The sequence below is a fragment of the Vulpes vulpes genome, chromosome 6 (assembly GCF_048418805.1).
Source record: "Vulpes vulpes isolate BD-2025 chromosome 6, VulVul3, whole genome shotgun sequence".
Taxonomy (NCBI): domain Eukaryota; kingdom Metazoa; phylum Chordata; class Mammalia; order Carnivora; family Canidae; genus Vulpes; species Vulpes vulpes.
In genome coordinates this window covers 25,174,094-25,318,272 of record NC_132785.1, presented here as the reverse complement: position 1 = coordinate 25,318,272, position 144,179 = coordinate 25,174,094, and the positions used below count along the sequence as shown (strand labels likewise).

The window sequence follows — 144,179 nt, the reverse complement described above, 5'->3', positions numbered from 1 at the left end:
AAATAAATAAATAAATAAATAAATAAATAAATAAATAAAGTAGTTTTAAAATTATTTCTTTATTTTAGAGAGTCCAGAGGAGAGGGGCAGAGGGCAAGGGAGAGAGAGAAGCTCAAGGAGACTCCACACTGAGCAAGGAGCAGAGGCTTGAAGGGAAGCTCATGCTGGGGGAGTATCATGGTGGGGGGAGAGGGGGGCTTGATCTCATGACCCTGAGATTGTGACCTGAGCCAAAATCAAGTCAGGTGCTTAACGGACTGAGCCACCCCAGGCATTTCCTTGTTAAACTTCTGAAAGAAAATTCACTAGGGTGTTATCCAATATTTGTATGGAGACTAATCCACATACACAAATAGATTTCAAAACCATCGTTTGTAGTTTTGCTTCAAGTCATTTGGTAGAATGTCTGGCTTACCTGCTGAGCAAATAAGGCCAAATTCTCAGTCAACTCTGGCAGCTGATCTTATGGAACAATATTCACTAGAGGTAATCCAAGGAGACCAGATTCCTCTTGTCCATCACACTCTCCCTCCTATTTCAGGGAATCTCCCAGTAATATGTCAGGTCCATGTGTTAGATGATGGGGGCAGGCTGGTAATTGACTTTCACATTTTCAAATGGCATGATGAGGGAAAAACCAGCCTTTCCACAGGTATGATTATTTAGGCCAGGTTACAAAAGATATGATATAACAGAATGTTGTCTTCAGCTCTATCCTCTCAGTTCAGGGTCAAAACTGGAGAAAAAATCAACTCCTTCCCTCTGTCATCACAGAACTCAACAGTGCAGTTGTATAACAGCCTGAGAACTGCAAGATTTGCCACATTAGTGATGATAGTAGTGATGATAGTGCACCCTTCCCTGCTCAGAAAGTGTATATGTGTGGGGGGCAGGAGGGAGAGTGTGGTGCTTAGAAGGAGGCAGTGAGGCATGTAATTTGTCTAGAAAGAGAAATCCATATTAATGGCATACTAGTGAGTTTCTTCCTAACTCTTCATGTTCTCATCTCAATCTTCTTTGCATGTTCTTCATTCTTTACTCGGACTGTAAATGTTGGCACTTTAAATATCATTTATAGTCCCATGAATCCCACATTTATATTTCCAGCCTAGATATCTCTTCTGAATTAAAGACTTATGAGCTGATTTATTCATTGCATTCCTTTATTCATTTTTTTCACTATTGAAATCCACCTCTGTACTAGGCTTTGTTATAAGTCCTGGGAAGATAGCAAGGAACAAAAATATAATATTATTTTGGGTTCCTTATCCATATTTTTTCATACTTTTTAATATATAAAAATATCTCTCTTTTATTGTTTGAATTCTGGATAATTTCCTTATAATGTGTTTCCCACTATTTCTATGAAATAATATTTGAAACATTTTGACGTCTTTTTCATGTATTTTACCTCTCACTAGTGGTAGTTTATTTGCTCAAGTGTTTCATAATTTTGGATTTTGCACTCATCTATGGTGCTGCCTGCATAGAAGGCTGCCATTCTAGAGCACCTGTACATTATCTATGGGACCTGCACATCAGAAATGAGTCAAAGGGCTGCCACCGATGTTTCTTGCAAGCAGCAAGGTAGCCACCAAGTTACAAATGCAAATGCCCAATTTCCCTGAAATACAGGCCTGAAATTTCAATTTTTTTGAAAAACTTTTCTTTATAATGAATTTCTTTAAAAATAAGATTTTACATATTTACTTAAGAGAGTGAGAGACTCAGCATGAGTAGGGGGAGGAGCAGGACAGGGAGAAGCTGACTCTCTGCTGAGCAGGGAGCTCGATGTGGGGCTAGATCCCAGGACCTGGAGATCATGACCTGAGCTAAGGCAGGCAGTTAACTGAATGAGCCACTCAGATGCCCCTGAAAAAATTTATTTTTTTATTTTTAAAAAGATTTTGTTTATTTATTCGTGAGCGACATAGAGAAAGAGGCAGAGACATAGGCAAAGGCAGAAGCAGGCCCACCATGTAAGAAGCCCGATGTGGGACTCGATCCTGGGACTCCAGGATCATGCCCTGAGCCAAAGCGGACGCTCAACTGCTGAGCCACCCAGGCGTTCCAAAACATGTTTTGTTTTTAAAGATTGATTTATTTGAAAGAGAGAGACAGAGAGACAGAGAAGAGGGAAGGACAGGAGGAGAGGAAGAGAAAACATTTTTGTTTTCTTATCCAGACTTTAATTGAACCAGAAAAGCTCTCCGGTTGTATCCTTATTATGTGGAGAAGATAATCATCTTAGTCATTCTTATCTTTCCTGAGGATGCAGCCCTTTGAATGCCAAGAATTCTACTCTCACAACTTTGTCGTCATTAAAATAAAACCTCTAAGGGTGCCTGGGTGGCTCAGTCGTTTAAATATCTGACTGTTGGTTTCAGCTCAGGTCATGATCTCATGGCTTGTGGGATTGAGCCCCACATCCTCTCTCAAGCGGGGATTCTGCTTGGGATTCTCTCCCTCTGTCCTTTCCCCAGGTCTCCCATCCTTACGCACATGCTCTTTCTCACTCTCTCTAAAATAAATAAATAAATCTTAAAACCAAACAAAACCTCTAGAGTATTTCAAGAGTCTTCTTCCCCCTAGCCAACAGCTTCAGTGTCAACTTGAATATTTAAGAGTGTCTTCTTCTTTGTTACTTTTATTATGACTATTAAATATTCAAATAATATAAAAAGTGTAGAAAATAAGTTGATAAAGACTCAAAATACTGTATATAGAGATTAAAAATAAAATATCATCGGTAGAATTAAAGTTTTCTGTGAAGGCTTACCCAATTCTATTCCCTCTCTACCCTCTTCAGATAGAAACTTGATTCTGAAGTGAACATTTATAAATTCCATGGAGATTTTTATACTTTTGCCACATATCTAAGAGCCCCAAAATATACATAGTTTTCTATATTAACATACAGTGTATATCTTTCTGCAACTTTAATTTGGCAAAAAAAAAAAAAAGCTGTGAGATTAAATCATGTTGATATATGTAGCATTAGTCATTCATTTTCATTTTCCATATTGCACTTCATTGTATAAATATGCCACAATTTATCAACCCATTTATTTTTTGTTTGTAGACATTTAGGGTATTGCCACATTTTGATATTAAATGCAATGCTCCAAGGAATATTTATACATAAGTCTTTTTGTATACAAGAGCTACTCCTAGTATGTATACCTAGTAATTGCTGAGTCCTAGAGTACATAAATTTTAAACTTTACAACTTTTTCCAGATTATCTCCAAGGTTATTTTTAAAATCAGTTTACAACTACAAACCAACAGTGCATAAAGTTTTCTACCATTCTGCATATTTATCAACACAATTTTGTCAGACTCTTAAATTTTGCCAGTCTAATGAAACTGAAATAATGTTTTTATTTTAACTTATATTTACCTAATTAATATGAGGCTGAACATCTTGCATATTTACTATTTTTTTGTTTTATACATTTTTCACTGCCAATTCATATACTTTATTTTCCAATAGAATGCCTACCTTTCTTTAAATTATTTATAAGAGTTCCATATAAATTCAAATAATATTCTTTTATGCATTGTGAATATTTGTCTCTGATCCTTTTTAAATTTTTGTATGATTTGATAACTAAGAATTTTTTTATTTCAAAGCATCCAGATTTTTAATATGGTTTGTACCTTTTACACCTTGTTCAGGAATTTCTTCCTATCCTGAGATCATAATGATATTTTCCTGTTCTTTGTACAAAAGTTTAAAGTTTAACTTCATGTTTAGGTGTTGTAATCTGCATAGAATTTATTTTTGCCTATGGCTGGAAACAGGATTTCGAATTTATTTAGGCCCCTTGGATTACTAACTATTATTGACTAGTGCATTATTTTTCCACTGATCTGTAACACTAAGTCTTCTATTTGTCAAGTTTGCATGTGAGCAAACAAATGATCACAGTGTCAAATGAGGCTTATACAAATTATAGATCTGACCTAGTATCAAACTTTACAAATAATTTTAAGCACACCAATAATTAAGAAATCCAAGTAAAACAAGCTAGTGATATGTAGAATGTACTCTGGCCTGATTATATGAGGTATTTCAGAGATTTGTAGTCCATAACGTAGAGAGATGAGAGTCGTATTAGTCATGAAACATCTCCATTTTATATTCTAGTAGTTACATTTCCTTGGGAGCTATGGCCCCCACATTCATAGATTCTAAATTGGTTGTCCACAAGATAGCCCAGGCACACTAGAAAATACCATTTCTGAGTGCCTGGGTGGCTCAGTGGTTGAGCATCTGTTTTTAGCTCAGGTTGTGATCCCGGGTCCTGGGATTGAGTCCTGCATCAGGCTCCCTGCGGGGAGCCTGCTTCTCCCTCTGCCTATGTCTCTGCCTCCCTCTCTCTGTCTCTCATGAATAAATAAATACAATCTTAAAAAAAAAAAAGAAAAAATAGCATTTCCTCTCCCATGAGCTCATACCATGTAACACATTTGCTAGAAGATCTTTCATTAAAGATTTTTATGAGGAAATTTGGTAAGGCTGCCTTCTTTCTCCCTTTTGTGGGGTCATCTCCCTCTCAAGTTTGACAATGGATCTCAATCTTGCTGTTAACCATTTCCGTCCTATCATGTATAGGTGGTTATACTTCTGGGGTTCCTATTATCTTCTACCAATCACCAATTCCTATACCAAAATTACAGTGAATTAATGAGGACAAAAGAAAGTACAGCACAATAGTTAAGAATATAAGCTAGAATGATTATATTTATGCCTGGTTCTGCTCTTTAACATGTAATATTGCATACCATCTTTTGCCCTTTGGGTCATGTACTTTGAGGGTAATTATGTAGTTTCTTAGAAAAATGCCTTGACTTTAGTACTTCTTGGTAATAGTCGTTGTTCCAACTATTATGTAGTTTTATAATAATAAAAACTGCTATAAACTGTTGATATCTGGCAGAGTGATTTCTCAGCTGCCTTCCTCAACTCCCAGACACACACATACTTTTCACATGCTTTTTATTTTTCTTCAAAATTATATTGTCTCTTTTTACCCTTTACATCATCACCATGTATTATAGAATCAGCTTTTCAGGAATTTTGAGATGAGAGTGATTATAATAAATTGATATCTTATATAGTATGTCTTCCTATTTTTGATTAGAGAATATTTCTCTATTAAGGTCTTTTATGACTTTGATTAATTTTTAAAATTTTCCTCATAAAAGACATATATCTTCTTTGGATTATTGTACTAAGTACCATGTATTGTTGGCTGATATGGGTAAATGTATTTATTTTTAGAAAAGTATATCCTTATTTTAGGTTCATAGGAATTCAATTTATTTTTATACATTGTTATATCCACTGATTTTGTTGAATTCTAATTAATTTCCTAATTTGTCTAATTGATTTTTCTATAAAGATAAGCATTATTTATAAACAATGAGTTTTCTTCCATCTTTTCCAATTATTTTACATATTAGATATTTTTGTTGCTTTGCTGAGTTTATCTAGGACTTACAGTTTTTGATAAATAGAAACTCTTTCTTTTTGACTATAAAGGCAGTTCTTTTTTTTTTTTTCCTTAAAGATTTTATCCATTTATTCATGAGAGAAAACAAAGAGAGAGGCAGAGATATAGGCAGAGGGAGAAGAAGGCTCCCTGCAGAACTTGATCCCAGGATCCCGGGATCACAACCTGAGCCAAAGGCAGACACTTAACCACTGAGCCACCCAGGTGCCGCTATAAAGACAATTCTTACATTGTTCCACTCTTAAGCATATAATCTGCATTTGTTTGTTGAGTCCTTCTGTCAGATTAAAGAAGTTCTTTTTACACATAGTTTGTAATAAATTATCTTGAATATATTTAAAATTATTTCAAATATATTTTCTGAGATGGTTGTATATATTTTTTCTTTAATTTGTTAATATAATGGATTACATCAATAGATTTTTTAAATTAAATCACTGTTATATTTTTAAGATAAACTAAAACTAGTCATGCTATATTATTTATTTTTCAACACACAATGGGTTTGTGTATTGATAACACTTAGAATTTTTTGTATTTATAGTTATAATTTTATGCCTTACATTTATTATTTACATAATGTCCATCTCTGATTTTGTATCATGCATACTAATTTCATAAAACGGGGAACAATTTGTTTAAATATTACACTTTAACTTGTAAGTGTAGCAGAGCTTGTAAAAAACCCTTGACTATTAAGTAAGTGTCGATGGAAAGTGAGTATATTCTGAATTCAACATTTAAGATTTTTTTTTTTAACATTTAAGATTTTCTTAAGCTGGGGATCCCTGGGTGGCTCAGCGGTTTAGCGCCTGCCTTTGGCCCAGGGCGTGATCCTGGAGTCCCAGGATCAAGTCCCACATCAGGCTCCCAGCATGGAGCCTGCTTCTTCCTCTGCCTATGTCTCTGCCTCTCTCTCCCCCTATGTCTATCATGAATAAATAAAATAAAATCTTTAAAAAAAAATTTAAAAAAAAGATTTTCTTAAGCTAATTTTAATAATTTTTAAAGTGTTCTCAAATTTGTTCATTTCCTATAAAGCTTAAAATTTACTGATAGAAAATCCTTCAGAGAATTTCTCTAATTATGAACTGTTTTCACTATTAATATTGTTTATTTGTGAGGTCTCTTTTCTTAATTTTCTCTGGTGTGTGATTTTTTTTTTATTAAACATTTCAGTTTTGCTTGAATCAAGATGCGTTCTTGAATCATTTTGGTTGGATTTTTATATGCCATTAATAATGCTTTTTCACTTTATTAGTGAAAAATTCGCTTACCAATTTTTACTGTGATATATATATACAAATAAACGACAAATTCTATTAAAATGAGTGCCATAATTATGGGTTTAGAATTTCTCTTCATAATTTTCTTGAGTTTTGGTTTTGCTTTGGGGCTTGTTATTAGGTGTACAAAAGTTTAGGCCTGTTTTTATACTTAGTTCCTCCTTTTTCAGGATGAAGGAACTGTCTTCATTTCTATTAACACATTATGCCTTAACGTATATTTAGTTTGATATTTACCTATATATCTCACTTGCCAGTTATATATTTTTACATTCCTTAATGTATTTTCTATTTCCTTGTGTTGGGGGGGGTGTCCTTATGTATAACTTGTATCTATGATAACTATTACATATATTTTTCTTTTTGTTTTTAATCTGAAGTCTTTTTTTATTTAACAGGATTAAGTTATTTATGTTCATCATATGCAGTCTTTTGAATGCAATATAGGTACAAATTTCCTTTCTTATGTGGGTCAAAGGCTACTAAAAGTATTCTGGTAAATATTTAGCAACAATTTCTCAAGGAAAAAAGAAGTAAAGGAAAAACCTTAGTTTGTAGTGTCTGCCAATTACTGTAATGTGAATACTCCCACGTGACTGATTTCAAACTACTGTCACTGAAGAGATAAATACTACCGGTTTTGTCCACAACCATATATCTTATACCTAGCACAGTACCAGGCACATACAAAATGCTTGGTTAAAAAAAAAATTGTTGAACAGTAGACAAATATTTGCAGCATGATATAAGAAGCAATATAAAAGTGTGAAAGTACTTGCAAATAGGCTTACTCCCTTGCATATCATCAAATTGCATTCCAAAGAAGAGGAGTGTCCTAAAAATTCTGTTTACAGAGTATCACAATATTATTTTTAAAAATGATTACATATTTACTCATGTGATATCCTCCTCCTTCCCAAGGGCCTATGATATAATTCTGACATAATAGACAAACTGAACTGTGCTATCAGATTGGTAAGTGATGAGTTAATTAAGCCTTTTTCAAACTTTGTGTACTACCTAGATTAAATTTCTCTAAGCCTCAATTTCATTACCTATAATTTCTTTTTTGCAACTACTTCACATATTTGTGGCAAGGAGTAAATGGAATAAAATGAAATTACTTAGCCCTTTACTTAGCCTACTGCAGTTATGTGCAAAGAAGCCAACTCCCTTCACTTATTATTTACAACTAGTGTAGGAATGCATTGGAGTCATTTTTAAGCATTATCTAGAATTACCCGTTAAGTTTGGAACATGGGCAAAGAAAGTACTGGGAGGCTACTGTGTTTGGGTTTTATGGATTGTGTATCTTTTTTTTTTTAAGATTTTTAATTTATTTATTCATGAGATACACAGAGCACAAAAGAGAGTGGCAGAGACACAGACAGAGGGAGAAGCAGGCTCCACGCAGGGAGCCAGACGTGGGACTCGATCCCAGGTCCCCAGGATCACAACCCGGGCTGAAGGCGGCACTAAACCACTGAACCCCCCAGGCCGCCCGTGTATCAGTTTTTAATGGCATAATAATTTTGCGTAACGAAGTATGTCGACACTCAGTGGCTCAAAACAAACATTTATTTGGCACACAAGATAGTAGTTCAATAATTTATGCTGGACTATCTTTTGGTCTTGCAAGGGCTCATTTACATGACTGGGGATGCACTGGTTACAAGTTGGAAGGTGAAGTATCTGGCAGTCAGCTTTCTGTAGGATAGAGTTACTTGGTTCTGCTCTCACATCCTTCCAGCAGACGAAATAGGCAAGTTCTTATGGAAATAAGAAATAGCAAGAATCAATATGATGAGACTACTTTAGTGGCTGCTGCTCCTTTGATCAAAGTAAGTCACATGTCGAAGCCCTGAGTCAGTGTTGAGGTGGGCCAGAGCGCTGGTGGAAGGCTTGGATACCGGTTGGTGTGAACCATTGTGGCCATTGATGGCTATTTGTGTATTTGTGTAGCAAAAGTGGGATTTAACTATAAAGTTTTACCTCTAACATTTAATAATTCAAATATCCTTAATATATAGGCTATGTATAGATAAGTAAATCATAAAGTAGTTTAAAAATGTAGAAAGGAATAATCACTTCACCTTGAAACCAACAAGAAAATGTTAAATAGGATTTACAGCTTGACATGGAAGATGGGAGCAGAGAGGAAGTTCATTGGAGGAAAAGGATAAATAAGCAAAAGCATGAAAGAATGAATGTGATATCTGGGGGAGATGAGAGGAAGCCAGGATAAAGCAGGTTTGTGTAGGTGTATGTTAAAATATGGCTTCAGACTGCTTTGGACTATGGTACCTAAATGCCTTATATGAGATCACAATTTATTGCTCTTCCTTTCAAAATAACTATAAATACATAGGACATACTTCAGATACCTAAGCATTGAGGTTGAGATGTTTATGGAAGGTAAGAAAATAAAAACAGTATTTGGGAATGGACCTATAATCGAAATATTTACAACACGTGAATAAACGCTTCAGATAATTAAAAAGGAAATAGCATCATAAAACTAATGTTATAAAATCTCAAATAAAGTGTATTGAAATGTTGGAATATACCTAGATGCTATTTTTTCAGAGAATATTAAAGAGTAAATCATAATTTATAATATCAAAATCAGGGTAAATCAAATCGAGATTAGTTTCTGAGTTAGGTACTCAATATAAAGATGCATTAAGGACACATGATGTCTGAACTGTTTACCTTGACTATTTTGTTTTATTTTTTACTACGGGCACACTACTAACAAAGAAGGTGTTCAAACATTTTCTTACTTTATTTCAGTGCATGCTTTAGAATAGTTTTATACATTTTTTGGAAATTCCATGAAGTTGGTGAACTTTTCAGTTAAGAGATACATTCTTGTCACTCAGCTAGGTAATTTTTGCCTTATGAAGACAGAAAGAGAGGGGGACAGAAATATATCAAAATGTATTATGTAAAAAAAATGTATTATGTAAATTTGTTTCCAAAGTCATTCATATTGCTCAATGTAGCTCACAAATATACAGTTTAAACAGTTTACTTTTAAGTGCACTCTGATATAATTAGAGGCTAGCTGAAGGCTAAGGGTATAACTTGAGCAAAATTATCAATTCCATTTTCTCAAATAGATTAGTAAACCCAAATATTACAATATTTCACTCTATAGTAATTTTCATTTGTTTTTTGTTAATTAATTCCCTCTGTAATAAACAGATTAGTTTCTCTCATGCCATGCATTCATATAAAAGTCACTGCATTCATATAAAAGATTGCTACCTATATGGTGATCACATTTTTATTAAGTCAGTGCTCCAGGGCAAAGGAAGCAGTTTGAAGTTTTGAGGAATCAAGCTCAAAACTGCAAACAATAAAATTCAATATATAAGTACCACATCATTTATGACAGTGTGAATTATGAAGATGAACTTCATTCTGAGTTATAAAATTATTTTTCTTATATCAATTTATTAGATCTACTTGAAATAAGACATGAATATTCTTGTGCACATTTAGAGCACTCCAAATATGTTCTTATATAGCAAGAGACACTAGAGAGAGATGCAATGTTACAATCAGGGATGACACTTAAGGGTAGTAAATTAATTCCATCAAACCCCAAGTATTTATTCTTGAGTTACTTCATATACATTGACCTGGACTATACAGTCTCCTAGGTTTGCTTTCATATGTGGCTCGAAGTACAATTTGCTTTAGCTAACAGTATCATTATAAAGTAAATCAAGTCTTTTGAAGTGTGTTTTTTCCCTTTAGTTCTGTTTGTTTTAAACTAATTGGTCTCTATTTTAAATAATTTATGGAAATAGTTCTCAAATATTGGTCTGAGAACTCCTTTACACTATTAAAGACCCTGAAGAACTATTGTTTATGTGGTTTATATATATTAATATTTATCATGGAAGAAATTAAAAATGAAATTTAAAATATATGTATTTATTATTTTGAAACACCAATATAAATCCTCCATACATTAACATAAGTAATATACACTAATAAAAATAATTTTCTCAGAAGAGTTAGTAAGAAAAGTTCCATTGTTTGGCAAATTCCTTTAAAATCTGACTAAATATAAGACAACTGGATTTTACACCTCTTCCTTTCAACTTATTGAAATCTGGTTGGTTGGTTGGGTGCTTGGTTGGTTGAAGGATATGACAATAATCCAACCTCACAAGATCTATATTTGGAGAAGGGAGACTTAATTTAATTGTCTTTTCAGATAATTGTGGCTATTCTTACTTGCTACTATACCAAATTTAATAAATGGTAATTTATGTGGAATATGAAATCATCTTAATAATCTTTATGTACTTACTTTGAAGTTATGGGTCTATTTTATGTTTTGAACACATTTTTTCCCAAGCATGATTTGTTAACTGCACTTTGTTATTTTGGAAAAAATTGGTTTGTGGAATTATGCAGATCTCCTAAATGTTGAAATATCTCATAATATAATAAAAATACTATTCGTTATTAGCAGCCGCAATATCATAATTCTTCTGAATCTGTTAAGCTCAGGAGGGCAGATATAGGTTTTTGAAACTTGTATTTTCACTTGAAAATTTGAATTTTATCATCTGCAATTAATACTATTATTTGTTTTTTATGACTAACAGACTTTTTTTGTTTATTGTCAAGAAACTGTCTACCAAATGCCCAAGTCTGAATATCCATAGGTTACTTCTCAGTTCCTCTTTCAATTAAGGATGATGTTTTTGATAAAAATGGCTAATTCAGTTCATAACTGAGAGAAACAGGTGCTTTTCCTCAAAACAGTCATACTTTGGTATGCAGCCAAAGTGTTTTCAGCACAGTTCTCATTTTGTTAAACAGAATATTAAAAAGATGTAATTAAAAGTATAATTTAAAAAATATTTTATTTATTTAACAGAGAGAGAGAGCACACAAATGGGAAGAGCAGAGGGAAAAGAAGACTCCCCACTGAGCAGGGAGCCTAATGTGGGGGCTCGATCCCAGGAACCTGAGCCAAAGGCAGATGCTTAACCGACTGAGCTACCTAAGCACCCCAAAGGTATAATTTAATGAGATTAAGAACACTTACTAGTTTACCAACACATTCTTAGGTGAAACTGGATTTTTTTTTCCTACAAGTTCATGGTGATGAAGAAAATAATAACTACTATCAGAATCTGATGTCATTGCCTTGATTTATACTGTGGGGAAAGCAATTTAAGCCATCACTGTTTTGGCACCATCTGCTCAAATATCAGCATAGTGAAAAGGAAAATAACATCATAGAATAATTATTATGAAAGTGTTTTTTATTTCAAGGACTTCCTGAAAGGAAGTCAATTCCAATGCCCCCCCACCGCCACCCCAGGAGTAGCAGGAGGTCCACAGACCACACTTTTGAGAAATTTTGATCTATTAACTTAAAATCATTTACTGTGAGCACAGATTCATTTATTAAATCAGTACTATTCAAATTAAAATTATTTCACATTTATGCTTTCAAATATGAAATATGTTGAATCAATGGTATTTTTCATCATAATTTTAAAAAAATGGAAATGATAAATGTTGAATAAATGTACATTATGAACTATAGATGCTAAAAATAGCACAACCAAACATAAAATTATAACAAAATGTTCATAATATTTGCAAACTCTGAATATTCACTAATTATCATAAAAGCTTAAAAAAAGAGGAAAAATAATTTCTAATTTCCTTTTTTTTTTTTTTTAAATTGCACCTTTCAGTTTTTTTTTTTAATTTTTATTTATTTATGATAGTCACAGAGAGAGAGAGAGAGAGGCAGAGACACAGGCAGAGGGAGAAGCAGGCTCCATGCACCGGGAGCCCGACGTGGGATTCGATCCCGGGTCTCCAGGATCGCGCCCTGGGCCAAAGGCAGGCGCCAAACCGCTGCGCCACCCAGGGATCCCAATTTCTAATTTCCTATTACTGCAAGTGTGTTTTCATAAATTTGGAAAATCTCTCTGGGTTATATTTTATAACAATATGCTACAATAGAAAAAGTATAGATTTAGATGACATATACCACGTATATATCAGGTGTGTGTGTGTGTGTGTGTGTGTGTTTGTTTATTTATTTATTTATTTATTTATTTATTTATTTATTTATTTATTTACTTATTTCCCAGTCCTACCCTAGAAGAATTTAATTCCAGGGAAATCAGATTTTTTAAAAGTCTATATTAAAACTTATTGCAAAATAACAGTACTTCAATTGACTTTTACTCCCTCGATTATCCCTTCTAAGCTCTAGGAATTTTTTTTTAATGTGCAAAATTAGTGGAAGTTTATGTTTCTTAGGTAGCTCTTTTTACTTATGATGTCAAAACTTTTGATATACCTATTTTATCTCTCAAGATCAGAGTCAGATGATATTTTCCTTTGGAAGCTTATCTATCTCATGTCATTTTATGGCTTTTTTAAAAAAATATTTTATTTTTTTATTCATGAGAGACAGAGAGAGGTAGAGACATAGGCAGAGAGAGAAGCAGGCTCCTGCAAGGAGCCTGATGAGGGACAATCCCAGGACCCCAGAACCACGACCTGAGCCAAAGGCAGACACACTCAACCACTGAGCCACACAGGCATCCCATTTTATGGCTTTTTAAATCAAAATATTTTACCTGTTACTGTTGATGAGTGTCTTCATTAATTCTACCAATGGCTGAAAAATTATTGAGAATGTTATATGTGTCAGGCATGATCTAGGAAGAAGTCTTAGAGATCGAATGGCAAATAGTTCATCATGGTCTCTATGCCCACAAAGTTTACAGTCTAGTGTCAGAGATAGTCAAGTAATGGGTAACTCTTTAGGGTACATTTGAAATACTTTCAGGGGCACCAGGGTGGCTCAGTTGGTTAAGCATCTGCCTTTAGCTCAGACCATGATCCCAAGGTCCTGGGATCGAGCCCCAGGTTGGGCTCTATGCTTAGCAGGAAATCTGCTTCTCCCTCTCCCGCTGTCTGCTGCTCCACCTGCTTGTGCTCCTGTCTGTCAAATAAATAAAATCTTTAAAAAAGTAAAATACTTCCAAAAATTCTTTGATCTTCCTCGCTTTAAGAAGTGGAGCCAAATTCACCTCCGCCTTGAGTTTGCACTCCTCTGTACTCATATTTCAAGAATAGAATACTGTAGAAGTGATGGTGTGAGATTGGAGATTAGGTGGTAAAAGGTCGAGCAGCTTCATTCTTGCTCTCTCTCTGGGTTTGCTCACTCTATTGGAAGCTAAAAGTCCTGTCAAGAAAACACTCCAGCAACTCCATTAAGAAATCCATGTAGTCAGGACCTGAGGCTGTCTGCCAATGGCTATGTGAATCAACCATTTTGGAAGTTGATCATCTAGCCCCAGGCAAACTTTCACAAGATGACAGCTACATTTTCTCTAAGTCAGAAGTCAGCTAAACTATTCCCAAATTTCTGACCCATTGAATCTGAGAGAGAATATTTTTTTGTTGTGTTAAGCTACTAACGTTTGATTTTTTTGTTATACAGAAATAGATAACTAATACACTGTTGTAGAGTGGATAAGTCTGGCTGGAGAGGTCAGCCTAGGATTCAGTGAGAACTTGGAGATGCAGCATCTACACCAGTCTGATGATTTTGACTGTAAATAATGTCTAAGCTAGACTTGGTGAAGGAACAGGAGTTAAACAATGTTACTGATTTATTTTTCCCTTTTATCTCAGTTCCTGTGTGGTCTAGTTGATCTTGTCCCTATTCAAAATTCTGATATATATTTCATCATAGATTTTTTCCACTGATTTTGGTTGTTAAAAATATATCATTAGAATGTTATTTGTCTCAGGTTTTTTTGAACTCCCTTGACTTTTGCACCTGGGCAAGTGCCTAACTAGTCTCATTCTTGTCTCAGCCCCTCTGAGAGAAGACTAACATTTCAGGCATTGGAAAGTGCATGTGCCAAAATTGGGAAACAATTTTATACTATTTTCATGAAATATTTCAAAGGATGCCCTAAGTACTAGCCACCTTCTTTTAGCTCTGTTATAATAGCTGGAATTATTGTGATGTAGTCAAAAGAAAAAAACTATATAAATCCTAGGTTTGCTATTCCTGAATTTATGATCTTTGACAAGTCACTTAAGCTCTTTGAGCCCCAGTTTTTTGAAAGGTGAGAACCATAATGCTCGTGTCACAGGTTGTTATCAAGTGAAGTAGGATAATGAACATGACACCACCTCGTTCATTATAGGTAGGTCAGCATTTAATTAACAATAGTTCAGTTAGTGACTGTTGGGTTGACTCTTTGGGCTATTATAATTGAGAGCTGAGTACAATATCTTTGTGTTTGAAAACATTTTGGTTCTTCTGTTGCCAATTATTTTCCAAACCCTGGCCCATATATTTTTGCCTGTACAGACAATGTGATAAAGCTCTCCTGTGACTTTTTCTATTTTAGTACCTTATAGGTGCTAAAAAACAAAACAAAACAAAATCTTGAATAATATCATGAAAGGTATAAAGGTAGCATTAATGTGTGCTCCTTGCATGCCAAGTACAGTGCGTAGCATATTAAAGACACTTTGTTTCATTCACAAGAAAGATATTGTTATTACCCTATTTCATAGCTGTGAAAACTGAGGTCTTGAGAGTTTGATGGATGACCCAGGATTGTGCAGTGCAGCTAGTTCATGCCAGAACTTGGATTTCCATGCAGGTGTTCCGAGTGGAGAGACTCGACTCCACCATTTTAAGTTCACCGCTTCCCAACATTTACCTGTGCACCCACTTTTTCATTTGATTTAGAAAGCTCTTGATAGACTGATTTTATTTAGGAAGTGCCTGATTTTGTTTACTTTCTAAAGTCAATTCTTTCATCATCTCAGATTTTCCCCTCTGATTAATTCTATGTTAACTCACATTTTAAGAAGTCTTTTGGAAGTAACCTTATCAAAGGATTTAAAGTTTCTAAATATATGAAATTTAGTGGTTCATTTAATTCACTTACCTCAAAGAAATTGATTGGATTTACAAGGTATGTTTGCCGGTTTCAAGGAAGAATAAGTGCCTTTTAGGTACTTGTGAAAATAGACAATACAGGACAGCACACAGTCTGTTGAGTGATTTGTTCAGCTATTCTCTGTGGTGGTGGACTGATCTGTGATATTCTGGCCATTTGTAATAAAAATAAGTTGAGTAAAATTTTATTATAGTATCAAATAGAGTTTAGGTATCTTGTACTTTAAGATAACTCTCTTTGTATCATCTCTGCTTTCCTTTGGTCTACTTCTACTGTTAGGAATATAAATATATGTAGACGTACAGAAATATATAAATACATGGATGTACATAAACATTTATGTAATACACATGTATATACAGATATTTGCATATTTCTGTGGATGTACATAAACATTTATACATACACATATATATACACAGATATTTACATATTTCTGTAGATATATCTTTTCTTTATTCAAAAATTTTAAATTACAGTCTTATGTTTAGAATTTCTGCTTAAATTAACAAAAATGCATTAATTTTTCTTTATGTATGATATTGAAACCATATAGTGATTTATATATTGTACTGAAATACTGTCAAAGGAATATATCTTTGGTTTACAACATAGTGTAACTATTGACCTGGGCTATGTTCAGCTAGCATTGATGTGCTTCACATGTTGTTACCAGAATAATCACAAATATGTGAACATAAAGACATTTTAGAGAAATTGGCATCCTCTTAATGATCAAGGGGACTTGCTGTTATCACTGTTACAAATATTTGCAGGGGGACTTTCCTAACTAAAATTAACATTTACTCTTACATTTTTTAGAAATTGTCTTTCCTTACACTTCGATTTCAGTTATAGTGAATACATTTTAAACCCTTCAAAGGTATCCATAGTAACCATGTTTTCTTTTTCTTTATTTTTTAAAAATTTTCATTTGATATCTACAAGCAATTTTATTAATCAGGCAGTTTCAAAATTTCCTATGTTCCTATAAAAATTTAACTTTGTTATGTCTGTAACTAACTTTCTTAATAGACCTTATCAATTTTTGTTGCAATACATTGCATTTTCCCTAGAGCAGTAATGCGCTTTAGTGGAGTAGTAGCTAGTACTGTACTATGGAGAATGAGGAAAACTGATTAATTGCTTTTAGAATAGTAAATGAAGCCTTTTAATTTAATGAATATTTCAACAGAATCAATTCACTTTGTCTCTCTAAAGGCAAAATCCCATAGAGAGAATTTCTTTGGGGTGACCTAGAGAGCAAATTGGAACCTCTAGTGAGGTTGGCGTACAATAATAAGTTTTCACAAGCACTTAGATTTTCTGAATATCTCTAATATATTACCCCTAACCTAAAATGCATTCAGTTTCAAGAGTTTAGATTTACAAATTATCCTTGACTATCGTGAGTTGTGAGGCCAGGGCATGGGTTCTCTCTATCTGAGATCTGTCTATTCTAAGTAAACCACTGAAGTTGAATCTCTTAAAAGGCTGGAGAGTATAATGGATAGGTTGGTAGACTCAGAGCATGTCTATGTGTGGTAAAGGGAATGAACTGCATCTTAAATCCTGTGAGCATGACACAATACAACTCATTTATATGACATAGCCATTTGGATCTTTGAACTAGCTTGATCTTATAATCATAGTCTAAGATTATAAGCCAAAAATCAAGGCAATTTCTTTCTACTTGCTTAACCATTACATGTTTCTTTTACTTCCTCTGTTGGACCTCACCTCATTTTTCTATTCATTTGAAAATGTAGTAACCACATCAATTATTAAGTAGCTTTCTCTGAACATTCTTTTTCTGTGATGGAAAATTGCAGAATAATTGTTGATAATTTTTTATTTAATTTGAATAAACTATTATCATGTCTTTATTAATGTATATACATAAATATGTATTCAAGAAATTTTAAGACATTAAAATATTACCCTCAGAAGTAGGGTCAGTATTTATTAAAAGCAGATGCACAGTTTGATCTTTATGATGCTCTTGGCAATTTAATTTTGCTGATTTTTACAGAAATTTCAGACACATACTTCATGACTGTTAAATGCAAATGTACCAAGAATAACATAAGACAATTTAAATATACGATAATGTATGCTATCATTGTACCACTCAATAAAAAGCCATTTTATATCCATAGCATGTTAAAATATATTGCAATTTCTTTATTTGCATCTATTTATTTTATTCTTTATGTACTTATGATTATGTCTCTCCTTTGGCTGTCTGGTTTGAATTTAACTGGTACTTTTATTCTTCAGTCCAATAAGAGGTTCTAAATATATTCAGTAAATTCAAATTAATAGAGATTTATAAAATGTAGTGAGGTACAAAAATTTAAAGGTCTAGTCAAGAGGGCATAAATTTGAATGATACAATAAAGTAGAAAAAGAAATTACAAAAGCTGTCTTCAGATGTCTTGTTTTTGCATCAAGTCAATCCACAAAGATGTGAAAACTAGAAAGACATCAGAAACATCTGATTAGTTATTTGATTTCTTATATATTAGCATCAACAAAATTGGAAAATAATAAACTTTATTCTTAATTTTTAGATATTTAAAAATTAGGAATTCAGGTAAATATTTGTTTGATGATAAACATAGTATTTTTCAAAAAGTTTTGACCTAGAACTTATATTTAGAAATAACCTTATAATCCATCTCAGAATAGTGCATAAATAGATAAAACTGGATTTCCTGTTTAAACCTGAAGTGGAGTATCTGAGCCTGTCTGCTTCTGTTCCCTTTCTCTTCACTCTTTTTCCTCAAGAATCTTCGGGAGGTTTCTGAGGTCATTAGATCAGTTGAGAATACCTGAGAAAATTTTTGAATAGAATCAGAAAAATTGAAAATATCTAGTTAATTGTGTTCCCCACATCAAGTTTATTTTCACAATAAGATCACGTTAGGAAATTTTTATTCACCACTGAGCTGTTTTACGTTTGACTTCATCTCAAAAATCTCTCTATATTCTTTCCAGTCACTTTCAAACACTCATTTTACAACAGTCATTATTATCCATGAACTGTTTGAAGTTGGACAACTCATATTTTCTCTTTGGAAGGTAATTTGAACAGCTTGGAATAGAAGATTTATGGAGGACATGAATATACGAAGATCCTGAAAAAGACTAATGCACCACATTTATGTAGTCTGAAGTTTATAGCTGCCCTCATTAAACAGCTGGCCAGAACTAAGCTGCAAGAGTTTTTGTTACTGCTGTGAAAATGTGTTTGACCCCTTATGGTCGCTCCCAAAACTGGTTAGGAAGCATCATTCTATGTCACTGTTTTTCATATTTAATAATGCACAGGACTCATTTAAAAATGAATAGCTTCGGCAGTGTTGAATATCTTAGGGCTGCTATAACAAAATATCGCAAAGTAGGTAGTTTATAAACAACAGGGCCTTTTCTGTCATTTCTTCGTTTAGTATAATTACAAGTATATTAATTTTGTTGATATTTTCAAATAAACACCTTTAAGTTTTACTGATTTTATTTCTTACCTTTTCTATTTAATTGAGATTCACTCTATGTTTTCTTTCCCCATACTTATTTTGATCTTAAAGTGTTCTTCTTTTTCTATACTCCTGAGGTGTAAGCGTAGAGTTTTGGTTTTGGACTACTTTTCCTTTCTAATAAGAGCATTTAAAATTGTGACTTACCCCCTAATAATTGCTTCAGTTTTATACCACAAATTTGGATATGTTCAGAGTTTTTATTATCATTCAAGATATTGTTTAATTTTCCTTTTTATTTTTTATTTGACTCATGAGTTGTTTGGAAATATCCTGTTTAATTTCCAAATATTTAGAACTCTTCAAATTCCTAATTTCAAACTTAATCCTGTTTGGAAAAAAAAAAAATCCTGTTTGGCTCAGGGAACATACTCCATATGATTTTGATCCTTTTAAATTGATTAAAGCTTATTTATGGACTAAAATATGATATATATTGGTTAATATCTCATATCACCTCAAAAGAGTGTATATCATCCAATTCATGTGGCGATTAGTTGAAGGTGGTTTATATATTACTATACATTTTTTTTTGGTCTAGTTTTTTTTTTTTAACAGTTACTGAACCAAGTGCATTAAAATTTCTGATTATAATTATGTTTATGTTCTTTTAGTTTTGTTGGTGTTTATTTTGTGTATTTTAAAGCTCAGTTACAATGTATATCTATGTTTATAATTATTATATCTTTAGGAAATATATTAATTTATCATGATGAAGTGTTCTGCATTATTGTCTCTAGTAATATTCCTTGTTTTTAAGTTTTATTTTTCTGATATCAATTTACTCCAATTTTTGTTAGGCTTTCTTTTTTTTAAGGTATGTTTTTCATTTTTACATTCAACTCACTTAAGTTCATATATTTGAACTGTTTATTCTGTAGACAGCTTAGATTGTCCTTGTTTGTTCAGCATAGATTGTCCTTGTTTGTTGTTTGTTGTCATGGTGGTTGTGTTACTTACGGACTAAAATATGATTTATGTTGGTTAATATCCCATATCACCTATAAAAAGTGTATATTTTTCAATTTTGGTGGCAATTATTTGAAGATGGTTTGCACATTACTGCAGATTATTTTTGGTCTAGTTTTTTTTTTTTTTTATCTAATTGTGGTTGTCTTTACCTCATCTCAGCCTTTTGATTTTAATCTGAGCATTTTGACTGGAATGTCTGGTGAACTTACATTTAATGTAATCATAATATGGTTGTATTTATTTTAAACTCTGATAGTTTGGTACTTGTTTTCCCTTTTGCCTTCAGTTCGTTTGCTTTTTTGTTTTTGTTTTTGTTTTTGCTTTTGTTTTTGCTTCTCTATCTCTTCTTTCTTAACTTATATTGTGTTAGTCAAAAACTGTAATATTCTTTTTTAATTCCTTGCTGACATTCTACCTGAATCTATTATGTTAGTTTTTATGATTGTTTGGGAATTAAAATATACTTCTTTAACTTATTGCAATCTTTTTACAGTTATTATTGAATTATTTTTGATAAGATATTGGAAGTGTACTTGCAATGACTTTATTTCCTTTTATACCTTTAGTCTATTGATAATGTTTTCATATTCATTATATCCATGGGTGGTGATGATATAATGCTACAATTTTGTTTTTAACAGGTCACAGTTCCAGGGGGAAAAAGATGAAAGTGTGTGTGTGTGTGTGTGTGTGTGTATTTTCCCACATACTTACCAGTTCCAGCATTTCAGTACTTTTCATTCATATGCATCTTGCCATCTAGGGTGATTTTCTACAACTTAAAGAACTTCAGCAATTCCTATAGTGCAGGTCTGCTGGTGATTAATTCCTTTAAGTTTTGGTTTATATGAACATGTCTTTGTATAATTTCATTAAAAAATAAATTTGCTGGATAAACAAATTTTGGTTGGCAGGTTATTTTTTTAATATGTAGGATATCATGTTGTGTTATAATTGTAATGAGAATCAGCCATTACTTATATCGTTTTCTCCTATAGTAAAGGGTTTTTTGTTGTTTCTGAAGTGTTTATTTCTACCTGCTTTCAAGATGTTCTCTTTATAACTCCCCTTCAGCTATACTGAAGAGTGATTTTTTCCTGTTTTACTTTTACTTAGAGAAACTTTATGTCATTATTTTTTCAATTTTATTTCTGCCTCCTTTTCTGTCTCCTCTCACTCTGAGATTCAAATTTCACTTATTTTTTACTACCTGATATTTTCCTATGTGTCTCCAAGACTCATTTTTAGTTTTCTTAAATCTATTCCCTCTGTTTTCCAGATTGAATAATTTCTTTTGATCTGTCTGCAGAATACCAATTCTTTCTTCTGCCATTTTTAGTCTCTGTCAAAACAATCTGATAAGTATTTTATTTCAGTTATTGTATTGATCAGCTTTAGCATTTCCATTTTTTATAGTATTCTGTCTCTTTTAAAATCATCTGTCCTCTCTAGGCTTTTCTTTTCCTTTGATTATTTGAATATACTTGTAAAACCTGTTTTGATAGTTTCATTTGCTATGTCCACCATCTGTGCTGACTGATTTGAATCAGTTTCTATAGGCTAATTTTTATTCTATTAGATCTTATTTCAATTTATTTGCATGACTATAAAATATGGGTTAAAAATGATCATTGTAGATAAGATGTAACAGTGACTCCAATTCTGTTATCCTTTTCAAAGGATTCTCAATTTTTGTTTAGTTCTGCTGCTTATTTTAACCTACTCCCTTTTTACTCTATCTTCCAGAGTATTCTTCTGCAGTAGCATAATTTGGTGGTCAGTCAAGTAAGTATTTGGGTATGATTTATACATAGACTTTGTGTTCACACTTTTTGATTCTATGAAATGCCTAAAAAATTTCTAGCTATTTGCCTGTCTTGGTGTCTGTCTTCTCAGACCTCAAAGAATTAAGTTTTAGCTTCCTGCTGCCCAAGCTGTGCAGAGATAGGAAATACACTCAGTTGAAAGCAGTAACAATGACAAACAAAAATCTCACCAAGTCAAGCTTTGTCTCTAAAGAGTACATTCTTCTCTGATCTCTGCTATGAAGTAGGGCCTTCATAGTTCATAATGAAAATCTTTCAAACCTACAGTTCCATAGCAAGGTGGTCTATTAAATGTAAGGTTAGCAAAATAACATTTCAGACATGCAAAATCTCAAAAAATGTACATCTCATGCACCCAATAACATGAGAGTTTATCTAGGAAAAAGAGGGTCTATCTAAGAAAATGGGAAGGTAAGCCCCCAGAGTGATAATGAAGGAAGTATCTGTATCTATGTTATGTGTCCAAAATGGTAGAGAAGAAACATTTCTAAGTATTTCTAAGTGATGAAATACTTAATGAATACTTAAGATATGTGAGGGAACTATAAGAAGATTTAGGCTATTAAGAAAAGTTTGCCTATATGCTAGGTGTAAAATCTACACAAATTAAGAATTTAAGAGGAAAATTTCAGAGAAAACAGAAGGTTGTGCAAGAAAGGTTATAATAATCACAGCAAATATAATAGCTTATCTATGACTAGTTTACAGGATCACAGTTATGTCCCCAATGAATGATGCCCTCATCAAATGCTTACATAATAATGTTGAAAGATTGAAAGGGGTGGCAAATAAAATACAGGATGATCGCTTAAATTTTAATTTCAGGTAAACAATTTTTTGTATAAGTAAACAGGATTTAAAATATTTCATGCTAAAATATGTTCAGCTTTTGTACCTTATTTTACCTTAAATTCAAACTTAGCTGGCTATCCTATATTTTATTTAATATATCTTACAACTCAAAGAATGAGAATTGATGAGGTGGGAGTATACTAAAGAGCTGAATTCTTACCTTATGTAGTAGAAGGTAATAGAGAAAAATTAAAATTTGAAAGAAAAAATAGACAATATACATATATTTTTATAGACATGGAGGAAAATACCAAAAAAAATAGCTCTGATAATTGAAATTAGTTGGCTCTAAGAGGTAGAAAATATATGGGAGTTGACAAAAAATTATTTTTTCTTTAGAAGTATTATGGAACCATATACATAAAAATGTAATGAAAATAGAAACAAAATAATTTACATGCAATCAAAAGTACAGAATAATACAAATTAGAAAAAAATAAAATTAAGGTAATGAAAAATAAGTATTTGGGGTTCAAGTTAAAACCTCATTCAAACTATGAATATGGTGTGACTTCCATGTTGTCATGCCCATGTTTGGCACGCCCATACTGATGTGTTCCATGTGTTCACTCTAAATGAATCATTTTACCACTTCTATTTTAACTATTACAAAACTTTATTGTAGTGGATCAATATATCACTTTGCTTTCATTTAATAATGAGTTTATATTTTTGTATTAAATATTCCTGTCATTTTCTCATTAACAAACAACATGAAAAATATTGTGATATGGGGCTAATGAGATCATGAACATAAAGACAGGAATGCTAAAATTATTTACTAATGCTTAGATTTCAGTGATTGTGAACAATGTTTTAATGCTAACATTAATTTTTAGTTTAATATTTAAATGGAAACATGAAAGTCAAATATTCATATGGAAATCTCAAGTATCCCTGAGATGACTTTTATGATACCTAAAATTCATATAAACCACTTTGGGAAACGGTCGCTACCTTGCTTATTTTCTTCCCTTCATCCCTCTCTCCTTCCCTCCGTCTTTCTCTTCCTCCCTCCCTTCTTTCCTTCCTTCCTTTTCTTTCTTTTTTTCTTTCCTAGATTAAAGGGAGAGAGAGAAATTAAGACATTCAAGTTGTACCCCTAAACGCTTACTGAATTATTAATTGAAATGAAAATATAAATAGCTGCATAATTGAAATTTTCATATATGTTAAATATAAGAAATGCCTTTTAGATTCATAGAAATTCTCACGCAAATTCTATTTGTTTGTTTGTTTGTTTGTTTGTTTGTTTTAGAGAGACAGAGAAAGAGAGAGAATGAACAAGCAGGAAGGGGCAGAGGGAGAGAATCTTAAGCAGGCTCCATACCCAGCACAGAGCCAGACACAGGCCTCGGTCTCACGACCCTGAGATCGTGACCTGAGCCGAAATTAAGGATCAGATGCTTAACGAACTGAGCCATCACATGCCCCAGAAATCCTATTAAATAGATTTCATTTTGCTCCATTTAACAGACAGGAAAACAGAGCCAGAGAATTTAAGTATCATGTAGTTAAATCTACAGAGTTCAAACATCCAGTCAGAGATAGGTAGTTATACCCCAAATGCCTAACTTCATTTTCTTCTCTTATCTGGGCTGCTCCCTCTTATCTATTAAACGGTGGTTGCCTTCAACTTAACTGCACAACTCTAATCACTTTAGAGCAAAAGCCTATCCTTGCCCATCTTCTTTCGTTCAGTGTCAGTATTGTTAATTTCAGTGCATTGGGTATCATTTTTAATAAAATTTCATTCTACGATATTCATAAAAATAAAATATTATCATAAAATATATATAGTGAGCATATGTTTAATGTTCAGTGTCTAGTGACATCATTATTATAAATTCAAGTACCTTGTTAGAGTACAAAGTTTGAGGCCAATCTCTACCAATTATGTTTGTTTTGCATCTATTATGATTCTTAAAACTGTGTCTTAAAGATGACTTTTGCATATTTCCATTTAAATTTCTGAGGCTTGTAGATTGCATAGGAGAGATCGTAGGAAGGTTAAACATTTACCGCATAAGCATTTATCATTTAAAAAAAAATCAAGTACTGAAAAAGACACATAGTGAAGCACCAGCTTCTGCATACCATGAGATTATGCACTTCCAGGATGAGGACCAGCGTTGTATGTTTGGTTTACATCTGCCTTTTATGTATTAGGAAATACTTACTTCTCCCAACCACTCCTATTTACTTCATCTTTTCAGATGGGAAAACACTTTTCTCTGAATTGATGACTACTTATTTTTCAGCTAAAGTAAATACAGGTCTATATCTCTTTTCATTTGTGTGAGAAGCTGACACATTCTGTCACAACATCTCTTGAGTAAATGGGAAAGTGACAGCTTCCTGGCAAAATTTTAAAGAGATAAACATCTATTTTTGTTTAAACAGCCACTAAAAAAATCAGATAGAAGCTTTCCAGGTTGAAAGGATAAAGAATGCATGAGTGGTGCAAATTGGTAAATGAATGCATGTTCGAAAACTTCTGATGTTTGCCTGTGTGATTTTAAACCAGAGCTCAGTGGTTTTTTTGGGATAAAATAATAAGTCTTCGAAGAATAAAATCTATCAGTTTAATCTACATTATCAAAATGTAGATTAACAGGACTTTTAAAAATTACAAAATAATATCCTTAGGAAAAAAACATATCCTTAGAAACAATTCTATATTGAAATATCAAATATTTGCTTTTCCCAGCTTTTGAAATTTGTTTGTTTGAAATACTGTATTCCTAGAAATTATATTGCTGGTTTGAAAATGGCTCTAAGAAAATTACTGTTACATAGTCTTTATATATTGTAATATGTAAAGTAATTATATATATATAATATATTATAATATATTACAATAATATATTTTTGTACTGTTTTCCCTTTGTAGCTATTTTACTGTTATAGAATAAGCATTACTCCAGCTTCTCTTGGAATCTACTCACATAAGGAGGTAAAATTTTTATCTCAAGTAGCTATGTTACTTACAAAACTTGTGTTTTTTCTTCTTTTTTGCAATTGAGTCTTTAAAACAGAATTTTATAATTCACACTATCAGTTTAAATAATATAGGGTGAGTGAACACTATATTAAATTTAGTATAAAGAATTTATTAAATAAGAGGTATTAATTCTTGAGACATAAGATCACATGAATGGCAGTCAGAGGTAGGTATTAAATACATCGTTGTTGGATTTTATGGCTCTCCCATTTATAATTTCTATTGATAGTAACCCTCTTTATATCACTAAATGATGCTTTTTCAGAATTTCCTGGAGCAAGTAAACTGATGTTTAATCTTGTGGATTCTATGCTGTTCCGTTAACACTCAGTGAGCCTTTCATTGAAACAACCATAGTGTATTTCTGTATTCCTGTCTCATCTCATTCCACACCTCTTCAGCCAAATCACAATTCTTGGAAGATGAGAACAGCAGAAGATTTTACTTTTCTTTTCAGTTACAAAACCGAGGTTGAGAGTACTAAACTTTACTTCTATGTACTGTTACTGATTAAGTAGGATCATATACTGGTAACTGATGAGTTATATGATTAACACAATGATTGGCAAATAAATCAAACAAGAATAGTGCTCAGACTACTTTGACACTTAAGTAAAATGGATTTTTTTGTAGAAGATAATAGAAGAAGAGTCATAGACTATGACTCATAGAGCCCCTCATCTGAGGGTCCCAAACAAACCAAATGCCACCACTTGTCGCTGAAAAATCTAAAAGTAGAGAGACAGTGGTAGCGAAATGAGAAAGGAATATATTTCAGTGAGGTCGACATCAGCAAGACAGTGGACTAATGTCCCAAAGCCTATCTCTAAAGTGCTCAAAATACATCTAGGTTACACAAGGACAATGTAGGACAATGGTCAGTGGGTTCACTCGGGGAACAGTAAAGGTCAGGTCAATCATTGTCTTGGGGTCTAATCGTATAAGGTCTTGCTGATACCAGGGCAGTCATTATAGCTTGAGGTGGTAGTTTCGGTTCCCATCAGGAGATGCTTTGCCCCCTGGGTCTTTTGGCTGAGTTAAAACAGAAGCTGGAAAGAAGATCTTAATCAGTTACAAAGTACAGATGATCCAGATGAAGGTAGTTAAAGCTCCCTATCATAGTTAACTTTATCTAAAAGTTTTTTACTGCACTATCATGTAAATTTGAAATGCTTTATTCCTGTCTTTATAAAAACTCTAAAATATTCACTAATTTCCTTTAAATATTCTTGTTTTGAAACTTTTGGAACATAAACTGTTAAGGTTTATATGTGAGAAAAAATTTACTCATCTACATATTCGTAGAGGCATCTCATCCTGAACTCCATCATGGACTTTATCATTTGCCTCTTCTGACAGTCTTTCTGAGTTACACACACAGGGAGACCTTGAGATTGCAGTCAAGATGTTCAGGAAAAAGCAGAAGTGGGACAGCCAAAATAATGGTGACTCTGTGATGACCAGGATCCGACCTTAGTATCGAACTACTCTGAGGCAAGAAGTAAGATGGGCTGGGATTTAAATAAACAGCACATTCATTTTTACATTGAAGTCTCTTGATTAACAGTAGAAGACATCACTCCTGAAAGCATCTGCAGTGTCAGTAATTCCATTAACAAAGAAGCCACTTTATTATCAACATACTGTAGATTCATTTTAATGTGTCATTTGCACTTCAAAGTCACATAACTTTTATTATGGTAAATCAATTAAAACTATTTCTCATGATAATTTATCTTCTGCAGAGTTTATCATCTCAGAGAATGCAATATTTCCCAATTTAACTTCCAAGACAAAAGTGATGTAATTTGAATGCCTTTTACTGAGCTTATTAAGCATAAAGATCACAGAAATTTCAAACCCTGAAAGATAACTGTTTCATCTATGTGATAAAATGGAAGCCACATTTTTTTGTAGTGTACTATAGGTAGTGGAGACAATATGCTAATTAGTAATATAACCTCATTTACTGATTTTCTATGTCTCCCATTTTAAAAGATAATCTAGTAAAAGCAGATAGTTTCTCTGATATTAATTTTAAAGAGAACGTAAAGATTTATATAAAAACATTTTATTGGAGATTTGCAAATGAACTGCATTTGAGGGTGATAGAGTCACCTGTTTTGTTACTTTTAATGACTTCATAAGAGCATGCTTCAGAGATTTAATCCTTATCTTATCTTTGAAAATGCCAGTATTTTTCAGCCATTGTTGAATATTTCTAAAATTGGCAGTTTTAATATCCACTTGCTGCCTAAATAATGTTTCTGTGAAATGAGGAATTATGCCTTTCTAAGTTTAGTAAACTTAAAGGATATATTCAAACATTGATCACATTTTTGCTTTAGGTTTATTGCTCAATGGAATTTAGCTCAAAAATTCTGTTCAATACAGATAGAAGATAACATCCTCATAATTTTTTATGAGTGCCAATCAGAATATGTTAGGTAAGTACTGTATAAAGTCCAGGGTACGTATACTTATTAATGCAATTTTATTCAGGTTCTATTTATTTTATGCTAAAAATAAGCAACTTAAATGGCATTTTTTTCTTCTGAGATATTTATATTTCTTGAAAAACCTCATTAGATATGGATGCGTTAATCATTTTCTTATCATTGTCTCTAAGTTCTCATTTTGTTCCTAAATATTAGGAAATTCATGCCTAACACATATCTTTGGACCCATTCATTTAATTTCTGCAAGAAGATTGTAGCATCTATAGAAGTAGCACTTACAAAAATTAAGCTACTATACACCATCAGAAACAGATAGTGTCCTTAATTTCAGAATTTGTAATGGGAAAATTAGAATCTAATATAGAGGAGGATTTTGCTTGTAAAAATGACTGGAGAGTAAAATTATGTTAATTATAATAAACTTCCTGCCTTCCATCATCATAACAGTGCCTAAAGGATTTCCTGAACACCCTTAAGTCTTTGCAAAATAATTTGGGCGCTACTGACATTGTTGAAAATCATGAGGATTGAAACTGGAGAGACCTAGTCTAAAACCTGATATATGTCATGTGTTTGTTTTACATTAGACATTTTACAGTATCCCATACCTGTTTTGTTGTTATTGATGGTGGTGGTGGTAACAGCGAAAGGATATTAATGTCAATTGTTTTAAGGATACTAGTGTAAAGCATATGGAATCCAGTTGTGTGCAAATCAAAGGAAATATTTTGTTATAATTCTGATCCCCTACCCAGTCTTTGCCTCTAACCTAGAGACTTACAACATCCCTGAACCTCATGGCTATGTATTCCAAATGGTAATTAGGTTTCCACACCTAAGTGATCTTGAATTTAATCAGTTCACCCATCTTTTTCTCTCACTTCTGTACAATGTGACTACAAAAATAGATATATCAACAAGAGGAGGATTTGCAAAGAAACTAAGTTCGAAGATGGTGCAGTTACCTTTCCTTTCTTTCTCTTTCTTTCACTTTCTTCTTCTTCTTCTTCTTCTTCTTCTTCTTCTTCTTCTTCTTCTTCTTCTTCTTCTTCAGTTACCTTTTCTGATAGTTTTAATGACTTTGTAAGAAATTACTTTGAGGACTTACATCCGTTTTCTATCTTTGGAAACTCCCAGGATTTTTTTCCTCTTTCACTATTGAATTTTTCTCAAATAAGTTTTAATATCCATTTGCAGCCTGAAAATGTTTGTGTGGAAATAAGAACTTTTATGCTTTTGTAAATTGAGTCCAAATATTCTGAAGTGGTAGCCACATTTTTATATTACATACTTCTATTACATTATATATATGTATATATATATTTATTGATGTATAGAGCATATCTATGAACTTTTAAACTAATGTATTATATATTTAGAAAATATTAATTAGTAAGATGCCTTCCTAATAATAGTGGCTTAATATTTTCAATAACTAATGTCCCAAGGGAAAATATATATATATACTTGAGACAAGGCTATTGATAGCTAAGGGTGTAAATCTACTTTTCAACCCACTTTTCAATTTCAAATCCTGATAACTTTGAGTTATTTTGAACAACTTCTTGTTAGATGTAGTTATGTCAAAAGTGTGTTGCCTCTGAATGAGGTAGATGAAGAGAGCTTTGAGCAATAAACTACCAACCCTCCTATAACCTTGTTGCCCTCCTGTACTTAAACACTGGGACTATCATCAGTGCATATTTTGTAGACATCTGGTTTAACTCACTTGTCCATTTTTGATGGGTTAGTTTAGTTAAAAATGGATGATTAAATAACAAATCTATTTAATTATGGAAATATATATGAACTATTCAGCAGTACACCAAACCCATGAGGATAGCTCCTTCATTGTGGAAATCCTACTCTTCAAACCTTCCCTTATAAATACAATGAAATGAAATGGGACCTGAGAAAGCTCTCCATGTCAATTAATGCATTAAAGACTTAAACACCTTAAAGGATACAATTTTTACAATGAAAATTAAAGATAAATAGAAATTGTAACAATTTCTTCATATAACTATGTGGTTTGTCTTGTACAACTCCTGGAGTGTTTTAATTCTGTTTTATAGCTAATGCATCAGATGCTGCTATTTGAGAGCTGTGATTCACTTTTCTTCCTCCAGATACCAGCACACACATTATAGGAAATCTTTCCCCTGGAGGAATGATCTTACTTCTCGTTGTTAAACCTGGGCCATAGTCAAGATTTCGGCTCTGTGTTTGGCTTCGTCTGTTTCCGCTACAAGCATCTTCCAGAGAGGCTCTCAACCAAAGAAGTCCTAAGGTAGAATTGGCTACTATTTGAAACCTTAAAAATTTCCTTTCTGCCTTTGGGAGCCACACCCAAGTATTTGGCAAATTTTACTTTAAAACCAGGGAAAGCAAAGGGTCTTTCATCTTCAGTTCCACACTCATCCAGGACCCTAAAAAGACTCATTAAACCACTAGAGTTAAGCAATCCATGTTCCCCATGAGTTCTCCACTTCCCTCCTCAAGATATGTCATTTTATAAATTCAGTGTTTACTTATTGTTGTCATTATTTTAAGGAAGATCTCGTAAATGATTCCAAGTTGCTAAGTCTATTCTACGTGAAAGTAGGGTGAAGAATCCCTGGTAATGCTAAGGCCTTCTATATTGCTCTCCTGAGGGAGAAATGCCCTCAGTGAGTAAAAAATTACATGCAGCATATCTTTAATAAAGAAGTATAAGTGCAATTTCTAGAGAGAGGATGCCAAGCCAAAACAAATAACAAAAAGCTATTTCAACACTTCTAATCCTTTTAGTTATTATCTCTTCTCCCCATTGTAAAAATTCTTGAAAAAATTGCTTTCTTTCTTATTGACATATTCCTAAATTCTATATTCATATGCATGTAATCATCGTGTAAAAACAGTTCTTTGGAATGTCATCACTGGCTTCTCTTCCTTGGAAAATGAAACCAGTCATATCTAATAACATTAAGGACCAGGAGAATGCCTTCATTTACATGACTTTAATATTCAACTGTCTCCATTAATATAATTATTGATATGGTATTGATATGAGTCTGACAGGAAACATGAATAAAAATATAAAGTCACAGATAACTTTATTGTTTCAGGAACTTCCTAAGGACCTATTTATCTGATAATACCACTAGTCCTCTTCAAGGATCCTTCTCATAACAACAGATTATTCAAAGGAGTTCAAAAGACTGTGTACTCTTCAAGAGTTCTCTAAAACACTTCCTCAAAACTCCCTTACTTCAGTCAGTGCATCAGTTCCACCTTATCTAAAAAATATTTCTCAATCTTGATCAAACCCTTACATAAAAAGACCTACCTTAAACCAGACTCCAAACAGCCTGCCTTTGTCTTCCATCAACCAAAGAAACAAAATAGCAAGTTATTTTATAACTAACTTTATAACTGGAATTGCAGTTTGGGATAGGCAAACAATGGCAAAGTTTAAATGAGTCCAAAGAAACAAAGGGAAGGTCCACTTTCCTTCAGTGTCAGGAGGAGATGGAGGAGGATAGCTTTAAGCAAAAAGTTCATTGGAGAAAAACAAGAGTTTGAGGCTGTTGATGTTTCTCACTGGTTGTGAGGGGTGGCTAGTGCCTCATGAGGCAGGGAGTGATCTTCCTTTTCACTGCTAATTAAGCAGGCTGTCATGAGTGGTACGTGTATGTGCATGAGAGCTCCCCCTTCAGGGCTTTCCTTCATTTTAAAAAGTTTGCCTTCATTTTCGTACTTCCAACTTCCAAAAGGCCCTCAGACCCTAAAGTAGCACCTTCCCTTCCTTTATTTTAGGAATCAGTAACCTCAAATTTGCTTTTTTTAACTAGTTATTTGGTGTTTTGGTTTATTTGTTGTTTGTTTTTAGGGACTTAAATATTTCACATGCTCATTTGTTCACTTGTGATATTTTAAAAACAAGTGTGTATATAATGTATATGTACATTATGCTCATTTGTTCACTTGTGATATTTTAAAAACAAGTGTATATATAATGTATATGTACATTCTAAATAATAATGTTAATAATTCCATGTACTTCTGCTTTCTAATTATCTGTAGTACTATTATGGCAGCCCAATGTTCTGCTGCAAACAATTTAAAAGATCATTATGAATTACACAAATTTTATTTTATTTATTTTTTTTTTAATTTTTATTTATTTATGATAGTCACAGAGAGAGAGAGGCAGAGACATAGGCAGACGGAGAAGCAGGCTCCATGCACCGGGAGCCCGATGTGGGACTCGATCCCGGGTCTCCAGGATCGCGCCCTGGGCCAAAGGCAGGCGCCAAACCGCTGCGCCACCCAGGGATCCCTTTTTTTTTTTTTTTTTTTTTTTAATTTTTATTTATTTATGATAGTCACAGAGAGAGAGAGGCAGAGACATAGGCAGACGGAGAAGCAGGCTCCATGCACCGGGAGCCCGATGTGGGACTCGATCCCGGGTCTCCAGGATCGCGCCCTGGGCCAAAGGCAGGCGCCAAACCGCTGCGCCACCCAGGGATCCCTTTTTTTTTTTTTTTTTTTTTTTTAATTTTTATTTATTTATGATAGTCACAGAGAGAGAGAGGCAGAGACATAGGCAGACGGAGAAGCAGGCTCCATGCACCGGGAGCCCGATGTGGGACTCGATCCCGGGTCTCCAGGATCGCGCCCTGGGCCAAAGGCAGGCGCCAAACCGCTGCGCCACCCAGGGATCCCGAATTACACAAATTTTAAAACCACCATAGATATGAGACAATGAAAACTAGATGGACTAACATTCCAAAGAGGGGGGAGATTCATTCCAAAGTGAGGTCACAGTTGCCTCTTGTGCTCTGAGAGAAGAATTGATCTCTGCTGGTACAGCCTGAATTTCTGTAGGGGAAAGAGAAACCAACAAAATTTTCAACAATCAGATGGGGGTAGAGGAGAAAATAGAGAACTGAGTGTCCTCAAATATATGATCTTTTGCTCCCCGAGACATTTTATGTATTCTGAGGTTCTGCAGAAGGTTAAAGTACTATGTAGAAAGTTTCTGAAAAACAGAGCAAAATCTTTCTTTTTTTTTTTTTAAGATTATTTATTTATTTATTCATGAGAGACATGGCAGGGGGGTGGGGTGGGCAGAGGGAGAAGCAGGTTCCATGCAGGGAGCCCACTCGATTCCGGGTCTCCAGGATCACACCCTGTGCTGAAGGCAGTGCTAAACTGCTGAGCCACCCAGGCTGCCCAATAGAGCAAAATCTTATAAGGTTCACCAGTCTTTAGAAAACAGAGATCTATGGTGAGGGGTGTGGTAGGGGTGGGTGGAGTCTTTCAACAAAAAAGAAATTAAAGTCCTAGGAGAGTTGAATGGATTTCCTACATTTCCTCTGTAGTCACTTCCTGAATGTGGGCCTAGGTGTGGACCAAGAATCTAGACTTGATCTCTAACAGAAGGTTGTTGTGGAGGGGCAGGCAATCAGCAGAGATTTTGCATTCTCTGAGTGATAAAATTGGTAACTAAATGGGCCCGAAATTCATGGTATTTTTATATATCAAGATGTTTGCTGAGGTCTGAAGCTGTGTAGTGCTGAATGATAAGGAGCTAAACCAAAAACTTCTGAATGACACAACTGAGTCATCTATTGCCTATCCAGGCAATGGAAGCAAATGGTCATGTCCTAGAAACAACGATAAATTAATGACTGACAGACCACCAAAACTGCAATCTAGTGCCAGCCTAACAAAATTTTTGACTTGATTGAGGATATCAATTAGAATTAAAAAAAATAAAATGTCTTAGCCCCCAAGAGTAAGTGATGGACTGAATACATCTTTGCTGATATTAGCCTACTGCCTGAGCCAGATGAGAGGTTGAATTGGAGACCTGTTCCAAAATAGCTCAATAGCTGAAATAGAAAAGAAAAACCCCAAAACACCTGTATTGATTAGAGGTCATTGGAGATATTTGCCAATTTCACCCTTGGGTATAGGTGGACATTTTTAGAAAAAATCTTTGACTATTAAATAAGTAAGGAGTAGTTAAATAGCTTCACCAAAAATATCCATTTATCACCTCTATTAAAGACTATTTTTTTGTTTACATATGTGAAATTTCTTTTTTTTTTAGATTTTATTTATTTATTCATGATAGACATAGAGAGAGAGAGAGAGAGGCAGAGACACAGGTAGAGGGAGAAGCAGGCTCCATGCCAGGAGCCTGACGCAGGACTGGATCCCGGGACTCCAGGATCCCGCCCTGGTACAAAGGCAGGCGCTGAACCACTGAGCCACCCAGGGATCCCCCCCATATGTGAAATTTCAACATGAGGTTTTTTACTTTCTGCTTAAATTTAGTCTGCTTTGGACTTTCCATATTCCCTTACTATATTTCTTTCTTGGATTCTATTTTTAACTCTCATTCTTAATATTTTTCCTGAGTATAAAATTCCAAGTTTATAATTAATATCTCTAAGTTTTTAGGCTTATTCAATTGGTATCTTTTAAGAATTTTGAAAAATGATCACCCCATTATCTCTAGATACTATTATTTTCCCTACTCTATTGATGATTTGGGGTTTTATATGGACCTAGTAATGTGCTGCCAAATATTTAATATTGACTTTTCAAAATAACAAGATCTGATAATAGCATTTTCAAATTTCTGTGGTGTGAATAGTCCCATCATGGTCAGTTTCAAGCTACCAAAGGTAATGTTCCTAAATAGACTTTGAAAGAGATAGTGTACAAACAGCTCTTGCAAACCCATCAGAGCTGGTTCTAGCAAATTATTGTATAGACTTAGATTATTCTCTCTGTATATATACTCTGTGTTCCATGTTACATACTTTAGTTGTTCCTCCAGGATTCTCACATTCCTCTTGTATGATTAAGCTGCTAATGAGAACCTTGCATTTTGAATTTCAGTTTAATTTTTTTTCATTTGGGGTTATGTTGAGTAATTTTTAAATATGGTAGTTTTCTGCTCTTATTTTCAAGACTTCTTAGATTTGTTTCAACAAATACATATTATGCATATAAAATTTTATTTTCTGCTTAATCATTTCAAAATTGTTTTTGGAAATTTTGTCTGTTTTTGTTGGTTTTTGACTCAGAGAGCCTTGTTTTCTCTCATGTGTTGTGATTTTTGACTGTGAACTACTCATTGTCACTGAAAAATTATTTTTGGAAATGAGCTAAAGTTGAATTTCGCAAAAAGGGTATGTGTTTTCTTATACTAGTGACTTTTTAAAAATTCTCTCTCAAGCTTTTAGAATCTAAACCATAATTTCCTAAACAAATCTGTATGAAAACAAACCACCCTGTAGTTACAGATTTTCCAGAGATTTGTCCATTTCTACATCATTCTGGTATTGAAAAATGGCATGTTTTCTTGCTGTTATTTTCAGCAAAATAGTTTTTATCTCTCATTATTTGTTAATCAGAGGACACAATCCTTTGAGGTTTTGGTTTTATGTGGATTTCTCCTATTTGAGTTTCCATGTTATATGGTCTAGAGATTTATTTCTTATCCTCTGTGATTTTTAAAATAGCCTTCCCCACAGAAGCTCAGGGTCTCCAGCATTTAGTAGATACCCTCAGGGTAAATCTTCAAGATAAAAACTGGATTTGGTTCTCATCTGACTTTGGGGTTCTGGATTTCCCAATTTGGGGGCTGGGAATTGACCTTTCTATTTTCTGTTTTTGTGTGTTTTGGTCGGTGTCAACTTAGCAGTGAATTTTATTTACGTTTATCTACCATTTTACTACTTTTTCAGAATGTTACTTCTTTCACTATGGAAAGTAACATGAAATAGCTAATCTCTCAAGTTACATATCAAAACCTAAGGCGAGGATTTTTATTTTCTTAAACCAGAATTTTAATCTAATGAAAATCCAAAGCACAGAATATAGCAGACTACATCAACACAGAGAGCCCAAAGTTGTGCTTTTAATCTTAATCAATGCATGTTTTATCTTTTTACCTAATCCTTTTTTAAGGAGCATTTTCAATTTCTTATAATAATTTAAATTTAGAACTTTTTCAGATTGTTAAATCAGATTCAATTTGCCTAATTAAATTGACTCACCTCACTTGTTTTACACAAAGGTTTTTCTAAGTATATAATGTAACAAGCTAGTCTAGTTCTCATGAACCACAGACAACTACATTTAACATGCATTAATCACGTCAAAATAACTTCTGAAACTGAATTGTACGCTTTAGTTGGGGTACTTAAGTAGCATCTGTTTTGGAGTTCATTCTCTGGTGTTTAAATTTTCTGTGATTTGTGGGAAATCAAGGTATTTCTCTACTTATTCAAAATTATTGTCTTCACTCTTTTGATAGATATGGTTGTAGTACCCTTAACATTGAAGGATTACATTTTAATATTATACCTTTATTGTGTTTCCAAAAGTATCTAACAACAAACTGGTAATTTTTTTCTTTGAGTACAGATATTAGGAATCAAAACAGGACTGTTAGTTATTAATAACATACAACTGTTGGAGAAGGGCATCAAAAAAACATGACCTGTGGTTGACCTGGGAGCTGGACCCAGGCACTGGGAGGGTTCTCACTCCCTGCCTTGTCCTTGGTATGTACCTTCCACTTGCTTTTCCTACTCACAGACTTAGGGATCAAATTGCATATCAAACAAATGCTTTCAGCATTTTGGGTTGTGGTAGACGGAATAATAGGTCCCCGAAAATGTCCAGATGCAATTCGCTGGAACTTCTAAAACTTGAAATGGCCAACTAAAACTTGTTAGGTTATATGGCCAGGGGGAATTAAGGTAACATGCAATTAGTTTTGTTAATCCGTTGACTGTAAAATAAACTGGGTTACTCAGGTGGGCCCAATGTAATCACAAGCATTCTTAAAAGCAGAAGAGGGAGGCAAGAGAGAACCAGAGAGTCCTGACCAAAGAAGTGTGGTCAGAGAGCTGCAATGCTGGCTTTGAAGATGGAGGAAGAGGTCCTCCTTTCAAGAAATGCAGTTGGTTACTGGAAGCTGGAAAAGGAGAAGAATGGAATCTCCCCTAGAAAGAAAAGCATTCCTGTATAAGTTGAGTTTAGGCTGGTGATACCTGAGATGAACTCTCCCTCTCTCCCTCTCTCCCTCTCTCCCTCTCTCCCTCTCTCCCTCTCTCCCTCTCTCCCTCTCTCTCTCCCTCTCTCCCTCTCTCCCTCTCTCCCTCTCTCCCTCTCTCCCTCTCTCCCTCTCCCCCTCCCTCTCCCCCTCCCTCTCCCCACCCTCTCCCCTCCCTCTCCCCTCCCTCTCCCTCTCCTCTCCTCTCCCCTCCCCCCTTTTTTCTTTTCTTCTTTTTTTAAAAGATTTTCTTATATGAGAGAGAGAGCAAGAGAGAAAGAGCAGTAACACAAGCAGGGAAAGTGGCAGAGAGGGAGAAGCAGGCTCGCTGCTGAGCAGGGAGCCTGATATGGAGCTGGATCCCAGGATCATGACCTGAGCCAAAGGCAGATGCTTAACCCACTGAGCCACCCAAGTGCTCCCCTGAGATGAACTTCTGACCTGTACAAAGGTAAGGTAATACAAATTGGTAATAGTTTAAGCCACTTATTTTGTGGGGATTTGCATATATATATATTATTTCTAGCTTTATTGAGACAAAACTGGCATATAACTCTGTGTAAGTTTAAGATCTATAGCAGAATTGGGACGCCTGGGTGGCTCAAAGGTTGAGCATCCGCCTTTGGCTCAGGGCATGATCCCAGAACCCTCAATCGAGTCCTGAACCGGGCTCCCTGCGAGTAGCCTGCTTCTCCCTCTGCCTATGTCTCTGCCTCTCTCTCTCTATCTCTCATGAATAAATAAATAAAATCTTAAAAAAAAATCTATTGCAGAGTGATTTGATACACATAACAGTTACAAAATGGTTAACATTTGTGGTCACTTGTCATAGAGAAAACTAATGCAGAGGTATCTGTTAAATCTGTACTTTCCATACTTAATATATCCCATCCTCATTATCCAGAAATCTATCAATAAACATAGTGCAACTATTTGATACTATTTTCAAAACACTTTGCTATAAATTAAAGTTACAATAGTAAACAAGACAGAAATTCTACCTGTATTCAGAGAATACATAATAATATAGAATTTCCAGTATATTAACTTTATTATTAACCGTAAAAGCAAGCTCATTGGATATAATATTCTACATAAAAGGATGAAAGCCGTGTCCTCAAAATGTCATTTAATTTTGAAAATTTTGTTGGTGTAGAGGAAGATTTACTGGAGCAAATCTGAGGGTGTTGGGTGGAAAAATCTCTCCGTCATACTAAATTTCAATTGCAAAATTGGCCTATTTGCATATCTTTCACCACATTACTGTGCTCTTGCTGTGCTCTATCCAGGTTCTAGAAATAAAGGATGGTCTTTTGTACCTGTCTGAGTCTTTGCATGTACTGTTCCTTTTGTTTAACCTGCTTTTTCTGATGCTTTTCACTTGGCAAACCCATGCATTACTTCTTTTTCATTTCCCCTCAGGTTTTACTTCTAGGAAGCATCCATGATCCTCTTACTAGCCTAGGTTATTTTGTCATGTTTATGTTTCCACAGTTTTTCGTGTTCATCACTATCCTATTTTAAAAGAATATTGAAAGGAAAACTGTTATGTGACTATAATAGAAAACAGGTGCAAAAATAAGTGAGCCTGAAACCAATTCAGAACATACAAAGGAAATATCTGAGAACTAGTTCATAACTAAGCTATAAATAACATAGAAAAACATTTCCTAACATAAAGTATATTGGTATGACAAAAGTTGCCTAATGAGAGAACAGAATTTCCTTGGGAGAACTTTGCCATTCTCTCTGATGCTGAGAGCATGCCTCACACCTGGGCAGAAGGATGGAAGTTACTATCTTCCAAGCTCAAGAATAGTGCAAGGTTGTCTCTCAAGAGACCAATCAGGGAGCTTGACTGGCATCTCCTGAAGTGGAGGCACTCGGCAAACTGGTGCCTGTTTCATGCCTAAGCAAGCCTGCACGCCTGTGTTATGGCTGGATAAGCAAATGGATACTAGTGATACTACACTACATTCCTAACAAATGATGAGGCAAGGGATGTTAATGTTCCCCATGGGTCAAGAGAGTTGCTCTGGAGTCATCAGATTCTTTCCATAGTGACAGAGTATTTGACTCCACATTTTAATGCTCACTTGATTATAGAATCCTATAAATATTACGCATTTATACCTCTAATACATGGCTAGTGCATTGTTAGTATACAGTAAATTGGATGTTGAATGATGAATGATGTATGCTAAGTGGATAGGTGACTTATTCTGAATCTTTCTGGATATTTTTCTGGATATTAAGCTAATCCAAAATAGATGGCCTTTTAAAAAAAGGCAAAGAGATTTGCAAAACAAGAACACTTTTCCCTCTAATTTTCTTAATATTTATCTCCAGTAGATAAGACCTAGTATTCTTTCAGATTAGGTAACCAGCTCAGGAAGAAGTTAATAAGAACAGACTTTGTTTTTCTAATTCTTTTCCTCTCTCGTTGCATCATGTTGATTTAAAATGTCAATTGAATTAAAATGATGAAAGGGTCCCTATTTTGTGTACATGGAAACATTAGATGAACTATTTGAAAATTGTCACATTATTATTGTCATGACTATCATGATAATCAATACGAAATTTATTGGTTGAAAGTTGAGATGAGTAGAAAACTGAGTAGTTGATGTACCAGTCATACTATCACAGATATGCTAAAATATCCCATTGCAAGTAGTTTTACTTTTTTTTTATTAATAACGTTGCTAATTTAATAGCCACACCTTGACCATGCAGCTTTTTTATAGAATCCACTTTCATTACTAGTCACAGTTTTGCCAAGTAAGCTTCAGGGGGAAGTAATTAAATTTAATAGAAGCCACCTTCATTTTGAATCTGCCGTCAATTTAAAGCCATGGGGAAAGGTAATTACATTTAATAGACACCACAGTTTCTAGACGAAGATGTACGGTATGTGACGTTAATCATTAGCTCAACAGTCTGAAAAGTAAAATCTCACTTAGAACAAACTCCCTGTAAGTAAACTAGACCTTCCTTTTTCCTTTTCAACTTAATAGAAGTAAAAAATGATGCCTATTTGGCTCTTAAATATGTTATTGAAATTTTACTCAGAAGATTCAGTTCATTGATTTCAAACAGTGAAACGAAGGTAGATGGCATTTATGAATCCCACTGCAGTATTATTAACTCTTAAGGAAATATATATTGATAATATTTTTATTAAATATTCCTTAGACTCAATAACATCTTTCTCTTTCCTAATTGCTGAGGCTGGCACAATAAGCTACTGTTTGTTGTTGTTGTTGTTTTAATCCATTTTTAGTTTTTTATGCTGTGGTTTATGTAAATTAGAGATGTTTACTGAGTTTCAGTATATAAGAGTTTTAAATCGGTGAAAGATCATAATAAATATGAAAGCAGAACATTCCTTATTGGTAAACACATCTACAAGCCTGACTGCATTTCACTAAGCATTTTATAGGTTCATTATGCCATTTGGCTCACATTGAAGTCACCTTAGATTTAATTTTTATTTTTTCTTCAGGGTGTATGAATAATTTTTGGCTTCTGTTTAGACATTTGATTTTAGAAATAGTTTTAAAATCAGATTTAGATAATGAGCTCTTATATAGTTCCATGGAATTTCCCAAGAGCTCATGAAATTAAAAGTGCATCTACAATTGGTGAAATTCGCAATGCTATTTTTAGGAATCTAGGATTATTACTCTTCAGTGATAATTTTATTCCACACTTTCTTACTTGTACATCTTCAGGCTAGCATAGTCCTATTAGAGACATGGAGAGAAGGATATGAATGAGAATATTTTTCAGGATTGAAGACAATATCTTAATCAAAAATAAATTGATCTAAATAGCATCTTGCCACTTACCTAAAGAATAGGTTATCAATTTATAATTATTACTAAGACACAATAATGTTTTTTAGAACTAAAACACTACAGAAAGAATTTTGAAAGGAAATTTTAAGAAATTATATACATTTACTACTTGTGATAAAAATGCAACCACAATTGTCCTTTTTTTTTTTTTTTCAAATTTTTATTTATTTATGATAGTTACACACACACAGAGAGAGAGAGAGAGAGAGGCAGAGACATAGGCAGAAGGAGAAGCAGGCTCCATGCACCGGGAGCCCGACGTGGGATTCGATCCTCGGTCTCCAGGATCACGCCCTGGGGCAAAGGCAGGCGCCAAACCACTGCGCCACCCAGGGATCCCACAATTGTCCTTTTTTAAAAAAGATCTATAGTTTTCACTTACTTTTACCCAGCAATCTTTTTAAAAATACCAGTATTGAGTTTGCTCATTTTTTAAAGTATGTATTCGGACTCCATTGGTTCGTTATCTTTAATAATGTCATTCACAGTTCTCAAGGGATATGTTTAAGACTGTAACAAATATTTAGTTATGGGGTCATGTTTCATTGGATTTTTATGAAGACTCATTTAGTGAAGAGGTTAAAACGATTAATTACATCAGGTACCTTGGTTAAGTGTCTAGAGACATCCTCCAAATTTAAGAACTAAATTTGTTCAACATTGTCAAAAATCTTAAATTTTCAGTATTCATTTATAGTTTATCTGAACAATAAAACCTAAACTCTGCGGTTTTCTTTTTGAACTCAACATTGCGTATCTTACATTTTGCAACAGCCCAAAGAGTAGTTAGAAATTCATACTTTTTTTTGAATATTAGTACAGTTTTTCTATTCAGCAGCCTTGTTACAGTCATATAGTTTATGTAAGTATAAAGAAGAGTTTTACATCACTATCTACAAAATTTGGTCTTTAAAACTTTTCAGTATAAAGTTTGGTATAAAAAATTGGTTTTGAAAGGTTGCAATTTTTTAAAATGAAGTTGACCCATATTAACTACAAAGTGAATGATCTAAGTGCATCTATTTACCAGACTATTCCAATGTTCAAGTATTAGAAAGTAATATGCTTTGGTCAAATGGTATTTCAGAACTACTGTCTAAAATGTAAAGTTTTACATTTATTTTTTCAAATATTGTATATAAAGAAATACCATAAAATCTGCTAAAGCGAATAACCACAAAAAACACCTTTTGTAAATTCAATGACTTTTTGAAATGCTGTGGATATCAAATAAAGATAGCAAAACAGATAAACTCTAAAACTACCCTGTTGTGATTTAGGAATAAAGTAATATTTTCAGAATAGTATTGTTAATTATTAGTATTGATGGGTGTTGCTGTAACACCAACCTCCAAATAAGGTACCTAATATTTACACATAATATACATTTTACTTGTAGAACATTGTGTACATCCATGCTACCTAAGCAAGTGCACCTAAGAACATAAGTTTGTAAGTTAGAGTATATTAGAGTTGAATAATAGAAAATTACAAATTTGCTAATCTGTAGGCCAAACCCAGCCACCTTGTTCCTTATTGTTAAACATTTCCTGCTATTGCTTCCCAATGTCCTTATAGAAACCTCCATGTGAAATAATCTCTCCCTCTCTGAGGTCTGCCTACTATAGCATGAAACTCTAATATGTTACATTAATACTTTGTGTGTATCTCCATTAATATATTTGTCATACTCATCTGAAAAATAAAGACCTATTATGAAAAAGAATGTTGACACTGAAATATAGCAATAAAATCTCTCCTCATGTGGATCATACAATTAAGTGTATTTTAATACTTTTATGTATCTATTTATCCCATTGTGAACTGAACTATTACCTTATTTATTGAAATGTTGCTTATTTTCCATTAGTATGTAGTTTCAACTGGTATAACAACTCCAAGAATGCAGTAATCGAACAAGATAGTCTCTCAGTTAAATAATAGTAAAAAAGGAACAGGAAATTTCTGGCAAGTAGATTTTGTTCCACAAAATTTTTCAGAGATCCAGGTTTTATTCCTATTATTACCACACCATTCTCCAGAGCAGCATTGTGCATCAGAAATATAATGCAAACCAAATCAGAAACTTAAAAATCTCTACTAACCACATTCAAAATAAGATAAAATTAATTTTAATGTATTTTATTCCAATATATTTCAGATCTCCAACAGGAGATCTGGATCAATTATTGAAATATTTAACCTTTTTTTTTTCATTTTTCCCCCACCCCTTTAACCTTTTCTTCATACTATATCTTCAAAAATAGGTATATATTTTATATTTGCAACTCATGTCAATTTGGGTTAGCCACTCAGTCTGGACTAGTGTCTGCTATATTGGACTGTGTAGCTATAGAGTACTGCTCTTACATGAATGGTGGATGGTGTCTCATGACCACTATATTTAGTACCACCCTTAGAGATGGGCAGTAGGGACTGCTTCCTTGCCTTTCATGCTGCAACAGGTTCCTGCTCATTTACTCTATGCTTCTCAGCATATGGTGGTAAGCCCAAGAACAAGGGTATATGTGTACCTGAAATCTCTTCTCCTATTTTTAGGCTATAGTCAGAATATCTGGGAACTCAGAATTTCCTTCCAAAAATGTCTTGCCTACGGGGCCAAGACTGTCATTCTAAAGGTAAACTTGACACAAGTGTGTGTACCCATTAACCTAAAAGATGACCATTTGGCTGGGATATAGACAGTGTTGGACATGTGGTTTGGGGTATCCATGTATGTCTGCAGCCAATCTCACTTCAGAATAGTACATGAGGCAGGAATAGTATACTGCTCTGTCATGGACCTTGGGCTGGGTGCCATATTTTCAAGTATTCCCAGTTGTGACACAGAACGTAGAGGAGTGGAAATTCTAGAATTCAACTTGGACTTCCAGGTTGTTGGGAAGATGAAATTATCAGGTTAGAAGGATAATAAAATTATCTTGATACATCTCTTAAATACTTATGCATGTATGCAGATGTCCATTTGAACTCTTACTTCAGTCTCTACAGATGTTAAGGAGGTGTTTGGTTACATCTGTACTCAGCAGGTAGGTAGGAATAAAAGAGGGAAATGTTTTTCCACTCATGTTAAGTGTAATATTCAGGAATTTCAGCCATGATCTCTACTCACAACCCATGATGAAAGCTTAATTACATAGATTCAATTAACTGTGAAAGAAGCAAGGAAATAAAGTACTGAGCTGGAAGCCGTGTGACCAGTTAAAATATCTGTAAATGTATTAATATATAAAAAGGAAAATGAATATTGGGGAATAATTAGAGGTATCAGCTGCAACCCGCCATATGCTTAACATTTCCATCAGCTTTCCTGGTGCTAAGTAATCACACAGACTCTCAAAGTTGAGTCTAGTGTGGAACAAGACAACTAAATAAGCCATCATATTATAGTGTAATGAATCTTCTAATAGTGTTAAACATAATCCAAGCTGCTTTGAAGGGCCAGTAAGAGCAGGAGCCAATATGTTTTTTGGCAAAAGAAAACCTTGTCTAACCTTATTGTTTATCACAAACACATGATTGTATTCAGTGAGTATTTGATGGATGAGTTAGCTTTCATTCGACCCATTAACAAGCATGCCATAATTCTTTGCTTTTACATAGAGTCATTTAGTCATAGATTCTCAGAACATGTAGAAAAAGTTATACCCATTCAACTTCTTAACCAAAAGATAATTCATTATATTTGTTGAATGTCCTCTAGGTTCTGCTTTAACTTCAACTATTTTTCAACAATGTATTAATCTAAGGCCTCGGGGCATTTTGTCTAATAGAGACACATTATATTGTGATACACTTAGCTTTTTGCATCTGTGTTTCCCTTGCTAGAGTGTGGACAACTCAAGACCAAGCTGTAGCCTATTCATCTTTATTTCCTAGCATATGTCCCAGTAGGCAACATAGTAAATACTCGGTACCTAAAAGTGCTTAAACAATTTGTAAAAGATTCATCTTTCATAGATGTGAAAGATCTAACAAGTTCTTCTGCTTTCAACTAAACCCTTAGCCCACTGGAGCCCAGACTTCTCTATAAGCAAACAGAGCTCATAAAGCAGTCATATCATCAATTCCTCTAAATATCCATTACCTGCATGTACAGGAGTTAAATCAAAGGAGAAGAACCCCAGAGTTGTAAAATTCAGAATTTGCATAGGATGGCTGGGTCATCTATTCCTCTGTATCTTAAGAGAGTGAAAGGGAAACCTTTACTATGGAATATAAAGAAATCATCTCTTCCCTTCTCCAGAGGATTTTTTTTAATGAAATAGGATCTATTTTTAACTTTCCTCCATTGCCCTGGAATGTAAACCCAGGGCTCCAGGTGCAAGGATATTTTAAATCCTTCCAGATCAGTCTGCCTTCCAAGGTAAGCTTGTCATTCAGTCCACCCTTTAACCCAAGAGCCAATGTTCTGTGCTTGGGGGAATATGAAAAATAGTAATTTCCCAAACTAGTTGATAAAGTTCAAAAATATTAATAACCATTTGTGAAGTGGTTTTAGTTTTAGAAGGCTTCAGAAATGAAATCTAATCAATCCTATAGATGTTGACTCAATTCATTTGAAGCTATGTTCATGTTATTCCTATTGCAGCTTAAAGATCTCTAGTCCCTTCCTTTACTTTCACTTAAAGAGGCATCTAGAGTTCTATTTTTGTAGAACTCATTATGGTCATTGAGGTGCCAACATGCCTTTTAAAAATAAGGAATTGGCCTATCAGTACCTTTAACTTGAACTTGCCAAGAAAAAAACAGATTTATTAAATTCCATGATCTAGACAAGAACTTGGTATTAATTTTTTTTTTTTTTTTTTATTTATGATAGTCATACAGAGAGAGAGAGAGGCAGAGACACAGGCAGAGGGAGAAGCAGGCTCCATGCACCGGGAGCCCGACGTGGGATTCGATCCCGGGTCTCCAGGATCGCGCCCTGGGCCAAAGGCAGGCGCCAAACCGCTGCGCCACCCAGGGATCCCAAGAACTTGGTATTAAAACAGACTGGTTTATCTGCATCAAAGATGTCTAGATAGACTACTTTGAACATATATAATTGTTTTGAGACCAATAGAGCCATAATACCTTCTTAATTTAATATTTATTTCCATCACTGCAAGTATGTTGAGTTCATGGTCTTTTAAAAACTATTTTACATACTTTTCTTCCCAACTTTCATTTTTGAGCTTACAGTAGATGGAACATGTAAGTTACTAGTACATTAAAATGAGGTAAATGCTATTCTTTTTTTTTTTTTTTTTTTTTTTTTTTTTTAGGTAAATGCTATTCTAACATAGAAATTGGGCTTTCCCATCAGATGGCATGGTCAAGGGTGATTTCCTAGCAGGAGTGATGCTTGAGTAGAAGTTTGAAGGGTAGATTAGGATTTAACTATAGAACGCAAACACAATCCAGCAGAGTTCTCTGCCACTGTCTCATGGGATGGCTTTTACTCCAGTTTGCAATAACACATTCCACATGCCATCAGAAATCTCAGAATAGTCCATTCTGTCCACATTTCCCACAACCTTCTATTTAGGATTACTTAGGCATTGTCTAAGAAGACCAAGGCTTTTTTTCTACTGCGCGCTCTCTCTCTCTCTCTTTTTTTCTTAGCCTTCATTGAAATTCTCCATAATATCCAATCACAGCAATGCAGGCTTTTCGAGCAAGCAGCTGCAAACTCTTCCAGCCTCTGCCCATCACCCAGTTCCAAAACTGTGTCTACATTTTACCTATTCATTATAGCAGCACCCCTACTTCTCAGTTTCTTAGTCCATTCAGGCTGGTGGAACAGAATATCATAGACTAGGTGGTACAAAGGAGAGAAATGTACTTGTCTTCTGGAGACTGAGAAGTAAGACCAAGGTGCCAGGTCATTCAGTCTCTGAGAGTCAATGGACTTTATAGATGGCTGTCTTCTCACCATGTTCTCACATGATGGAAGGAACAAAGGAGCTCCCTGGGATCTCTATTTTTTTTTTTAAAACTTTAATTCCAGTATAATGAACATACAGTGTTCTATTACTTTCAGGTATACAGTACAAGGTTTCAATAATTATTTACATTGCTCTGTGTGCATTATGGTGAGTGTACTCTTAATACCCATCACCTACTTATCCATCCCCTTACCTATCTACCTTCTGGTAACCATCCATTTGTTTTCTGTAGTTAAGGGTATGTTTTTTGGCTTATCTTTTTTTCCTTTGTTTTTTGTTTCTTTAATTCCACATTGAGTGAAATCATATGGTAATTGTCTTTCTGACTTATTTCACTTTACCTAGAAAGCAGAGTGCTGTTATAACTGGCAAGATTTCATTTTTCTTATGGCTGAATAATCCATTGTGTGTGTGTGTGTGTGTATATAATGTGTATATTATATATATATATATACTTATATACGTACACACACACCACATCTTTATCCATCCACTTCTCCATGAATACTTGGGCTGCTTCCATAGCTTGGCTATCGTGAAAAATGCTGCAGTAAATGGGGATGCATAATATCTCTTTGAATTAGTGTTTTTGCATGCTTTGGGTAAATACCCTGTCGTGGAATTACTGCATCATATAGTAATTCAATTTATATTTTTTGAGGAACCTCCATATTTTTCCACGGTGGTTGTACCAGTTGACATTCTGGTGTCTCATTGTGGTCTTAATTGCATTTCACTGAGTGGTGTTGAGCATCTTTTCAGGTGTCTGTTAGATATCTGTATGTTGTCTTTGGGAAAATGTCTGTTCAATTTTTCTGTCTCTTTTAAATTGGATCATTTGTTTTGTGAGCATTGAGTTGTAAAAGTATTTTATACATTTTGCATCCTAACCCTTTATTGGATAGGTCACCGGCAAATATCTTTTCCCATTCAGTACATTGTCTTTAGTTTTGCTTATCTTACTGTACAGGAGCCTTTTATTCCATAGCCCCAATTGTGTGTGTTCTTTTTTTGTTTGCTTGTTTTTGTTTCCCTTGCCATAGGAAACCTTTCTAGAAAAATGTGCTACAGCCGGTGTCAGGGACATTACTGTTTGTGCTGCTTTCTAGGATTTTATTATTTCAGGTCTCAAATATAGGTCCTTAATTCATTTGCAGTTTATTTTTATGTGTGATGTAAAAAAGTGATCCAGTTTTATTCTTTTGCATGTAGCTGTCCAGTTTTCCCAAACCCTATTTGTTGAAAATAGTGTATTTTTCCCATTGCATATTTTTGTCTCCTTTGTTAATGATTAATTAACCATATTATTGTGGATTTATTTCTGGGATCTCTATTATTTTTCCACTGATCTAATGTGTCTGTGTTTGTGCCAGTATCCCAGTGCTTTGATTGCTACAGATTTGTAATATAGTTTGATATCTGGGAGTGTGATATCTCCAGATCTGCTCTGCTTTTTCGAGAGTGCTTTGGCTATTAAGGGACTGAGTGGTTCCATGTAAACTTTAGGATCATTCTAGTTCTGTGAAAAATGCTGTTGATATTTTGATAGGGGTTGCATTAAATATGTATATTGTTTTGGGAAGTTGAGCCATTTAAAAAATCCTTGTTCTCCCAATCAATGAATATGGAATGTTTGTCATTTGTGTTTGTCCTCTTCAATTTCTTTCATAAGTGTCTTATTTGATTTCTCAGCTGACCCCTTCATTGTTAGTAGTTCGTTATTTAACCTGTAGGTACTTATGTGCTTTCCAGATTTTTGTTTATTTTTAATTATTTTTGTGGTAAATTTCTTGTTTCATAGTATTGTGGTCAGAATAGCTACATGGTATGACTTCAATCTTTCTAACTTTGTTGACAGTTGTTTTGTGGCCTTTTATGTGATTTATTCTGAAAAATGTTCCATGTGCATTTGAATAGAATGTATATTCTGTTTTAGGATAATGTTCTGAGGATAGTTAGATCCATCTAGTCTAGTATGTCATTTAAAGTATCTAGTAGTCTAGTATGTCATTTGTTTTTTTGTTTGTTTGTTTTGTTTTCTCCTGTTTGAATGATCTATTTAGTGATGTAAGTGGGGTATTAAAGTCCCCAACTTTTATTATATCACTGGTTTCTTTGCTATTAGCTGCTTTATGTATTGGGTGCTCACGTGTTGTGCATAAATACTTATGACAATTATCTTATCGATTGTTCCCTTTATGATTATACATTGTCCTTCTTTGTCTAAGGTCAGATAAAATAGACTTTAAAAAAAAAGTTAAGTATGGTTACCCTTTGATTTTCATTTCAATTTGCATGATAAATACTTTTCCATCCCTTCACTTTCCATCTGCATGTGTCTTTAAAGTTTAAAATTAGTGTCTTTGGCAGCACTCAGATGAATCATTTTTATCCATTCCATCCCTCTATCTCTTGATTGGAACATTTAGTAGATTTAATTCAAAGTAATAATTGATAGATATATATTGCTGTTTTTTTTTTTTTTCTTATTCTGTGGTTTGCTTTGTAGTTCTTGGTTCCTTTCTTCTTTTGTTCTTCTCCCATGGTTTACTATCATTTATTTAGTGATATACTTGGATTTCTTTTTCTTTTTCTTTTTTTTGCATGGCTGTTACTGGTTTTTGATTTGTGGTTACCGGTAGGTCTGCGTATAACATCCTATTCATATAGCAGTCTGCATTAAGTTGATGGTCACTAAAGTGTGAACCCCTTCTTTATTCCTCTCCACTGTCCCACACATTTCTTGTATAAGGTGTCGTACTTCATATCCTATTTTGTAAATCCCTTGGCTGATTAGTAAAGAGCAATTTAATTTTACTGCTTTTTGTGCTTTCTACTTTTCTTATTCCTGCTTATGGTCTTTCACTTCCACTGAAAGAGTCCCCTTTAATATTTCTTGTAGGGCTGGTGTAGTGGTTATAAATTTCTTTAACTTTTGTTTGGGGAAATCTTTATCTTCTATTCTGAATGATAGCCTTTCTGGATAGAGTATTCTTGATTGCAGATTTTTTTTTTTCTTTCCATGCTTTGAATATATCATACCACTTTCTCCTGGCCTACAACATTCCTGCTGAAAATCAGCTGATAGCCTTATAGGGTTTCCCTTATAGAACTGTTTTGTCTTGCTTTTAAAATTCTTTATCACTGCTTTTGGCTATTTTAATTATTATGTGTCTTAGTTTTAGTGCTCCTTGGTTTGATGTGTGTGTGTGTATGTGTGTGTGTGTATGCCTCCTGAACTTGAATTTCTGTTTCATTGCCCTAATTTGGGAAGTTTTAGGTACTATTCAAACTTTCTGCTCCTTTTTCTTGTACTTCTTTCTGATTCCTATAATATGAATATTATTATGCTTGATGGGGTTGCTGAGTTCCCAAAGTCTGTTTTTTTTCTTTTTCTCTCCTGTTCAGCTTGATTGCTTTCCAAGTGCTCATTCATTCTTCTGGTTCTAGTTTGCTATTTATTCCATATAGGGTATTTTAAATTTCACTTATTGAGTATAATTAACTCAGTAAGAGTTCCTTATGATTTTTATTTTGTTTCTGCCTCTTTTAGGGTCTTAACACTCTAAAGTCCAATAATTTTTTTCTTATGATCATTACTTGAAATTCTCTATCAGGCATATTATCTCCATTTTGTTTAGCACTCATGCGTATTTTTTGTACTGTTCTTTCTTTTGGGACATACTCATCTGCCTCCTCATTTTATCTGTGTTTATTTCTGTGTGTTAGGGAAGTCTGCTACATGTCTTGCTCTTGAAAGCAGTGACCATATGAAAGAGAGACCCTGTAGTGCCCTGCAGTGCAATGTTCCCTGTTCACCACAACCTGATGCTTTAGGGATGTCTCCTATGTGGGTTGCATATACTCTACGATAGTGGCTGAGCTGCTCTGTTTTTAGTCCAGTCATCTGCACTGATCAATGCCTGTTGTAGGTATGGTTTGGTCTTGTTTTGTTAGTAGGCCAGTCTGGGGTCACCTTAATGTTGAGTTGAGTCAGACCAGGTGTTTGTCAGAGATGCAGCAGCATGGAACTGCAGAGCATTTCCCCTACATTGTCCCCTGAGAAGCTTTTGTTGTTGGACAGGTCCTGCCATCAGGACCAGACATCTGCTCCAGCCCAGTGCTGAGTCTTCTGTAGGACTGGTGTCTGAAATTATATTTCACACTCCCTGGGTGGGGGGAGGAGCATCACTTTAGAGTAGTGCTGGTCCCTGTCTGAGCTGCTTGGACATTCTCATGCTGTGGCACTGCTTTGAATGGGCTCCAGCCAAAGATGTATTGAAGGGGTCAGGTTTGTAGGAGAATGTGAGCATGGGGTGTGGTATTCTAGGTCTGTTGTAAGAGGTGAACTGGTGCTAATTTAGAAAACTGAGGCTGGGGTGGGGTGGGGCATGTCTGCAGGATAATGTGAGGGCAATGTCTTTTGTTAGCCCAATAGGTGGAATGAAGCCCCATGTATCTCCCAGGACCTGTTTGCTGTGCTAAGGGTGGGGATTTAGGTCCTCTTGCCTTCCTGGTTCTCCAAAAGTAGAGCCTGCTGATTTTTAAATTTCCAGGTGTGCAGTCTTACTGATTGTGAGAATTTGCAAAATTATGTGCCTCTGATCTTAATGTGGTTTCTGTGTCTGGGGTGCTTGATTTGGGGTTTTTTTCTCCCCTTTTTGCCCTCCTGCTCTCCCTCCCTCCTGTAGATGGTCCCAGTGGTCCACTTAGCCTCAGACCATGTCTCTGCCCTTCCTACTGTTCACTGATTAGCTACATTTCTAACTGGAGGGTCTGTTCTTCCAGTCTTTGGGTTATTTTCTAAGTTATTTACATGGATGTTGGTGTTACCTAGTTGTATCCATCAAATGAAGTGAGCTGAAAGTGCTCCTACTCTTCTACTTTCACCAAGAGTCCAAGAATGCATTCTGTGAGTCCTTTTTTATAAGGGCATGAATCCCATTCATCAGATCTCTGTCCTTATGACCTAATCACCTCCCAAAGACCCTACTTCAAATCCCATTACACTGGGGATTAGGTTTCAACACATGAATTTTGGAGGAATGCAAACATTCAATCTATAACAATTACAAATCAGTAGTTTTGTATTTGTACAAAGACTTTTGGTGAATTTTTACTTGTTCATGTATTAGAAACGTCCTAATGATAGCAGTCATAGTACAACAGGTATAGTAGTACAGTTATATTGGATAGTTGTTGCTATGTATGGAATTAGTAATATATTTTAAAATATGGTTGTATTATTGCATTATAAAATTGCATCTTCAATTGTATGTATAAATCAAAAGGTCATTAAAAGAACCACACTTTAAAAATAGAACTATTATTCAAACTATTATTCAAACTCTAAAATGTATCAAAAGCAGTGGGAGATGGGGGCAGAAAGGGCAAAATAGGTGAAGGAGAATGGGAGACACAGGCTCCCAGTAATGGAATGGATAAGTCCTAGGAATAAGTGGCACATCATAAGGAATATAGTCAATAATATTGTAATAATGTTGTATAGTGACAGATGGTAGCTACACACATGGTGAGCATAGGATAACATGTAGAAATGTTAGACTTTTGTATCTGAACCTAATGTAACATTGTGTGTCTACTATACTCAAGTAAAAAACTTTAAAATATGTTTTTCAGACATACTTAATTGCCAGACATGGATATTGTATAATCTGTCACTTTAATAGTGTTCCCAATATATTCTTATTTCTCTTATCAGTGCTATTAAATGGATTGACCACTCTATACAGAGTATCATTTCTCACCTTTCAGTATGCCAGTGTTTAAATTAATTGAACCTCAGGGACAACTTACATTACATTTCCAATTTAAAATAAATATGTTGATATAACTTCTTGCTATTTCATTAATTTAACCATACCAAGTAGATTTATTTAGGGTTTTTTTTCAGTAATTTGTAGAAATGTAGTTATTAATGGATCTTCTAAATATTTTAGAAAAAAATATGAAGCACATTTTCAATGCAAATGTGACTTTATGTGAAGGTAAACTTTTTATTTAAAATGAAAATATTTGTATTTAAATATCAGTGAAGATTTAGAGTCAATAAACGAACCTTCAGGTAGCCCCAAAGTTAATGTTTAATAAGAAGGACTCTTAAATCTACCAATGCTATAAGTCTTCTTGGTTAGCTTAGAAAGTCTAGATGTGTTGCCTTTCACTTGATCACCAGTAGTGGATTAGAAAACCTAGCTGTACAAATTCCTGCTAGTTTTATCATTAAGACCTTGGAGTTACTTGCTCTGTCCCCATTTGAGCAAGTGAGAGGACATTAAGCATATTTTCTAAAATCCATTAATAACTCAGAAATATGTACCAGTTTATTGTGGGGGGATCTGTTTGATATACATTTTGTAAATATTTTTCAGCAGAGTAGAAAAGAACCAGAACTCTATACAATCTTACCACTTTTAGAAAATTTCTAAATTCCATTTATAGAGAAGTAAGCAAACACACAATTTATATCCATATGTACTGTCCAAGCATCCCTAGTCTGTCATATATGCAGGATCTCATAAAATGGACTTTCTAAGAGTAAGTGTATTTACATATGTTACATGTTTTTACAAAGTTGAATGTGTTGACTTTATGATTTTTATAAAAATGGTATGCATATTGGAATTCAAAATTGCTCAAATAAGATTACAAATTTTGTAAATTTTCATCAAATAGTTGAATTTTGGGCAATGTCATTTACTTTTGAAGGCCACTAAAAGTTTACTTTTACTAAATAGACTTATTTAGTAAAATAGATTTTACTACTAATGCAGACACACATATTCAGAGATTAAAGCCCAGTTATTTTCAGGGATACAGTTCACTTAGTAATTAGCAATGATTAAAAAAAAAATAGTCTGCCAAACTGTTTCATCTTGAGGGTTCTCTGCTGTGTGTTTCTGCATGTGTCTGGGGATGTGTGTGTGTTTGTAAACATGCATATCTATCTATACCTACATTTGAAACTACATGGTGCATAAGTACAAATGAATAAAACCAACATATGTCTATATTTTAAATTTTTATGGAGGTTAGTTAACATACAATGTTATAGTAGTTTCATGTGTACAACATAGTGATTCTATAATTTGATGCATTATGCAATGCTCACTGTAAATATCAATATCTGTATCGTTAATATCTGTCACGATACATTAAAATATTGACTATGTATGTCATGGTTGTTGTACTTACCTTTGTGACTCATTTTATAACTGGAAATTTGTACTTCTTAGTCTCCTTCACATATTTTTGCCCATTCCCCATTTTCACATATTTTTGTCCATTCCCCATTTTGCCTATTCCATTGCTCTTTTCTGGCAACTCCCAGTTTGATCTCTGTATTTGAGTCTGGTTTTGTTTTGTTGTTGTTGTTTTAATTCATGAGAGACACAGAGAGAGAGGCAGAGACATATGCAGAGGGAGAAGCAGGCTCTCTGCGAGGAGCCCGATGCAGGACTTGATCCCAGGACCCCGGGATCATGCTCTGAGCCAAAGGCAGATGTTCAACTGCTGAGCCAGTCTTGTGTCTGGTTTTAGTGTTGTTATTGTTCATGTTTTGTTTCTGGTTTTCCTGGGTCCCATTTATAAGCGAAATCATGCAATATTTGTCTTTGATCTGTTTCACTTAGCATAGTACCCTCTAGGTCTGTCCATGTTGTCACATATGGCAAGATTGCATTCTTTTTAATGGCTCAGTAATATTCCATTATGTATGTTTATCACATCTTTATTCATTCTTCTGTTGATGGGTGCTTAAGTTGTCTCTGTATTTTGGCTATTGTGAATAATGCTGCAGTGAATACAGAGGTCCATTATCTTCTTAAGTTGGTGTTTTTATTTTTCTGGGTAAATACTCAGCTGAATTTTATGGTATTTTTGTTTTTGAGGAACCACCATATTGTTTTCACAGTATTTGCATCAATTCCTATTTTCCCCAACAGTTACATGATAGTTTCCTTTTCTCCACATCCTTGTCAACTATTATTGTTTCTTACCCTTTTGATACTAGCCATTCTATCAAATGTGATATGAATCATTGTGGTTTTTGTGTTTCCCTGATGATTAGTGATGTTGAGCATCTTTTCTTGTGTCTTTGGCCATCTGTATATCTTTAGAAAAACATTTATTTAGGTCCTTTGCACATTTTGTTATTATTATTTTTATTTTTTTAATTTATTTTTTATTGGTGTTCAATTTACCAACATACAGAATGACACCCAGTGCTCATCCTGTCAAGTGCCCCCCCCTAGTGCCCGTCACCCATTCACCCCCACCCCCCGCCCTCCTCCCCTTCCACCACCCCTAGTTCGTTTCCCAGAGTTAGGAGTCTTTATGTTCTGTCTCCCTTTCTGACATTTTTTTAATGTGTGTATCTGTGTTGAGGTGCATGAGTTCTTTATATATTTGGGACTTTAACCACTTATCAGATCTATCATTTGCAAATGTCTTTTCCCATTCAGGAGGTTGCCTTTTCATTTTGTTGGTTTCTTTTATTGTGCAAAAGCTTTTTAACATGGTAAAATCCCAATAGCTTATTTTTGTTTTTGTTTTCCTTGCCCAAAGAACTAGATCCATAAATATGTTGCTAAGGGTGATCCAAGAGTTTACTGCCTAAGTTTTCTTTTCGGGATTTTATGGTTTCAGGTCTCACATTTAGGTCTTTATTTGGAGTGTATTTGTGTATGGCATAAGAAAGTAGTCCAGTGTCATTCTTTTGCATATAGCTGTGAAGTTTTCCCAACTGCATTTTTGAAGAGTTGGTCTTTTCACCATCATATATTCCTGTTCACTTTGTCTTGGATTAATTGACTCCATGAGTGTAGGTTTATTTCCAGGCATTCTCTTCTGGTCTGGGGATCTGTGTGTCTACTCTTGTGCCAGTACAATACTGCTTGATTACTATAGCTTTTCAACATATCTTGATATCTGGGATTTTGATACCTCCTGCTTTGTTCCTCTCAAGATCACTTTGGCTATTCATGGCCTTTGTGGTTCTGTACAGATTTTAGGATTATTTTAGTTCTGAGAAAATACTATTGACATTTTGATTGGAAATGCATTGAATCTGTAGATTGCTTTGGGTAGAATGGACATTTTAATAATGTTTTTCTAATCTGTGAGTGTGAATGGTATCTATTTATGTCACCTTCAATTTCTTTGATCAATGTCCTATGGTTTTTAGAATATAGGTCTTTCATCTGTTTGGTAAAATTATTCCTAGATATTCTTTTTGATGCAATAGTAAATGGGATTTTTTAAGTGTCTTTCTGCCACTTTATTATATAGAAATATCACAAATTTCTGTGTATTGATTTCCTACAACTGTACTGAATTCATCTATTCTAATATATAGTTCAGGTCCTTTGGTTGGTTGCTTTTTAAAATTTTTTATTTATTTTTTTTATGCTGTATCGTGTTATCTACAAATAGTGACAGTTCTTTTTCTTACCAATTTGGAAGCCTTTTATTTCTTATTGCTGCAGCTAGGACTTTCACTAATATGTTGGATAAAAGTAGCAAGTGACTGTCTTGTTACTAATTTAGGGGAATGGCTCTCTGTTGTTCAACGCTGGGTAGGATGTCAGCTGTGAATTTGTCATATGTGGCCTTTATTTTGTTGTTATGTTCTCTCTACACTCACTTTTAGTTGAGAGTTCCGATCATGAGTGGATATTGAATTTTACCAAATCCTTTTTCTGTGTCTATTGAGATGTGGATTTTTATCCTTCATTTTGTTAGTGTGATTTATCACATAAATTTTGTAGATAAAGGACCATCCTTGCATCCCTGGAATAAATCCCTCTTGATTGTGGTGAATCATCTTCTTTATGTGTTGTTGAATTCAATTTGCTAATATTTTGTTGAGGATTTATGCATTGTTGTTCATCCAGGAATATTGGCCCATAGTTTTCTTCATTTCTAATTTTAAAGTCTTTTTTTTTCACTAAATAAGTCTGATAAAACTTTATCAGATTTATTAAAAAAGAAAAAATAGCTCTTTTCTATTTTGATCTGTTTTATTTCTGCTCTGATCTTTATTTTTTTTTCCTTCTATTAATTTTGGAATTTGTTTTTATTTTAGTTCCTTCAAGTGTAAGGTTAGAGTGCTTGTTTCTTTCTTGAAAGAGACATGTATTACTATAAACTTCCATTTAGTACCGGTTTCTTTGTGACACAAAGATTTTGGACCATTGTCTTTTCATTTTCATTGGTAAGTATGTCTTGACATCCTCATGTCTTCACTGATCCACTGGTTATTCAGTAGCCTCCATGTGATTGTGAGATTTGCGGATTTTTGTTTGTAATTTTTAGTGTTTTATTGTTGGGATCAGAAAAAAATTCTTGATAAGACTTGGGAGACGTTTCATGGCCTACCATTTGATCTATCCTGGAGAATGTTCATGCACTTGAAGAAAAAAAGTCTGTATTCTATCTTTGGATAGAATGCTGATCTGATAAATCTATCTGATAAATAGATCTGGTCTAATGTGTCCTTCAAAACCACTATTTCCTTATTGTTTTTCTGTTTGTATGATCTATCCATTAATGTAACTGGGGTGTACTGTATATTTTATAGATATATCCATATATATATATGGATATATCTATATCTATATATATCCTCCTGTGTGTGTTCTTACGAAAAAACAAAACACATTAAGAACTATATATGTAACAAGAGAGCAAGACCACATTAATATGTTTATGAAAAGAAACTTAAAGAAAATATTCCTTGAGAATGGCAGGAGAGAGAAATCCAGGTAAAAAGTAGTGTAAGTTACGCAGAGAGAATGTGCGTGGTATGTGCCTTAAAAAAAAAAAATGGCTGTAATTAAGCTCTCTAGAAGCAGAATATTAGAAAATAAAGAGAAATTATAAAGCACTAAAGAGTTTAAGATTGAATTTGAAATCAAATATTTTGAAATTGGAACATCTCTATTTTAAGATTTTAATATGCCAACTACGTACGTATCCTTGGACAATTGGCTCACTCTAAGATTGTGTCTATATACATAGAATAAGGTTAATAATGGTACCTCCATCACAGTAACATAGAATCAAAATAGTATCAGCTGCTGACTAATTTTATAAGGTAACTTTTCTTTTTATGAGGATAGCCTTGAAAAAAGAAAGGGATAGGACCATATACATACACATCTGGCAGATGTTGAGATAGTCTCATATGGAGGCTAAGAATTTATCCTCTATACTGTTTACTGTTTTCTAATAGAAAATCAAATGACTTTAAACAAAGTCTTTGCAAAAGATTGTAAATGTTTCTTCTTTGAAACTGTATTTGACACCAGTAGTTAAGATACTTGGGAAATCTAGAGAGAAATGAAGTTGCAAAGGCCACAGAGCAAATGACAAAAGGGTACTTTCAATCCAAACAGGTGAATATGCCAACTGGTGAGGTGAATGTCATGGCTGATAGATTTTTCCCAAGTTTAAGAGAGGAGGAAAATAGATATTCAATGTGTGTGGGTATCAATGACATTGACACAAGATATCAATGTGTGTATCACTTTAATACTAGGAAAAATGAACTGACCCTGAAAGGGTTCTAAAAAGTAATAATTTTTAAGTAACTTAATAACTTCTCCCAAATTAGCTTTTTTGCTGTAGCAGTCTATCCTTTATTTTCAATCATGATTTCTTCAAATTTGAGTCCAGTTTTTAAGCATGATTTTTTCTGCATTTTAGAAATTGAAACTTAGATATAGACATGACAAAATTACTTTGTTTAGCTTGAAACTCATGTTTTTCTTTCTGCTTGAACAATTGAACTATAACTAGCTTTTTTTTTCTATTGACAAAATGTCCTAAATCAGCACCACATATCCACACACAAATTGCATTAAACATTTTTTACTCTTTATCAGTAGAATACATTTCATTCTTGCAGAATTGAAGGATGTTAACTTCTAAACAAGATTGCTGACATTAGTGGGAACGTACTGAACAGGTCCTGTCCCTCTCTACATTCTATTCTGTCAGAATATAATTAAGCAATTAGACATGACAGTGTGTATTGTAATGTAGGAATAACACAGATCCTTGGATATGTTGTGCAGTACAAGACTGAATTCCATTAGTTCTCTCCCCTTCTTCTCTGCACCAGAAAAAATAAAAATAAAAAAAAAAAAAACCACCACACACACACACACACACACATGCACACACACCAACTTATTTACAAGAATAAAACTTACCCTTGACTGAGCACTCCAACAGAACAAGTCCATGTCAGGTCACTTTTGATGGATTATGGTAAAGTTGGAGAAAAGCAAAGGCTACATGTTGGGTGGTTATATTTTTCTTTACAAAAACATGAAATATGTTATTTTGCCTCTAGCTATTAAAGTCAGTTGGTATACTAGAGATGCTATTTTAATTCCATCCTAAAGTATGAATTTTCTACAGTGTCACAGGTTTCCAAGTAACCCTCTAAATATAATAATGTAAATTTTAGTTCTTAAATCTTAAGTCATTTAACCTTTTTCTTTGAAGGCTTGATTCTTGTCCCTGCATAAAATTTATTAAAAGGAATATCATTGAATGTATCTGTTCCAAATATGAATCATAACTTAAAAATAGGTGTTTATTTCCATATGAATATGTTTGAGAATTTAAATTTATAGAATGAATATACATGTTCTATGACTCTGATAAGATTAGACATATTTTTAAATGTATAAATGTATGCACGTCCAAATTTTACCATATACTGAAATATAACCATGTGAAGGCTATATGTAATATTAAATAGAAAGATGACAGCTTAAATTTTTAAATCTTTAAAAATTTTAAATTTAATCCTATTTAGTTGCAATAGAAAAGTATGAATATTGATAAAACTTTAAAATAGCATCTGTGAAGGCAAAGACTTTTCTAAAACAAAGAATATTCCTAACTTATTTATAGGAGTAATATTTACAGTTGACTGTGAAACTATGGAACAAGTTAATTACCGAACCATTCTGTAGTGTGTATGTATTTGTTGAAACTTGTGTGTGTACATATAAATATACATATATCTGTAGATTTACAGACTATATAACCAAATTTGTACATAAATTTATTTGAGAAGACCTGTGTATGCACATATAGGCTTATATACATACACATATGTTGGGCATGTGTAATACAAGTAAAGGTAGAAAAACTAGATGAATATATTTATGCTAAATTGGATATAATAATTCAAGTATGTATTTATTCATACAGGACCTGAAAATAATCCTGATGTTAGTAACCACTTGCGAGAACTTGAGCCAGTTACTAAACCTCTTAAAAGAATATATATATATAATATTAAAAGAATATATATGTTAAAGGAATATATAATATAAATATAATAAAAATATAGTAATTTTTTTGGAGGGAAGATTAGTGGGGATAAGAGTATCCAGAATAGTGGCCAAATATAATAAGAACCAAAATCACTTCATGGGCTTGAAACCAGCACAATCCATCAAAAGGGTTTCATGCTGAGTATTTAATCTCTGCAGTTATGTTTTGAAATACTTATCTTTTATCTTTGAATCTGTGCTTTAAGTGAAGTGGGGCAGCAGAATATGAACAGGGTGAGAGCTGAAGCCTGGGCTCAAGTACAACTCCCCTCCCTTTGCCTCTCAGGGGTGAGGGTGGGTTTTTGAGGGTGGGGACAAGCCTCTCCTTACAAATCTCCTGAGTGTGGTTTGTCTATTTGCATAGCTTTGGAGCCCTCCAGCAATGGGCCCAGGAAACCAGAATTGAGTAATGTCAGTAATTCTGCATAGAGAGGAATACTCTATTTCCATTTAAGCCTGTCATTGGACACTGTAAAAATGAAAGGTAAAATCCATGTTAATTTAAATTGTTCTTAGAACCATATTAAATAGCAAATAAAAAGTAAGTTGAAAGAGGGAGGAAATGGGAGAGGAGGGAGTGAGACAACAAGGAAAGGAGAGAAGTTTTATGTATACCATTAATGGTAATTTTTTTAAAAGGGACCAGCCGTACTCATTTTGTACAGGGGCTGAACCCAAATGTGTTTTTTCATATTATAAAGATTTTTTTTAACTTAAAGTGCACTCTGTGGCAAATTTGGACAATTCTGTCCTTGGTTTTACTTTAATTTTCCCGCTTTGATTTTCAAAATTAAGGCTTTCTTTTTAAACTTGAATAAATGCATTATATACACAAACGTTTGGTCAAAATAACAATTCTCCTTTATATTTCTGATGAACAGTGAACATTTTTGATGAGAAAATAGTAGATAAATATGGAATAAAGCTGTAAGTGTGCTATGCAAATGATGAATAGTAAATTGGACACATTGATTGGATTCTTAGGTGTAATAGAAAAAAAAGTCTGTCAACTAAGTTTTTGACAGGTGTCAAATACACAACTATTTTAAATGAGATTAAGTAATTGGCAGAAATGCTATGTGCACTTTTTATATTAAGTATAATACCAGGGACTTTTTACTGTTATGAAGACTACTTCCATGATTGATAGATGAGTTCTTCAGGTCACTTGCTTTTCAAAAACGTGTCCAAATTCAGTACTAGATTCAAGGATTCTACAATGTAATCTATATTTTGTAAGACCATGGTAGCACTGCATACTTCATTCTATAGGAGTAATGCATTACTTGTAGGCTGAACATACAATGCCATGCTGCTGCTGTATCTTAGTGTGACCATTCAAACTTTAATATTACTATGAGAGGAAGAGATCTAGATGTGGGTTAAAGAGTCACAAGTTCAAATCACAACTCAGTCTTACTATCTGTGTGACTTTGAGCAGGAAATTAGCATTACTGAATCCTGGTTTTGTGATCTGTGAAATGGGTATAACATTTTCTGTATTTTATGCATAGAATGTAGATATTTATAGAAGAAATCATAAATGTAAAAACACTCTGTAAGCCTTGATAGACTATAGAATTGAGAGTTTCATTAATAATGGAATGATTTCCACTATGGGCTCAATTTGTACTTATCCAGAAAATAACACTGGTAACCCATTGTGTTATGACTGGTGTGTACAAGTGAATAACCATGTATATATGTTTATATTTACTTTTGGTCTAAGATGAGTTAATTGTAGCAAGAAATACATGAAAATAGTTGTTGAGACCTAAAATTACTGGGGAGAAATGAAAGAGTTTCTAACTCAAAGTGAATTGTCTGACAATACTGTTGCGATGAGGAGGGGGCATTTGAATTGAGTTTTTCTGGTTGAAAAAGTTTGCCAGGGAAAGTAAATTTTAAGGCAGAGATACCGCAAATAAAAAGTAAGGGGCTTTGTATTTGAAATGGCAATGGGAGACCATTTGAAGGGTTTCGAATAGGAAAACATAATGTACTGTATACTTTCAAATGATCACTTTAGCTGAAGTGTAGACAATGATTGGAGAAGGTGCCTAATTGGAGCAGATGCAATAGGAAGCTACTGTGGCAGTCCTAATGAGAGGATATTGACTTGGATGCAGGACTGCTGTGTACAGTTGTATAGTGTGCATACTGCACAGATCTATGTGGTGCCATTCTTGTAGACTGCAAAGTGATTGGATTTCTGTAGAGTTGTACAAGAAAAAAAAAGTCTACAACCGTACATAAAGATCCTGCCTGGAGCGGGTGATATTGGAAATGGTGACAATTGGCAGAATCAAAGCACAGTTTAGAATAGAAAAATATGCTTTTTAATTGTATGGACGTTGGTAGAGAAAAAAGGAAGAATTCCTATTTTAGAACTTGTCATATTTGTTGTTTAATTCTTAACTGGTTCTATGCTTTCTTTTTCTATTAATTATTCTAAATAATTGAAGAATTCTTTAAATCTGTTAAGATGGCTTGTATATATTTTTGATCCCCTGGACAAATATGTGCCATATGTATATGGTGCAAGTTTGGTTTGTCAACATGGAAACATTTTGAAAAGATTAGCCTAACAAATTAGAAACATTATGATCTTTCAAAAACTCAAATAATACACAGTAAGTGATCAATAACTATTTATTGATGATGATGCTGTCTGCCCTTTGAGGAGCTGTTAATACAATGCAAACCATGTGCTTCTGAAATCACTTGAATGGGATATTTAATAACATGATTAGACTAATTTGCTGCAAGATTGAAATTCTTCTCTGGCATTAATGTCGACTATAGTGTAGGCCTCTAAAAGTCACAGTGGTACACAATGCTGTTTTTTGAAAATAAGCTTTTGTAGATTTATAGAATATGGCATTGAGATATTGATTTAACCTATTAAATTCAAAATGCTGAGATCCCAAGCCTTTTCTACTTTTCGTTCTGCCCAACAAATCACAGCATGTTGATTCTTTATAGGGTTTAACACATTAACTTGGTCTTATAGGATTGGTATTTAAAAGCAACAAAAAACTTCATTGTAAGGAGAATCTTCAAGGTTCCCTTTGAGAGGCCTGGCAATTGATTCAATATTTCAGCGCTGTCACTCTGTAATCTGTTGGTGTTCGTAATTCTTCAGAGATACCGTAAAGATTAACCAAATAGTTTGTAAAGTATTTTATCTCTTCAAATGCAAGTTCTGTGAGCTGAACATTTAGAAGCCTCATTATACAGAGGCTATACTGTGCCAGAGCTCTTAAACGGTTAGTAAAACCACTTAAGTGTTGTACTTTATCACTGCTGTCTTGATAATGCAGGGCTGTGCCTATCATATCAGTTTTTGTCTCTTCAAGACTGTTTAAGCATAGTACTATTTATATTTGACATTTATCAGAGTTATAGTGATCCTTTTAAATTTGGAGAGTATAGAATTTTTACTTCATCTATCACATACTATTACCTAATGTCAGACTCTATATAAGCACAACCCAGAATTACACAAAGAGCAGTTCTGTTTAACGTACAGCCGGTGTGTAACAACAAATCTCCCAAAGTTTTGCTCTATGACCTAATGTGTTCTCCCAAAAGAGCTTCAAAGTATAGGAAACTTAATTAAGCTACTTAAAGTAGTACCTCCTATCAGTACAACTTCCTGGATCATTACCATAAAAGAACATTAATTCCAGAATGTAGTTTCTTCTAGAGAAGTCTTTAATTTTTAGAAGAGAGAAAACAGGCAATTCTAAATTCTGAAGAACTTTAATTCTACCTTTAGGAAGAAAGAGGTGATGAAATAGAGTTGTAAGGGAATTCTGTAGTAACCACACACTGTTCTTTCGAGTGGTAGGGGAGTCACTAGATCTTCATTCACAGCTGCTCACAAGGTTCTAGGGGCAGTCTTGCTCAGGAAGGGACTATCACTGAATTTACTGAAAGGAAAAACTGTCCAATTACTTATAGGCTAGCTTTCTTTCTTTCTTTCTTTCTTTCTTTCTTTCTTTCTTTCTTTTTTTTTTTTTGTTTTTTTTTTAGGAAAAAACTTTAATCTGGTATAACTTAGTTGTAAAACATTTCTTTTTGCCATAGAGGATATTCTGGGGAAGTCCTCTATATATTCTTTGGAAAACAATTCAAATTTTGTCATACAACTCACATTAAATATATAATCTAGCTTCATGACATCAAAGAAGATTACTGAGAATAACTTTTCTTACGGACTATACGTTTGCCAAAGTACTTCATAACGTTAAGAGTTTCTGATGTAAATATATCAAAACAAATATACCACTGAACTAAAAAGGTAGTGGAAGCAGGTGAATTAAATAAGAACAGATACATAAAAATAGGAATACAATGTTAACAAAAAGGTCTAGGTATTGTAATTATGCATTAAGAATATATAGTGCTTTTATTTCACCCAAATACTGGTTTTTAGTCAAGATAGAATATCTTTTTTTAATCATGAACATTTTAATCAGGAAGTTATCATTTTACTCAAAATGTTTTAGGCTACTTGTCACTTGGTCATCTTTAAATACTCTTCTGTATTAAAAGGAACACCTTTCATAGACTGTGTTTTTTAATATATCTTCTGAAAAATATTTTTATAAATCTCTCTATTCCAGGGTATAAAAACTATCCTCTACTACTGACAAAGATTTTAGATGGCCTGTAAATCTGAAGTTTAGTTTAAGACTCCATTTATATAAGAATTTGATTTCTTGGGATCCCTGGGTGGCGAGGCGGTTTAGTGCCTGCCTTTGGCCCAGGGCGCGATCCTGGAGACCCGGGATCGAATCCCACGTTGGGCTCCTGGTGCTTGGAGCCTGCTTTTCCCTCTGCCTATGTCTCTGTCTCTGTCTGTCTCTCTCTGTGACTATCATAAATAAATAAAAATTTAAAAAAAAAAAGAATTTGATTTCTTTACACTATCTATAGATATCTTTTAAAGTCTCTCTTGCTGAAGTTTCTGCTTACATTTACTCTTTGCTACATATTTAAGATACATTTTGTAATGTGTTTCCTTTTTGACAAATATGTTAAATTGTAACATTTATCATGAGAATGATATTTTAAGAGGCCCTGTATATCAGGTATACCATAACCATAATGCTACTTTTCAGAGGTTTTCTATTTGGACAAATAGGGAATAATTTAAGCATTAGGGAAACTGAGGGACAGTTTATGAACATCTTAAGAGTGAAAATAAGAGTCCTCTCGTTAGATATAATTATTGGTAGCAAAATCTGATACCTCAAAAGATAATTTTTAAAAGCCTGAAATAATGTGAATCCTTGTAAACCGGTAAAAATTAAAAATTAGTGTTCAACTAGTTGGAGTATTCAGTATTTCATAGGTAGTATTGAAAATTTATAACACTTGATAAAAAGTTACACTTTACCAGAATTCTGTGATCAAGACAATCAAAGGGGAAAAGCGCCACCTATTGATGAGAATATGCAAATTATTTGGTCTTTGAACTTAGCTATGTAAACTGCATTGGAGTGAAAGAACTCACTAGGTTGAGTATTTTTAGCTCTTTAGTATGAAATCCTCTAAGTCCTTTTCATTCTGAGGAATATGATCATTGCACTTAAGTATATGTTCAATGCATCTGTAAATCCTGTCTTAATTGGTTTTATTTACTGATTTTTTGCCATATTGTCTTTATGAACAGCAAATCACAATGCTTCTGACAGTATGTTTGGATATCTTCTGAAATAATGAAACATAAACACCTCTCCTTTTTATTGAACAATAAACTTTATAAATAGAAAAGTGTTCATAATCCTGGGAATCTGGTGTTTAAAAAAATAATCAAATTTTAATGAAATTGTTAGATGGAGGTCAAATGTGAATTGCCTGACATGACATCATACATGTAGCTTAATGTGTTTAATGTGTATAATTATAAATAGTCATTAGCTACATATTTAACTTTAAAATCTTAAGGCTTGATAATGAACACTTAATTCATTGAGTGACATTTCAACAAATCGTATTAAAATTCATGGACCGTGTAGGCTGTGTGAAAAGGTAACTGTTAGTATTTTAAAATAAGCTTTTATGTCTTCGTAGACTTGAGAAAGATTGACCTTCATGTGGGAGATCTCGTTCTTCTGTTACATCCCCAATATCAATAGAAAAGTGTTCTTCATCTACACTAGTGTCTCATATCCTTTGAGTGCCTGGGAGATTATCGGACCTAAATCCTGAATATATTTACAGGCAGAAACTGCCCTCAATCTCCGAAGTTATGGGGAAACAATTTAGAGTGAAACTTTAGTATAGTTCTCGCTCAGCAAAATCACTGAGCCTTTACAAAAGAAACAATACTGTTATGCAGTTGAAAGAACTATAGAACTGTAATTGTGACTAATTAGATTAAAGTGTGCTAAAATTTTCCTTAAATGGGATTTTGAAGATACAATGTTTAGAAAGAAGAAATCTCCATGTGCATTTATTTTTCTAAAGACAATGTATGACGTTTATAATTTGTGTATCTGTTTTACCAAATGTGATTGTAATGCCTCCATTTTACTAGTCTCACTGTGAAACTTTGCAGGTTATCTTTGTTCTTTTCCAGATCAATAAAGTAACAGCAGATAACTATTAATATATTTCTTTGCATCTGCACAGTGAAAACTTTAAATATTAAAACGAAATATTGCAGCCCATATATCATCTACTCTTACAAGACAAGAATGACAGTATTAAGATGCACATTCAGGATAGCACTCTTTCTACTTTGAACGCTGTCAAGAACAAAGTGCTTTACAGACTTAAAATAAATCTAGGTACTAATCCATTGAATTTCTGACAACAGGAGCCCAAGGTTTCCATGCACTTAGCTGAGTACTGCATAAGAGCTTGTGCATTATTTATGTCCACTAATGGTGTTGCAATGCGCTTTGTGTGAAGCAGTGACAGTGCAATCTGCTAAGATAGCTGCTGCTGTGGACAAAGCCATACATTTTCTTGAGCTTGAATTTTTGACAGAATACTCTATTAATGCCAATTCTGCTTAAGTAAATGCTGAACAGGGGTCAGTTGTTCCTTTTTTCCCCCTTCTCTTATTATTTAAGAAAACAGTGCCATAAAATTGAAAATGATGTTCTGAGGTTTGCTGAATTTTTCAGTACAATAGTAGCCGATAAAGGTCACTCTACTTTTTTTGTCTACTTTTATGATTTCGTGTGATGGTCCACAGACTCAATAGGAAAGCTCTTAGCACTAGGAAAGGGAGGTGCTATTAATTCTAGTTTCAGTGCCATTATACTCTTCAGTGGATCAATAGAATTAAATGAGCTGAGATATTAGGAAAATATTGAAAAAAGCAGGAGGGTTGTATTGTTTGACCAGGGTTGGGATGAGTTGAAAATAAAGAACCATCCATGGCAGCTGTCAATAAATCAGGAAAACTATACTCTTACAAAATAGAGTACAGCAGGAGACCTCAAGTCTTAAATGCCTATAATATCTGTTGTGGTTTCTCTAATTAAACAGTTTTTGAAATATCCATTGCAGTTTTCTTTTATCAGGTAGATTTTAAAGTGCTCACAAAGGGAATATTCCTCAAGTTACATGAGTAAAGACAGTTCTGTTCACAAACTTCACAATATTTTGGTGCATGAAGCACATCAAAAAAAGTAGGGAGATATTTCTGATGCTAAAATTCTTTTTTACTTTTTTAAAAATTGTATTTATTCATGAGAGAGAGAGAGAGGCGCAGAGATACAGACATAGGGAGAAGCAGGCTTCCAGCAAGGAGCCCAATGTGGGACTCAATCCCAGATCCCAGGATCACACCCTGAGCTGAAGGGAGATGCTCAACCGCTGAGCCAGCCAGGCATCCCCAGATGCTAAAATTTCTTGATTCTGCTCATCTTGGATATCTCTCTAGCATACAACTTTTTACATTAGAAATATATGGCTGATTTTTCTCCCCTATATTATGGTAATGTTTTGCCATTTAAATTATAAGTCAATACATTTTAGCTTTCTTAATGTCAAAACATAAGTGTTTTAGCTAATAAGGGGACATATTAGATTACACATTAGTAATTGTCCTTGGAACAGATAAGAGCAGGAAAGACTTCAATCCTTGAAAGAGTGAAGTGTGCAGCACGATATAAAGTGGGTCACAAGCATGTGTTTAATTCTTCTGTCATTAAGCCTTACTAGAATTTGGCCATATTTTAAACTGATCTTGCAGTGATAAATTTAGGATTCTTGTGATACGTTCAAAGCTAACTTCAAAAATTTTGAGAAAAATATTTTTTAATGTGTCTAAGATGGCTGAGTCTGCAAATTGCTTATCCATAGAAATAGTCTCTTTATATTGGGCATAGTTCTAGACGTGTTCCTTCTGCCTTTGTGGTTTGGTGTGGGCATTTCAAGAAACAAAAGAATTGTGAAAGTAAGTAGTATGTGACTTTTCTAGGTTAAGATATTTAAGTAGTGACTCTGCCTCCTCATACCTTTTTCTCCCCCTTCCACCTGAATGGGTGAGAATGATAGTAGGAATAGTAGAGATACAAAAAGGGAGACACAAGGGCACTGGAATAGCTATCAATTGGGACATATGCTTGTTCTGTTATGAAACCAAGGATGATCATCAGTTGGGTCACTGAGTTAGTTGAGTTTGGTTTGTTACCACTGCTTAGGCTTCCCCAAAATAACAGGGACGGTATTATATAAAAAGGTCAGTAGTCGTTGTAAAAGTTAAATATGTAGCTCATGTTACTTTTGCACTTCTGAGTTTTTCGGTTTGACATGTAGTAATTTATGCTCTGGTTTTCCCTTTCATGTCTTCGAATTTGTCCTTTTGTGAGAAGTCCTCTCCTATTTGAGATAGCCCAAATGAGTTTAATTTGACGATATTTTCATTTAGGCTATGTATATATATGCATTGCTAGCAGAATGAAATATAATTGGAAGATCACTTCATTTGTTCTGCAAAAAAAGTTATTTTAATCATCTTTCTGAACCAAAAATTACAGTTCTCACTCTTGAGAAGAAAAGCAAAGTGTTGATTTCTCTGAAAGAAACCTTTACAGTTGAGCACAAGTTTGTATTGGGACAAGACTGAATAGGAATTTAGGATTTCATTTGCTCTAACTTCATGTAGATGTATTCTGATCTCTATTGATTTTTGATAAGGTTTCTTAAAGTTGATAAAGAAAAATTGGTTGAGGTAAATGATGTCAGAACTTGGCAATAACCCTTACATCCATCTTAAATTGAAGACCAAATTTTAAGAGAGCATACTGAACTTCTGAAAGAAGAATTAATTAGAAAACATAAAGTTGTTTTAACAATGATTGTTTTTCTTTCCAGTTTTAAAGAAATGATAATTCCATAGAGGTAAAAAATATAAGTTCCACCATCTATAACCTCTTTTCTCAAGCCCTAGGATTTAGATTTCATAGTATGATGTTCTTCTATGTATGTCCTTGACATCAGTTTATATGTACTTTTTAAAAAATGATAGAAGTAATCTTCATATGTACCTATATACTTATCAGATGTTAGTTTTCCAAAGTTCTAATAATTTAATATGTGTATATATGTGTTTAATATATATAGACACATATTCTTATGTATTGTATATATATATAATCAATATCTGGATTAATAAGTAAAATGTTGGTGTCAACAAGTATACGTGAGATTTTGGTTTCCCAGGAACTATTTTTAACTCTTAAACTTCCATATCCCAAAGCACTGATGCAGCTTAACATCTTATAAAACATGTTAACCAAGAGAAATAAACAGATTTCTAACAATATCTTCTTCAGTTTGAAACTCTAAAATGGAGTATAAAGGCAGTGACGCAAGAATTCCTGTGACCCTCATAACTGCTAATATGGCAAATGTCAGCCCAAAGAATGAGGAATTACTAGTGCCTCTTCCTTTTTTAAAAAAAAAATTTTCTCTATCTGAGTTTCCAGGCTTATAAATATATTTGGCAGAATCAACAGAAAAATTGAACACTCATGAGCCCTAAGAAGGATTAAGATTGGTTAATATCTAATTTGTAGGCAGGAAAAGTAGACTCTGATTGTCATAAATTTGTTTGAAATATACGGGAATATTTTACAGTTGCAGGAACCACTGAGCCACAGATTCAAGGGGTGAAGGAATGATATGAAAATGAGCAGAGTTTCAGCAACAGGAATGTATGCATCTTTCTTCAAAATAGTGTTGTTGGTCATGTTCCATTAGTGGCCCCTGAATTCCACTTGGTAGACCATCATCAGTACTTAAAATAATAGCTCTTCCTATTTCTATTGTATTCTACCATAATGCCTAGGGTAATTATTTTGTAGGGCATTTTTCCTAATACATACTTGGATATACTGATTCTGTTCTATATTATTGTGGTCCCAGCCAAAAAAATTAAAAGAACTGTATTGACTTAACTCAATTTCACTATATTCAAAATACCACATTGCAAGGGAAAACATGTAATTATTTTATCTTGGGCCATATGTTCACTCAAGTGTCTTCATTCAACTATGTCCACGAATGCAAAGTCCAATAATACAGGCCTGGGGCTAGCCCCTAGGTAACTGCCTAGGAACGGTAGACTTTCTGTGAGCTCTAACTTCCCGTACTTATTAAATTCATGGATCTTTTTCTGAAACCTAGTGGTTTTTAATGAAATCAGAAATCTCATTGGAATACTGAATCTATGACACAAAATGTGCTTTGTTCAAATATCTAATACGTAGAAAAAAAAAACAGAACCGCAGGTATATGACAAGGGTTAGAATGACTTAAAGTTGCAGAAATCACACCCTTCTTGTATTAAGTGAAATACAGTAAAACATGCAAATGCATAGCCTCTATTTTTGTTTTCTTGAAATGTCTTTTTGTGGAGAACATGCTGTAAAAATATCCTTGCACAAGCTATTTTGGTGTAACGTCAAAATCTGTTTCCTCTTCCATCAATCTGTATGTGGGAAATAACCTGTCCTGCCAAAACAATAGTAATGTTCTCTTTAGTACTTTAGTAATTTCAAAATACAGATTTACAACTTTAACTTCAGATAATTTTGTATGTGGCTACTAAATGTCACCATTACATCTTTTTTTTTTTTTTCTAAAGTTAAGTTTCTGAAATTCCTATGTAAAAAGAAATAATTCAGCCTCTACTTTCCTTCCAAAAGTAAAATCCCGTGTTTTTGTCTTTGGAGACTAGTTATTGGAAGTGGTTATAGTTCAGAAATCTACCAATGGGAAATTTTTTGCTGATTGGAGAATTTTCCATCAATTTCTTAGACGGACATCTTGTGAAAATATGACAATAATCTGGTACTTTCAAGAATTATTTTGAATTCTATTTCTGCTTCTTGGTATTCATACTTATACATTTTGTTTAAAATATCCTATACAATTTTATAAAGTTTGGCTTTAAATTCAACTCTTCCAGCAGCACACATTTCTAACTGGACCAAAATTGTACAACATAGTTTTACTTATTTTTTACATATACACAAAATTATAGATACGTGTAAATGTCTTATTATACACAGATCCTTTTCTCATTCCTCCAATATCCCCTCTCATTCTGATCGAAATAAAAGCACAAGGACAGTTCACAATCAAGACCAGGAATATAGCTCTCAGGGTCAATAAAATCATAAACCAGGCCCTTGGGTATCACCAAAAGTCTATGTTCATTCCCTCCATCTTTTCTGTCCCTACAAATTGGTTCAGTACACACTTTTTTTAAACAACAAAAATGGCAGCCACAGCATGGGAGTTTTGCATCTCTCACCTTGAGAGATCTTTTTCTGTGATGCTCACCTAGTCCTTTCTTTGTCTTGGGTATATTGGTTCTGGGCTGAGCTTATTGTCTCTTGTTAGGTCAGATACTTAAGTATGGGCTAAAGAACTGTAGATAGTGTCAAGGTCAGGAAGCTGTTGTGATTATTATAATTACTGTTCTGGTATCTGTGGCAGAAAATTACTTCGTCTGGTATAAACACTATGAAATATGTTGAGATGATATAGGGGCTTAGAATGTGGCCAAGTTTGGGGTTATCTGGAACCTTGTGGTTAAAAAGTAAAATCAAACCAAATAGTATAATGGGAAAAAATAATTCCTACCTATCCATTGGAAGATAATGAGTAGGGAATTGGCCACATAAGAAAGCATGGTATCAGCATTGGTTAAGTCCATGTGATGTAATAAATAAATAATGTTCTGGAAGAATGCATAAAAATACAGTTTAAATGACTTAGAAATTGAAATGAATGTCAAATGGGAGAATTTCTTAAAAATCTGTTATGCAGAAATCCCACTCATGTATAAGTGAAATCATGATTTCAAGTGAGATAAATTTTAAACTTAATGTTTCTTGCATAAAACTTTGTCAGTATAGACCTAAATATCTATCTTACTATAAAAATGTAATTTCAATTAAAATACATGAGATGGGAATCCTAAAACTTATATGTATGCATGTATGTAGATGTGCATGTGTATACACACACACACATAGCAAAAGCTGGAGCACTTCTTAGGAATCAACTAATTCAGAGCTCTAGAGAAAGTAAATGACTTTCCCAAGGTCAAGGATCCCAAAGGTGAGAGATCCAAAAAGTCTTTACATTTAGATTCAAAGTCTAGCCTCTTTTCAATTGTACTACATAAATAATGTAAATTTTCATTAATTTTTACCATTCCATATATTTTTCCGACAAAATAAAGTTGTTGAGTACTTGAGGATAAGAACAAAATGTTTTAATAGTAAGCCAAATGTTGTAATTCTTTAAATTTAGATCTCCTTGCTAATTTCTTTCAAGGCTTTCTGGGTACCCAGTAGCCCTGAGTCTAGTATGTTCACATAGCATTCCTCTTTAGGGTTGGTAAAAATCCCTTAGGAAGCTATCAATAAGAGTGATTAGTGGGTGGATTCAAACCCAAGAATGGCATGACATTATTTCAAAACCACATAATACTGTTGTCTATTCCAAATGTTCAACTTAAGACTCTTAGAATTGGTCTTAATTGAACCAGATTCCTAGTAAAATCTCCAATGAATTTCTTTGGAATGTATGTATTTCTAACTCAGACACTATACCTTCAATGCAATACATAGATCCGAGGAAGAAAAAAGATGGACTTGGAATTATAACTTTAAAGTTGTTCATATAAACCTGTATCTGTAGTAAATATATAACAGATGTGCTAATGTGTCCTAAGGTAAATGCATAATGGACAAAGATAATATTTTCTCTACAATAACATTTTATTTCTTTCACCTGTTCATCTTTTATGCACCTGCGTCTTGTTGGCAGTTGGCTCAGTTGGAATTTGGAAGACATAAGTATCAACAAAGTATAACTCCTATTTTCTCTTGTGTGTTTTAAATTGTTCATAAAATGTTTATGTAGATTTTTGTATACCCTTATAATTATACTGAGTCAGGCTTTTTGGTATTTGTAGTTTTTCTTGACTTTCTCAATTTTTTTTTCATGAAAACGATGGAATAAAGTTGTCAGAATACTCTAATTTGGGCTAGTAGGTATTTCAATACTTTTCAAATGCTTTTGGTGATTTTACTTTGTTTCTAAATTTCTGTCATCTTATTTGACCTCAGCAGCTATGATTTTAGGACACTGCCTTATGTTCATAGGATGGAGAAAAGTAAACATTTTTATATAGATTTTTTAAAAGATTTTATTTATTTGAGATAGAGCATGATTGGGGTTGGGAGAGAGGGAGAAGTGGCCTCCCCACTGAGCAGGGAGCCAAAACAAGCCAATCCCAGGACTCTGGGATCATGAGCTGAGCCAAAAGCAGTTGTTTAACCAGCTGAGTCACCTAGGTACCCCAGTTTTTATATTGATTTTAAATCTTGTTATTAACTATCACAATTTTTATGCTTATGAGTGAGTAACATTTTTTGGTTCAACAGCTGGGGTTCAAGTTATCTAACTCTTATAGATTTTTTTCCAAATGGTTTCCTTTGTTTTCTTCTAGTCACTGTAAATCATGTTCACTTAGGGATAGATTAAAAGTTGTCATTGGATATTATGTCTTTCTTACCGTTGTTACTCAAAACTTTAATATTCATACCTAAACTAATGTTAAAACTGCACAGATAAGCTATATTAGCCATTTATTTACAGACATATGCCCTGTTTAATTTGAATCCTAGAAACTAAATAAAACAGAACTACCAAAAGGTAAGGCTACAAGTAAGCTTTTATTTATTTTTTTAAATTATTTTTTTTTATGATAGTCACAGAGAGAGAGAGAGAGAGAGAGAGAGAGAGAGGCAGAGACATAGGCAGAGGGAGAAGCAGGCTCCATGCACCAGGAGCCCAATGTGGGATTCAATCCCCTGTCTCCAGGATCGCGCCCTGGGCCAAAGGCAGGTGCTAAACCGCTGCGCCACCCAGGGATCCCTACAAGTAAGCTTTTATTTTATTTTTTTTTTAATTAATTTTTATTGGTGTTCAATTTACCAACATACAGAAAAACACCCAGTGCTCATCCCGTCAAGTGTCCACCTCAGTGCCCGTCACCCATTCCCCTCCAACACCCGCCCTCCTCCCCTTCCACCACCCCTAGTTCGTTTCCCCGAGTTAGGAGTCTTTATGTTCTGTCTCCCTTCCTGATATTTCCCAACATTTCTTCTCCCTTCCTTTATATTCCCTTTCACTATTATTTATATTCCCCAAATGAATGAGAACATACACTGCTTGTCCTTCTCCGATTGACTTATTTCACTCAGCATAATACCCTCCAGTTCCATCCACGTTGAAGCAAATGGTGGGTATTTGTCGTTTCTAATCGCTGAGTAATATTCCATTGTATACATAAACCACAAGTAAGCTTTTAAATAGAACAAAGTAAGTTGTTATTTGCCATGGAAAATAATGGAAGAAGATAATTTTATTGTTGTCTATTATAATAGAATATTGTCTTACCACGTGCATGAATTATTTCCACATAGAATATAAAAGGATGGAATTACATGATACTACACATGAAATGGATTCCTTTCTTAAATACAGTAATACATAGTAAATGAAGTAATAAAGGATAAGGAAGAAAATTTCTTTTTTAGGCAACCTAAATGTAGCATAGTCAAAGAATAGGGATAATACTCATATATACCTTGTCTAGTTATATGAGTTTTGAAGTTACTTTTGAAGTTACTATTCAGGTCCAAATGTGGCATCATAAACTACCTATATGAATGTGTGCACCCCTTGTACTATATAAATAATATAATTCTTAGGAATATTTCTTTCACTTCTTCCTACATTATGAAATTCACATGAAAATTTAAGTTTTCAGTAGCTACATGTGGCTAGTGGCTACCATTATCAGGCAGTGCCAAATTTTTCCATTATTTGCTGCAAGTTTTATTGGATAGTGCTGCTCTAGAACTAGTCACATTCATCTCTTCAATGTATATACTTTCAAACAATTTCTAAACCCACCGTTTCATGCCTCCTGTAGAATAGAAGCAAATACAAAACTCAGGGTGTCAATAGAATTTAACAAGAATTAGTGCAGTAGGTAATAGTTTGGTCTGCTTTTTATAACCTGAATAGCTTTGGAAATTGGCTATGATTCAGTTTCAGTTTCTTTGTGTGAAAAATAAGACTGATAAAAATATGTCTTCCTGGGATAATCAAGGTTATATAATATATAGAGTACATAGTTATAGGGTCAGGTGAGCTACCTAATAGCATTTGGTCAGTATTTGTTCTTAAAGTGTTTATTAATCAATAGTTCTGTCAGATGATGTAGTAACACATGGTTTAATAAATTCATTACAATTTTCTATCCCTTATTCTGTTTTATCGTATCATTACTTCTTTGGGGAATATCAGCAAGTGCTGAGAGGGTGAGAATCTCCCCATCGCAGCGCCTTTTGGAATCAGAACATTAGCATTCTTATGTAAACCTGAAGAAGACATTTAAGCTAGATAAGCCAGTTAGAAAATTGAAACTAGTATTATAGTATCATGGAATTATTAGTTGGTCTCCAGATTATTCAACAGAAGTTGTAGAAAGTAGGTGAGGGATTTCTAAACAAACAAGCTGATAGTGAATACAGAGTCATCTTAATCATTTACCTGCTCAACCTTTTACACCAGTGGCCTTTGATATACTGCACTTACTGTGAATATATTGTATATTTCCCTCGTATAATAATTTCTTGCATGCTCACTTAGGCATTAGAGCTTAGCACCAGATGTGTTGCTGTTTTCATGTTGAACCTTTTACTGCTTTTCCACAAGCAGCAGTAGATTGGTTGTCTATAAATGGACTGAGTGTAATTTTCTATTTTGTTCGAAAGCAAAGCACTCTAATCATAGAAACTAGAATGAAGCATTTGCTTTTACTTCATTAAAGCTGTTAAATTCGACTGAATTATTTAGCAATTTAGGACATATCTAGTCTATATAGAAAGGGTAAGTCTAGAAAGATGATCTTATTCAGTTAGAGTAAGTATTAAACACGAGAGTTTGAATCATTCTACCACATTTAACTTCATGCCTAACGGAGGTAGGTCTGAAATTACAGTATGTCTTATATGAAGACTTGGTTTAGGAGCTCTCAACGATGTGTTCTTCACAATACAGTTAGTGAAAGTAATCCAATTTAGTGAGGAGCTGTTAAAACGAAAGGCATTTGCAAAAAGCATGTTTAATCTTTGACTTGATGTTATGTATATGTATACATGTTAATATATGTGCACTACTGCTTAACGTGTCTCAGTTCTATTATCTGGATCCAATTAGAAATTTCTCTTGCATTTTTCCCTTTACTTTGCTGAATATTCTCTCAAAATTGTTTGGACTTCTGCAGAAGTAAGCTGAAGATGTTGCTTTCTTTGGCTCCAGTCAGGATCCCACGATAGAGCCTTACAAATAGGGAAAGATGAGTTTGAATCCCAGGTATCCCCAGTTCATTCATGAGTTTGTTCCCTCATCCAAGATTCTTTTCAGAAAAAACAATATATGAACCTGTAATAACTCCTTTGGCTTGCTTGCTATCCTGATATCAGTCTCATGTTAGCATTTCACTAGTGAACAGTTTCTTCATGTGGAGATAGTTTGAAACTGGGGCTTCCAGAGATGGACTTTCTTAAGTAATGAGGTTAGAAATGAAGGAGAATGGAAACTGAAGGACTTTACTTAGGCTAGAAACCATCTGTTTCCTCTAAGTTAAAAAAAAAATGTTGACTGAATCCAATGCCTTAGTGAAATCCCAACTTGCATTTTCAAATAAGTTCCAAGTGTAATCAATATATATGTATATATATGTATATATATATAATCAACACATATATAATTTCAAACTTGGGACAATAATTGTATTAAGTGAAGATATTGGTTTTCTCTCTGGATTTAACTTTTTAGGGCATGACAACATTGAGATAGAGTGTAATTCATACCTATCTTGAATAATTTTATTTTTTTCAGTAGTAAATTTGCTAATATTCCACAGTATAGTTAAAATAATAATCCATAATTATATTTTAAAATCCAGTAGGATTTGATCCAGGATTTTGATAATCATATTATGTTACTATTACTCATGACCTTTTCTACTTAAATTTTACAAATAATGCAGATAACATTTTTTGGTGAGAAGAAAAAAATGTAACTATAGCATTAATCAATATGAACCTCTTTTCAAAATATTTTCCTGTTTCTTTTTTGACTATTTGTATGCATTTGCTTTATATTACTTGTTAGCTCCAGATGTTCATAGCTAAAATTGGTTTCTAGTTAAAGGAAAACCAAGTTGCTTGGAGATGATACTTAACCTCAAACCATCAAGTAGGAAATCACCAGTATTTCACTAAAATGGGTAGCATGAGCTCTTTTTCTATTTCTGCTGTGTCTGCACATTTTTACTTTTTAGTCCTTGTCCTGCCTTGGTTTTGTGTTCCCCTATAGCCTGACTCCATGATTTCTGATTTACCTGCTTGTCTGAAATCTCAGTATTTCTGTATCATGAACTCTTCCCCTTCTTTCAGTTCCTTGAGAGCATGAGTTGCATATTGGTATAAAGTGTAACTAAATTTGTTTCCACCAGAGCTGGGATCTGTTGTTTTTAGGATCTACTTCTGAGCAAGTTATCTTGTGATTGGAGAGTCTACTACTCTGGATTTCGGTCCCTGTCTTTTGGGATGCATGGGTTTGAATAGTGCTTTTGGCCTTCTTTCATTAGACTACAAGCTCAATGAAGGCCTGCATCATATAATTTTGTCTGCCCACCTCACATTGATCAAGCACCTGGAAGAGGAAAACATGCTTATGTTTCAAGAGAATCTAATCCATCACTATACACTTTAGTTTTCCTAAAATGTCATAATCTCTATGAAAAGTAATATTAATCATTCACTCTATGATTCAACTGAGTGTCATGGCCAGAATTCAAACAATACTCTAATTGCTGACATTCTCAGTATATAACTTTATTCAATCAGGAAGAAGAATAAGAAAATGCTTAGAAATATCTGAAACATAGGAAATGGCCTACATGAGCAAAAGGACTAATTTCCCACTGGAAAAATGCCATTGGTAGCTTTTATTATACTTAAGAGCTTGAAATTTGAGGTCCAATATCTGAATTAAAATCCTGCCTCTTCCTTCTCCTTGGTATACTACCTTAAACCTCAACAATTAACCTCTTTGTGTTTCTGTTTTCTAATTTGTTAAATTACTATTAAGTAAAAAATGAAAACAAAATACTTTATACGCTGTTTGCTATGTTAAATATATGAGAACTCTTATTTTTGAGACTAGATTTCTCCTATCTACCAAGAAACTGACCAATATGAAAATATATTTGCTCTTCTCTCATTCATTACACATGTTTCTACCAGAAGTCAAGGATACTATTTTTGGAGGCATTGACTAACATTCCAATAAAAAGGATTTATTCCTTCTGAAGCATAGACCATTTTTAATCTAAGAGATTATAAATACTTTAAGATATTATAGAATGAATTTCAATGTCTACACCCTCTTTATCTTACTGATAAAACAAAATTGGAGACTTACATAAATCATAATACATATTTTTATCCTTAGGTGTTATAATCCATCCCCTATTCATGTCAGTTTGGTATAATTAATTAGAGATGACCAAATAATAGAAGTAGAAAAGCAAGCAAAAATCTCACTTAGCACTTGGTCCTTTTCAGATATACTTCTGGAAACACTCTAGCTTCAATAAAGTAAATACAGAAATCTAATTGTTCCCATAAGTGTAATATTTAATCCCATCACAACATGCTGTCTATAACATTTCATATTCTACCTTGGTGGAGTAAATTTGGCAAACAACTTTGTTAGAAGTGGTTTAGTGTTTATCATGTTCCTTTTTTCATGAGGTTTCCAAGAAAAGAGGGGTTACAAGCTTGACTAACTCGCAACCAGCAGAAATTTTATTGCCATTCTTTTTTAGTAGTTTTAACTGGTACTTATCCCAGAGGGATATATACTAAAAGACAGATGTTGGTTGATTCTTTTTGCTTTTCTTTTCCTTAGGCTAGAAACTTTTCTATTTATTAATCAAGGGTAAAATATATACTGACTAATTACTCAGACTCTAAAACTATACACCTTTGTAAATTTATCTCTTTGAAATCTTTGAAAACAAGAAACAAGGCATGGTTCTTAGTTTAGCATAAATAGTTTGTCAGGTCATTTGAACTGACTACCGGACAAATGACTTTTTTTTTTTTCTTTTCAAATAGTTGCTTTTTTATTTTTAAGATAAATGTTTTCTGAATGTATTTAACTTAATTTCAATTTACTGTCCTCTCTTTTATATCCAGGAAAAAGAATCCCTATGTAATTAGAGTATATAGAAGTAAAAATAAAATGTTAATAGCCAAAAAAGTAGAAGTTCCTTCCTAACATTTTCAGATGAACCAGAAAATTTATTTCTTGGAAACAGGGTTTTTTCTTTCGCAGCCAAAGAACAACAAAGGCAACTTATTCCTTCCGTTATAGAATGATTCACATTATAGAGGACTAAACTGTATTATATGAAAGGAGATCTTCCAAATTATTAGACAATTGAAATTTTAGAATGATAAATCAGGAGTTTCTCAATATATCTAAAACTATTCTTACCTGCCAGAACAAAAATTAAATTATGGGAAGCCTAAAAAACAAAACAAAACAAAACAAAAATTCCACTACCACTACCAACACACATACAAATATTTATACTTCACTTTTAAGAGAAGTTCATTTAAAAAGGTATATAAAGCCATAATAACTAGGATAATAAAAAATCACTTTTGTTTGGACAAATATGTTCCTTAAAAGGGTTCACTTTAGAAAGACTTCCTTGATTCTCCCGTCAATGAAATAAAGCAAACAAAACTTCTCGGAATTGGATCTGTTCTTTGTATAAGAGTGTATGTGTGTCTCTCTCTCTGTTTCTTATATAATTCATATTAAAATCTATTTTTTGCGTGTAATGCACTTGGTATCGCTAAGTATGTTACTAAATTTTGCAACCTTTATGAACATCTAAAGAGAAATACAGCTCAAAAATTTCAGTTATCACTCTAGAATATAAATTTGAAAACTTTTTTTCAGGATTTGGACTGTAAAAATCAATGTATACAATAGCTAATACTTATAAAGGGGTGCCTATTTTTAGAAATATGAAGTGTTTGGTAGTGGAAATTATGTAATTATATTCTACATTTGAAATTAAACTGAAGATTAAAAACTGTTTATGAAGAAAATGACAATACAAAAATGACAGTATACAAAAAGCATTTTCATCATGGGCTTAGCATCTTGACTTGAAGCAAGGAAACAGAATTATACAGCAATGCACTTTATAATAAGGAATAAAATTTTATGAAACAAAAGTAATATAGGACATTCAATTGAATATGGAAGGTCTCCATGTAGGTTCATTTACTTCAAGCTAGTTTTCTATGCTTTCTTTTAATGTTTTTACACACCTTTAAGTATAGATTCTTCAGAAACCTTTTACAATCAATCACTGAGAATATGCCATGGACATCTATCTTGTTTTTGTTTTGATTTGTTTTTAAAATCTTTATCTCCTGCAGGCATCAAAAAATATTGTATTCTATTTTTGGGATTAAACTTTATATCCTAAAGCTTCAAATAACAGGATTGGAAATAGGCTTAACTTCAATTAGAAATAATACTAAAGTTTCTAAAAGTTGTCTTTTTATAATACTTTAAAAAGAGACACAATTCTGTAACACAGAACCATTTTTGTTAATAAGTCTACTGTAGCATTAAAAAAAGCAGGTCTAGTTGAGGCTTTAATTCTAAGAACAGAAGTATGAGAAGAAGAAAATATTATTTAAGAAATTTCTCTATGGGAAGCAATATTTTGCTGAATAGCCAAAAATCAAAAGCACACACAAAGGAACTAGTCAAAAATCAATCACTAAGGTAGTCATGCAGATCCTTACAGTCATGAGGAAAAACATACAGATGAGGAGTATGTAAAATTTCAATTTGAAATTTCCTGTGATCATTGGGGAAGCTAATGTTTCCCAAACATTTAAGGAAAAGTCAGTGGTCTTCTGAGGCAAAGAGCTACTGGGGAAAAACCCCACCAAAATATGTAATAGGAGACAGAATACTAGCAAAGGCTTATGCTGTCCCCCGACGGCACCCAGGTTAATATCTCAAGCAGCTGTCCTGATCTCTGTGGTCTAAGCTTTTAACTAACTTTAATTAAATGGAACCTTTGGTGTACAAGAGTACATATGCCTGGGATATGAATAAAAGAAACAAACAGCAGAGCCTGGCATATGGTTGCACACACATGCATCATTTGATTTTTGATTTTTTGTTTTTTTTTTTTGCAAGGATATTTTAACATTCATGAGAGGTAAAAAAGAGAGCAGAAATAGAATTGTCTCTCTGGACTTTGACTTTTTGCCTACTATTCTTACCATCACAACTAGCATTAAGAAACACTAGGTCTTAATTGTCAGATGCACAATCTGCAATGTTTAAATGGACCCTGTGGATTTTGGTCCAAAACCAAACCAATTGGTTGCAAGCTATTTTTCTCTTCCGTTAGATGTTCTGCTGCAATATTTGCATAAATGTAACCGTGCTGTCCGTCTTTTAACTTTCACTCAATTAATTATGCTTCCAGCCCCCTGCTGATGGACAAAAATGAGACTTCATCTGCAAATAGCTTCAGCAGTTTACAGCTTATTAAATGCCAAAATCTAGTTAAGACAGTTTGAGAATTCTCATGTCAGGCATTTCAACATGCCATTTTTAACACAAAATTCTTATTAAAAAAAATGAACCTACTACTTCAAGTCAGGGAGAAAAAAATCACTGGTATAAAGGTAATGAACAGATTAGAATTTTATACAAATTGTGTACTTAGCATATGTAGCTTACTCTGAGCACACTTAATTGGTTTGCCTAATAATGAAACTGCTATGAGAAAGACTACCAAGTTGACAAGAAAATGGCCTCTACAAATTACAAACAGCTTTCATCTATGGAACCGCCTTTTATAATTTATATAAAAGTCTGTGTATAGTCTGAAAAAAGAGATGAATAGGAGTTATATACTCAAATATTCGTTTAAAAATAACTTTTCTCTTACTTCATGTGACAGGTTTTACATATTGCATCAGACATCTGGTGCATTCATGATCTAGTATTCTTTATATAATTTGGGGTTAGCTCTTCATTTAAGCCAGAAAGAGAAAGGAAGAATAATATATCCATTAAATCCAAATGAATAGATAAAACATACAGCATTTTGCATCCTACTATGAAAGGATTGAGATAATTCTTTCCATAATTCAGTGTGATAATTTGACCTCCCTACATCCCCATGAGCATGCTTATGAAATTAGATAAAATCAAGATGTCCTTGAGAAACACCTTTTTTTTTTTTCTTTCATCCAGTATCTGGCAGAAAATGTTTAGTTTCTGTAGACACTTTTTTCTTGGTCTATTTTATAATATTTCTAATAATAAGATACATGTGATTCAGTTTACTTAGTTTAGGGAGAAGGGGAAAGCATTCTAATTATTTCCACAGAAGGAATTAAAATACTTTATAAAATATGTTTGTATTTGATTCCACTTTAAGAATATTTTAGCTATTGTCACAGAAAAGTCAGGTTAAGTTCCTATGGCAATTGGCCGTCAGCCTCAAATCTGAGGTTGTTGATTTTTTTTCTTCAATCTTATGGCATATCATATGGTACTCTACCGTATTGGATTCTATTGACAAATTGTGTCATGTTTATGTTCTCTTCTTATAAACTACCATGATAGAGCTGAATGTGACATGATGATTTATGACAGAAATGTCAGATTATTTTAAAAGCAATTTATGTCTGATCATATACCAATTAACAGCTTTCATAACAAATCCCCAAATATGTAGTTGGCATTTGATCAAAAGCAACATATTTTATTGCTGGTATTTGGATATTTGAGACATATTAAAGAATTCATGTTATCCACTCAGTGTCTATGACTCTGGAAACCAGCAGTGGCTACAACTATTGCTTTGACACACAAATTCTACGTTACTCCAAGCACATGCCATATACCAACCTTTCTAGAGCTTCTGGTAACGGGGAATACAAAAACAAAAAAAAAAAAAAGTCAAGTGTTTTCTCTGAGTTTTCATGAACCTTGCATGATTGCTTATGTATGTTTGCTATTAACAACCAGAAGAGTAGACTTCTAGAGCTAAATAGAAGCAACCAAGATGATTTGCTGACCCAGAAGAAAGGAAAATATACAGTAGCTGGAGCCTTACCTTAAGTACAATGTTTGCGAAGATCTGTAAATTGTGTTGTGGACGTGGTTAAACAGTTCTGGGATTTCTTAGAATTTCTTCCATGAAGAATTTATATGCAACAAGTGGGAGATAGAACAGAATGCTTGCTTGAATTGTTTGTTTTTTAGTTAAAAATTAAGAATTTTCATCTTTTTCATTTTTCAGAAAGACTTTGAGACTCAGTTGTGTGTGTAGTTGTAATGGGAGTTTTGAGATATTTTATGGGTATTTGTCTATTGGGATATAATAGAATGTAGAGTGCTTCCCTCTCAGCAAGACCATTGCAAGTATGGATTTTTCTTGTATTGGGTTTTTTTGTTTTGTTTTGGTTTTTGGGTTTTTTTTGTTTTTTTTTTTTTTGCTTTCTTTCTCTGCCTTCTTATGCATTATCCTTCATATCTGGGTTTCTGGTATAGGATTTTCATTGTTCACAAACTTGAGGGAAATTTGAAAATTACTACTCTAACTATGGCAGAAAAATATACATAAAATGGCTAAAAATTCTACAACATATTATAGTGAAAAGTAAAACAAAAATAAAATGTAGAGCAACAGCAGCTGATCTGTAAGGCAGATGATTTGACCATTTCATTTGACACAGAGAAATTCTGAAATACTACTCCAAAAGGGTTACAGATATACAACTTTAGTGGCACAGGTAAAACATAGGATTTCTTAGGGAGAGAAACTTAAAAGCAGAGAAATAACAGCACACATACAGTCCTCTCAATTTTCATTATCGGGTAGTATAGACCAGGCAAAGGTGTTTGACATGTGTCATGATCAAGGTTCCGGCAGATGAGGCCTACCTTAACCAGCTGGAGATGGGACATACAATGGAGTGGGGCTCTTCAAGAAATAACCAGCTTCCGGGATGCCTGGGTGGCTCAATGGTTGAGCATCTGCCTTTAGTCAGGGCCTGGTCTTGGAGTCCAGATAGCAAGTCTCACATTGGGCTCCCTTTGGAAGAGCCTGCTTCTCTCTCTGCCTGTGTCTCTGCCTCTCTCTTTCTCTGTGTCTCTCATGAATAAATCTTGAACCAGCTTCCCTAAACTCACCTGGTTGCTTTACATATTTATACATTAGCCTGAGAGATTGGGCGATACTTGAGTAAAAGAAATATATCTTCAAGGAGTCTCCAAACCCGGAAACACCACTAAAGGGTGTGTATATTCAGGGCCCTTGTCTGCCAGGAATGATGAAGTCAGGCCAAGGCCACTGCTCTCTGCAAACTGGCTTACTGCAACTGAGCCAGCTCTCTAAGAAACCAAAGGCAGAAAGGAACTAGGGCCTAGGGCTATCCAAGCTTCTTGCAAATGAAATAGAAAGTTACTCTCAGACTTCTAATGAACTTTTAAAAGTTCTTTCATCTCCTCCTCCCTGTTTAAAACTTCACATTATCAGTTACCTTTGTGGTGTAAAAATATATATCTTGTACTCTTATTATATTGTTCCAACTTCCTTTTTCCTTCCCTTCATAACCAAACTACTCTGAAGAATTGGCTGCACTCACTGTTGCTTTCATTTACCCAGTCTCTAACAAAACTGGCTTTTTAAAAAAGGTTTTATTTATTCATGACAGAGAGAGAGAGAGAGGCAGAGGGAGAAGCAGGCTCCATGCAGGGAGCCTGATGTGGGACTCGATCTCAGGTCTCCAGGATCACACCCTGGGCTGAAGGTGGCACTAAACCGCTGGGCCACCAGGGCTGCCCAAAACTGGCTTCTATATCAACTCCATTGAATCAGTTCTCACTAAGGCCTCTCTAGGTAATTAACTTTCATGACTCCAAATCAATGTCCATTACTCAGACTTCAACACTTTTTTTTTGTAAAACATGCTCTTTTCTTGGTTATTTTGTCACAACACTCTCTAGGTTTCCCTAATTGTTTGTAGTCACTACCTATACATTTCTTTGTGAATTCCTTCTGTCTCTTGACCGATATATAATAGAAATCTGTAAGACTTGATTCTATCCCATATTTTCTTCTAGATTCTCTCGGGGCAACTTCATCCATGCTTATGGCTTCCAAAGCCATAGTCCCATCCAACAGATCACCCCTGAGCTCTAGAAACCTATATTTCCTGTTAATAGATATTTCTACTTGGATTTTTCAAAGAGACCTCAAACCAAACTTCAAAACAAAAATCATGATTTTCATCCCAACACTGTTTTTTTTGTGTGTGTGTGTGTTCTTGAAAACGGCGAGCGATAACACAAAACATCAAGCTGGAATTATTACCTGCCACATACCTCTCCCATTGTTCTATCCAATCTCTCAGCAAGTCTTGTCAATTTTACCATTTAAATATCTCCTAAATTTATACATGTCTATCACCACTTCCTTTACTATATAGTCTTACCTAATATTTGCTTAGATTATCTCTAAACCCTGGGCATTTTCTCTCTTCATATAAGCACCTATGTTGCAGCTGGACTGCAACTTTCAAAATAAAATCTTACCATTAAAGCCCCTCAGTGACTTTTCATTGTTCAGAAAATAAATTCCTTAACACAGGCAAAGATTTTTGGGATCATAACCATGTTTATCTTTTAAGTCTCCTCTTGTACTACTTGTTGCTCCTTGCCCTCTGGCCTCTTTGAGATTCATTCTGATATCTAGAACTATATAGCATGTCTGCTTCTTAGCCCTTCCACCAACACTGGGGCTTTCCCATGTTGTCTGCTCACTTTGCCAGATACAAAACAGCCCGTTTGAGGCCATTCCTTTAGCTTCATAGAAGTCTGAGGATTTTCTTTGACCTAATCCTCATTGCAATGTGAAATCGGGGAGTCTAAGGACAGACATGGATCCCAAATAAATGAGAACCTGAGAATATGATATACAGAGGCAAGTACCTCTCCTTTATTAAGGTAACTTAGTGAGGAGTAACTGATATTAATGAGCTACAACTGCACTGGAGAATGGATTCTAGTCACATATCTCTAAGGGGTACAGAACTGTAAAATATAAAATCCAGAGGGACTCAAAGCATATTGATTTCCTGTCATGAGGTAGTTTGCCCCAACCTACTCCTGGGCACAGTAGGCAGCTTCAATGTAACAGCTATGAGGCTTCTACTATACTTTTGTCATAAACTTAGGTCCCTGTCTACCCTGTCACCTCCCTAAAGCAAAATAAATTTGTGTTGGGTAAAACTTAAACTATCTCATATTTTATCAATCCAAACTCAAGAACTCAGGTGCTGGACAAGCAAAATAGATGTGCCCCAAGGAGGTACATTACTATGTGCACTGTAGCACATTCCTTATGTTCTTCATCCTCTCACCCGCCCCCCATTAATATTTCTTCAGCGAAAACTTTAAATACCAATTTAGTTTACAAGTTTTCACTGGAATTGCCTTCAGATCACTATGTCTCCAAGAATAACATCCTTCAGTTTGATTCTTCTACCCTTACCTTAGCATCCTCCTTGATTTAAGTTCCAGAAGAGTGGATACCCTGTTACATCATATCCTTGAGTATCCCAAACCCCTAATATTATGCCTGATATGTAGAAGAGTTAGTAAGTACTTGTCAAATGAAAGAATGCAGAACAGGTTCTCTGCTCTTACATCAGAGGAGTCTGCTCCAATCTAATAATGTGGAGCTTGTTGCTATACTGCTAAAAGAAGTAACGTTAAGCAAAGACCTAAAGTTTGAGTAGTGATTGGGAAAATTAAGAGTATTGCATTTCAGGCAGAGAAAATGTTTGTTAGGCTCTGATATGGGGTGGGTGGATGGGGGATCATGCCACATTCAAGAATTGAAAGACAAAATCTGGTAAGGTAAGATTATAGCTGATAAGAATGTAAGACAAGGAGAAACTATAGAATTAATCAGGGATTGGATCAGGAAATCTTTAATGGACATTTTATTTATTGATTCATTTTTAAGATTTTATTTATTCATGGGAGACACAGAGAGGCAGAGAAATAGGCAGAGGGAGATGTAGGCTCCCTATGAGGAGCCTGATGTGGGACTCGATCCCTTGAACCCTGGGATCATGCTCTGAGCTGACAGCAGACACTCAACTGCTGAGCCATTCAGGTATCTCTTTAATGGCTATTTTAAAGATAGTGTTCTACAACTTAGCTAATAGAACTCCCTGAAGGAATGTCAAATATTTTATTTTTCCTTTCATCCAACTTGAACCCAAATTCTTAACCTAATTCCTAACCTACCTTTTGCAACTCCTTAGAGTCTCATTTCCATTTCTGTTATTGGTACACATTACTTTAGGTAAAGTGACAGTTAAAAGTCACAAAACCTAAGTGACTTAACACACTTAATATAGGGTAACAAGGAAATCTATCTTGCTGCATATCCAAGAAGTAGAAATTCTGATCCTGGTAGGTATTTAGAAATCTCTACCATAGTTACCTACAATTATCCGTGCATACTATATTTACCACAGACAGAAAATACTTCTCCTTTCACAAAGTATACAATGTAAAATTGCATTGAGTCTGTGAATTTGGTTCAGTATCTGGCATCACATTTTTCTCCATTAGGTCCAATTATGGTTCCGTTTGAGTTAGTCTAAAAGACTTGTTACCTGCTCCCATCCTTATACCTTCAGCCCCTAGTGTATGCTTTTCTTGAACACTCAATGTACAGCTAGCTGTCAAGCAGGGACCATAAAATGCAGTTAAAACTTGTTGGGGAAAGTGTGCAATCCAAAGAAGTCACTAGCAGAACTTCTAGGCAGGCACTGTAAGGTACTTTCCTTGCCAGGGGGAATTTTCTTGATTACCTTCCTAGGCCTATTAATGAATTTCTGATGGTGCTAGATCCATAGACCCATGAATCACACATATAGGAAACCTGCTTTCTTATCCTAAGTGCCCTTTTTGAATGGTTAGATGAGGGAAAAAAAATAAACTTGTGTTTGAGACATATACTTTGGGGTCTGTTTTGGAGAAGCTATCATTTCTCCATATAATCATACACATTGCAAAAGCAATGTTAGTTTTTGACTAAAGCCATGTTGTAAAACACAGTTGCTTATATGTGGATGTTGTAGCATCAGGAAGAAACAGGAGTGTGAATGCTATGGCTAATTCTGTTGACTAGTTTGTAGCAGATAAAATGGGAATAGATAAAGTTTGTAATTTAATTTATTTAAAGATCACTGTGTGGTTTTTAAAGAGAAAAACAGTTACTAACAACTAAAATCCTTCTTTCTGTTAAAGAGAATGTGAAGTGAGTTAATAAAAGTGATAAGCATGCATTGATCCATTGGGGGTAAAATGATAAATAAAGGCCCTGAAACATAATGTTCTCAAGTTAAATCTCAAGTTAACTAATCAGTGCATTTCTTGAATTAAGAAATTAGACATTAAGAATGTAATACTATTTGAAGGAAAATTAAATACTGGTGTGAAACAAAATAGCAAAATTTCTTATTAGGAAATCATGTAGTATTACAAAATGTTTTCCTGAATTAGTGCAAATTCTCTTTGTAACGTACCACTGTAGATGACTTTTGTCACAGCTCTGGGAAAACAAAACTACCAACAATGTTCTGGAGACAAGTTACAATCAGGCTCAAATAAAATTTTAAAAATCTTGTATTTGTCTTATTCCATTCTTTATTCCTGGTTTCTAGACATTCAGAGCCCACGGCCAACTACTTCTACAAACCCTATTCTCATGAGCTTTCATTCAATGAATCATTCCTAATGTCTTCCTTTCTCTTCCCAAACTATCTGTTGTGTGTCTCATTTCTACAGAACTCTATTTTCTTCCATAAGACTTAATTTGATAAATGTGCAGTGTTGATTTTGAGGGACTATATTAAGGTGTCATCTAGGGTTTTTTTTTAGGTTCCCGAAGACATGGCATTAATTCACATGAATAACATTAAAGACTGGGAGAAAAGCTATCTTCAGGACTTCATAATTACCTTCTTTAGTCCACATATTCATTTTTTGAGCACTATGTCATAGGTACATTTCTTTATGTAGTAATGAATTTATTATTACCTGTTATATCCTCCACTCTAGCCAGTATGTGCTTTTGCAAGCTCTAGAGTATACCATGTTCTCCTGCTGTGAGTCCTTGGACATGTTTCCCCTAAACAGAGATTGTCTGCAATGACTCTTGTGCTTTATCTCCAACACGTTTTCTTAATACAACTTAAGATCACTTCTTCGTGATGGTATTTTCCATTTCAGCTGGCTACTCATCAAAGCATCCACTAGCTCTATCCTGTAATATATTTGCTTACCAAATTTTATCATAACTGTTTTCTAATTTATCCATCTTTATACTAAACTTCAGAAGTTTGAAGACCATTATCATTGTGTCCTTGTAGAAAAACAAAGCTCTTATCTTGGTAATCAGGTACAGAGATGTTTGTGGAATAGGTGAATAAATGAATGATTGAATGAATACAAGAGTGAATCTGCAATGGAAACATTATGGCAAATAAACTATAATAAGATAGAGCCAATTAGAGATGACATGTACAAATAATGTTTGATCAATTAAAGGTACCTGAATTGTGGCAGACCACCTTTTATTTCATTATTATAAAATGAAATATTCCAAAAAACACCTTGTCATCTATATCCTTTTGAAATTCACATTAACATTTTCTTTGATAAAGTCTTTCCAAGCCATTAGAATAACCCTATGTTTTGTTTTATCAATGGCATGAGGAATACATATTGACCTTTAGACTAGTTTCAAGAATTTCCCAGTTCAGTGGAATCACTATTGGATCCACCAGATTATTCCTCCCTTGGGCACTAAACTGAATATCAAAGCTCATCTCTAGATGTAATCATGAGCAACATTGCCCAAACTTTCATTCCTTGTTACCTGTGTCTGGGCCAGACCCAGTATGCTGTCACAAAACATATACCATATGTCATAAGAAAGCACTTCAGCCTCACAAGATACTTCTTTTCTGCCTAGCAGTAGCTAGATTTTTCAATAGGCCTATCTACTATCCTACAAGGCCATTTGGTCCTATGTTAGATAATTGGGTGCATATTAAAGCCAGTGAATTCTAAATGAATTATCTTATTATCCACACTGGGAAGTAAATTTGGATGCTATGGTTTGCAGGGTACCATTCAAGAGTGTTTCTGGAAAGAACAAGGCAAAGGAAGTCTAAATTAAGAACAAGTGTCTCTTACAGTGAGGAAACTGCTAAGTATGTCTTTCCTTTGCTGGAAGGGTCCAATTTAACCAGTATGCTAAAAACTGGCAGTGTGGAACTCTATCAGGAACTCTGAACTGTTCAGTATTTTAGAACTCAGCAGGGAGTCTAGTGAACTCATCCTTGGTAAGGGAATATTTGTGCTTTTGCACCATGAAGATCCTTAGTCACTGGAACAGTTTCCATGAGAATAAGCTGTTTTGCTGTTTTGGTCTGTTTTAGTCCTTTCTTTGTTGCATCAGAGCCTGAAACAGGGTCTGGCACATGATAGGAACTCAAATATTTGAATTAATATATTAATCTCTTTGTCCATGGATGCTTTGTTTTTGAAACTATTTTTTTCCCACATCAGTTAGGCTGACAAAAAAGGTAAATAATATCCTTAGTATGGGTTATCCTGGCCATTTCATTATTTAAAAATACATTATCCCTGGTACATCTTTGAGAATTTGTAACAGAAATAGATCATCTCAGATTCTGGGCTATTCCAAAGTGTACTTCTATGAATCTCTTCCCTATCTTATCACCAATCATTGTACAGCCTTAGCCACTGCCTAAGATTAGATATAGCTGTACTTCATCCTGCCTTTTTTTTTCTTTTAACTATAGGAGAACTATATATACTACTTACAATTATATTTATAAGATTTCCTCATCCACTCATCTGTACAGACTCCAGAATCTAGGTTCTAACTCTAGCGTTTTATTCAAAAGCTTGATTTTTTTCTTAATCAGGCTATTGAACAAAGGTAAATTTCCTATGAGACATAGATTGCAGAGATAACTTCCAGAATAGTTTCTTTGCTCTCTTCTTGCATACCAAAGGAAAATCACCTGATAAGCCGGAATTGACCTGTTTTTTTGTTTTTGTTTTGTAAGATTTTATTTATTTATTCATGAGAGGCACAGAGAGAGGGAGGCAGAGACACAGGCAGAGGGAGAAGCAGATCCCATGCTGGGAACCCGATGTGGGACTCAATCCCAGGTCCCCAGGATCACACCCTGGGCCGAAGGCGGCGCTAAGCCCCTGAGCCACTGGGGCTGCCCGGTTTCTTTTTTTTTTTTTTTTTTTTAATTTTTTATTTATTTATGATAGTCACAGAGAGAGAGAGAGAGAGGCAGAAACACAGGCGGAGGGAGAAGCAGGCTCCATGCACCGGGAGCCTGATGTGGGATTCGATCCCGGGTCTCCAGGATCGCGCCCTGGGCCAAAGGCAGGCGCCAAACCGCTGCGCCACCCAGGGATCCCTCGGTTTCTTAATCTTAGTAGAAAAACCTGGTGGTCACAGACCAAATGGAATGAACAATTACATCTCTGGAAATGAATTGACACTGAGGTGTTTGATTGTGGCTAATGAATTAGTGGGATCCCAGGAAAAAATGTGACAGGCAAAGTACTTGAAGTCTCATTTGATTTATATAGCAACCCAAACAAACAAAAGCACCTTCTAGTTTTGGTGAATGAAAGAGTTCAGACACCAGATTAGAGATTCTGGGCTCTTTTCTTAATTTTATATACTTGAGTCAGTTCACAGAATTCTTGAATGAAGGATAGGCAGGTGTCCTTGAGCAAGGACTTCATGTTGGTCTTTTGAACAGACAAGAACAACAGGTGCTTCTCCCTTTCTGCCTCTTACACAACTTCTACCTTTGCCAGTAGTTCAGAAAATTTCAGCTCATCATTTCTGTATGATAAATAACTATAATTTCATTTCACTCTTCTCATATTGAAATCTTCTTCCATTTTAGAATTTATATTACCCCCTTGACACACAATTATGAAGTCTTCGAAAGGTATAATCAAGATTTATTCATTTTTTCCCAACATCATACCTTCTGTATATTTGCCGCACTGAATGAAAAATTTAGTTCCTTTCAAAGATTTTTTTCCCACCTAAAAACAACGAACCATAATAAAGCCTGTTTTAGAATTTTGCTTTCTCTCAATTTCATCATTTGTTAGACTTAACATATTCCTAACAATCATTAAATGAAGGAGGATTATGTGGGGAAATTCCCAAATCCTGACATATGGTAAAATGGCATATTAGTTAAAAATGAAAACAAATACACTTCAAAGTATGGATAAGTGCTCTTCCTTCTGTAATTACCATTGTTGGACCATAGACAGGTACATTGGCCAGCTAACCATTGAGGCCAGCTGTGTCAATGGTAGCTGAGAGGACAAGCAGAAAAGAGGCAATTGCATCATGCTCACGATTAGTCAAAAATAAATTGTAGCATGACAAGAGATGGACATTTGAGAGCATTTTCTCAGTTTTTATATCCCAAAATACATTTTTCTTAATTGTTAAAATACAATTAACTGCACCATTCCATATTAATCATCACCTTCCCAATGAAATCTAAATTCCATTGTATGCAATGAGAAACTGATCATGATTTTGTCTCCATGTCCATTCTGTGGCTTTATATCTCACCATAAGTCATCTCTTTATTTCCAGTTTCTTATCTTTTGCCTCATTTTGGGTTTCCTAGAAGCAGATCCTGAGATGAAGTTTGGGAAAAACTATTAGGGAGTGGTATAGTGGAACAAATAGGAGACAAAATGTGTGCTGTCAAGCAAGTTAATATTGAGGGGAACTGGAGTGGACTCCTGTGGGAGTTCTGGTAACATATAAGACCCCAGCTTTGGAGCTGTCCTGCAAGAGGACAGATTGCACCTGTTTCTGGCAGGCATTGCATGGTCACGGATTCATTTCTAAAAGTTTGGTTACCTGGATTATCTGTTATACCATGAATATTTATTGTCAGATTTCTATTTGGCTCTTTGTGTTATTTTGTCTTGGGAACAAAAGCTCAAATCTCTTAAAGTTAATATTTATGTTGTCAAAAAATAGAACTCTACAGTGCAGATTGAAAATGTGAATGAATACTTCAAATCTTGGTTTTTATGGGAAAAAAACTGAAAGAACATTCATAAGGAGCGTAATGAAACTTACATATTCAACCTTATATTTCTTAGTCTCTTTCAAAGTTACTCTGGAAAATTAGAACAAAGTAAACAATTTTAGCTAAGATGCTATGCAGGTTTATGTTTTGTTTGTATTCTCAATGAGATGGAGAAAACTCTTCATTATGTTGGTTTTCATTTGCTTTTTACCGTTATAATGTCAAATCATATACAGTATATCACAGTAAAAGCAAACATGTTAACCTTATGGTGCTTTTTTGAGTGTTAATGATGATGTTTTTCATTATTTGTTTTTGTAACAAAGCATTATGGTGCCAATGGAAAAAATAAACCTTGTAAAACATTTTATCACCTATTCATCTTAAACAAAAGTTTCATATATTTCAATATGGTGCAATATTGCAGTACAGAATTATGCAAACTAAAAGGCATTTCCACCTGCAGAAAAACTGATTGTTATTACAGAAGCGGAGGAATGAAAGCAGATGAAGAAAGTCACCTGTGTTGTATTATGGCAATAAGTTTTAAAACACTCATAATCTAGTGATGTCAATAGCTCAGTTATGATCAAATATATATTTTCATTTTGTGTCGATGTGCTGGCCCAAGCTGACAACTAAGATACCATCAATCATAAAGGGAGAAAATAACAAAGCTAAAAGCAAGTGACACGAACTAAATACTGGGTATTATTCTATGCAAAACAAAGTTTGTAAATCATATTGAGATGTATAAACAATTATTTGATCCCAGAAGAATCTATATAAAATATAAGACCCCAATATTAAATCTAAACCTGTTGGATAATATTTTGCCCATGTGGTCTGTAACACTCCTATTTAGAATTCTGGATTCCCACATGTAAATGGTATAAATCGTACCTTTCTGGACCCACTGCCTAATGTAGAGTGTGAAAAATAAAAGCCCTCTCAAAGGGTTGTTGCTTTTCTTCCAAGCATCACTTCTCAAGGCAGATGCTGTGCGCTTCCCACCTGAGAATCACTCTGGCACATGCTGGGAGACCAAGACAGTGTCTAGCTGAGACCTCTTGAGTGGTGATCAGAAGGGGTCTGTAAAAGAGGGAAATACAAGCTCTACCTGACAGTTTTTGAGACCTCATTGCTAATCTAGGGAAGATTTAGGTGGTACTTTATTTATTGTAAATTTATTATATTCAGACATTTTCAAGTATTTCAATGCTGATGTTACAAAAGATGCAATCCAAGTTTTTCTAAGCCAAAATACTGCAGTCAGTGATAAACATATTTTCTATAGCACTTCAGCGAAAGAGACAGTGTTTAAAAACTATTGTGAAAAAAAATGGATTTCAAAGTATTTTAAGTTGTCTTTAAGGAATACTCGTTCCGTCTGTGCTTGTATATAGTTATCTTTGTCTAAGATTGCTTTTCTTTAACATTTTGGTTGTAGAGTCTCATAACTATTCCTATTCAGGCATTGTTCTACTACAGCTGCAAAATTTCAGGTTAGAATATAACTCTTCTGACTACTAAAGCCCTATTCTGTCTAATTTCAACAGGTACTTAAAATATTACCTATTCCTTCCAGATGGATGTTTTTAAAATTAGTATGAAAGGTAGATAAGAAAAATATATTATCCAGAAATGTATTCTGTTACTTTGTAGACCTCAAATACAACTTCGACCCAAAGAAAATAATAAAAGGACAAAAGAATAATTTTGGAAGCGCTGTGTTTATGGTAGAGATTGGTGATTTCATGGATGTATACTTATTTCTGAAATTCCCTAGTTGCAGACATTAAATATGTACAGTTTTTGTATGTCATTCATACCTCAATAAAGTTGTATTTTTGTTTTGATGATTTTATTTATTTATTTGAGAGAAAGTGTGCAAGCAGGCCATGAGCAGGAGGGAAGGGGTAGAAGGAGAGAGAAGCATTTTTTTTAAAGATTTTATTTGAGAGAATAAAGTATTTTTAGGAGGCAATTAATGAATAAATTTGTAATGGACTAGGAAAAAGTATGAGGTAATAAATTTTCCTTTGCCTCTGCTCCAAGTTGATCATGTGACAGTTCATATACCTTAACATACAAAAAATAACAGTTTAGAGTTCACAGGAAGAAAGCCAGCTTCCATGATCTGTGGTCCTTGGACTCTCACTAATGGTTTGGATGCCATGCCTGCTGACTCCCATAATAACCTGTGAATAACTCTGCTGTGTACACCCTCTCCATACAACATTTTAAATTTCTATGAATATTATCCCTGGAATATAAACTCTCAGAGGGCAAGAGATGTTTTTCTTGGCATCTCCAATATCAACCTGAGTACTCAATAAGTATTAATTGAATGTTATGAATAAAGGAGCACTCCCTATACCAAAGTGGGAGCTACCTTCATTTCATCTCTTCTTTGAAAGAAATAATTCCAGTGTTCCAAGTTCCACTCATTAGTGATAAGCTCCTGTTTTGCAAAGAGATCCATTTTATCCTTATGCAAGTTGAACTCTTGGTTCCTGATAAAAGCTCACAATTTACATACATAGATTACCTTCTCCCAGGAACTGTCCTTAAATTCACAACATGTAATAGATATACAATGGACATAATTTAACTCCTCTAAAATAAATTATACTGTGGCGAAAGCAAAGTTCAACTTCTCTTGCCAAATTACAAAGTTAAGCCACTGCATGAACTTTTACAAATTTCATAGCCTGGATTAATATACAAAAATCATTATATAAATAGGATGTACTTTGGCCAAGAATATTTTAGTTTGATTACATATATTCTTTAGTAGTACTAAAGTAAAACTTGAGAAAATTGCTAGAAAATTAAAGCTGGCAAAGTTGGTTGCAAAGAGGGGAGGTGACAGTAAGGTTCATGTCACCATATTCTATGAATCTTAGAATATCTGAGGACATTTAGACATATAGTTCTTGTACCATGAAACTTTTGTTTTTGTTTTTAGGTGTTTTGTTTGTTTTTTTTTGTATTGTTTTAGACTTGAATTTTCTTAGATCAATGAAGTTGGCTTTTGTTTTGTTTTAGGCATTTTTTTTAATCCAGTGGGTTTTTTTTTTAAAAGATTTTATTTATTTATTTGTGAAAGACAGAGAGAGAGAGAGAGAGGCAGAGGCAGAGGGAGAAGCAAGCCCCATGCAGGGAGCCCAACATGGGACTCGATCCCAGGTCTCTAGGATCAGGCCCTGGTCTGAAGGCAATGCTAAACCACTGAGCCACTGGGGCTGCCCTAATCTAGTGATTTATAGATACTTCTTCCCTATTAGAATTCGTTACTTTCTTAGTAGTTTCTAAATGGGAATCACTTTAATTAATTTTGCTACAGTTATTGGGCCTTTTTGTCTGAGCACCACTTGGGACCCTATTCAGCTCAAAAATGTTCCATTATAGACTTCTTTTTTTTTTCCACTTATTTTTTTCAAAGGAATATTACTTTACCTGCATAGGATCTTATGCAGATCCTGAGTGCAGATCTCACTTTTTTTCATTATTTTCTCATTTTTTAATCTATTTTTACCATGGAGTTATTTGAATTCTGTTGGTATTTCTCAAGTGTGAGCTGTATATCCATGGTTTTCTACTCTATCAAGTTTGGCATTTCAAATATGCATTTTATACAGGATTAATCCTCTCACACTCCATTCCCAGTATTTTGGGTTTTTTTTTTTTTTTTTTGTAATATTTTATTTTAGAGAGAGAGACAGAAACATGGTGAGAGGGAGAGAGAGAATCCCAAGCAGACTCTGCACTGAGCACTGAGCCTGACATAGGCTCCATCCCACATCCCTGAGATCAGGACCTGAGCCGAAATCAAGAGTCAGATGCTTAACTGACTGCGCTACCCAGGTGACCCAGTATCTGCCCTTGTGACTTATTTCCCTCTTAGGCTTTTGCTGTTGAGGTTTTGCTTTAATTTTGATTTTGGTTTTGTTCTGTTCTGTTCACCCATTTCCTCTAATTTTGCTCTTCTTTAAGGGAGATTATGAGTTCTGATCTATTGGGATCAGTGGATAATTTTTTAAGAAATATATTCTGATCTCTTACAGCAACATTCCTTTGTTGTGCTATGAAAATTTCACATAGGACAGTTTTTTCCCCTCCATTTGCTTGATTCGATAATGCATTTTCTATGCAACTCGACAAGAGGAGAGGATTTGTGTGTTGCCTTTAGCCCATTCCCTGTTCTTGTGATCCCTGCAGGGTGAAGCGGAGAGCCTGTGAATGAGGCAGGCAGTCTTCCATCTTCACTGCACATTCTCTGACTGTGAGAAGGATGCTGACTGTGATGAAGAACCAGAGGAGGTATGTAACTTTAAAAAGTAATAATTCCACTAATTACATCAACCAGTACAATTTATGAGTACCCTCTGTATACCAGATGCAATACTCCTACTGACTCTCATTCCATTATTGATCCTAAAATTTAGAGATTTTTATTGCTGAATGTTATAGATGAGAGGAATGGAGATAAACTCAAATTGTTCTCTTCACATATTGATTTTTGATAGGAGAAAAATTTTGGATAGTCAAGTAATAATGGAAAGAACAAAGCTTTGAGAAACAAAGATGGGGTCAGATTCTGTAGTTTTCGGTATTCATTCCAAAATATTTATGCAAGAGTAAATGTCAATTAAAATGTGTTATGAGAACTAAACATTAGTGATTTGGCGATGTGTCTGTAAAACTTAATCAGAAGTGGTATTTACATAAAAGGATCTTCAAGACTTGATCAGCTTGTGTGGTTTTATTTCTCCAACGTTGTTTGAGGTAAGTGAACACTAATGCGATAAAACTACTTTTAAACTATTGTTATTAGGAAAAATTTATTGAACATTTTTTTAGCCAATTTACCTGGTAAGATTTTCATTTTAGTCTCACATACACATATGTCTTTGGCATTTCCGTTTATCTTGCATAGTATGGGGGAAATGTGCTATATAGTTCTGTTTAATAATGCTTGCTGTTTCTATTTAAGCTTCTTGAAAATAGGTTAAGGGCAGTTAAATGGATCAGGATTATGTTGTAATTAGTAAAATCTAATATTTCTTTGCCTAAATCACAGTATGCTTTTCCTCAATTTACTTTCATCAAAGTAAGTCATTATTCAAGAACATATAATTAGCTTGTTTTAATCTTATCATTTTCAGATACCTGCTAAAGTAATTAGCTTTCTCTTCTTTTTAGTTAAAAGATTGCTAAAGGATCAATGCACAATACATCATTTTTTATTCCACAACACCAATTACTTTGACCCTCAGTGTAAATTTATTGATTTTTCTTAATAGTACATTATCACCAGTTACTCACAGCATGGTGTTTATTAATTAGTAAGAGAAATATAGATTCATTTATGAATAGCTATCCTTTTAAGTTTCTTGTCTAGAATGTGTGGTAGTATGGTTGGTACCTGCTAATAGCATGTAGAATTTAAGAATCAAGTTTATTTCTCATTCCCAAGGTTTCCATATTTTTCCTCTTGAGATACATCATAAACTCAAAGTTAGTAAAAAGTAAATTGAATTTCTTATGTCAGTTACCAAGTTAATAAAAGTTTGGTTTTTCTGGCCTTTTTTTTCACAGACTGATTTCATTTCTTTTTCTTATGACCAAGAAATACAGGGGTGCCTGGGTGGCCCAGCTGATTTGGCATCTGCTTTTAGCTCAGGTCGTGATGCTGGGATCAAGCCCTATGTTGAGCTCCCTTCTCAGCAAAGAGTTTATTTCATGCTCTCCCTCCACTCTGCTCATGCATGCATGTGCATTCTCTCTCCCTCTCGAATAAATAATAAAATCTTTAAATAAAAAAAGAAATACAAAGCAGGTATATTGAATACCTCTTTATAATATTGGTTATTGCAATATTGTGTCAAATTGAAATAATAAAGATGAAGTACATATAACGTGGTTTATTGAAGGAATATACTTTTTTACTATTTTTGTGCATTTCCCTACTAGACTGAAACTTTCTAGACACAAAGAAAAACTGAAAGATAATATTGAATTTTCTCATCCACAATCAGGGCTTATTGTACCATTTATTCAATTTTATTCACTTGTCTGGCATTAAAGATGCATAGTTTGTGCCATATAAGCCTTAGACAGTTCTTACTTATTCTTTGGTACCTTAATGATTCAATCAATGTCTTTTATGGAATATGTTTGTGTAATTGGGTATTTATGTGTTATGTAATTCCTCTTAGTAGGTTTCAAGGGAGGAGGAGAAAGAAAATGTCTTTATTTCTTTCATTTTTATCTAAATATGAATTTTAAAACCTGAAACTTAGCAGCATCACTACACCCTTATATGATAAATTAAAATTCATATTTCTTCAATGACCTGCAAAAACTGTAATTCAGTATTGAAAATAATGTATGGATTTTAGCAGACTGCCTTAAAGGAATTAAGTTTACATTTTCAAAAAGTTAACATTAGGATTGCCAGTGTCTATATATCATCTACGTTATGTTTTACTAAGTTTACTAAGAAGAGTAAGTTCCTTGTAAATAGCTTGGAGGGCCAACACGCTCTATGTTTTCTTACATACATCATTACTTATGCTATTGATCTTGAATAGTATTTTTATTTCCCCTCCTGTTTAAATCCATTATTATTGATGATTATGTAAAATGCAATTGGAAGGACCATTGAATGAGTAAATACAGATGTGCTCAGGCATTACTGAAGATAGGATGAATTTTGTTTTAGTTTTTGATGACTAGAAAAGTATAACGTGTGTGTGTGTGTGAGTGTGTGTGTGTGTGTGTGTGTTTGTGTGTGTGTGACATACATAATTTTCATGGGCTTAGTACCCTGAATATTTCTTTAGGGCTGTTATTACCAGTTAATAGTTTTGACGAGGTCACAGTGTTAACTCTTAGTTTCTGGTTTATATAAAGTAATTTGAAAGAAAAATAGAAAAATAATCTAAATCCTACCATGTACACAACAGGATACAAACAATATGTTGATTCAGTGATGACTATTTACCTCTCTGTTTTATATGATCACTATTGCCTTCTTCAAAACCCTAACTTCTATGAAGGGAGCTTCTGCTGTATCTCCATCATTCTCTGAGCACTCCTTTTTCCTATTATGACAGCCTTGATACTCCAGCCCATAAATGTAATTATTTCTCAGTACTTTTCTTGGTATTGTTTCAGAGTTTAGGCTCTAGAGCCAGATTTTACATTTCAGCCTAGATCCTAACACTTTACAACTGTGTGAACATTGGCAAATTGGCATTAATACTCTGCCCATTTCTTCATCTTTATATAACAAAATAATAATTACTTCGTTATTGTTTCCACCAGTAAATATATTATTTTAGAAATATTGACTAGTGTGATGTCTGATGTTCTTAGCAAGTATATTGCGAATTTATCTCCTCTCCATTGGGGCTTCCACCTTCTGTATTGGTTCAACATTTACTATTACAAGTATTTTCATCAAATGTCATAATGATTTTATAAGTTTTATAACTTTCAGATTTAATAATTCAGTGAAATTAATTGGATTCATTTGGTGTTGAGTTGTTTGTGTGAGTTAGTTGCAATTTATTAAACTTTAAACAAAACTGAAATAAAGAAGAAGATTCTATCACTGAATGTCCACATAGTGGACATTAAAATTTGAATATTAAAATAGTGAATATTAAAATTTCTAATAACCTTGGGACACTGATTTACTCACTTGGTTAAAAGCATCTGAACTTGGCTCAGGTCATGGAGTTGAAGTCCTAGGATCAAGCCCTGGCTTCAAGCCATCCGCTCAGTGAGGAGTCTGTTTCTCCCTCTTCCTCTGTCCCAACCCCAGCTCATGCTCTCTTTCTCTCTCTCAAATACATACAATCTTTATTTTTTTTTCTAGTAACCAATGTTTGGGCACTCACCTTTTGAATTGAAAGGAATTCATATAATTGTTTAAGATGTATAAAAATTCAGTTTAAAACAAGAATTTGAGTGTTTTTTCTTAATTAAATATAGTTATTGGTATAAAATACTTTCATAATATCTCATCATATTATACATTGGAAATTTTGTGTGCATCATCAGTAGAAAGTGTTTTCTTTTATTTTTTTAAAATTATTTATATATTCATGAGTGACAGAGAGAGAGAGAGACAGAGACATAGGCCGAGGGAGAAGCAGGCTCCATGCAGGGAGCTCTATGTGGGACTGGATCACAGGTCTCCAGGATCACGCCCTGGGCTAAACCGCTGAGCCACCTGGGCTGCCCTAGAAAGTGTTTTCTTAAAGCATATATTCTATATAATTTAAGTGACTACAATTTATCTGAGTTATTTAAACTTAGTATAGACCACTTAGTTTTTAACCAAAAAATATGTAAGTTGTAGAAATAACCAGGCTAAAAATTAGTGTATAAATCAGGGAAGGAGGCACTATATGAATAGGGAATGTGCTTAGTCTCCCATCAGCTCCTCCATATAAAGTGTTTCTGTGTTTCTGTTTCTTAAGTGGCTCATTCTGTTTATGATAAGACTGTATAACTTTTTTTTTTTCTGGATATGACTTTATCTTACTGTGTTGGGTACTTTTGTCCCACCCTTTCCCTTCAACAAATCTTTTTTGTGCTGGACAATTAAGTCCATTTTCTAATAAGGCTGATAGGGCCCTGGTCTGTGAGGTTGCTTCTTTGTCTTTGGCTGTGTCAGTCCAGACAATTAAGATGAAAAGCACATTTATATGAAAGTAGAAAATTGAGATTACAAAAAGCAGTGTTAGCTTTCGTTATCTTAGTAATATTCTAAATTTTATTTGCTCTGGTTGTCAAGAATAGACTGAGTGCAAGGGATTTTTTTTTTCACAAAAGTTAGTTCACCTGAAAGTGAGGTCCGATTTATTTGAGACAGGAAGAGCATAATTGATGGTGCCTGAGGTCCTGCTATCTGTTTTGCATGCTTGCATGATTTTGTAGGGTTTTTTCCTCTATGAGTGACTTTATTTTTCATATATTTGAAAGGGCTGGAGTAGGGAAAGCAGTAGGGGAAGTGGGAAAGGAGAAAATTATTGAAGAAATACATAATCCCAATGGAATGATAACTCTTGGATTGTTGCCAAACTAATTTCCATCCATCTTGTTGTACAGTATCTGTGACTTCATTATGAAGTGTTTCTGCACTAGAGTATTCTAAGCATGTATATTATTTCTAGAGATATTTTGGTATATGATTATTATATGTATTATGTACATATATTACACATATATTAGATATGTTATATGTTTATATAACAAATTTTCCATTTCTGTGTGTACATGTGTGGGATATACAAAGATACACAAGGATACACAAATGATATAGATATGAATCCAATCTCCCTCCCTTTCCTAAATGATTGCTAATAGTTTCCTAAAACCTTGGATTAAGAGATCCTGAATTCTTACTCTGGGAAAATGGGACAGAACTGTGACCAATGCTCCATGTCTGAGAGATGTATAGCACTGGGCTATGTGCTTTCCACCTCTGTCTAGAGAATCGGACATTAAGGAATGTTTATCTTCATATTTTAATAGTTACTTTAATCTTATAGCACTTAGCCTAAGTTTACTTGCGTATTCAATTCTTCCCAGAATATTTTTGCTTTCACACATATTTATCACTGTGTTTAATGTCTGTGACCTCCAAATTTGGAATTATCATTCTTTTATTCTTTCATTATATACACTATTCAATTCAAATGGTAGAACCACTATGCATCTAGGTGTACAACTCCTATACCTAGGTCATCATGTTTGACTCCAACTCTGTGCCTCTCCAATCATGCTCATTCATGAGGCACATTGATATGGCCTCTAAATTGAGATCCACAAATGTATAGATACCACCTTACCAATGACTCAGATTAGTAATCAACATTGGGGCCCCATCAATGACAGTTTGCATTTGGACTAAAATTTGTCATTTGGATTCCAAATATTTATCAACTATTCCTTCCTTCCTTCCTTCCTTCCTTCCTTCCTTCCTTCCTTCCTTTCTATTTAGACTTATTTATTTTGGAGAGAGAGAACAGGGGGGATGGGCAGAAGGAGAGGGAGAGAGAGAATCCCAAGAGGATGTCAAGCTAAGCCTAGAGCCTGACACAGGGCTTGATCTTATGACCTGAGATCAGGACCTGACCTGAAACCAAGTGTCAGTCGCTTAACTAACTGAGCCACTTGGGTACCGCTATCCACTCAATTCCAAATCAACTTCTATCTTTTTCATTCAGGCTATTGTGAATCAGGATTGTGGTAGTGACTTCCTCATTGCCATCCTGAATTCAGTCCCATTGTCCCTTTCTGTTAATCTCCAGAAGGCTACCAGATTGACCTATATAAAGCAAAATCCTAAAAAGATACTCCCTCCCTGATTCAACTTTATTGTCTCTCCATTGCCTCAAAATATAGAGAAACTCATTAAGATCCTCACAAAAAACATCATGATCTGATCCTTGCTTTCCTCTCCATTTTCATCTCCACTTCTTGCCCCACTTGTATTCCTTTTCATACTTCATGATATTTGTCATCTCAGTTTTGGTTGTTACCTACTTATCTAAAATTAGTAATTCACTCATTTAAAAATATATATCAAAGTACTTCTATGTGTTGGACACTGTATAAGACCCTGGGAATGCCTATTCTTTCACCTTCTAAAATTTCACTTAGCAAATTCTTAATTTTCCAGCATCACTTCACCAAGAGAGATTCTTCTCACTATCTCCCTCTGCAGACTGTATAATATAACTATTCCCTGTTTCCTTTATATTATTAAAATCTTTTTCTTTGTATAGGTTGCATTTTATTATATAACTGAGTATTTTACTAATAGAATATTTATGTTTAAAGTTTTTTTGAAATATATGATTTCTAATATTGTATATAAGTATAAAATCATGATTTGCAAATATTACTTATAGAAAAGCATAATCTTTCTGTAATAATTGGATGCAAACCTTAGTTCTACTTATTAGTTATATAGCTTTATTTGAATTCACAGTGCCTCAATTTTTCCATCTTTAAAAATTGAAGATACCACTATGCCAAACATAGTAGACATCAGTAATACCAACATAGGATTCCTATTTCAAATTTAGTGTTCTATGAACTGAGTTTGTGTGTATGTATATATATGTGTATATATATATACACATATTATACTGTTTCTATTAATATATATATATAGTGTTTCTATTTTTAATATAATGAACACAAAATTATTTTGTGTATTATAAAGCATTATAGAAACATAATATGACCAGATATTTTGAGTTACTATTTTGCTGGTAGTTGTTGCATTGTTGGTGTCTTCTTCAGATCCCTAGGGTACCAGATGGCCAACGTACCAGGACCCAGCTGCTATGAGCTTTGGCTGTTAATGGCAACCTTGACCTGGCCCTGTCTCTGCAAATTTTCCCTCAGGCTGAACAAGAGCAGCTCCTGATGGGAGCTTGGATACCACCACTCCCAGTCTGTAAACAATAATTGACAGACAAAGGGGTGTAAGATGCAGGGTCTCCTTCAAAGTATGCATTACTATGAGCTGCACTTCCTATGTGGACATCCTGCCTTTGCTCAGCTCCATCACCTGTCCTGTCAAACTTTTTTCACTCATTTTCTCTTTAAGAGCAAGATCTGAATATATCCCAAGTTCCTTAACCCTTATCTCCAAGTTTACTTCAAAGGAACCCAAGCTAAGACAGTGCTTTATGTGAATTAGCACCCCTCATTCTCTATATTCTCCTAAGTCTCTCAGCCTACTTGTTACATATTGAATCCATTTTGGAGAGAGCAGAACATTTTAGAACACAATTAAAATCGATTTGGAAAAGAAAATATGTCAAAGCTCTTAACTAGGATGTTCAACATTTCAAAGTACATTAAAAAATGATGAGAAAGTGAAAGTATATGTGGATCAAGGGAGATATACATAGAACTGACATGTTTGTTTTTGGGGAAAAACCCATCTTTAGTGTATTTTTTAATGATTACGTGAAAAAGAAAAATTCTTCTCATGGAGAAGACTGACTCCTAGATTCTGTTTCTTTAATCTACTTATATTGCTTTCACCAACTTTTCATTTTTAGTTAAGGATTAAAACACAATTTTTGCCTACTTATTTATCTTAAATAATTCTTTAGTGGATTTTTTAATGATTATGTGAAAAAGAAAAATTCTTCTCATGGAGAAGACTGACTCCTAGATTCTGTTTCTTTAATCTACTTATATTGCTTTCTCCAACTTTTCATTTTTAGTTAAGGATTAAAACACAATTTCTGCCTACTTATTTATCTTAAATAATTTGAAGTATCTAAAGAACTCTATGAACACTCAGGAAAAAATTCTTCCTCCCCCTCAAATAGACAAAGAAAATATAAATACATGAAAAAATTATTCTCTTTATAAGTTCCAAAATATTTAAATGTGCCTTTCAACATTAGCAAATGACTAATCCCATTATCATAATTTATTAACCAGATCTTTTGTTCTATGTAGTAATACACTGTGTTTCCATGCTGTGTGTTTTTTATCCAGTGACCTAATTTGCTTAAAAGGAAACTCTTAAAACTCCCTTGTTGTAATGAATAAAATGTTAATGAAGAACTACAGAGAAATCCCCTCTGCATTAGTTCCATATTCCCAGGAACATCATCATAAATTTGTTTGCCTGGTTCTGACAATGGTAGTGATGTTCCAGCTGCGCAGAAGCATAGTAATGCTAAATGGTTCTGATGGAAAAGTTAAAGATGTTCAAGGCACTGTCATCTGGGATGGACTCTGGGAAGTTATCTTTTGGAGGGAGTATTTGATGGATTTGGCTCTCATCCAGTTTTTTTAACATTTATTTTTTGCATTGATACTTACATTACTAGAAGCTTTTTCAAAAATTACGAATGGAAACTATTCGAACAGACATGTTTTTAGCAAGAAAATAAAATACTTTAAATTGGTGTTTTTTTGCCCCTTCCAAATTAGCCCTCACAAATTTCTCAATTGTGTTGATATAAATATAAAATTTAATGACTAACCCATTAAAATGTTTAAAAATTATTCTTGATCATACTATTTAGCTTAATATTCATACTTTTGTGCCTAGACCTCTGCTGTGCATGATGAATATACAATTAATTTAAAAAGTAATTTCCTTAATATTGATAGTTCAGATCAACTCCTGTGGTATTTCTCATTTTAAGCTTTGACATGTTTAAGTGTTGCTGATAAAACTTTCTATGAGCAGGTAGGAAAATTGATACTCAGTTTGAAACTTGAGTGTCTAAAGTGTTGAATCTTCTGTATCAAAATCTAAAATATATTGTTTCTACTCACAGTACAAAAATACTTCAGAAATATTAAGATCATAATGTGTTAGTATCAATTTTAATTCCTCTAAAACATGATAAGCTGAAAGACCAGTAAGTGGGTACACTTTTATACCCACAAAAGAACTGAACGTATGTTTCTACATTTGAAAGTTGAAAAAACTCAACATCAAACTAAAATAGCAATTAAGGAAATAGAAGCTGTAAATCAGAATGAAGACTAGATATAGTTAATCTCTTTATCATATCCCTGGGGTTATCGTGTGTAAAGGGAAATATTTTTCAATACTTTTGCTTTGGGGTATAAAACTCTACCATCCTTTCATTTTGTTGTCTACATTTTTATCAACTTTTCTAACAATCAAAAACCTCTTTCTCTTGTTTTATACTCAGAGGATCTGTGTAGTCACTGAGTTTTTCTAACTTCAAAGAGAATGCCTTGTTTATATTCACTTTGAAACAGATGCAAGATAAATAACCAAGAGGTCTATAGTGTAAGCAACATATTTACCTTTGTGAAATATTCAGAAAAACAAAGGAAGAACCCCAAAATATATGAAAAACAATCATATTAATTAGTCCTCAGTGCTTCATTTGAGTTAAGAGCTCAGGGGAATAGGATGTAATAGAATGTCTCTAATATTGAACTATAATCTTTCATGTTGTGAAAAATCTCCACATTTTCACAGACATTTTGTTAGAAATAGCTATCTTTTTACTTCTAATAGAACATTTTGTTGAATTATAAAGAGTTTAAAGTGAAAAAAATAAATTTGATAGCTACTATGTTATGAGATTTACATATGTTTTAAGTAACTTTCAAAGATCCTATTGTATAGTATTACTATACCCATGTTATAATGGAAGGGAACAGGATTTGAGAGTTAGAGCTTCATACAGTTTGCAAGTATGGGGACTACAATTTGTATTTCAAGAGTATCTGACTCCAAATCCCATATATTTCTCACTATATCATAATGCCACGACGTTAATAAATAGAAAGCTTTAACACACTGCAAGGCTGATTAGTGATAAAGTTACAAAGTTTTATCAATAATCTTCAATTGTCTGGGCCTCCAACAATGTTATGGGTCCTCTGTTCACATAGTAATATCTTTCCAAATTTGCAAAATTACAATATGTTGATATAATTAATTTTCATTTAAATTTTGTGGGTGGGAATCACCCAAAATAAAATGTATCCCAATCTCTGTGTTTCTAGGACAAATTCATAACAATGCTACAAAAAGTGTATGCATCAGCATGAAGTTGCTTGGTTTCTTCACATATATTAAGACATTTCAGGTTTATCTCCAATGACTGAAATTTTGCATAATTAATACGTTTCAATTCAGATATCTTGTTATTACAACGTACACTAAAGATATTACATTTAGAAGAAGAAATTTTATATGGGAAAACCTAGGAGATATTGAAAGATTCAACTTTTTGTCTTATATGCACACATATTTATGCACATATGTATACATACCCACAAGCATGTGGCATGCACATTGACAGGCAGAGCAGAAAGAGCATGATCTTGCTGACAAAGCCATGAAGTCTATACAATGACTTTGATATCAGATGGAGAAACAAAATCCAAGTTGAACCAAATATAATGGAAGGCCACAGGTATTACTAAATAATGTAAGAAAAGAGATGCACAAAAATGCTCATGGCTGTATATGGCCAGAATCCAAGGCAAGAACATGAATATTAACCTAAGTGAATTAGAAACTTTTCATTAAGCTATTCCTTTGGCCTAGAGGTGGCACAAGAAATTGAGGGGATGATGCTCAGCACCAAAATATGGCAGTGGAAAAATATGTTTTACTTAACATATGTCTAATGTTTATTACATATGCTTATCATATATGACTAGAATTTATTCATGAATGTAAATCTATGGAAAGTACTTGGACATCATTGTCCTCTCCTGACTTAAGGGAAAAGCTCTGTTTTTTTTTTTTTTTTTCCCATTGAGTCTGATGCTTGCTGTGAGCTTTTCATATATGGCCTTTATTATGTAGAGGCATGTTTCCTCTAAGCCTATATTGTTGAGAGTTTTTATCATGAATGGGATGTTGTACATTGTTAAATGCCTTTTCTGCATTATTAAAATGATTATATGGTTTTTATACTTCCTTTTGTTGATCTGATATACCATGATATACCATGTTGATTGGTTTGTGAATATTAAATGAATCCCAGAAATGACACCCACTTCATTGCGGTGAATGATTTTTTTTAATGTGTTGTTGGACTTGGTTTGCTAATATTTCTTGAGGATTTTTGTATCTATGTTCATCAGAGATTTTTCTTTCTTCTTTTCCTCTGTTTCTCTGTCTCTTGTAGTATCTATACCTGGTTTTGGTGTCAGGGCAATGTTGGCCTTGTAGAACAGATTTGGAAACTAACTTTCCTCTTGTATTATGGAATAGTTTAAGAAGAATAGATATTATATCTTCTTTAAATGTTTGGTAGAATTCCCCTGTGAGGGATCCCTGGGTGGCACAGTGGTTTAGCGCCTGCCTTTGGCTGAGGGCACGATCCTGGAGACCCGGGATCGAATCCCATGTCGGGCTCCCGGTGCATGGAGCCTGCTTCTCCCTCTGCCTGTGTCTCTGCCTCTCTCTCTCTCTCTCTCTCTCTCTCTATCTCTCTCTCTCTCTCTGTGACTATCATAAATAAATAAAAATAAAAATAAAAGAATTCCCCTGTGAATTCTCTGGTCTTGGGCTTTTATTTCCTGGGAGTTTTTTGATTACTTATTCAACTTCATAACTAATAATAGGTCTGTTGTAATTTTCCATCTCTTTCTGAATCAGTTTTGGAAGGTTATATATCTATGAATATATCCAGTTCTTCTAGGTTGTCCAATTTTTTGGCAGGTAATTTTTCATAAACTCTTGTAATCCTTTGTATTTCTGTGGTGTGTTGGTTGTTACACAGCAGTTTTTACATAATAAGTAACTAATACACTAGAGATTAGACTAAATAAATTTTTCATTTGTCTTTAAAACTCCATGTCTCTCTAAAAATATTTGTTCTGAAATGTATATTATCCTGAGGTTGTTCTTCTATCTTAGTTTACATAATCTATGGTTTGCTCCAATGTCCAAATTACTGTAGGGAGATGAAGCATGAGGAGGGTGTACCTCTGACAATCTTTATCAAGCAAAAGGACTCCTAAGATCTAAGCCAAAAGGAAATGATTGTCCATATTAGGTTTCTTTTTTCAGTCTATATAGTGTTTAATGAATTTTTCTTCTAACAGCTATAAAAACTGCACATTCATCCATTGCTTCAACAAATTAAAGCACTTTTCATATTGAACACATACTATGTGCCAGCCTTATTCTAAGCATATGTAAACACATACGTGTATATGTATGTCAAAATATGTGTATATATGAGACTATGACATATGCATACATCTGTACATCTATCTATACCTCATAGTCCCTATCCTCATAGAACTTGTATTTAGTGAGATATTGAAAGTGTTCTGAAAAGAAGTACAGTGTTATGGTAATCCATAGAAAGGACATCTAATTCTAATTTTGAAACTCAAAGGGTCTTCACAAATTTCTGAGAAATAGTGAATTTTCTTCAGGAAACTTCAACAGCTGAGGCTGGCAAACTGGACATTAAATCTCCTGTATGGGGGGGATCCCTGGGTGGCGCAGCGGTTTGGCGCCTGCCTTTGGCCCAGGGCACGATCCTGGAGACCTGGGATCGAATCCCACATCAGGCTCCCGGTGCATGGAGCCTGCTTCTCCCTCTGCCTATGTCTCTGCCTCTCTCTCTCTCTCTCTCTCTCTGTGACTATCATAAATAAATAAAAATCAAAAATAAAATAAAATAAAATAAATCTGTATGTGTAGACAACCAACAAAATGTCATTGCCTTCTGTACATAATATAGATGGTTTTTGATAAAAAGACAACTTTTTAAAGATAATGCAGTTTTTGCTTTTAGCAGCTGAGGTCTAGTTGGATAGAAATATCTAAACACATGGTATGTATGGTATAATGAGGATAGTGATAGGGATATGATAATGATGTAAAACTGAAGCTATTACATAGAGATTATAAAGTATTTTCACATATTTAAAATATTTGTTAGATATCAATATGAACCTTGATTTTAGCTTTAATTTTAAAGTACTTTTCTATTAAAATTTGCATGATAGATCAATATCATTTGATTATCTCAAAACTCATGCTGGCCAAATATATTGATCCAAATTTTATAATTGATAGAGTACACGAATTGTTCAAATCATATGGGCGGTAGGTTAATGTTTCTGCATATAAACTTAGATCTGATGAATTAAAAGCTATTTTCTTATAAAATGCGAAACATTAACATACAGAGAGTATAGAAACAACTATTATGAGAGATGGCAGTTTTGTATGGTTAAATAAATTCTGACACTTGTCTTAGAATGAGAGGAAGATACCATCATGTTAGGTTACGAAATGTTCCTTTAGGTATCAATATACAGGGAGCTCATAATTAATATCTTTTTATATAAAGGAAATATAAAATAAATTAGAAGTCCTTAGATATTTTTAAGTGTAATTATGTCCAATCAGAAGTTATTTGCAACTGCTTCTTGTTTTTAACTAAATTGTAAGATGAAGACCCTTAAAATGTGCCCACTTCTAGGCAAAAATTTGTAATTTTATAAATAAATATTTCAAGTCATTCCATTATAAAAAAAAAACATTGTTGGTTAGACCAGTTTTGCTCAAATTGAAATAAGTGTTCTTTTACCTAATTAAAATAGTTGATTTTCAATATAAAAATAAATGAAAAGAGCTTTTCACCAAGAGGCACTCACTTAAAATAGTTTTGTGGAGTTAAGTGTGTCCATTTAAAGAAACACTGAAATAAAAGTATAACCTTAATTCTAAGGCATAGCCAAAGGCTAAGAAAAGAAAAGTTTAGTAAATGACTCTTATTAATCTAGCTTTAAAATGGATGAATAATATGTTACAACCTCTCTGACATATGGTGAGGTTTGCAGCAAGTTTGGCATAATGGTTTCACTTAATAAACACCTGATTAGCATTGTTTAACAGGTTTGGAGTGCATGAAAACAGTCAAATAGCAACATTCCGTCTAGTTAATTCCTCATTAGCAGACTCACAGTCAGTGCATTTGACAGATTGTATACCAGTCTTGACACAAGGTGACCTCTTGCTTGGACCTGTTCATCACCTTCAGTCTGTCATAAATGAAGTCAGTATAAATGTCAGAGTGAATGTGACATCACCAGAGACTTCATCTGATGCCTTGAAGGTTATTATTTTCCCAATATTATTATTGTAGACACAGTGAAAATAGATGTAGCTACAAACATAAATGAGAATGATAAACCAGAAAAAAGTATATATATGAAAGCTTTTGATAAATATATTATTATGTTATGTGACCCGTATATAAAATTCAGCAGTATTATTTCAGTTTCTTGACATCAATGTTATTTTGTAAATAATGTTTGAACTACAACCTAAATTGACAGTGGGTTTGGGGTTTAGAAGATGAATAGTAAGCTCAACTAATTATTAATAATGTTCTTTCTATTTAATATACCATAGCAATATCTTTTCTTCATAGTCTTCTTTTTCTTAATGAAAGAAAACCAAACATTGAAATAAGGTTGAAGAATTGATCTGGATTAAAAACTGTAAATATGAAGAAAGCTTTTGAGGAACATGTTTTACAAGAAAAATCTTTGATTGTTAGATCATTGAACATTTGTAAATTCAACATTTCAATGAGAAAATTCTCCAAATTCCGAGGAAATACTCATTTACCATTTTTGTCATCTTTGATAAATTATCTCTACTAAAGAGCCCCTTTGAATCACAAAATCAATTATACAATTGTACAACATTTATATTCTTCTCCTTGACAAGAAGAAATTGAACCAGTTTCAATTTATCTGAACGAAGCCTTGATTAATGCAATGTTATTATAAACAAAACAAAATAGGTATAATGCATTCTTGCTTTTTCCATCCCTTTGTAAATATTTATATTACTCTAAAACTTAAAACCTAAAATGTCTTAAAATCAGAGGGTACATATTGCAAAGAAAGAAAATAATCATTTGATAAAGGCCAATTTTAGTGCATAGAAAGAATTATGTTCTCTATTGATTTGGAACTTTTTTAAGTATCAAAAAAAATTAAAAATCTTGTTTTCTTTGTAAGAAACAACTTTTAAGGCATGGTCATAAACAAGACAAATTTTAAAAACCTTATATTTTATAGAGATTATTTTAAATTATATTTTACACGAAGGCTTTTTCTAGCCTTATGTTTACAATTTTAAATAAAACGGTTATAATTATAATTGATTATAATAATTGGGATAAACAGTTGCTGAGTATCGTTTATATCCTCTTTTATTGTGTGTGTCTTATTTAATTGGATATATTTTCTGATGCACTAATTTTGGGGAATTTAGCAAAGAAATCACAGTAACCAAGGAAGATAATTCCAAGAATGTATGAAGAAATTGAGTTAGTCTAACTCACTTTAGGTTTGAATTGATTCCATACATCAGTTTCTCCTTGTAAGCTAGGCCTTTAATACCTTACCATATCAACTCTTGGTATAGATCTTGAGGTCTTCAACAGGGGAGGAAAGTGAAGATCAAAAATATTAAGCAGCTTGCCCAAAGTCCTGCAGCTAGTAAATAAGAAGCTGAGATTTTAAATTGAGCTCTGTTATTTCAAGTCATAGCTAGAGTACACCTAGTCATTGGTACCATCCTGTTACAACTCCATGACACATTGCTTCCACATCTCCTTCATAGCTCATTCTGTGCTACAAATTTTTTTGTCTGTTTACTGTATATTTTTCTTTCAATAGTAGTCTTTCTATAATTGCTTCTTTGCTAGGTTTACATGCATAAAATATATACATATATAGTTATAAATGTAGATTTATTTTCTAAATTTTATATGTATAAAATATATATAAAACAAATGTAGATTTATTTTCTAAATTTAATTTCTAAATTTTATGTTTTTATCTTATTTATAATTTGTAAATGTCTTCCATTGAATCAACATCTTTCATTGTCATAATTAATTAGGTGTAGTCCATTTTCCTTTTATCCCCAAACTAATTGCAAGTGATTCAATATACTGGTATACAATTTTCTTAATAATCTATGATTTATCACTTCAGGGGCAGCTGATCTATAAATGCTCATTTTTTCAAGTACAATATTCCCTTATCTGCCTTTGTCAAATGTCATTCTTGAATGCTTTTCATTATTTTCTAATTGTCCAAATGTATTTTGTACATTTTTATTGTCAAGGTTTACCTGAAGCAGGGAGTTCAGAATATGAAGCAATGCAGATCCATTAATAATTTTATACACCCTTTATTAATTGTCTTTATTGTCATGTTAGTAGTTATTTCCTAAAAATCAAGAGAAATTTATACTTAAAAATCTCTTAAAACTCACCTTTTAAATGCTTCCCCAATTTCTTGTGAAATTGAATGAAAATAGGCAAATCCCCTTTTGTATTTGTTATAAGAAATGGACATTTTAAAAATAGAACTTCAAGAATTGGCTTCATTGTGCTGATACTAGCGAGAAGCTTAAGGGAAAGAGAGCAAACTGTCTTGTTGATATTAAGTAAATTTTCTTAGAGATAATCTACTGTATTGGTTTCCATCATTATAGTCCTTGTCATAGCTTCATTTACTTTGGAACTTTGGATGACAATATTTAAGAATTAAGCACAAACCAAAATAAACAGACATCTCCCCTAAAATAAAACCACACAAACCTTTTTGGTAAAATTACTCTCTGCTTTCCCTTATTTTTCAGGAAAACTTGAGAGGCCACCCCTGACCTAGAGAAGATAGCCACTCCTGTCCCCTAACTTTGTATAAACTCAGAGTTATTTTACAATTTTGTTATTTATTCCAGAATAACAATAAAATCTCAAGCTTGTTTTAGACTATAGGCTTGTTCCTTATTTCTTCCAGTCATTATTCTGGTATTTTTGGTGTATCTGATCCATGTTTCTTGTGCTGATCAGATCTGGGCAGAATTAATCAAATATCTTGGTCCATTCTTAGTCTCCCTCTCCATTCTCTTTCCTTCTTACTTTTTTTCTTTGTGTTTTTTATCTTCCTTGTAAAATTAGAGGCTATGGTATAGAATTACTTTGATTTTTTCCCCCTTGGGTTCAGTATTAGGACCTGTATATAAACTAGAATGCATATTGTTGCTTTAATCACTAAACTAAATTTTATTTAAAATGCTCACTTTGCTTATTTTCTTAGGTATCATTTGGTTAAATTAGGGCCCCAGAACGTTTTTATGAAGGTTGTATCTCCTCAATTTATGGGCTGACTAAATACAAACCATTGGATTTCCGTTTGCCAAGAAATTACATAGGACTTCAGTAGTTGCTTTAGGAAAATTGCACAAAACATTTGCGAAATTTGGATGATTCACATGTTTGAAAAATACTAAGTTCAAAAAATTTTGGCAGAGACGTATGTGGAAAGGCCTTTGAAATGAGGTGAACCATTTCTGAATCTTATGATTGTACAGACTGAGCCATTTATGGCAGGATGTGTATAATGCATCATGAGTATTATGAAATATTACTCATTTCTAATTCATTACAAAAATACTTTCCTAAACTTGCATATGTGATGGATGGCAAGAAACCAGGTATTCACATCTAATTATAAAGGTTTTTCTTTGTGCTAAAATGGACTCTATTTATCTATCAGTGCAATCAATCCATGCATTTTTCTTTATGTCTGTCACCGTACTACCTAAGCACTTAGCAAAGAGATTAAATTAGCCAAAAAGTGTGGAGTGGGATGTTTTCCTTGTCTTTACTACATTTATCTAAGCCAACCTAAAGCTAAGCAGACTGTGACTAATATTGGAAGCCTTATTCTTATCGCAGACAGAGTTGTTTTCATTCTTGTTATTATTAATTGGTTGAATGCCAACAATATATTCAGCACAGGACATAATTGCACAATATGTTCTTTTTCCTCCAACCTAGAAAGGAATCAACTGCTTTCATCTACTAACACTGATGCCAGAGTGACGAATGCCTCTTGATAACCCCAGTTTCCTATTTTGCCTCTCTTCGTGGACCTACTTCCCTCACAATTTTCTTTACAAAAGAAACCCATTAGTTGTTTCTTAATTTTATTAGCAAAAGATTTTAGGGGGAAAACGCATAACTATTCTCTTTTTCTAATTATATTTTACTTTTTCAGGGCTTTTAAAAATTATTTTTAATTTCATAATTGAACATAGACTGTTATTAGTATTAGGTGTAGAATATAGTGATTCAACAATTCTGTACATTACTCAGTGTCAAATGTTGAGGCATAAAGAGCATATATATTTGTCTGAAGGTAATATGCACTTGCAGTTTCTAGTGATACATGTCTGAAAAAACATTAATATACGTATTTAACTCAAAATGTATCTATGATATATGTTAAAAAGGTATAGATTATGGATATAAATTTTGTTTCTGATACCCCATACATACCATAAGATCTTCAGAGATCAATGTTCATATATCCCTTTTTCTCAAAGAAGTTATTATTATTAATATTTTATATATTTCACTCTGATTCTGTGTTCATACTCTAAGAAAGAAAAGGCTATTTTTATTTCTTTTGGTTTAGTTTCAGAGCTGCTTTCCTGGAAGGACTCATGGGTTTTTGTTTTTTGTCTTTATTTAAGCTATGTAACTTCTTGAGAATTGTACTTATTACATGTAAAACAGATTTGTTAAAAGTAGGAAAGATGTATTACATTTGTTTCATTTATATACACAAATATTACTTTAAACAATTTCATATTGACTGTACATGGTCCTGGCCCTTAGTAAATTGAAATTTTACTTTCCTTCTACATATTAAATTTAGTCAAGTGGAAATTCAAGCTGGGTGGATTCACAGGGAGTCAGTGGCTACCAAATTTAGGAGATGGGAACTATGAATAGGATCAGAAAGGCAAACTTTACATTAGATAGAAATTCATGAGTCAGGAAGATACTCCTGAAGATTTGGCTCCAAATCTGATACCCTGGTACAGTACAGGACCTGGAAGAGGCCCCATAAAGGAATTGGTGCAATAGCATATATTATTGAGCAAAACACAATTTCTAATTTTAATATATTGTAGTGACTTGAAGATGAAGCACAAAGGAGGAACTGAGTGAAAACATTCAATGAGAGTTTTATAATAGGAAATCTGTAAAAGAAACTATAATATATGACAGAAAATATAAAGTAATATAAAATTACTAATTGCCATAGAAGTTCAAGAAGAACATAAATCACTTAGCTGGCATAATCATAGAACTCATCTACTTAAACTGGGCTGATAGGAAGAAATGAGTTTTAGCAAGTAATAATGTTTGTTACTTTCTATGACTGCAATAAAATTGATTTTTAGGTGAAGTTTTCCTAAGATTGCAAAGATAATTCTCCAGCTTAAATTAGGAATAACAAAATCATGTAAAAAACTTAATTTGGGGAAGAAAATCTACTCAGTGTTTTATGCAGGTAAACAGGAATTAGAATCTAAAGGATGCCAAAATATAAATCTTTCGTATCTCCATATTTTATATAAATTTCAGCATTTCACACAAATTCTGAATCATTGAGACATAAAAACATAAAAAATAGCATTTCTTATCTATTTCAGTACTTAGATCGGTTTTATTTTTTATAAGTTCTTTAATTGAAGTAGAAGTTTAATCATCAGAAGTTTTATGCTTGGAGTCCTAGTATCCTTCTTCAGAAATTGTTTTATTATACTTCTATTTTATAGTATTTTTCAGTAGAGGGGAAACCAAGGAACATGAGCATTAGATTAATATTAAGTGCTTAGAAATTCTGGTCTATAAATCTTTAATTTTTAAAAACATTAGAAGTTTATCATGATCATTAAAATCTTGGGCAGATGCAGAAGTCATAAGAGAGAGACTCCCACAAAACTATGAAGAAACCCAGACGGGAGATGATCTGTCATCCTTGACTTCTAAAAAATGATGGTCATCTACCAATTTGCCAATTACCAGATTGGAAAAAAAAAAAAAAGAGGATTTTAGGGTAGTTTTATGGGCCAGGCCCTGCAGTGGTACACATCACTTTCGTTCCTGCTCCTTAAGGCTAAGAGGTCAGTCACAGGTCTATACCTGCACATTTGGCTTAGAAATAGGGCTAGCTGGGTATTCAAGTTGAAGGGGAAAATATGTAGATTTTGTGACAACAAGCATTCTCTTTTTTCGGCCACTTTCATGATAACTAAAATATATGCCTAGTTTCCCACACAGAAAAATCAATCACCTAGTCTCTGAGGAAGTTAATACAAAGTGAATAACTGCATACAGCTCAAAATCCAGAATCTCCATAATTCCTCATGGCTGAAGATCCATAAGCTAGACCAGTTACCTGCCTCCATTTCCCTCCTAACACACAACTGAGGAACAAATATGGAAAAGTGCATACACAGTAAACTATATGTGTTCCATTTTGAAACAAGGAATAATAAGAGTCATAAAATTGTGCTGGACACATAGCCTCCTGGCATTGTGAAGACCTTTTCTTTCCCAGAGAACATTCCTTTGTTGTACCCAGATTCTGCTGTAGTATAAATTCTCTTACCAGTTTTTCTCTTTTGTCCCCTAGTTCCTGCCTACTTGGAGGTCCTATCTCATCCATTGCCTCCTAACAGCCACATCTGACGTAGGTACTGGGCATGTGTTCTCCTTGAGGGCCTCACAGCTTACATGATCTGCTTTCTTCTGATGAGAGTTTGCAAATCAAAACTTGATTTGGTTTGCCCACACAGGCTTTCTCAGCACACAGTCAAGGAAATACACTCCCCCCCCCCCCCCCCCCCCGGTATCTGGAATGCTTTTGACCAATTTGCTTCAAGGCAGTTCCTGGACCTATGAACAGACCCAAAGCATTTTACTTGGCCTCGTTCTTAAATACGACTTCTTTGCTTATCTCTCTCTCCTCATCCTGGTGAAACATGGGTAAGAGATTTTAATGGGAAGGTACCAATTTCCACTAAGCATCTGATCTTTGCTCAAGGGGTGGATTCCTGTTTACTTTTTAAGTTGAGAGGTCTTTATGGAATTTGTAAAGTGTATAAATTTGTTATATCTATTTATTTAGATATAAATATCTAAATATTTAGATATTTATATCTAAATATAAGTATATATTATATATATTATAAGTATATATATATATAAGTATATATATATAAGTATATATAAGTATATATTATATATATATATTATATATATATATATTATATATATATTAGATATATTATATATAATATATCTAAATATTCTTTAGACTTATATCCTACTATTTAGAATCCAGAGCTGCTGATTCTTCTAACCCTGAGAGTTTCCAGTTTTGTGACTATTCTTTGTTCCCTTTCATTTTTGTTTGCAATCTGGTCAATTCTTTTTTTAAATCATTTCTTTCTTGCAATATTTTGCTAAAAACAAGAAAGAATGATAGATAATACCATTTTGACTCTTACGAACATTTTCCTCTAGAGCCACAGATTTGGTAAGTACTTGTCCTTCTTTCAAATTGTTAGTAGCAATAGTTACACCAGGTGTTATGCAAAAGTACAGCAAACCTCTCAAGCTTTCCAGTCTACTATGTGATCTTGTTGTCTGCTGCCTGCCTTTCAAAGCACGACATAATTCAACATTGATTGTTTTTACAACAATATATTCTATTTAAGGTACAAACTTCTGTATCAGTCAAAATAATGATAGCAATTCTTACATATAATAGGTAAAAATAATAGCTCAAATATTGTGAGTTTATTTCTTGCTGATATAATAGTTCTAAGTGAGCAAAAAAGACAGCAGGGCCAGGCAATTCTCCTCCACACTATCAATCAGGAACTTACAAAGGTAGATGTTAGGCCATTTCCAACATTTGTCTTCATATTTTATTTTGGTAATCTTTACGGCAGCCAGCTGGAAAGGAAACAGAGCATGGATAAGAACATAGGGAAATCTGTGGTAGCCCTGAAATTGGTATACATCACTTTTCACAGTCTATTGGCTAGATCTCAGGCACATGGTCATACTTTACCATCAGTGACTTTGGAAAATGTAGTCTAGCTCTGTCCCCTGGCAAAATTTGTGATCAGTCTTAGATATATGGTGAATTAAGTGAAACTTGGACTCTAGCCTGTCTGCCAACAACTTATTTCATAATAAATCTGTGAATTATAAAACTCAAAAGCAAAATAAATACCTTGTAGTAGACCATATCAAGTAGTTATACTCACTAGTTTGTGGAACTATACAAAAATTATCAGTCTTATTTCCAAGTTATTGTATAAATGTGGTAGCACGCTCTGTCATTTCCATCAGCACATTATAAAACATCAATAAACAGTGATTTAGTGGTAGATTGCAGTAACTTCCAGGCCTCTAGCACTTTAGGTTTTACTACTCCCTGAAATAATTAAAACTTACTGAAGTAAAGTGTATTGGCTTTCTATTCAAGCCATCATCAACTTTTGAACATATCCATATTTCCTTAGGAAGAAACCTCTTCCTTCTCAAGCTCCTTAGGTGTATAGGCTGAAAAAATTATTCTTTAATATGTGGTCCTTTTATTGCAGGGAGAGCATTGCCTATAATTTTAAGATAGTTGAATAGATTGCAATTTCAATTTAGATATTAGAGGAAAACCTTCATTATAGCAATGAACTCTCATTCTGTTGGTATAAAGGATGTCCCTGGCAAATTATACTTTTTCCTCCATTAAAATGATTCTGAAAACTTCCAGACTGGTGGAAAGCACTATTCTGTTGCAGTTGATATGAAATGGGCTTTTTAAAGTGCCATTTTTCTGCTTAACAAAATCAATAGTCTTTATTATATACAATAAGCATAACCTGCTGCCATTTCCCAGATCAATAAAATCTCCTCTTCCTTTTTGATATTCAAGTGCCTTAGAGACAATGTAGCCATTTGAATATTAATTCTGCTAGTGGAGCCTATGTCTTTATTAACTCTTAAGTCAGCAACCTGTATCTAAATTTCTATTGAAAGTAAAATGGTAAGCCTATTTGGAAAAAAAAAGTCATAGATATTAAATATTTACCATGTTCACTTGATCCAAAGCTGTGTGTGTGTGTGTGTTGAGATCATTATAGAGGTTCCACTTGTTGATAATCAGAAGTGGTATTCCTGGTTGCTTGCTTTGGACATGATAATCAACCACCCCTTCATTTAGATCGACTAAACAAAATGCATTCTGGATTCATTACTTTTTCCTCTTAAAGATCATTTCTTAATTACAGCTTCTATGTCACTGTTACAGAGTAGGGTACAGTATGGACAATACTAATATGTGAATTCAAACACTTGCTAGCTTCATTCAGGTCAGAGAAAAACTCCATCGCTTTGTTTTTCTCTTATTTACAGAGCTCACCAGCTTATTTATATTGTTTGCATTTCAAAAAAACAGGATGTGTGTTAAGTTAAAGGAATTAGCTAAATATATTCTATTAAAATACTACACAGGATTTCTCACTCATGTTTCCTCAAAGAAAACATTTGGTCTTTGCAGCATATATGTATTCTTGAATTCTTTTATGCTGGAATACTTTCTTTCTTAGCAAGATTCCAAATTCACTCATTTGAAATGTATCCGATGTGTAAGTATATGACATTTAAAATTAAATGTGTTGTTTTTTAGGTCTGATAAATAATGTAAAAAAGCAGTCTAGTAAATTTAATGTGTAGATGAATAAAGTGAGATGTATAGGGACTAGGTGACTTATTGATGATCAGTTACTTTAGAAGACAAGGACTAGAAAATATCTCCTCTGTATCTCAAGCTGATACATTTTATATCATCAGATATATTTTTTATGGAAAACATATTCACCATATAGAAAATAACCCTTCTCTAGAAATGTATTGTTGAACATTCCTGTTCAAGTTTAGAGCCACCTGACAGATGGACACAGGAAATAGATTGCTGGATGTAGAATTACTAGCATTACAATAAATTCAAGTTGGATGTATGTTTTTAATACGGATTTAAATGAGTTAATAATTTCTATGGCTCCTAAATAATATTTTCGTACCAAATATGGCATTAGTGTCTACATTTTAACATCATAATTTTCATTTTATAAAGAATCAAAGTATGGTAATGAAGCTTTCAACTAAAGAACCTTTTGAAATGTGGGGAAGGAATATTTGACATTGTCTCAGTTATTCGGGGATGCTATTGTTACTTAATATCTGAGTGCTGAGTGATAATGTCCTCCAGTGCTTGAGTCATTCCCATATATAAATAAGATACTAGTTGAGAACCAGATGTGAAAGGAAGCAGCTTTTTTTTTTTTTTTTTTTTGAAATGCTCACTTAAGGCCAGAGTGAGGAAGTCATATGTTAGGCCTATCCACTCAGGGCAGAGTACAAAGGTAGGTGCTCCCTATCTCATGGCAGGGAGATCCAAAATGATGAGAAAGACATGAGTGGAAATGAGAGTATCTGCCCATGCCAAATTCACCAGTCAGGTCATGAATATATGACTGGAAGCTCTGTTGTTCGTCCTCTGGAGAACAGTGGAAAGAAGTAGCTTTTTATATTTGTCTTTTCTTCATTCTTTTTGCACCCTTTTTCTTTTTTTCCTAGCCCCTCCCTGTCTTGCCCTATCTCTGCATTTTAGTGATCATAAAATATTTGTTCTTATGAGGAATTGCAAAATAAATAAGCTCTCATAGATTGCTAACCTTAACCATGATTGATATTTCTGGGGGCCTATATTGGTGATGCCTTAGCCATTTGCTAATCTTCAGTGCCATAGCATTGGAGAATAAAGATTTAAACTATATCATTAACAAACATAAGGAGAAATGGACAATATAAGAAGGGAAAGGGACAATTATTGAAAATCTTTAAATGCCTTTATATTTTGTAACGTGAAAATAGAAATCTGAACTTGTGTATCGCATTTAGGTGAGCCACAAAAAAGCATTAGAGGCAATGTATCAAATATTCATTGAATGTAGGGTATCACTGCCATGCAATAAGCATGTATGATAAATTGGCAAAAGAAAGTGCATGCTTAACAATATGATTGAGAGAAACTAAGTTTATTAGATTTTGTACTATTGTAATAGGTTAGATTGTCTCTAGTCTTTATTTGGTTCTATCATTTGCTTTACCATTACCATTAAATATGAAAACCCCACCATAACAAATGTTCCTGAGTACATAATCAAAAAGTTTTATTTCATTTTAGTCTCTGAACAGAAGCCACCATGATTTCACCGAAACAAGTATTAGCACCCTTTTAAGCATGTTAAGGAGAACAAGAAAAAAAAAATCCTGAACTTCCACCTAAGTGTTCCATTATTGTCCAATTGTGGAAGTCTAAAAAGTAAAAGTACTTCTTTATAAACTTGAATGAACCTTGTTCTAAAGAATCAGTAGAGGAGGAAGTTGCAAAAGAATTTTCTTCAGAGTATTGCAAAAATTTGAATCTCCTTAATATTGTTAAGCTTTATAAATTAGATAGTGATAAATAGTGTGTGTGTGTGTGTGTGTGTGTGTGTGTGTGTGTGTGTGTGGTGTGTGGCCTCATTTAATCCACAGAATAGTTGGAGGCAGAGGTTGTTATCTCCACTTACAGAGAAGAATCTAAGAGTCATAGAGTTTAAATAATTTTCTTAGTGTCATTAAAAATAGTCAATATTGAAGAGAGAAATCTAATCCAAGTTTACCTGATTCCAAAGTCAGAATTCCTAGCTGTTTTCCACTGACCTCTGTAGCCTAAAACTGAAGAAGCCTTGAATAATAGTCATTAGGCAGATATGAACACAAAAAATAAAGCTAATTTTCAGAATAGTATTTTTTTTTTTATTTTTTTTTTTTTACAGGGAACAAAACAAAGGAAACATGTAGTTGATATCTGGGGTGGGGGAGAGACAAACAGTTACTCCTATTGATATGGTATGTAAGTTCCTTATTCTACCTTCTTATAGGAAAAACAACATTACCTTTAAAATATAACCTATAAATTTTCATTGGAAATTAGGGTCAAGACAATATATTTTTTATTAATTTCAGTACCTATGATTATTCATTATTAAAGCTAAAGATCATTCTTGTTAATTCATAATACATCTAATGCTATGAATGAGTTATACTAATTCATCTACAATGAAATTAATGATTGGTATTTTTTTGCATTTTAATAACTACTTTTAGTTTGATAAAAAAATAAAATTGCCTTTCATTAAAACCCCTCTGCCATATCTCTATTTCAATAATAAATCTATTTTGCAATCACAATTTTTCAAGTTTGGAACATTGATTTATTCAGCTAACAATGTATTCAGGTGATTGTGAAAAGAAGAGAAACACACTAATATACGTTTTGTAAAAACAGATATGATTAACAATGTGGACTTATTTTGTTAACAATATGCTATGCTCTACTGTTAAATATGATATAATTTACTAATATGTGCTCTTGAGCTGTAGAGAGAGGAAAAAAGAACCAATACATGTACCTTTTCTGATCTGAAAACTGCATGTATACTATTTTAACTCTTACAATACTCTTAGGGAAATAATTATTAGTGTTTTCTTAGACGTAGAAAGTGAATTAATATTTAACTTACCTAAAAGGCAATGATGGAAAGTATTGGCAGTAGAATTGGAACAGTTAGGCTAAGCCTTTCGAACTTGTTCACTATATTACATCAATTGTGCCCTTCTTCCCAACTTCCCTGTCCTATCACCTCCATAATTGGGCCTTTCTTAAAATCCGTATATCAAATAAGTTAAAGTGTGGCCTTAGGAATCAAATAGACCTGGGGATGAATTTCAGATGCAACTAGCTGTGCAACTTTGGGAGAAACTATTTAACGGTTCTTAGTCTTAGCTTTCATACTAGTAAAATAATGACAGTAATAACTACTAAAGAGGATCATTCTGTGTATTAAGGATAATAAATATAAACCACTTAGAATTTTTCCCTACATTTTTGGTATTTAATAAATTATGTTGAATATGTTAATGTAGGGTAAAAGAAGATAATTGATTTTTATTTTTATTTTTTTTAAATTTTTTATTTATTTATGATAGTCACAGAGAGAGAAAGAGAGAGAGAGAAGCAGAGACACAGGCAGAGAGAGAAGCAGGCTCCATGCACCTGGAGCCTGATGTGGGATTCCATCCTGGGTCTTTAGGATCGCACCCTGGGCCAAAGGCAGGCGCTAAACCGCTGCGCCACCCAGGGATCCCAGATAATTGATTTTTTAAAAAAAGGACAACTGTTGTATCACAGTTCATTGCAGTAATTGAAACAACAATGAAACAACTCTAGATATTTTGGGTGGAATGGAAGTTAAAATGGGGTATTTGGTTGTTTACAAAATTTTTGGAAGAGTTAGAAAAGAAATACATTTAAGCATACCCTGCAGTCAAGGGGCTGAGCTACCAGAATTGATGTTGCAGTTGTCACTAATCCTATCGTTTAATCAACTGCCTCTTGACACTGAGAGTCCACTACTCATAATTTGGAACACAGAATATGGCCCCTCCTCACCCATTCGTCCATGATCTCATTTGCTAGAATAGCTGTTGGAAGACGCCTGGCCTCAGCTTTACTACTGTCTTCAATTCTGTCTTACTTGGAAAAACCTAACAACAGGAGAATACAAGGAAAAAAGGACATGTTAGTGAAGTAGCAATGACCAAAAGATAGGTGGTAGACCTGAGGATACTATTAAGTTAGGTTTACAATTTGATCAAACCTAATCTTAAAGCTCTCAGTAGTATTGTCTCACTTCTTATTTCTTTTTTTTTTTTTTTTCACTTCTTATTTCTAATTGTTACTTCCCCAAACTCCAACTATATGTTTATACATTGACTGCAATGGAAGTCTTTAACAGGTTGTTGATAAGTGTGTCACATTCAAATTTTCTAATACTGGGAGCTGAATTTTCGATGGCTCACACCTCTGTGTATTTTAACTTAAAAAATAATTTGTCTATTGTCATATATTGCCAAATCACAAATCAGATTAGAGCAAAGCATGACTACTTCAAACAAACAAAAATTGTACTTGCTATTCTTTAAGTTAATTTGTTTCTTTTCCAGAATCGGAAATGTATGTCTGGGTAGCCCGGATGGCTGGCTCAGTGGTTTAGCTCTGCCTTCAGCCCAGGGCCTGATCCTGGAGTCACGGGATCGAGTCCTGCACCGGGCTTCCTGCATGGAGCCTGCTTCTCCCTCTGCCTTTGTCTCTGTCTCTGTCTCTTTCTCTCTCTCTGTGTCTCATGAATAAATAAATAAACTCTAAAAAAAAAAAAAGAAAGAAATGTATGTCTTTTTGTGATTCTTTTTTAAGGCAGGTCTTTTAGTAGGGACAAACTCCGACGATATTCATTTCATCATGATTACATTTTTTGTTCAGAATCTTAGCAGCTTACAGGAACACCAAACATTTAGTCTTTGCAATTTAGTTTGCAGATATCACTATGTATTAATGATTGCCTTTTTTTATATTTTGTTCTTTTTCAAGGTATTAAAGCAGTCAGAAGTACATTCTGTTTAGGTTTTCATTTCTAAGACCTAAGAGAGGTATAATCAACGGAGATATTTTTGTTCTATCTGAAAAAATGCATGTTGTTAAGCCTAAACATAGGTGATTGTGCTTTGATGCCATGGAAATATAAAAGAAAGTGAGATATCAATATTTATAAAGCAAACACCTTGAGAAACATAATCCTGAAAAATGTTGCGGTTATTTGACTAATTTTGACAATTTGTCCTTTGAATTGTCTTTTCTTCTTGTTGATGGTCAGCACTTTTTCTGGACTGCTAACACAAGGGATTCTTTTAAATATCTTTTGCAGCCACTTTACACAACTTAAGTCAATTACACTTAACCATTTAATTTTTAGTAAAGAGAGATATAATCCTTAAATACCTTTACTCAAGGATTGGTGATGCTAATTTCCTTTTTTTTTCTTCTTCTTCTTCTCTCCTTCCTCCTCCTCCATCACCATCTTAATAGGTACTATTTGAATACTCATTATTAGGTCAGGAACTAAACACAAATTTTGTTCAATTCTCAGAACAAACCATGATTTTATTTTCCCCCTTTTAATGATGAAGAAACTGAGTCATGACTTTCCTTCACTAGATTTATTTCCTCATTTTCATACATACACAGCTTAAGATAAATAATCTTAAAAAAAAAAAAAGGATAACTCCCTTGAACCACATTTCCCACTGTTTCCTCTGCTGATAGATTTTACCAGAGAGAACTGTCAGGCATATTCCTCAAAGACCGCTCTTTTTTCCCATTTCAGTTTGAATAAAAATGAAATGTGTTACCTTGAGGATAAGGCCCATTGGAATCCACATGTTAAACATTACAACCATGTGTGCTGACACATATTAAATGTTTACTGCAAGTCAGAATTGTCCTCTTCACTGCTGTTTGATCACAGCATGTTTTTTTTTACCTCCTCTTTCCCATGCCCTCTTCTGGCCACATTGGCCTTCCTCTGTCTCTCTTAAATACCCACTCCTTTCTCTGAGCACTTTTATATCTCAATTCCCTGCACCTGGGATGTCATTCAGCGATTTTCACATTTTTGCTCATGACTGCTTTCTGTCTTGGCTTAATGGTAACTTCCGCAGAGGCCATCTCTGCTCTCTCCATCCAAACTCTACCTTGTTACAATGTTTTGTTTTCACAGTATCCTTTCCCACTACTGAAGTTATCTTATTATTTTATGTTACCCGTCTCCCTTGGTTATTATGGAAGTTCCATAGGAAAAGAGACTATATAGTACAATATTGAACAATACACAGAATTTTTTTTAATCTAATGGCATATTTCACCATTAAGTATATAATTATCCAAAAATATTTCTTTTGATATTTATAGAATTCAAAGGAAATAATTCTGTTTAATATCAAATAAATTCAATGTTATTTTGTTTTGTGTATTGTGCTCATATACATATACATGGAAGAAACCATGCCAAGACATTTTATCTTCATTTTTTTTTTTTTTTAAGAAAAAGAGTACATACAAGCAGGGGTGGGGGTTGGGAGAAGTAAGCAGGCTCCACACCCAACACAGAGCATGATATGGGGCTCAGTCTCACACTCTTCTATCATGACCTTGAGCTGAAATCAAGAGTCAGATGCTTAACCTACTGAGCCACCCAGGCGTCCCTTATCCTCAAATTGTACCTTCCAATTTCTATTGCAACATTCACCATAAGGCATTATATTTTTTTTTCCCCCCAAAGTGTGAGGTTCATCTTCTGCTACAGATTTTGCCCAAACACACTTTTATCTATGAAGCTGATGCATGTGACTATACAAATTGATTAGAGTACAAAATTAGAAAATTATAAACATAAAGAGCTATAAACTAGTATAATATTTAAGTGATATAATCATTACAATTATACTCTCTGGAAACTGGGTTATAGGGTTAATGTTATGACTATTGAAATAGAAACTGGCACAATATTCATTTGTTCATTAATTAGAAGTAGAAACTTAACATGCAACTGCAGTTTACAATCATTTTAATAGATTGCATGTTAAGGCAGAAGCTTTAGGGTTCTTTTGTAACTATTTTGCCTGAAATTTTGAAAAGCAATTACTATGAACATTGTAATTGTAATCCATATCAACTTTCCTGTAGGTAATTGTTTTTGCCTTTGTATTTATAAAGCATCTTTAAGAGTTGTAAAAATTTATATACATGCCACTCTATTCATCCTTTTGGAACTCTATAGATAGTCTTCTATTTATTTCCTTTGAATACACAAGTGAACTTTTCAAAGAATTCTTTTGTAACATGCTAAAATTTGTTTTAATTTTTTGTTGATAAAGAACTAAATGTTTCATGAGCATGAAGTATATAGCATTTTATATCTACTTTTATGGTGTCAATAGCATTTATTTTACAAGACAAAATTTTGCAGCCACCATTTTTATTACAAAAGTGGGAATGAAAATTTTACCATTATTTTGTTTTATTGTCTTACCTTGAAGATAGTATTAGGCTTAACTCCTTGAAGGTCTTCAATAAGGACTTGCAAAAGGAGGTGGTTATTTACCTTTCAAGCAAACCAACACAACAAGTTTTAAGTGTTCGCCAAGGTATAAATAAATATCCACAGGAGAAGTAAAGTTCTTAGTTATAACTGCAGGTACTCAAAAGTTCTCGTAAACAGCCAAATTCCTCAGGGATTGTCTTTGTAAATATTAGGCTCTGCAAACAGCACCTTAAGAAATTGATGTATAAGTTTCGTTCTCTGGAAAACTATTCAGTATAAATCTTATACCGCCAGTCTAAACAGACTACATTTTTGTTGGACTTAATAATCTCTAAATTGATACCTGTATTGAAGGTCACCATAATTGTACAAAGTTGGACATTTATTTATAAAATTCCTTAGACTAATTAATTTTAAACAAGCAACCATAAAATAAGTGCATTTATATAATATAGTAGTATTAATTTAGTCTAGGTCTTAAAAGTATATAAATGTTTCAAGAAAAAAATGCCTACCATGTACTTTTTCTCACCCTAGATTACCTAGATAATTAATAGTTTATAAACTTTCATGGTAGGGGGGACAAAATTTTCCTCCAAATGGAAATAAATCAATGTTATTTTAGTAAATGTTATTCTAATTTTCAGTCTCAGTATGAATGGTTTTGGCATTATATTAAAATTAAATTTAAGTTTTAAGCTAGAAACTTTTTCTGGAAGTCCATGGTCATCCATCTTGAACTCCAAGCATGTAGGAAGACATAGGTAGAAGTATATTAAATCTGACAAATGACCTCCCATGTGCAAAGGAGGAAATAAAGATTCATTCTCCGTGTTTGTGAGATCATTTTGATGAAGGAAAGGCTAATTGAGGATGACATACATTCTAAATCTAATTCAAATCAGCATTTTTACATGAAGACTCATCACATTTCCAATGGTACACGCTACCATAAAACAGCTTAGTAAAGACATTTTGAATTTGATTCTTAGAATTTTTTTAAATGCTTCATCAGAACTGACATTTTTAGGGGTAATGAGTTTCCAATCTTAGTATTAGCTCAAACTGGATACCAGTGGTATTTTACACCTTTTATTAAAAAAAGAAGCATTTTTCCTTAGCATAATTAAGTCTTATGTTGCAGAGAAAATTGCAACTAATATGCGATTATGCCTAGGAAACATGTGGGGAAAGTGCCAACACAGGGTTTCTCACAGTAAAAGCAAATCACCTTGAAATGATTAAAATGTTAAATTATGAAGGACTCCTCCTTTGGCATTCAAAGAATAATCATATTCCAAGACCAAGTAGCACTACTGTTGTTTTTAAAATGAAAAGGTGATTGCTAACTCTTTCCTCTTGAAATGCTCCAAAATTAGCTTTAATATTATCTTATTAACACACAGTTAACAGCTTACTCTTTAAAAAGACCACCACATCTTTTATCTAATAGGTAGCTCTGTTAATCCTGCCAATTTCATACTATGGATGTCATTTGCTAAAAGTCAGGGTCATTTATATTTTATACTTAGATAAAATTGTATCTTGACTATATTTACACAGTGACAACTCAAAACACAGAGGACAGAGGTTAGACAGGAGGTTAGACAGAAACAGTATTCAGGAATTGCTGCTTTTAAGATGATATACTATATGCCAGTCATTCTAATTAAATTGGAGACAAATATTAGTATACAAGTTAGTAGTTGTAAACATGTCCTATACAAAGATCATCAGCATGGCCTGTTTATGCTACTGTATTCCCACCCATATCATGGCCGTTTGGCTTTCTTCCAAGAGTAAAACAATGCAGAATGTCTAGATATCCAGTTTTGGATTCAAGAAAAAAGTACATTTTTTCATAGTAGAATTTACTTGTAAAAATATGTCAAGTACCTTTTCAAGATTGAGAATTTGGAAAGGTTTGATTTTACCTAAAGATTGAACAGTGGGCCTCTTTCTATCTTGAATATCCATGAAGTCTCCTGTATCTTGATGGGCAAGTACAAGATGTAGCTATGTACTCTTCCTCATCTTAATTTCTGAAGTTATGTATTTACCTTTCAAAGCAACTGAGTATCTAACTCATCTGCATTTTGCTGAAGGAATCCCCAAGCAATTATGCTATTTATTTCTAAAAATAACAGGGAGAATATAATGGGTATCACTTATGGTCATTTACATTGATGGAACAATGTACAATCAAATCATTTGCTCTTATAAGCTCAAAAAAATTTTTTAAATGACTATGAATCTAGATTATTTTTCTGTAAACTTCACCTCATATGTAGACATAACAATCTACCTATAACACTACCAGAGATTTCCAGAATAAGTTTTAATTACATTTATTCAGAAATATATTCATTAGATTATTTTGCTGGCGTGTTGTCACTGAAGAAATTGAGAGAGAACAGGAAACACTGACTTTTTATGTCAGAAAATTCTTTGACTGAATTCTGTAGCACTTGATGTATTTTAATCATCTGAACCATACCACATGAAACTAGATAATAGCTCTAGATATTCATATAAATCCTTTGTTTTCTGGATACAAATTTATCAAATAGATTTTGAATTTAGGTGAAAAATGGACCTTGGAGACAGCATTACTTTCAGCAACTTCTTTATTAACAGTATGAAAGACAAATAATCAGTATTTACTGTTTTAAACCCTTTTCTCAAAAAAATTTAAAAATGTACATAATGCACCTATGAGCTTATTAATAGTCTATACATAAGGAGATTGAGACATTTAAAAGCTAATAACTTGACAAAGGTCTCACATCTAGTCTATGACAGAGCTAGCTATTCAGTCATCACTACCATTACTCTTAATTGGCAAAAATAAATTAATGAAATGAAGAAATACTTTGGAATTATGAGAAAATACAATTGCAGAAAATGTAGTGGTTTTTTTTTTTTGTTTTTGTTTTTGTTTTGTTTTGTTTTGTTTTTAGAAAAGTTAATACAACATACATTCACTAGTTCATTAAAAACATGTTCTTGATACCTGGTATGTTCCTAGAACAATAAAGTGACTCACAATTGAAACATTAAGGGCAATACAGCAAATGAGAGAAAGCAAAACAACGTGTAAGCAAATATTGGCAGTGAGAATAATATTGTTAAGGAGATGGAGTGGGTTGGACCTTTAACCAAGATGGGGGTAAGTCAAGGAAAGGTGACATTTGTGTCATAAATAGGTAGTAGTACAGTGAATGTGAAGGAGTGAATGTTCTAGGCAGTAAGAACAGAGCCTTAAAAATCTACTCTCTGATGTGGAAATTGCACATATTTCAGTAGGGCTGGAGTTAACATTAATGTTCAGGGCGCTAACATGGCAAAGTTAGGCAAAAATTAAGACTTCAAAGGACCTGGCTTAGAATTTTAAGAAGGGACAAACTTTTCAACAAAGTAGTTCATAGCAAATCTATGATTTTGGCAGTACCAAATAAGGTAGACTGGAGGGGAATATCCTGGAAGAAACAAACCAGCCAGAAGACTGATTAGGAAGGCTAGCTGATGAATGTTTTGAAGATGCAAAAACATCAAGACAATGGAATTGACTGGAAATATATATGGGCAGTGGCTTCCTAAGACAAGATGACTGATTAGACTTGGGTGTGATTGATTAAATAAATTTTAGCTTTCAGGTTTCTGATTTGGGCAACTTGAAAGGGATTTGGGAGATAAGGATATTAGTAGGCAGGGCAAAAATCCAGAAATAGCGGTTAGTTTGAGGAAAGCTTGTGAGTGAGGATTATTCTGTCCACCCAGATGAGATGTCAAAAATGCAACTGGATATGCAGATATGAAATCCATTAGAGCTCTGGGTTGAAGAGTTAGATTTAGTAATATAGAGAAATCCTTTGTCGACTGCCAACTGGATATATTTTGGGTTCTCATAACATCCATGAAAGGACAATACTATATAGAGTATGATATATATATTTTTTGAGGAAATTGATGCTCAGAGACACCAAGAAAAAAACAAAGAAAAAGAAAAAGCCTTTCTACAGTTAGGGAGTAGAAGTGCTCAAATTTACGCCACATGTGCTACTAAATCCATGTGCCTTCCCCTCACCTACATGTTCATTCAGACCCAGGCAACACATGAAGCTGACTGTTCATGACTGACTGAGATTACAGAAGGGGAAGGTATTAAGGAAAGAGAAGGCTGCAAATTACTGAAAATTTATAATTTTTAAGAAGCCAGAAGAAGAGAGTCCAGCAAAAGAATACATAAGAAACAGAGAAAAGAGAAAATGGTGTGACAAAAGCTAAAACAGAATAGAACTTTTTAAAGCTAGAAGGATCCACAGCAACAAATAATGAAAAGAAATTAGAAAAACAAATTTTTCAGTTAGAAAGGGTTGCTTGCTACCTTTGATACTTTCTAGAAGTTAAAATTTCACACTTTATGCATCATTTAAAACCACTGGTTTTGAGAAGATAAATAAAAACGATAGGTAATACATGACATTTCTGATTGATTATACTTGTATGGGTGTAAGAAAAGGTGTACACAGGATAAGAGATCAAGGTCTTCAGCTCAGATTCCTTTTATGAGGGTGGGATGTGAGGAGTGGGATTGATCCTGTTCTGAACGTAATATAACATTTTTAGATTAGATGGAGGTTTTTCCTGGAAGGTGCAGTGAGATGAACAGTTGGCTATGAGATAAAGAGACTTCAAGGTGCTCACTTCTAGCTCCGTGGCCTGATATAGATTACAACCATCAATTACCAAGTTTTTAAACAAACATTTATCAGTGGTAGCCTTTGAACTATTAAGAAATGACTTCTACTTTTCCACTTTCCTGCTTCCCAAGAAGTTGCATATTTCGGCATGCCCCGTGAGTGAGGTCTATCTGGAAGACCTCAAGAGCCCTAGTGTGGGTAATTTTCTTTCTCACTCTGTGGTCTTTGCTTAGGAAGGCACATCAATGCCCCTGCTTTTAATTATCACCTCTCTTTCAAAGACTTTACACAGTATTTCAGCTCCAAAATCTCTGAGCACCACAACATACCTGTACAACCGCTTTTTCAGTTCTTTCATGTGAATGTAGCAAAGCAACTTGCCTCTGTTGCATCTAAAGGTCATCATGGTCCTTCCATGAAATCTTCATCTCTTCATTCTCTGAGTTGGATTATTCACTAAGTTGCACAAAATGAATCCTGGAAGTGTCTTTGGTTCATCATTCTATTTTATCCTCTCCATGTCTAATCTATCATCAGGTCCACCTTCTTTCCTTCTAAATTTATATAGAGCATGTTTGCTTTTCTCTATCCCCACTATCCATACCTCTGTTGTCCAAGTTCCTGTTATCTTGGGTTGGAATTAGTGCAATAGCTCTTAGCTGCTTTCTTTCTTTTCTTTCTTTCTCTTCTTTCTTTCTTTCTTTCTTTCTTTCTTTCTTTCTTTCTTTCTTTCTTTCCTTTCTTTTTTCTTTCTTTCTTTCTTTCTTTCTTTCTTTCATTCATTCATTCATTCATTCAAGATTTTATTTATTTATTCATGAGACACTCAGAGAGAGGCAGAGACATAGGCAGAGGGAGAAGCAGGCTCCCCTCAGGGAGCCTGATGTGGGACTCAATCCCAGGACCCCAGAATCATGACCTGAGTCAAAGGCAAATGCTCAATCACTGAGCCATCCACCTGCCCTCTTTATGTTGCTACAATTAGAGCACCCTATATATATTTTATTCCATGACACTAAAAGTTACACTTAACAAACTTTTAATACTTAGGAGATTTCCAATAACCTGAAATTATATTGAAAAAGATGAGGTCAGTGTTGCCTGTAATTTTTTATTGAATATGTTAATGAGAGACAATTCAGATTCTTCTGGAGAAAATTTATATAATTATATGACTATATATAATTTAAAATATGTAATATTATGTATATAAATCCATGGCATAGAGATGTCTTAGAGACCCAGAAATTACTGAATAACTGTCTCAGCTTTATATAGGCATGGAAGCCACCTTATGACTTATTTCATTATATATGTATAAATCTGGAAGTATGATATGTAAATATACGTTGCAAACCAGGAATTCTAAAATAAAGGTCAGAGACTTGATGAAATCACTTCCTTTATCAATGCATACTCTGTGTTATTTGGTATTAAAAATATGGAGGTTGACTCCACATTCTGTTCTTCCTCTGTCTTTAACACATTTTCGCTTGGGCTGAATAAATTAACTACAAACAAATAACTGCTTTTACTAGGTTTACATTGAGCAAGAAGAGTGTATTAAAATTAGCTATGAATGGCTCAGGCATTCAGATACCTGTTTTTGGTGCCTGAAGATGCATGCTTTAAGAATCTTTAGTCATTAATATCAACTCAGAAAACACTAAGGGTAAAAGGCCCAGTATAATATATATCTTAAGATGCTCCACTTGTAATGATTGCATTGTTCTTTTAAGGCTTCATTTATTCTTGACAGAAACAATTATGTGAAGTAATTATATCTAAAGTCAGGCATTGTGCAGTGTTCAATTTGGAAGGTAAAGAGCATTGTTTGACTGTTGTTACCAGGCACATTCCTGATAGAGAACAAATGCTTACATCAATAGGAATCATGCACTTCGTAATTTATTCTTTTATTCGCATATGCTGTTATCATAATAAGTGCCAGGTTAACCATCTTAAACACAAGGACAAAATTACTAGAATAACATCAATGGGGGAAAGCAATATAGAAGCAACTCATCAGTATTTCACTTGCATGGCTTGTTATTTTATATGGCTCTTTTTCCTTGCATGACCAAATGTTGCATAATTGACTGGACAGGATTATTCCACAAGACATCTAAACAAGATTGAAGGGCCAATGTCCTTGGTGAATAAACTGGATAATACTCAGAATTTAAAACATTTAATTTTACCAGATCCTGAAAATTAAATAAGGTTTTCTTTAGACATAAGTATTTTCTCACAAATTATTTCATTTTTAAATATAGATGATTAGATGCAAATTATCTACATGAATACTAATTCCCTTATGGTTTTAAAGAGTTCTCAAATTCTCTGAAGTTGTCTAAATTGTAGCCAGCCAAACTGACATATTGGTCCTTTGCTTACATCTAAATAACTGCACATTATATGAATGTATTACACAATCAATTTACAGTAAAAGAGAAAATATAAATATTGAAGCATTCTCCCTTGAATCTATAAGTCATATTTCTTTTCATTGTTTTACCTTACAGGTGTATATATATTCCAAGGTGTCTTATATTTATTTAAAGCATTCTGTTACAACACATCGACAATTCTGCATAATAATGATCTTCAGACTAGCAAGCATCTCCAGACATTGTCTTGAATATACCACTTTGCCTTGTCAAAAAAGATTTGTTTTTCCTATTAAATACATTAAGTATGACTATTACAGCATTTGCTTCATTCCATGAAAGTATCCTATTACATGCAATAAGGCTACTTCGTACTAAAAGGAACTGGCCAAAATAACCAGGTTGAAATGATTAGCAACTCTGAATACACATTTCATCTTTACTCCAAGAGAAAGTGAACAGTAATTAGCTTTACAATTATATGTAATATAATGAAATCTTTTCAAGGCTATCCTTCTTCCTATTGTTCTAGTATCTTCAACAGTGAAGGAATGAGACCTTAGTATAATCTCCAAACTGAAGGTTAATGCCAAAGAGTCTAGATCCTACATGTGCATCAAGCTCTCACATGTGAGAGTTCTTAATTTGAGTTATGTAAATTTCCAGAAACTAGAGATAACCTTTAGGGATCCATTAATTCCTGATATGGTGTAAAAGTTATTGATTGTGCATTTTCTAGGATCAGGGTAAGCAATTTTAGGCATCATGATTCCTATAACTAGTTATAGTGGCTAATCATTACTTTGATTCCATAGGACCTTATCCATCTATCCATCTGGAACTACCATTCTTTACCCAAATTCCACGCACATAGTTACTGTTGGAATTTACACATTGAGTTTAGTGTTGGTCTAATGACCTACACTTAGCTAGTCCTTACGGAAATGTACAGATAAAGTTGTGAGACATAACAGTGTCTCTACCTGAACTAAGGTATGGTACATAAAAATCCAAAGCTATAAGAGGCTACATTTGTTTAACATACTACAGAAAGAAGAGAAGAAGTCAGCTTGTTGGGAGATAAACACTGAAAGAGTCACAAGACAGCCTAAGAAGAAAAGAAAGTCCTAATGATATTTGAAACAATGGGGTCCAGTTTATGAGTTCCTGTAGAATACTTTACCTCAAATTTTATAAACCCCTCAATATTTTGGCTGAAATTGTTTCTTGTAACCAACAAAGCAATAAGTAATCTGTTATATATATGATTTTTTAAATCCAGTGATCTTAAGAAAAGATGATGTAGAAATAAAACCACAAAACTAAACGTCTATTTAAAAAAATACAGTAACAAGATGTATACACGAGAAAAATTTCAGAAACTATCAAACTAAGAGAAACTAAGGTATAAGTACAAAAAATATAAGATTATAGAAACCAATTCATTTCCTGTACCACTCCTCAGATGTGGTAGTGGGAGGAAAGAAGAGGGGAACTGAAAAGAAAGTAAATACAAACAAAATTCTTAAAAATCTCATTTGGATCCGTCTGTTTAGAGTAAAGTAAATAGAGGAAATTAGGAGGAAGTAATGCCAATAGACACGGTATGTATGGTAGTCTGCAGTGGGAAAAATTTCCCACTACCATGGAAAAAATACTGACTCACACCAGAAATGGAAAAGGCCAGGAGTCACCACTTTTTTCCTCCCTAGTTTGGAGGAATTCATATTAGAGACACAAACAATGGTTTTTCATGTTTGTAGTTCTACAACAGCATGATGGAACAGAAGATGTTTAAAAATGAGAAAGTAGAAGACTGCTGGGAAAGATAGAAATAACAAGGTGAAAGTAGCTGTGCGGTCAGGACTATGATGAGTGAGCAAGGAATTGTGTGATTAGGGAACACTGCACTAAGAAATTACATGTAAGGGACACCTGGGTGGCTCAGTGGTTGAGTGTCTGTCTGCCTTTGGCTCAGGGCTTGGTCCTGGAATCCCAGATGGAGTACCACATTGGCTTCCCTGCCAGGGGCCTGCTTCTCCCTCTGCCTATATCCCTGCCTCATATCTCTCATGAATAAATAAATAAAATCTTGAAAAAATAAATTCCATGTAAGATCCAAATAAATTCCCATTCTTCACTAAAAGCTGTTAACATAGTGGTCAAGGACAGTATCTTTGAAATACTCATTTTTCTAATTTAGAAGTATTACTACCTTAAAAAGGAAATTATATTCAGTTTTAATGGGGAATAGGGCTAATCAAAGAAATAAAGAAAATGGAGAAAATATAAAACCAAAACACATTAGAAAACAATAATAGATAAGAGGACAGATAACATTTCAAAAATCATACTTCCAAGTTACAAAAATAAGCATATCCAAAATTTAGCAGAACATTTGACCCATCTCTGGAATTAAAAAACCAAAATGCCAAACACTGTAGGTCAAAGAGGTACATTATGTGGCACCAACATTGTTACATCATGATTATTTCTCAGATATATCTTAGTGAATTCTATGATCTTCAAGAATCCTTTTAAGTATCCAGGCAGAAAAAGAAAGTGAAATGCAAAGGAGGAGGATGGGGACAAACAAAACAAGAAGATAGAAACAAAACAAAACAAAAACAAGTGACCCAGGCATTGTGAGAAAATTTCAATGAGAGGGTATTTAATGTAATTCTGACACTAGTTGCCTGGAGTTAGTGGAGACCCCGCAGTTTGTTTGTTTGTTTGTTTATAGATTTTATTTACCCTGAGAGACAGAGAGAGAGAGAGAGAGAGAGAGAGAGAGGCAGAGACACAGGCAGAGGGAGAAGCAGGCTCCATGCAGGGAGCCCAATGTGGGACTCAACCCTGGGACTCCGGAATCACACCCTAAGCCAAAGGCAGACACTCAACTGCTGAGCCACCCAGGTGTCCCCAGACCCCACAGTTTAAAGGCTCAATCATACAAGACTGACTCCAACTGCAAGTGGTGGGTCCCCAGGTTATCCACAACTTTTGTCTGAATTCCCTACAAACCAGAGGTGACTGGTTTGACTATAAGTCACCCCCACAATTTTGATCACTTGCTAGAGCTGCTCACAGAACTCAAGAACACAATTCATTTACCATTACTGATTTATTACAAAGGTTATTGAAGGATACAAAAGAACAGGTGAAGAGATGGAGGACAGAATCTGGAAAGATCTTGAACATAGGAGCTTCTGTCCCTGTGGAGTTTGGGGTGACCACCCTCTCACAACATAGATATGTTCTTGTTCATCAACCTGAACAACCTGTTCTTGTTCATTCCTGAACAAGATTCTTGTTCAGGAATCTCTCTGAACCCCATACTTCTGGGATTTTTATGGAGGCTTTATTGCACAGCTAGAGTTGATTAAATCATGGGTCTTTGGGGATTAGTTCAATTTCCAGCCCCTCATCCATCCTGAGAGGTCAGGGGTTGGGGTGGAAAGCTCCAACTCTCTAATCCCAAAATTGGTTTCCCTGACAACCAGCCTCCACTCTGTGGTTATCTAGGGACTTTCCAAAAATCACCTCTTTAGCATAAAATTCAGGTGGGGTTTGAAAGGGGCTTGCTATGAATAACAAAAGACACTCACCTTTATTGTTCTCAAACTATTTCAGGAATTGAGTACCAAAGATCAAACATTGAATTAAAAGATGCTCCCATAGCTCTTATCACTTAGGAAATTACAAGTGTTTTTTAGGAACTCTATGCCAGGAATGAGATGAAGACCAAATACTATTTCTAAGTATAAACCACAGTATCACATATAAAAATTAAGAGTCAACAAAAAAATAGAAAAGCCCAGAAAATGAAATGCAAACCTTTTAAGTAAAATAACAAGAAAAAATATTTAGAAGTACTTTAAAAAATAATATGCCACAACTTCACTGTAGTAGATCCTGGAGGTGTATGAATGATGCAAAATTGGCAAGTGTTCATTGGTTTAAAAAAAATTAAAATTTAAAAATAAAAAGCATTTGACAAACTTCAAAATATATGCCTGATTTCAAAATAGGGAAATTCAAAATAGGGATTATTGTTATTTTCATTGATCATAGAATAATTGTCTTTCACATTGTTGAGGAGGAAATATTTTTATCAACACTTCAAGATTCTTCTGGCTGACAAGACAGATTAATAGGAGAAATTTAAGTTTAATTCATACTTAGGAAGATCTCATAGATATGGGACCTAAGAAATCACCAGGGCAGGAAGCTATTATACTTTTTTAGGCAAAAACATAAATCTGTGAGTAATTCATAGGACAAAGAAAACTTATCTTTGGGAGCTTCAGCTAGTATGGAATTCTGAATAGAAATTGGCCTGGGATAGTAAAATCAAAAGTAGAAGCTTTGTTTACATTGGCTTCTCTGACACTGAACTGCCTGTCTCTGATAAGGATGCCTCTCTCTCTCTCCTAGTGCAAGGGGAGGTACCTTTCACACTGGAGATTTATTTCCTGCTTTCTGAAGACAAAGAAGAGTCAAATTGTTCTTGCACTGGATGTTTCTTAAGTAGCTTTAATTCAAAATCATCAATATGACACCATGGCATATCTTGGGGACAGGATGCATGTTACAGTGCAAGAGCACAGAACATATATATCCTGAACAGATTTTCGATTTGCAAATACTTGTAGAGTTTCATAAAAATAAAGTCATGCAGCTTATAATTTTGTCTTTATTTTTCACTCAGCACAATTATTTTGAGATTTATCCATTTTATTTAATTATATACCAGTAGTTTGTTCTATATTCTTGCAAACTAATACTCCACTGTGTGGATGTTTCACAGTTTGTTCATTTTCCACCAATTGATGGATGTTTGGGTTGTTTCTGATTTTTATCTTTAGTATGTTAACATTGTAAAATACATCAATGTGCTTTTATACTGAAAAAAGTCAGACAAAATAATTTATATGATATCTGTACCATATGGCATGCTTTAAGAAACTCTAGGCAATGAAAATTTACAATAATAGAAAGTTTAGTGGGTATGAGGGACTATGGGTCTTTGTGGGGGAAAGAAGAAAGAAGAGTTAAAAGAGACAAAAAGAAACTTTAGGGGAAAAAAAAGAAACTTTAGGGAAAAAGGAAATGTTCACTATCTTTATTGTGCCAGTGGTTTCACAAATGCATACATTTGTCAAAACATAAAATTATACACTTTATATACAGGGAGTTTATTGTACACACTTAATAATACTGTTAAAAAAGACAGGTTTTGTCTTTTGATCTTAGCTTATAGATGGTGTCTGAAATGCTCCTAATGTATATTTGCATTGATGGGGACAAGTAGGATCATCTTTATTTTATATCTTCCCCATCAATAAGCACACCAAAGTCCATGGTGACATCTGCCAAAGTCTCTGAGTTCTGTAATCTATCAGGGCTAATGCCTGGGTTCTCTAAATCCTGAAAGTAATGGTTATATAAATTATAGTCCATGGTTTGGCAATAAATGGATTTTACTTTAATTCGTTTTAAGAGGAAGGCAATTTTACCTCATTGATTTTCAATCTTTTTGTACTCACCTGTTTATTAAACATTGCTTTATCTCCCTTTGGCTCATTTTTATCTGCAGTAAATATTAATTGTTGTTAATGAAGACAATTTTATATATATATCATATTCTCTATTTAGAAGGATAGACTTCTTAATGCATACCTTCACTTAATAAACATTATCTATAATATGTAAACATTAAATGTTCATTTTACAGATGAAGAAAAGTGGATGCTAAGCAATTTTTTTATCATAGTTACAGTAAAACCAGGATAACATGATAAATTATAAGGGTTCTGGGATATTAGTCTCTTGTTATATAGCCCTCTGCAAACATAATCTATCATCAGTAGTCTTCACAAATGCCGAGCGGGTTAAACCAGTGGTATTTCCTCAGTTATATCATAGTTGTCTAAAAATGTATACCATTTTAAAGGATTTTTGTAATATGAATATGTTTTCAGTCAGTTTGTTGGAAAAGAGAGACTATTTCTTATTGAAAAAGTTTGAATACGTAGTTAAATGAAATAGTGTATAAAAGAAGATTAAGATACAGATGGGAAGAAATGATTAATACAGTAAGGAGAGAGGTAGGGGTACTGGGAAGAGCTGATGTCTAGAAAGTACTGGTGACTGGCTGATAGTCTTTGTACAACCCTAGCATATTCTAAAGTGAAGTTAAGAGCTGTGGATGAATAACCATTCTACACCTAGCTTTAAATCTATTTGACCATAGTATCTTCATGGTTCTTCTAGTTATGACCAAACTGGAACCTAGTCATCCACCAGAGTAGTTTATCTCAGAAATGCATTTAGACATTCAGTATCTGATCACTTCCTCTTAATCTTCTAGCTTTTCTGTTTACACCTTCACAAGAGACCTCTATTCTATCTGTAACTTGTATTCAACTCTCCTGTGAGTAGAGGCAACAATATGTCCCATTACCTTTTAGTCTAATTTTCTCACAACTCCTCAACTTCTAAGGAATGAAATTTTTCTTATTTTAGCCTATAATGGAGTGTGGGGGTCAGGGGAGGGTTCAGTGTTTCTAGAAAAAAATTTAACAACTCCATATACCAGCATCTTTTCCAATGCATGCTCAACTGTCCTACAGGCCCAACTATTTTATTTTCAGTTTGCTCTCCCATATGCAATAGATATTTAAGACATTGTCTGAATTCCTTGAATACCACTGCCTTACCTTCCCACCTTTTCCTCTTGTTCTCAGTAGCTGGTTTCAACACTTTGAGCACAGCAATAATAGTGACAGTCAGAGAATCACACACAGATCCCTAATGAATTCCATAAATTTGAAGTTATCTGCACTGGCATTTTCCCTTTGCTCTTCTTTTCTTGGTGCAGTGGAAAAATACATGCTTTCCCCTTAGCCTGGTACTGCTATTTTCACTTCAGATGTTGTCTCCTTCCTCCTTCTCAAGTAAGAAAATGCCTCTATTT

The 144,179-nt window shown here is 33.8% G+C and overlaps 1 long non-coding RNA gene across 1 annotated transcript; it reads left to right on the top strand.

Moving 5' to 3' along the window:
* The first annotated feature begins 37,745 nt into the window (after positions 1–37,745).
* LOC140599294 (uncharacterized) lies at positions 37,746–127,341 on the top strand. Its single transcript, XR_012002000.1, has 4 exons — positions 37,746–37,963; positions 98,847–98,948; positions 124,945–125,017; positions 127,175–127,341. It is a non-coding gene; the product is annotated as an uncharacterized lncRNA (long non-coding RNA).
* Positions 127,342–144,179: the final 16,838 nt, after the last annotated feature.